This window comes from Megalops cyprinoides, chromosome 17 (assembly GCF_013368585.1).
Source record: "Megalops cyprinoides isolate fMegCyp1 chromosome 17, fMegCyp1.pri, whole genome shotgun sequence".
Taxonomy (NCBI): domain Eukaryota; kingdom Metazoa; phylum Chordata; class Actinopteri; order Elopiformes; family Megalopidae; genus Megalops; species Megalops cyprinoides.
In genome coordinates, this window is record NC_050599.1 from 10,564,875 (window position 1) to 10,709,053 (window position 144,179).

At 40.8% G+C, this 144,179-nt stretch overlaps 3 protein-coding genes across 4 annotated transcripts; 2 read left to right on the forward strand and 1 right to left on the reverse strand.

Moving 5' to 3' along the window:
* Positions 1 to 670: 670 nt before the first annotated feature.
* LOC118791936 (pleckstrin homology domain interacting protein) lies at positions 671 to 56,052 on the forward strand. The gene is made up of 40 exons (XM_036549501.1): positions 671 to 802; positions 912 to 970; positions 1,056 to 1,085; positions 1,239 to 1,298; positions 4,036 to 4,186; positions 4,296 to 4,394; positions 4,830 to 4,990; positions 15,600 to 15,821; positions 17,023 to 17,123; positions 19,264 to 19,334; positions 19,966 to 20,066; positions 20,180 to 20,220; positions 23,704 to 23,802; positions 24,990 to 25,146; positions 25,407 to 25,541; positions 26,257 to 26,385; positions 27,004 to 27,229; positions 29,244 to 29,381; positions 29,863 to 30,046; positions 32,754 to 32,859; positions 33,973 to 34,107; positions 34,348 to 34,439; positions 34,825 to 35,044; positions 36,049 to 36,168; positions 39,847 to 39,954; positions 40,361 to 40,485; positions 41,257 to 41,339; positions 42,357 to 42,468; positions 43,021 to 43,082; positions 47,337 to 47,492; positions 47,991 to 48,111; positions 48,501 to 48,626; positions 48,804 to 48,876; positions 49,083 to 49,133; positions 49,519 to 49,671; positions 50,763 to 50,915; positions 51,302 to 51,465; positions 52,104 to 52,342; positions 52,575 to 52,730; positions 54,167 to 56,052. Exons 1-40 carry the CDS (start codon positions 763 to 765, stop codon positions 54,892 to 54,894), a joined length of 5,487 nt encoding a protein of 1,828 aa, XP_036405394.1. The 5' UTR covers positions 671 to 762; the 3' UTR covers positions 54,895 to 56,052.
* Positions 56,053 to 60,483: 4,431 nt separating this feature from the next.
* Positions 60,484 to 63,433, forward strand: si:dkey-261l7.2. 2 transcript variants are annotated; one of them, XM_036550178.1, is made up of 7 exons: positions 60,484 to 60,711; positions 61,080 to 61,216; positions 61,335 to 61,424; positions 61,538 to 61,626; positions 61,740 to 61,900; positions 62,198 to 62,314; positions 62,972 to 63,433. In XM_036550178.1, the coding sequence occupies exons 2-7, from the start codon at positions 61,092 to 61,094 to the stop codon at positions 63,065 to 63,067; spliced, it is 678 nt and encodes a 225-aa protein (XP_036406071.1). In that variant the 5' UTR covers positions 60,484 to 60,711; positions 61,080 to 61,091; the 3' UTR covers positions 63,068 to 63,433. The 2 variants fall into 2 exon arrangements, with proteins under 2 accessions (XP_036406071.1, XP_036406070.1); XM_036550177.1 differs by lacking the exon at positions 62,972 to 63,433 and having other exon boundaries at positions 62,198 to 62,493.
* Positions 63,434 to 63,450: 17 nt separating this feature from the next.
* On the reverse strand, positions 63,451 to 67,217 carry irak1bp1 (interleukin-1 receptor-associated kinase 1 binding protein 1). The gene is made up of 4 exons (XM_036550176.1): positions 66,868 to 67,217; positions 66,166 to 66,231; positions 65,555 to 65,685; positions 63,451 to 64,628 (listed from the first exon to the last, which is right to left on the reverse strand). Exons 1-4 carry the CDS (start codon positions 67,159 to 67,161, stop codon positions 64,367 to 64,369), a joined length of 753 nt encoding a protein of 250 aa, XP_036406069.1. The 5' UTR covers positions 67,162 to 67,217; the 3' UTR covers positions 63,451 to 64,366.
* Between the last annotated feature and the right edge of the window lie 76,962 nt (positions 67,218 to 144,179).

Consider the following 144,179-nt stretch of genomic DNA (forward strand, 5'->3'; position numbering starts at 1 on the left):
TAAAATATTTTAAATTAATAACCAATTCCATTGCCCAACATAAATTTCCTGCAGTTATGAAACACACATACGTTTACACGAAAACAATAACATCTGAGTGTTTTTAACAGTGAGAAATGTTTTAACGTCTGCAATATGGCAGCTGCTAGTTACCTTGATAGCTATCGCTACCTCGACGGCTAGCTGGAGTTTGTTTACAAGGAGACACTTTTACACTTGCTAAGCGCAATAAAAATATTTCGTGTCTGATTCAGAAACGACTTGACACGGTACATCTGGCCATTTGTTGAAGCCACTATTTCTTTGCGACATGCTTCCTTTTTCTCCAATGTTGCCGTTTTCAGCCACCCTCAACGTCCCTGTGCGTGCGTAAAAGAAACTACGTGGTATTCCTACGCAAAGGGCTTGTACTGTGTGTGTGGGGGGGGCGGAAAGAAAAAATAAAACAAAACAAAACAACCAATTTGAACCCTTTAGCAGTTATATTTGCACGATTGACGTTTGTAAACAAAAAAGGTTTTATATTATTGGTGTATTGTCCGGTGTGTTTGTCAGAACCACGTCGGGTTTCTGGGGACTACATACTGGAAGCGCGGAAGGAAAAAACCCAGCCGGGTCTGCTTGCTCACCCTGCCTGTGTGTTGGCTGAATGGAGGAGGAGAGACTCTTCCTGGTGAATAAACAGTGACAGCTATAGGGCAGACACTAATACCCATTTCATAGCACAGGCACACACCTTATCCTTTACAATAAACACAAAAAATGGCTTCTGACAGTAAACACGTCGCGCAGTTGAAATCTGGTGAGTAGAGATGGTTGGAAATAGATCGTCGAAAGATTTTTATATTCCTTCATTTGCCCACGACGTCCTCCTCCAATCTAATGTAGCTCATGTATTTTTCCCCTCGCAGAGCTGTACTTCCTAATAGCCCGATTTTTGGAAGCTGGACCTTGCCAAAACGCAGCTGAGGTGGGTAAATTGGTATTATAGATTAATTTACAATATCCCTGCGAAGGGTTTTTGTGTAATTTTGTGTTTTTGTTCGGCTTTTCAGACCCTGATAAAAGAAGCGGAGGAGAAGGAGGTAAGCAGCACAGGGCTTGCTTGCAATGCATCTCGCTGCACTGTACTTTCTGATGTTAATTTAAGACAGATTTCTGATTTAATTTTTAAAATACCCAACTGGACGCATTCTAAACTAAAACAGTACTAAGATAACCTTGTAATTTGATTATAGCTACTGCCGAAAAGAACAGACTGGACGGGAAAAGAACACCCCGGGACTTACGAAAATTTGGTAAGGGATCTCTATAACCGAGAAAAACTTTTTTTAGTGAGCAAAATAAAAATTGAATTTCCCGCAATTTTTAAATCAGGAAAAAAAAACTTTAAATTGTTATACCGTAAAAATACAACGTACTAGGAATTAAAGATCCACGAGGTGTGAGTCCAGAATTCCCATTGACCCTGGTGTGTGAGTTTGGTGACAGGCATGTCCATAAGATTTAAATAGTTTGGAAAAATGTACTAGAAATAAAGATACGTCATGAATGTTGTGTTGTAGGAGCATACAGGGACCGGAGGAGGGACTATTGCGCCAGAGCGCCCTAACAGAGCAGTAACTAGAGATGGAGGCGCTCTTCTCAATGTAATTCAGTGGAAGCCACACTGTAAAATACACAACATGATGACTAACTAGTTAAAATAAAGCATTAGGATTTGACAAACATGAATACAGAATGCACAATGGGAGAGAAAAGTTTTAAAGGAAAATGGCATGTTTTAAGTTCTGGAGCTTCATACATGGACAAAATCTGTTTGGAGTGGGTAAATAAACTGAAGACATGCAACTCGGAGAGGATCTCTTTGCAATCTAAAGGTAATATCAAATTATTATTATTATTATTGTTGTTGTTTTAACATATTTCACGCCTTTTCGGTGAAATAAATTGCATTATCATCATTAGGAAATACCCAAATGTGTTACATAGTAACAAGCTTATTCAGTGTCTTAAGTTATTTGTAAGCATATTTAATAGAAAATGTGTTGAAGTTTTATTTGGTAAAAGTTTGTGGTTACCAAATAAAGCTATTATCCCTCATATCTGCCATTTCAGTCGAGTAACAAAGGAAGTTTTTATCCCTATAATTTGCTCTTTAGGATACATTTATTTCTTCGTCATTTTCCGAGATTAAATCATACCTTGTTATCGATATATTAACAGATCTATACAGTAATTCTCAATGGTGTTTGTAATTGCAATTTGCCTTTAATTGATTTAGATTGTTTTATCATTTAAGGCTGTCATGACCTCCATGAATGGTAAATATTGCAGCAAATTTAACTGCAAATACATGCCACTTGTAATTGTTATTTGGTTTTAGTCTTAAACGTGGATCTTTCAGTTTTAAGCAAATTCGGAACTAAGGCATTCCACTGTGAGACAATGGTGCGATTACATCTCGCACTATTTTAAATTGTTTAACGTTGTTTACAGTTTGTCGCTGACACATTTTTCAGTATGAATTATAATCTTAACACGAAAAATCGCGTTTGTTGTTATTATTATTGTTATTAATATTCGTTTATTAGAATTGTAATTTCTGGCGCATTTAATCATAGTGACAAAGATTTCCCCAATGCTGAGCCTTTTAATGTAGCCTAACCGTAGGTATATAATTATTTGCAGTAGATGGCACTTAATAAGGCAATAATTGTTCAATGACATGTACGAATCTCTGACCATCGACTGCTGTGCATTCTATTGCACAGCGATGTGGGCGCGTGCCTCATCAGCTATGGAACGGGGATCATTTTAGTCGACCAATAAGATGATTTTAAATGCAATTAAAGCAACATTAATTATCAGAGAGGCGCAGGACACGACTGCTGAATTTGCAGATAAAGGGCGTTGTGGAAATGGAAATAGCGTTGTAGAGTGAATACAAATGTGTGCAGATTTTTTTTTCTTCTTCTCAAATAAGCTTTTATGAACGGTGCATAGCGTTTTAAATGAAGTTACAGGCGTTGATGTTAACCAGTTGTGATGCATACCAGCATAATATCCAAGGGATGTGTAATGTCTGCCATTATATGATAATTGTTCTGAGGTACTGAAATCAAGAAAATAAGCAGTATTCTTATTTACTTACTTTACCCCCACGTCCCCCCACTGTTTTTATTATTTATGAGGATTAATTGTTTAGAAGTCAAGGGTCACAACAGCTGCCCAGGATGAGCTGAGAAAGATGTGTGTTGTGCTCAATTCACTAAACACATCAGTTTGAATTATTTTAAGTTTTCACGGATTTTTTTAAGAGACTGCGTATATGTTGAATGTTAAAATTGCAAATTGTGTGGTCTTCATAAACATGTGCATGCATGCATGCCTGCACATACACATACACTCATACTGTGCATGCATGCATGCATACATATGTACAGTATATACAAGCATATCTGGTGTTTTTACATGGAGATATCTAGAACATTAATCGTGAGCTGGGTTTTGTGCACTTTAAGATAAAGGCAGTCCTTGATGTGTACACCTTAGTACTTATGATTTCAGGTGCGCTTGTGTATAGTTGTCATCTCATCAACATTTATACTTAACATTTCATGCTTGGAGTATTTCTGGAAGTTTGTAATCTACCTTTTTGTCACTCACTTCTGAAGTCCTTTTTACCAACAGCCGATTGGTAAGTTTGGTGGTGCTACTGCTCCTACACAGAGAAGTTCTGAATTGATCATCTTGTCCTTATATAATAATATATTTCCCTGCGTTGGTAAATTAGTTTTTTTTTTTGTCATAAACTAAAAAACCTGCATGTATGCATTGTATGACATTTACTTTTTATTATGCATGACAGAGTGTGGTGAATGTCTGAGGATTGAAATATGCAATAAAATATGTGGAATGAATGATACAGTTGTGCAGTTATAGTCATAGCCACTTGGGGGGGGAGGGGGGACAAGGAGATGTCTGATAGATGTCTGAGCACAGTCTCATGCGCTTGCTATTCTGTCCCTGAAGGTGAAGCTGTACAGGCACATAGCTCCGGACCACTTGCTGCAGATATGCCAGCGCATCGGACCTCTTCTGGAGAAGGAAGTACCAGCCAGTGTTCCTGGAGTGCAGTCCCTCCTGGGAGCCGGACGTCAGTCTCTGCTTCGCACAAATAAGAGTATGTGGTGTTAAAAGCTTGCGGCTCTCTGTCAGCCTGTGCAGTATGTTAGCTGGCTGTAGCTCCTTTCTGAAGTGTAACAGTATATTGTTTGCATTTCGGATTGCAGGTTGCAAGCATGTGGTGTGGAAAGGATCTGCCCTAGCAGCCCTGCACTGTGGCAGACCCCCAGAGCCCCCAATAATCTATGGAAGCCCTCCTAATATTGGTAAAGACTTACTGTGTCTTTATTGACTGAGAGGTGAAGCTTTAGTTGCCTTACATGTGTTTGATGAAGTAAAAAAATGTCACAGTCATAATGATGATTAATATTGCTGAGTCACTTTTTTTTGGTTTACTCATGTTTCTGTAGTGGCTGATGCAAGTTATGCATCACAAGAGAACATTTTTGCCTTGTCATTGAAATAAATCAAGCTTATATATAGGGATACGTGGACTTCACACATTTAAACTTTGAGAATGTTCATTCCTTTTTTTTTTTCAAAAAGAAATTCTCTACTCTTTATAAAGACTTAGCACCAGTGTGGTTCATCTAATGGGTAATGTGCAGAGGTGGCTCTGATTGGCGTATGTGGACACTGTAAGTGTGTGGAAGTGGAGGAGGCCGAATCAGAGCCTTTACCTGTGTGCTTTGTGTGCCCAGTGGAGACGGCCCACGGCCGCAGGCTCAATGGAACGTACCGCCTCGGTCAGCTGGTCCCCACAGCAGTCTACCAACACATGAAGATGCACAAGCGCATCCTGGGACACCTGTCGTCGGTGTACTGCGTCACCTTCGACCGCACTGGTCGCAGGATATTCACGGTAAGGAGTGATCTTCCTACAGTTGCTACTGGGTCTGTTGATGTGGTTTTTGCTCTTTGGGTGTCTTCATTGACAATTATATATGCCTATTTGCCTGATGCAGAATATGCAAACAAGTGCGTATTAGGTACGTTGGGTGTATACAATTTTGTACAGTTGTATAGAAAAAGATGGAGGAATGTAGAATTTATGCAAATTTTAAAGAATCATATGTTTTGAGTTGGAATGGAAATGGGCTGCTGTTGATCATGTTTATTGTGTTTACAATTGTTTTTTGGGAAACATAAAAGTAAAGGAGTGGATTAACCACCGTGGTTGAAACTTATAATTGGGTAAATATTACCCAATTAACAGATTTTCTTGTCATAACGGATTCTACATTTTAAAGAATATTGGTCACAAATTATTTTAATCTGTCTCATTAAAATCTTGTTTTTTGGGATTCTTGCTTAATTTTCTGTTGTTAGTTTATTTACTTGAGACATTACACATCCTCAGGACTGAAGTTTGCCCCTGGCAATCCTTTCATGATAGTCACATTTTTTACATCAAGTGTCAGTTCCAACATTACATAATGCAAGTAAGCTTGTGCAGGGGTGCATGGGTTGGTTCATAAGTGCAGAGTAATTTCTACCTTCCTACCTAAAACAGAAGGCAAGTTATCTGAAAGAAATCAAGCCAGGCTGGGTGATTACATAGTGATGAGAACTTTTGTGACATCATCGGCAGTGTTGAAAGCAGAATTAACCATGAAAAGTGTTTGTTGTTTTTTTTTTTTTATCCAGTTAAAATTGCCCTCTGAAGTTCTATGAGAACAAGGTGTCCTGGACATACTTGTGAGAAGTTGTCTTAGAATGCCAGGCTGGCTTTGCTTTCTCAGAATCAGCTATGAGTTGTGGAGCCTTTCTTTGCTGGTTTACACGGTCATGAAAACAGCTTTGTTTAGTCATTTGGCCCTTGCATCAACTTTGCCTTTGAATTGGTCCACGGTTGACTACAAAGTTCATGAAAATTACACATCAAAATTTGTGGAATGAAAAACTGATTTTCTCTCTGGGAAATTGCTTCAGATTTATTCTGGTTTATGTCTATTTTGGTGCTGAGAGTCAGGCCAAAGATGGACAATAACAGCTGAAACAGAGGGAATACTTCAAATGCTGTTTTCATGGTCAGAAAATGTACTTGATATATTCACTACATTGGGTGTGTTGAAGCAACTGTACCTCATTCATTTAGTATTGGTTATTTCTGGTTCTTTTTGATTAATCAAAGGCAATACCTTATATATGGAGAGATTAATTTTGGAGACCCTTGTAGTCTTGAAATACCGTATATAAATTCTGAAATTGGAACTGAAATAGAAGGGTTTCTGTACAGTCATTGTTATAGTTAGTATGTATCTACAAAGGCAATGTCCTTACACAGTGGTGTTGTAGTTTCATATGTTGTCAACAGCTGCACATTTACTGTAGAAATAAGGTTAAGTACTTTGCTTATGGGTATAACAACAGCATCCACCCAGAATCCATCCTGCAAACTTCTAGTCACACGTCCATTACCTTCGCTTCTGTGCTGCACAGCCAGCTTCAGTGCAATTTCACACAGGTGTAACTATTTCAAAAATATGGAAAAAGATGGCTCTTGTCTTGTAATTGGGGCTGATTTGGCTCAGTTCCAGGTTTACCTCCATGCTCAGTGCTTTCCACTCTCCAGGAGCACTGAACGTGAAAGAAGTGTTCACACAACAGAAATAGTCACCACATGCTACGTCACATTAAGCTTTATAGAAAAAGAGACACTCATGCTAGTGCAGGAGTCAGAGGAGCCTGATGCATACAACAGTATTATTAGAATTCCCTCCTTAAGAAATCCAAATGCTTTCCTGGGTGTGGGACATCTACACATACTTGTTTTTGATAGCTTTCACCCATTTGTGTCATTCCTCATTCTGTCTGTTTTCCATCAGACAACACAAAACCACATTTTGATTGTTACTTCAGGCTTGGAGATTTTTCAATTTTGGGTAAAAAAATTGTATCTATTGTAATCAGAGGCAGCAGGACTGTGCTTGCTTTTTATATCATATATTGCTGACATGCACAATGTTTGAGGTTTTGGGAAGTAAAGTGTAGGAGAAAAAATAAACAGGTAAATAAAAAAACAAGAACAGAAGACAAGTGAAGCTGGACTTTATTCAGATACCATTTCTGGACATTGAATCCAAAAGAGAAACCTAATGTCATACTACTACAGTAACTACAGTAGTGCTACATCACTGCTTATATTATGAATAATGTTGGGTATAAGGCTGTACTTGTGCTTTTTGGAGTTTGCAAGGGTATTGGCCACTTGTTATATAGGCCTACATCATCCTCAAGGCTGTTAATACTTTAAGCAGTCAGTTCCATATCCTAACATACTTGTGAAATTGCTTCACCCCAAGGCACCTATTGTGTTAGGTGGAATTTCCTATGGGTACAGAGTATTATTTATTTGGCCCTTTCTCTGCTGTGTGACTTTGTCTCTTAAATGAAACGCACTCTCTCAGCTTTGGTAGTTGTGGTCATACGTAGCAGGGTTTGTTGTTCATCCAGGGCCTATTTTAAGAATTCTCATCTTAAAGCATTTTCTTTTTATAGCTGCCAGTCATACTGTGTTTCTGTTTCTGTTGAATGTTAGTCATTCCCTCTGGTTGGAAGAATGACTTAACACTTCAGTGGTGTACACATAATAGAACTTGAAATGTACTGATTAGCTGTATAGACAGATAGGAGGGAATTAAACAGGAGGGCGTTCTCAATTTTAATCTTGGGTTAATAGAGTGCGGCCTGGGAGCCAGTCGTAACCCTCGAGGACATTGCGTGTGGCCGGCCACGTGAATTCATTTTGCACTGAATGTTTTGGATTCACAGTAGTTTGTAGCTATGCCTGGTTTAACTGTGTTATTTTATTGGGTTTCAAGCAGACATACTTTTCTTGGACACTTATTTCTGATGTATATTAGTGTTCATTTTACTCATCAATTCCCTAATGTAAGGAATGTCAGTACAACACAAACTGACCTTTTTCTTTGGCAGTGTAATAAGTTACAGATTTCTGTAAACATTTGAACTTGAAAAAATGTATTTAAATATCAGTTGTGCTTTTGGTATTTTTTGTGTCTGGTCACTTAATAGCCATGTATTAGCAATGTTTTTAAAGCAGTTTGTAAGTTTAGAAGCTGCCATAATCAATATATTTGACAGTGGTAATCTTTGGAAGGTACACTTATATAAAATGCTGGGCTGCCTATCAGGCCACAGTTAATTGTTCTTCTGTACTGGCTTTTACAGTGTTTGAAATTCTACTAGGAAATAAAATTTATTTTGAAAGCAATACTGTTTAATCATTTATCAGAAAAAGGATAAACATATGCAACAATTGCAAGGCTTAAACACATAGCATGTTCAGCTTCCATATAAGACAACATAGGTTTTTTTTAGGACTTGTGTCATAATTAAACATGTGAAGTTCTGTTTGAGAAAACTGGAGAGGTTGTTTTCTGGTACCAGGCAGATGCTTTAAAAAGCTGAATCCCAGTACATTTTAAATAATTTAGATTAAGTCAGCCCAGCACTTAGTTTTCTCAGGCAACAAAATATGTCTGTTGTTTTAGAACTGGTGCAGCAGTTAAATGATGATGATGATGAATTCAATTTAAGGATCACCTTTCATCAGTCTTAAAGTGCAGTGCTTTAACTTCTACCAGTATGTAGCCATGTTTTTATTTTTTATTTATTTAATATATTATGTATATACATATGTGTAATTTATGCATTTTAATAAAAAAAACCATTTACACCTTTAGCTTTTTACAAAGGTTATCCAGATGAGTTTTAAAGGTGAGCTTGTCATCTAGCCATATGCTCAAGTATTTGTAGGGATAAACTATTTCAATTTGTGTTCCTCCAGATATAACAATCCTGAGATCAGCAAGCTGGGAGCAAGACTTAACTAAATGCATTGTGTTTACTTTAGAATTTTTAAAGTAACTTTAAGTCATGTTGACTGGCCTGCAGAGACTGAGAGGTGGACTGGAGATCTTCCATAGCCTGTGTGGGGGGGAGGACGTCCTGTATAGATGACAGTATCATCTGTATACGTTTCTAGGCTGCCTACTCAGATTGCACAATTTAACTTGTGGTAGGGCTTGAATAGTGTTACGCTCACGCTCTCTGGCCTGGGAGTGTTGATAGCCTGGTCTGACACTGTTGCTCATTCAACTTGAACGGATGCACTACTGTTCTTTTGGACCAGAAGTCATTCTGGATAAGAGTGTCTGCTAAATGAATGTAATGTGGGCTAATGCATACGGATGGAATGTAGCTGATTTTAAGGATTTTTCCGATGTCATTGATGAAAATGGGAAAACATGTCTGGAGCCAAAATGGAACCTTGAGGTACATCTCTGCCAGTCTTGCTAGTGCCAGTACTTGTGACCCTCTATATTAACACAGTGAGTTCTGTTAGTAAGGTAGTTCCTGAAGCAACTAACAGCCCTGTGGCTTAGACCAACGCTGGAGAGTAGCAAAGAGTAGCTCATGGTCCACTGAGAGCAATGCCTTAGATAAATCAATAAACAGGGCAGCACAGTGCTGTTTTTATCAAGGGCATTTAAAACATCATTAGACACTGTAAGCACTGCAGATACGATGCTGTGTTCAGTCCTAAAACCAGACTGAGCCTCGCTTAGGATGTTATTGATGGGCAGTGTTTGTATGCTGAGAGTTGCCTAGTGAATTCAGAATCTTTGCAAGGACAGGAGGTTTGGATAGAGGGTGATCTGTGTGATGTGTAACAGCTATTGTGCACCAGAATATTCACCATATTTATTTATTTAACCAGTATAGATGGAGGATAATTAAATGGTCAGTTTTGGAAGTTTTGCCTGGACACAGCAGAACCACCTACTCTTTTTAAAAACTGCCACATGGTCTTTCACGACAAAGCGAATTGGGGCTGTGGTTTAAATTTCTCCTCTGAAAGATGGAATTTCCTAGCACACAATGTCGCTATCATTGCGCTGGGGCATGGGTTTTTCACTCGGTGTATTGGTACTGTAAGACTTTCCTCTACTGGCCCATCAACACCACCTCTTACACCAACCAGGTTTTCCCATAAGGTCCTATTCATTTACTTACCAAACCCAGTCCTACTGAACTTCAGCCAAATGGGCAGAAGGACACAGGGAAGTGTGGCTGTTAAAGCGAGTTAGTGCTCTCTTGGGACGCAAATGGGCCAAACAATGGCAAAGTATTGAATGAGGGCTGTTCTGGAAATGTGTGGAAACGCTTGATGACAGGACTTCAACATGTAATTGTCTTCCAGATGAATGAGGGGAGGCGAAAAGCTGTGTCTTGATCTCTGTAGAGCTGTATGCTGCCAGGGCACTTTGTCTGCTCATGAATACTGTCCCATACAGAGAGACTGGTATTGGCCGCTCTGGTGCTGCTGTGTCCCAGTGCTTCTGGCTGTCAGTTCTTATTTCCACTCTTGCGATAGTGATAATAATTTAAGATGTTAGCCTAAATTATGTAAAAACACAATCCCAAACACAAGTTATATTTCTAGTCATACTAAGACTGAGTCATTATAGTTGCGTATACAGGTGAGTTGAATGAATTTTTTTTCTGAACAATTTTGCTTTAGGTCAAACGCCAGCCTGTTACTATCAGGAGGTTAGACTGAAAGCTCTCCTTGCCTTTCGGTTGTTATAGAATCGGGGGAATTCTTTGTAGTGCTGCATGGATGAAGTCTTGCTGATGTATGTTATCACGAAATCAAATTCCTGTTTCCTGTGTTTTAAAAAGTACACAACTACACTTTACACACCATTTTAGTATTTGTATTTTTTTTTGAGGGAGGTGTACATACATGTTTCTTTATATCCTAATATCTAATGGTTTGGTGGGTTTTCAGTCTCCACTGTTAAGCACAGCATTGGTATCAGTTCAGTGCACAGTCCTGTCTTCTACTTTCAAGTGTGAGGGTGAGTGTGGGAAAATAGCTGAAGAGGCCTGTCTCTGAGTTTAGGCTTTGAGGCACTCACTGTGTGTGGCTGCGGCGAGCCAAAGGACTCACAAGGTGGGGGGTGTTACATGAAAAGAAATGGACCAATCACCCAGAGGTTCATGTGGACTAAATTTGTTATGCAAAACAAAAAAGTGTTTTCTTTTTCTTTCCCCCTAAACTGATGCCAGACGTCTTTTTGATCAGTCTGTTTCTTTTTCACGTCAATCGGAGGTAGGCTTTGGCTCGTATGTTACTTTTTGCGTTGGTAGCCCTTCGGCACATGGGTCCCCTATCATAAGCACCTCACCCCGGTGAGGGTCACCATCATAGCGTAGTGAAAAATATGACCACGCTCCTTGTTCCCTCCAGCATGCGTCAGAAGAACGGAGGTAGAACCTGAGGCCGCCCCCATTTAGCAGCTGCAGCATGCTAGCCTTGACAGCCTTTGCGTCTGCAGCATATTGCTGAGTGAAGAACAACATCAGGTTAAGAGGACATTCATCCCGTTCAGAAGGGCCAGGTTTTTAAAGTTGACAGAAGAAGTGCTTGTTTATTAAAATATGAAAGTGATAAGTTGTCTTTCTCATGTGCCGTGAGTGTTTCTGGCTAACTCAGACCCAAAGTACATCTGCAGCATGTCAGTATGGGGGCAAGCTCTCTCTCAGCCCTGTGTCAGTGGATGAATTCCACTTCTGAATGTTTACAGGCAACTGAATGCTACATCAATATCCCTAAAGGACCAGGATGGCTTTCTAAAACAGTTGTAAGGTATGACTGCCTTTGACTAAGGAAGAACAAAGGCTTTAGTTGTGCCAGTGGGATTGGTTATAAAAACTGCATTTGATGTGCATGTTATAATGAATGTGATTAAAGCGAATTTTGCTTTTGTTTTAGATCCCAAGTCAGAAGATTAGTCAGATGTTTCTACATAAGTGAAGTGTTGAGTCACATTGTTGTCAGTGTTATTGTTTTTGTTCTTTAATGTGTTGCTACATCTAATAAATAACTAGCAATTATCTAGCTGTGTAAATGCGACCAGAATAATAATGTGGAAGATCAAATAGTGTCATATAATTATTGTCACAGAATCTCGAGGGGAAATCTATAATAATAACAATAGACCATCAGTAAGCCAAATATATCGTGTTGCTTACTTAGGGTGTTGTAGTGACAGAATTTGTATTGGGGAATGTGACTGTGTTAAATGTATTACCTTTTTATCTAGAATTTATTTTACTTAAAGTTAATGTTAACTACATGAATGAGAAGTTTGTGTGATGTAAATTTCTGTGAACGAGAGTAGTATTATTCCCAGATGTCTGAAAGGAGGGTTTTAAAAAATTTCCACCATCACCAGGCATACCCAAACATTATTAGGCTGCTGTTTCTATTTATTTGAAGAGCAGCCATTCTTATCCAGGATGATGTGAATAGCTCATATTTTATATAATGTCTGAATACTGATGGATACTTCAAGCAGTTAAGGATAAGTGCTTTACTTAAAGGTACAATGGTGATGCACCATCTTGTGAATCAGATTTGCCTTTGAACAACAGTGATATGTTTAATATGGTATAGCCAGCCAAAGAGGTTTACTGGTCAGTTGGTGAGGTGCACGGTAACATGTAGAACCCAGATGTCAGTCTTGAGGAACAGCTCAAGCTTCTGTTTTATGCTAAATGTCATTCAAGATTTTAAGATGCTAAAGGGAATGAGGTCACGAATCGGAATAATTACAACCAACCAGCAATATCACAGACATAAGGTGCAAAAGTGTGACAAATAAGTTGCAAGTTAGAATAATAGCAAGGATCCAGTGACAGTACAAATATGAGGTGCCAAAGCAAGACAGGTTACAAATTCGAATAATTACAACAACAAACAGGTGATCTTACAGAAGCAGTCAATAACAGAATATGAATTACAGAACAGCATTTAATAACATTATGTGTGGAGACTGTCAGCAAATGGAACATGATAAATGAAGACACAGTTGGGGGAAAAACAGTGAAGGAGAAGCGGAAGCATACAGTATTTTTAAAGATGTTTTATTTGTGAAGGACATAATTTATACTTCTTCATTACGTTTTTTTCCCCTTTTTTTCTTCCCCGCTGGACTTGCCAGTTGCATGCTAGACTTATCCAGCCGTAGAACCATGAGCACCTGCACAGGAATGCTGGATGTAGTGAGTGCAATTCTCTGATATTCCTGCATGCCGACAGCGACTGTTTTTCACCATAAAAATTCTTCTAGCACGTTATAGTGAAGTTAGCAGCAACTGGAGTACAGTACGGTAACCTGTTGGTGCTTGATGAGTCAAAGGGTGCCTGACACTGGTGAGACGAGGAGGCCTGTGCTCACATATCCACCCCTGTACCTAGCGAAACAAAGTCGATTTGCTTTGCTGCTGTGGCTCCCAGTCATCATTGATGATACAGTTGGGGTTAAACCCGGGCTATAGGACTCTGTTTGCGTTCGAGACAATTGCCTTTACCACTGAGCCACCTGGGAGCCCCAAGGAGGACCTTCCAAGAAGGTAGTAGCAGGCTACATAGTCTTTCTATGGATTTCACAGGCAGTTCATTCTACCATTGAGAAGCAAGTGAAAATGAAGATTGAAATCTAGAAATGGGAGAGCAAAGAGATGGCAGAGATAGTCAGCCAGAAGGAAGTGCTATCGGGGTATGAGAGAGTGCAGGAAAAGATAATAGATTGAAGATACGACCCTGACAAGAGCGAGAGCTTTTTTTGAAACAAATTTCCGCTGGCTGTGGGAAGCCAAAAGAATGAAATAAGCAACGGTAACATATTAGAGATGCAAGAGAGAAGAGGGCAAAAGAAAATGAGTCAATAGGCTAGTGCTGCATCATGCAGATTTCAGTAGTACCAAAATAGGGTTGCATGATATTTTTGTGTCTTTGTCCTAGAATAAACTGTTGATTAATGTAGGACTAGGCTTTTCCCAGAGATAAGAAGGGAAAAGTCTGGGTGATGCTGGGTAGGATGTGAACTTCAGGTGTGGCCAAAGCTCAAAAACCTCAAGCTTAAATTTTAAAACCTTAAGCTAAAATTTTGTTGAGAATTCTATTCATAAATATATATTAATCTTCTTTATCCTAAAAAGATATTGCATATATATTTTTTGTGTGTTTCAAGTTGTTATTGATGTTGTGCTTACTGATTCAAAACAGGAACATTTATATTTTTTCAAGTAATTGGCAACATGGTTTATTTTAGCCCCTGCTATGGATTGGTTTTTCTTTATATGAAAAGAAAGCTGTTGTACTTCAAACAAATTATATACAGTGCACAAGTGTAGAAGCTTTCTTCTATTATATAAAGAGTGTGTTCTATGACAGCAGTGTGGTGTAGGGGTAAGGACCAAAGGTTGCGGGTTTGATCCCCATGTGGGCCACTGCGTGTTGTACCCTTAGGCAAAACACTTAACCCATATTCCCTCAGTAAATATCACGCTGTATAAGGTTAACATGTGAAAAATGTAAACCGTTCAGGCTGCTTTGGATAAGAGTGTCTGATAAGCAAACATGATGTAATGTTTTGATCATGATTGAAAGTATTGTGCAGTGAATTTACTTAAAGTGGACTAGACAGCGGGAGCTGAGAGTAATGCTCCTCTAACAGTACATTGGCTTAGACACTTAGTCTTGGAGAATTATTGGCCCTGGGGTAATGTTAGTTTTTGATGAGGAAAACAATTGACTTATTTTTCTGCGGCCTTGGATCATGTTGAAATTGTGGGAGAACAGGAAACGAGCCAAAGACACAACTCAAGACAGAGAGAGGAATCGAATGATCAGATCTTTATTTTGGTTTCCATTCTTTCTCATTGCTGTGTTTATTATCTGTCTGTTTAGTCCTCCCTTTTAACAGAATTCTAAATCTGTTAGGTGGTTAAAATGCAATGTGTAGAACGAAACTGAACCCAGGCTGGAACGACTTGCTGCTCTTTGAATATCTTGTGTTGAATAGCCATGTTGCCTCTCAGGTCAGGGCTGCAGTATTTCTGATTGATGAAACCAGCGTGTTATTCACATGCTCTTCGTAATGTGTGTACAGCCCTAGTTTGTGTATGGGCTGCAGTTCAGAATGCTGATCTTGGTAGTGACAGACAATTGGTTGCATCATGATTAGTCGTCAGAATTCTGTTCAGGGATTCCATATACGTGTTTTCCACTCATTTGTCGTGACTGCATTTTCTTGGGGTTGGAAAAATTTTCCAGGTTTTCACTATTTTTTGGGGGTTTTCTGGAGTTCGGGATTCTTCTCAAAGATGCATTTTAGTCTGTTGCTTTTCAGTTCTTGTGACCATACAGTTCAAAAAATCCACTATAACAAATACTTTTGAATAGATTGCTTGATTGAGGTGTGTGTGCACAAACAGCCTCTCAACAGCATGGGAAAAGTCATATCCAGGTCAGCTGGCAGATTTGGCCAACCCTGTCACAGCTAACAAGCAGGAGGACATGGAGGGACTCCGAAAGGGATATCAGTGACACTTTGGTCACCCTCGGAGTGATTATTTATTTTTATACTCAGGGCTCCGATGACTGCCTGGTGAAGATCTGGGCCACCGATGACGGCCGCCTTCTGGCCACCCTCCGCGGTCACGCCGCCGAGATCTCGGACATGGCCGTCAACTATGAGAACACCATGATCGCTGCGGGCAGCTGCGACAAGATGATCCGCGTCTGGTGCCTGCAGACCTGCGCGCCGCTGGCTGTGCTGGAGGGCCACGGCGCCTCCATCACCTCGCTGCAGGTAAGGCCCGCCACTGTGGTGCGGGCCAGGTGCGGCTCCACGCCGACCCCAGACTTGCGGTAGAGGCACTGGCGAGATCTGATTCTCTTTTTTTTTATTTTGACACAGTGACCTTGTCAGCTCCCTGGGAATATTGACGGTGCTCTGTGGTCATATGAGAAATGACAGGGATGGCGAATCTGTTTGAATTTCTCTGAGACAAGTGCATGCACCAGCTGGGAAACCATGTTGCATAAATGTCTTTGTCTGTCAGACATATGTGTACAATTATGTTTGTGTATAAATATATTTTAGTACTGTGGTGCTGATTTGATTAATGGGTTCTTATTATCTAAAACATTAGTTCACTAGTTAGATTGAAATTGGGTTTTACCCTTTGCTGCCTTTCCCACTCTTAATGGCAACCAAGCTGTTATAGCCAACAAGCTGTACACACACACAACTCTTACATGTACAGTTTACCCTGTTGCATAAAAACAGAGTTTACTGTTAACATTAAAGTTTGTTTTCAGCAGTTTTACAGTGGTAGTTTTGCACATTATCATTTATGTGCAAAACATTCTTGTACTAAGGCTAACAGCACATTTCAGGAAAGTCAAGGAGAGGCAGGCCAGTAAGGCAGTGCCACTGTTTTTGCCACTGAGCTATCAAATCTCTATGCACTCACATTTCATGCTCAAAGCCTTGACTACATCAAAACAAACCAAGAAGCCTTGTTGCCTCTATAGCTGTGAGGATTGCATCAAGTGGTCAACCAGTTAATATTGCTGAGCACAGTGTGTTACAAACAGTCACACAGATTTCACTCTTTTAATTCTCCCAATAAAACATAGGGGTGTTTACAGTAAATACACAGATGTCTGCATGTAGAAGTGAAAAATACACAGAAAATGCATGTCAAGTGTAACAAACTGTAAAAAAAATAAAAAAATCACAGATCCATTAATCCAGTTAATTAAGCTGATGGAAAGGACATAATCAGTAAATTATTTTCATCAAATGACAGTCCTGGTAAGCGTGCACACACGCCCACACAATGTCACATGTACAGTATGTGCATATGTGCAGAGAGAGAGAAACATTTCCCAGATGATTTGCTGCTATTTGTGCAATGACCAGGTTGTGCAGTGCTGTTTTGCAGTGTTCCTCTGGCTGAAGCAGTGGAGTTAGCGTTAATTCTGCACTCTGTGATCTGTTCCAGTTCTCCCCGCTGTGCAGTGGCACCAAGAGATACCTGTCCTCCACCGGAGCCGACGGCTCCATTTGCTTCTGGCAGTGGGACGCCAGGACGCTGAAATTCAGGTCAGCTGCTCCCTCTTCCAGTCACCGCGAACACATGCTATGGAGCAGTCTTCTCAAAAGTACAACACGCACTTTCAAATTAGGTACAGAGACGATAAAGGAGTCTTCTGCCTTTCTGTTTGTTTTGGACTGTTCCCCTGCAAACGACAACATAACAATCTGCTCTATTGTCAGTTCTCGACTCACAATGAGATAAAAAAATTCGGAGTAGCTCATGATGTGACATTCTGTCAGTCTCAGACGGGCTGGGGGGGGTTGTCAGGCTCTCACCGCTCCTCCTCGGTTTTAGCATGGCATTCACTGCGAGCGTCTGATGCAAGGTTGGCAGAGTGACATCTTCCAAGGTCTTGTTTTATGAAACTGAGTCCAGGTGCAGCTACACCTCAGCGTGGCTGCTTCCGTACGATCCCAAAACTGCGGAATTTCCCTGCCTGAGTACATCAGAGCCTCCCCCGCTCCCTCCTCCCCCTTTTTAAAATCGAATTTATCAAATAAGACCTACTTCTGTAAAACTTACCTGTCTAATTTTGCCTTTCATTTTCACATGCTGTTCTCCCATGTAACTCCTGTCAGTCATGTGCTGCTTAGATGTCTGTTTTGGCAACTTATGTTTCAGTGTTGATCAAGCAGTGTCATTACTTACTCCACCCAGTAGTTTTCTTCTGTCCTTAAATTTTATAACCTGCAAAATGAACACAAACTGTAAATCATTTCTCTTGTACTTTCTTAAACTGTTTACATTAACTTAGCGACTTTTACAGATGTGCAACTTGAGTCATATGGCATGTTGGATTTCCTTTGAAAAACCTCTTTGAGAAGCACTGAAATTATACAATTTAGTATTAGTAGTAGTAATGGTAATTGTAATCATTGATGAGTAATATAATATGTGTGAAGGTAACTACCTTAAATTTGTTGCAAAAGGTTATAGCATTTATTTACATACTGGATTACATGCATTCAGTATCAATTCAGCATGGAGCTTGACATAATAGTTAGTCAGCAAGTTATCGCGTGAATTTGTTATTTAGGCAGGGAGACATTTTTATTTGTTTTAACAGATCACTCTAAATTTGCCCGCAAAGTGAAACCTGTGAATTAAATTTTGTCTGCCTGTGAACCTTTGTGTTGATTTTGAAAAAGAAAACTACCTTAAAAGCTGAAGGTATACCTTAAAAGGTATCAATACTTAAATCTAACCCTTGAAATGTCCCTCTGCTGTTGTCAGGGTAGGCTGCATTTGAGTGAATAGTTAAACATTTAATTGAATGAAATAAAAGTGAAATGTATGACAGTTTAGCAGTTTCAGTTCAGTTAGCGGTTGTGTTTCTTGGATGAGCTAGCGAGGCCTGTTACAATAAAGAAATGAAAAATGAAACTCAAACCACCATCTTTTCTTGTACCTTTCCAAATACATCCATGGAAACCAGACAGTAGAGTGTAAACACATCAATCAGGACAGTGAGGTCTCAGAATGTCTCAAAACTAAGATGTCTCTAACCCCTCTGCCCCTCTGTCGCCCCCAGCCCCCCCCCCACACAAATTATTTATTATTATTATATTATTTTGCTTGCGTGGGAACATTTCATGGCATTATTCATTATGTAATTAATATTTTATTACAGTCATGTGACCCATTGACTGTAGTGGCTTAACCACTGCTGAATGTGGGTGAGTAAAACATGGTGGAAGGAGAACTTTTCTCTGTGTATTTGAAATCACACCTTAGACTTCTTTTGCACTTGTGTTTGCCCCATGGTGTGTCATCCTTGCTTGAGTAAAGTGCCTCTCTGAATATACTTTTGCTCAGAAGATGGTTCAGATACAGTACATCTGTGAATGCACTGCTAATATTCCCATGGTTAGCACCATGCATTGCAAGCGTGGAGCAGGATGCAAAGTCAGCATTGTTTTGCTGTTTTAGCCATGTAAATAAAGCAAAGTCAATATGTTTGGCTGCAGTGTTTACCTAAATTGAACACATGGCTGGGTAACAGCTGCTCCTCTACGTGTGAATGATAATGTTTTATGCATTTGAACACAAGGACGTATATGCTCTTTTCCTTTGTAATGAACCACTGGTATGAGTATGAGGAAAGTAAGGCCTTTCTGTGTGTGTGTGTGTGTTTTCTGTTTGCAGCCATAGACCCAGCAAGTTCACGGAACGGCCCAGACCCGGCGTTCAGATGATCTGCTCCTCTTTCAGCGCCGGTACTCCCATCTTCTTGCTTCACTCACACTCTTCTGAGGCAACAGTTAGGCATGCTGCTTAACAAACTGGGATTATGAACGAGCATTTGTGCAATCCTCCAGCCAGGGAGCTGCCATTGTAAAGCTAAGCATGGCACTTAACCCTGAAGTGCTTTAATATCCAGCTGTATAAATGGATGCTATGCTAAATGTAGGCCTCTGTGCAAGTGGCCCTGGATGAGGATATTGGCCAGGCAAACAAAAACTACATTTATTGCATCTTCATCGCACTGTTGACCCTTTATCTCATTGAGGGTTTTTTTTTTTAATGAGTTGTAACATTTCTGTCAAGCATGGTTTAAGACAAAGTTCAAGACATGGATTTTCTATGAGAATTCAGATAAGCCTTGAAAAAATAAAACATTGTAAAATTTGTTTCTTTTCTGCTTGAGTGTGGTAAAGACTTATTGCTATGGCTGAGGACATGCAGTTATTGTTTTTAAATTCATGTCCCTCTGCAAGCGGAGGAATTCAGTTTTATGACAAAGCTTTAAAAAACAGTAAGGATGTATCCCTTTTAAAATGCATTTTAAAGTGACGTATGATTGAAAGAATATGACCTTGAATTATTGATTTTATTTTGTACACTCAGGTGGCATGTTCTTGGCAACAGGAAGCACAGATCACATCATTCGTGTATATTTCTTTGGATCTGGCCAGCCTGAGAAAATATCAGAGTTAGAATCTCATACTGTAAGTATTTGTGATGCAGCTTAAATTCACCCTTATCTGTTGTCTTATTTGTCCCGTTCCAGATTGCGTGAAAGCCAAAATTTTTACTGATTTCACTTTTCTTTTTTCCACAGGATAAAGTTGACAGCATACAGTTCTCGAACTGTGGTGAGAGGTATGTTTTTTCTCCTCCTATTAATTGTAATTTTGTAGCCATCCATTGCAAAATTGAAAGTCTTCAGGGTGTTTGAGAATTTGATGTATTCAGCAGAAAGAGGAGGGAAAAAAAGGGGAAGAGAAAGCGTTCAGTACCTGCACAGCAGTGAACACTGTGCCAGGCCACAAAGGAGTCTCAGCAAGTTTCCAGCTTCCTGAAAACCCAATTGCAATAGGCAGTTTATTTGTAACATAAGAGCTGCTTTTAATTTGAAATCGGCCGAAAATCCCCTAATTTTGCGATTGTCTCTCGCTTTAATGAGGTCTTGCCACAACTATGGAGTGAGTGCTTGGAAAAGCCCTGGGGATTCCTCTGAAAGAACGACAAGTTTTAAGTGCAGCCAACAGTAATGGGGAAAACTTCAGAAGATGCAAAATGTGTAATTGTGACGGGAATATAATAGCTTCTGAGGCCATTTCTTTCCTGCTTGCATAGTGTTTGCTTGTGTGGTGGAAGAGTCCTTTGAGCCATGACTTGCAAGCATGAAAAGAGGGCCATTTTATTGTGCAGCAACCTGGAGCTCCCCAAAATAATAAATGACTTTGAACCTTAGCGTGTTATTTAAAGTATTACATTTCCACCATCGGCAGCGTGAATAAGACCAAAAAAATGCAAAGAAACAAAATGGAAAAGCAAAAAATGCAGTGCTACTACACTGTTTTAAGAAGTAATAACAAAAACAAAAAATAACACTAGTGAAATTCCAGAAAAGGAAACAAGGGTCTTCAAAATAAAAAAAAAATGCAGTGCACTCCTTATTAAGTTGTTCAGTAAAAGCATTTTGTCAGTCATGGCATTTTCTTTCTTGAAAAGAAAGAAAGAATAAAGTAGAAGAGCCCACCAACATGGTGCAGCCAGAGCTGCCTTCACTGGGGCATGAATGCTCTGGATGGGCTCAACTCGTCAGCTCCCCTTTGCCAAGAGAATTAATTACAGTGAGACAAATTTGTCTTGTTGCACAGTCCCATTCATTGGTATCAATTTAAATGTCATATCGTGCACACTTAGGAATTTAGGGGGGGGGGGGAAAGGATGGCAGTCCTTTCTCATTTATTGCGAACACCGTTTTAATTATTAATAGTAATTTGTCACATCAATTGACACACAGACTGTCAATCTTACGCTCAAACTGAGAGCAAGCGTGACCAGTCATTGTGACTTCTCTTTTTTGGAAACTTTTTAACAGTTGGGGAAAATAAGAGCTTTATCTCAATGAAATATCAAATGCAGATGAGTTCAATAAAATGTTAAAGTGGGGAAAATGTAAAAAAACAACAAACTGGCAGTTGTTTCTGTTTTGTACAGTGTGTGAAACTAAGGTATAGATTGCCACTAAAGCCAGGATGTTGTTGAAGGCAGTGACTAAACTGTGACCATGGATTTTCACAGACCTCTTAGAATATGTATTTTTTAAAGAAGACAAATTACTATCTTTGCAGCACACCACCTTTTGTTAACTTTCATTCCTAAGCCACGAGACATCAGACGGTTTTTTCTTTTTTCTTTTTTCACAAACTGTCACAACTGAATGAGGACTGATCTGAGTAATGCTGATGTGTTTTATTTGTATTTGAGAAACAGGGCATATAAGTGGCTAAATACTAACGTGAAAACCGATTTTGCTAACATAATAGGCTTGAGTCAATATCAGAAATGTAATCTTCTTAGAAATCATAATGAACGTAATAAAAGGGAGTTCTAAACCATCAGCTTTTACTCCTTAAATACACCACATCATCATAAAATAATATTTGAGAAAAAAATCATAGCATGTCTTTGTGTCAATCAAGCTTGCTTAAAGTAATACAATGTAGCCCAAAACATGTCTATAGATGGGCTCTAGGTGAAGTATATTCAGGACATTTAAGCTGAGTAATTCTGAATCTGAAACTCCAGTAGTATTAAATGGGTCTTAAACTGAAAAAATTGAGTTAATAACTCATAAGTACTGAGAAATGGGAAACACTGAAAAATGAAACGAGATGACAATGATTACTGATAATGATAATTATTAGTTACATGATTTTAAAAGTGGAAGTCACTGGAAGTGTATTACCTGGAAGTATGTGCATCACTCACTGCTTTTCTTGGTCAACTTATAAATGTATGGGCTATGTAGTAGGAATGGGATGGGATGGGATATGTAGTATTTTCAGCTAGTAGTGTTACAGGATTGCGCTTTAGAGGTCTGCTGTCTGCTGCACAACAGAAGAATTCAAAGTGAATCGTTAGGTTTTTTTTCCGCCATTACTCGAGAAGCATTCACATTCCTCGTTGGTCCACGGTAGCCCAGTCTGCCTGTTGAAACACAGCTGGGCATTTCTTTATGCCATCGTGCCATCACTTTTAACTTAGACAGAGGATTGTGGGTAATTTAGGTGGTTCCATGGGAAACCCTATGCTGAGGTTGATGGGATGGAAGGGTGGGGCACATTCTTGCTTGTTTATTCTCTAGTCTCCTCAGCTACCCTCCCTGATTCCTCACAGATTATTTATAGAGGTGCACTTGTGCTCCCCTAGGGCTTCACACACCATACCATCGCTCGGAAATGGGGTGCTTTACATGTGTCAGTCTAAAAGAACCCCGGTTATTTCTCTCTGATGACAAGACAAACATGGAGATCAGTCTGCCTGCTCTTATTAATTGAAGGGCTATGTGGTGATGATGGAGAAAAGCTGAAAGAAAGGGGCACAGCCAATGTAATCACAAAGTGAATCAAATAAACGTAGAGCGTATGTTTTCAGAATGTTTGGCAGCCCCCTGTCTTGTGGTTAATGTTTCTAACCTGTCTTGATTAGAGTGCGAGCCTCCAGTTTCTCTAGATGGAGCCTAGTCGATCTGTCAGGGATTTTGGATTAATATATTATTTGCCCCAAGGTCTTTATTTATTTTCAGGATGTTTTTTTTTTTGAGGAGGTAATGGTCTCTCTCACTTAACCTGCTGGAGATAGCATCTTGATTAGGTTGAGCTCATATCTGTTTGCATATAATCATGTGGTTATTTATTTTTTTCCCAAGCTTAGAATGGAAGCGTGCATGTGGTGATACGGTTAATTACAGGCACCAGCTTACAGGCTTAAGAGCAGGAAAAGCAGGGCTAAGATTTCCTGAGCAGTCATTTTCAAGGGGTTTTGCATACCCATAACAGACAGCCCTAAACCTGGAATCTCCTGTACTTGGTGATATTCATTCAGGTATTCAGGTTAGCATGAACCTGACAAAATCTCATTTGTGAAAGTGCTTTAGTTTGCATTGATCAGGCTGTGTTGCATTTGATGATATCAGTGACTGAGGAATGCCCCCCCTCCCCCCCACCTCCACCCCCCAGTTTTTTGCACTGTACCGATCAGTGTGGGGAATGTGTGCTTTGCGTGTGTGTCAGTGCAGTGTATGTGTTTTGTGTGTTTCTGAGGGATCGTACCGTTCCTCTCCGCCTGCAGGTTTGTGAGTGGCAGCCGGGATGGCACGGCACGAATTTGGCAGCTCCAGCAGCAGGAGTGGAAGAGCATTCTCTTGGACATGGCCACCAAGCTGCCTGGGTATGTGATGAGATACCTTAGCGAACATCTGCAGTACAGCTTTGAATTGGGAAGTGTTGGGTTTAGCACAGTGTTAGTTTCCATATGTTCTTAGATGGTAGTTCAATGGTGTAGCCACCGGAGGTTTGCCACCTCGTGTTATTTCATGTTGGTAGAAAAGAAGCAAAATACAGATAAAAATTGTAATTAAAATTTTTTTCATCTAAATGCATGTTTTTTAATGAACACAAATAAAGATTTCCACAATAAACAGTAATTTAAGACAATGTTTAAAATGAATCGGGTTAATTACTCAGCTGGGATTTACAGTATCAACAGCAGCAACACAAGCGCCAGTGTTTGGTCGTATGCTGTTTTATCGGTTTTAGCTGAGGTTGAAAAACTCCTCAGATTTACGATCTGACCACGTACACTTGGTGAGTAAGAGTGGAGGCATGCAATCGAAGTGTTCGATCAAAATCTCACCCGCAAGCAAATTAAACAGGTGAAAAGGCAAAGGGAGGTGGAATATGAATGAAAGTGATGAAAATGATAGGGGGAGAAAATCTTGATTTGCATGTCGTGATTAGTGGTTTGTGAGGATAGTGACATTTCTCTGAGAATGTGTTTATTGATTTCTGAGTGCCTGCGCTTATCAATAACCTTCAAAACACCATGCGTCACAGGGAAGGTCTTGATTAATTTCGCAGGAATTGTTTTATATTGGCATCTACGCTAACAAATTTCTCAAGCCCTCTGCAAAATGGGATTTGAGTATTGGATTATCTGTGTGTCTCCGAAGATACAGATTACTGCTGTCTCGCATTGGGGTCTCTACATTAGAAGAGTGTTTTCTGATATTGCATTGTCAGGTCAGAATTGACAAGACAGATCATTTGTTAAGTTTTTGTCAGTTGGAGAAAGGTCTTAATGTATACATTGTAGCACATTGAGGTGGGAGTTTTTGCTCTGAATCATTTAGAGAGTTTACTGGGCCTTACATATTCTGTCATCTTAATCTTTAGGCATTGATAATTGAGCATTATTCATAATGTAAGTACAGTGGGTGTTACCTCCAGGCAAACTTTGTTTGTTTGTCTTCTAAAATGACAGGCTTCATCCTATTTCCTCTTGCTCTCGTAAAGTAGGTCAGGTGCAGCATTGTGGAGAATCTGCGTATTAAATTTGCTTGCGTGTCTCTCTTGCAGCAAGTATAACCCCCCACCTCTAGAAGACAAAGTAACTAAACTGAAAGTTACAATGGTGGCTTGGGATCGCCATGACAACACCGTTATCACAGCCGCAAATAACCTTACGCTGAAGGTTTGGAACTCCTACACTGGGAATCTAATACATGTGCTCATGGTAAGCCGGGAGGGTGATTTAAATGGTTTTCAGCATTTCAGCATCTCAAACAGTGGGAATAACGTGGCTTGCATGTGGGGTGGGAAGAAACATTGTAGAACCATTGAATTTGTTTCACTGGTGTGTGTTTGAGAGCCGTGAGTGGCGCCTGCTTTGAGGTCAAGCATTGCCTTCGACATATTTATTCATTGTTGTACACTTGATATTCAGAACAAATCATGCTAATTCCAGAAATCCTCACTCTGCCCTGTTCTTTGCAGGGACACGAAGATGAGGTGTTTGTGCTCGAACCTCACCCGTTTGACCCCAGAGTGCTGTTCTCCGCTGGTCACGATGGGAACGCCATTGTGTGGGATCTGGCACGAGGCGTTAAAATCCGCTCCTACTTCAACATGGTAGATAGCAACACAGGCCTCCTCACTCTGCCTCTCTGAAACTGTGGCTTCTGCATAATGTGTGACAGTGTTGTTACTGTGTCAGTGAATACAAAATTGCACTTGACAGGAGTGAGCAGGGAAATTTTGTTCTTAATATTAATTTCCTATCTTTGTTACTATAGAAACATTTTTTCTGGAGATGGTTTTAAAACAGGAATGTGTGGTTTAATACTTAATTATAATGTCACAAATCATAACCTGTGTTATTGACATTTTGCGTAGTTGTTTGAGGCCAAATCTGTGACTGTACCAGTTGTTCTCACATTTGGATGCCATTGTGTATAAAATGTAGAGATGCGATTAATCTAGATTATCTTGGGCTTGATTAATGTTAATATTCTCTGCAGTCATATCAGATGTATGTAAAAGCCCTTTTTATCCAGCATTGTTCGCATGGGTAAATGCGCTGTAGAAATGTAAAACAAATGCACAAGGGTTTCTTTTAAATGGATGAAAATCCCCAGGGAGCCTCTTGGCTTTGTTTTGCTGAATTCACAATTTGGTTGCTCAAATTGAGTTTCCTGGGGAAAAGGAAAAACCTCAGAGCGCAGCATTCAGACATGCCAGAGTCAGAGAGCAGAAATGAATTGATAATCCTGTAGGTGAGAGAAAGTTGGAGAATGTTCCGGAAATGAAAGTGGTCTCTGACGAGGGCTTTTTGTGCCCGTTTCAGATCGAAGGTCAGGGTCACGGGGCGGTGTTCGACTGTAAGTGTTCCCCAGACGGCCAGCACTTCGCCTGCACAGACTCCCACGGACACCTGCTCATCTTCGGCTTCGGCTCCAGCAGCAAGTACGACAAGGTAGAGCCTCTGTCCACTCGCAGCTCCCTGCTCACCCTGGTAGTGTTTCGTAGTGGGTAGGGAGCTGGCTTTGCAATCAGACAAATCCCCCGGGGTCAAATCCCTTAGATAAAGTTTAAACTTGAATTGTTTCAGTAAATATTCGGTGTTGTAATTCAGCGCTGTTGCATCAGCATCTTCATTGTGTATTTGGACTTTGTAGATTCCTTGCTGAACCTCTCTGTTGCAAAGGTATGAAAATAAAAAGTTAAGTTGCTTTTCAGGCCTGACATATCTGCTCACAGGTGTGAGCATAGAAAGGGGAACCTGCACAGCTGATTGTGTGATCACAGTGTTTACGCTTTTCACTGTATATTCCCATGTGTGTGAAATAGATGAGCTTTTATTTTTGTCCTCTCCACAACAGTGTGCCAGTTCTTTTTTCTGTGCAGGGATCTGAACTTTTGCATACATGTTTGCATACCTGGGAGTGAATTAATACTCATGTGACCCAATGTCTTTACACTGCAAGGACAAAAACCTTTCAGAATCTGCCAGCAGGTGGAATATGTTCAAATGCCATGGGTCTTGGTGGTGTTCTCTCCCAGTGATCATCGCACCCATCGCTCCATGTTTCAGATCGCGGACCAGATGTTCTTCCACACGGACTACAGGCCGCTGATCCGCGATGCCAACAACTACGTCCTGGACGAGCAGACGCAGCAGGCCCCACACCTCATGCCTCCCCCGTTCCTGGTGGACGTGGACGGGAACCCCCACCCCTCCCGGTTCCAGAGGCTGGTGCCGGGGCGGGAGAGCTGCAGGGAGGAGCAGCTGATCCCGCAGATGGGCGTCACCTCCTCAGGTGGGGAGTGGCACCGCCCTCATGGCCAGCGGGGGTGGGGTCTCTGATTTTTTATTTTTTAGTCTCTGGCCTTGTTTTCACATCATGCTGAAGAAGCAAACTCACCTTCTTTATGTCCTGCTGATGAAGTCTTTGAAAGCCATGTTAAGGTATATGCGTTAAATTGCTTCAGTTTAACATTCCAAATTGGATTTTGCTGACACCTGGTGAAACGCCCTGCTTTCCATGTGTGGAAGGCTGACGGACTTGACTGGCCCAGCACTAATCCTGGTAATCTGTAACTGACGTAGTCTGCACTGACATAACACCTGTAGCAGTGCCCAGTTCCCGATGGCAGACTGCATTGTGCTCTCTGAGGAAGCTGGGATATGTGCTCCATGCTTCATTACTGTGGAAGCATTTGTGTTCCATTAGCATTAGACTGCACGGCAGTGTGGGTATGGATTATTATTTTTTCTGTGTATATTATCTGTTGTATATGTTTATTGTATTCATCATAGACAATCATTGACATTTAGTGTGAGATCATTTATGTGTGCCAAGTAATCAGTTGCTTTTCACTGTCATACTTAAGACCAGGTGTGACCAGATTTAAGATGTGAGATATACATAGTGGAAATGTCCTGTTATATGTGACTTCATTGACGTGTAAATCAAAAATAGGGGAATTTTCCCAGCAAATGTTCCCAGCAAATCTGGTATACATTTTTATCGTTATTAAACAATGGCATTTGAACTTTTATACACATAAACACCAGTTGCATTTGTGTCGCCTTTGAACAAGTGATTCCTGGTGGCATTTATGTTGCCACACTGTCCCAAGAGCCCAGCTGGTTTTCAGGTCACTGAGTCAAAGGTCATGTAGGCTCTATTTCTTGTGACTAACTTTGCCATTTTTGCGTGGAATTAGCTGAAAACTGACACAAGTGTTGTCCTTTCTGCTGCCTGTTCCTCCAGTGTGCTGTTGATGTTCTGGTCATAATTTCAAACATCAAAGTCACGGAGGCTCAACTCAAATTACCTGTTACTTCTGCATTTACACCTTCCCTTCATCTGATACCCATGGCTGACTGTTACTCATTCTTGCAATTTCTTTTCACACTACATGACTGCATAGTACCCAGCTTACGTGTACCCAGCCTGCAGCCTCCATTTCTCTGTGAGACATTCATTGCATATTTTTACAGTTTCCTAAATGTCACTGTCCTAGTTCCTGTTCTATTCTTTTCATACATGTTGGTGTCTTGCAAACCACCAACATCAGCCTTACACAGAATATTACATTGCAATACCCCCAGCACAATAGAACATAAGTGTATCCATCCAAGTTGGACTGGATGGAAAATATGTACAGTCTGGCAGGGAATTGTCATTCATTTTGCGTCTTGTTGATTAATGGTGTAATTAGTCATGATAATAGTCATGTCTTTTTTAAACTGAGTGTGTGTGCTTGTTTTTTAGATAATGAAGCTATATTTATCAAACATTTATCAAGCTCATCAACGCTAAAATATTTAATCCAAAAATCCAAAATATATAATATAGAGCTGTTACTTCTGACAGCACTTATTTGTATTTCAGCCGTCAGTCCGGAGGGTGGTTTTTTTTTCCGGTTCCGTTCATGTTTTTTTTTTGTTTTTGTTCATGCTGGTAAATGATGGGATGCATTGTCCTCTCCAGTGATATTTACTCTCCTTTTATTTGGAATTAGTCAAAGTAAATGGGTCCAATTTAGAGCGAATCCTAACTCTCTACCCACAGGTCATGCAGTACAACTAATGAACAAAAATTAAATATGCTTCAGAGGGAAGAGCGTGCATTTCTTGCTCACATTATTAAGTTCACGGTCGGCTTGTAGTGTATTATATGAAATAGTCCATTAGCATTTTTCCTTTTTTTTTTTTTTTTTTTTGAAAGCTTCCCGTGATTTCCCTGGCGATGGTGCAGTGAAGCGTTCTCACAGCTCCATCTGTGTGTGTGTGCGTGTGTGTGTGTCTGTGTCTGTGTGTCTCAGGGTTAAACCAAGTCCTGAGCCAGCAAATGAGTGACGGTGCCAGCCCGCTGGACAGCATGATCCAGCGCTTGCAGCAGGAGCAGGACCAGAGGCTGTCATCAGAGCCCGGAACTGGGCCAGGCAGCCGGGCCAGCAGAGGTACTGAACCCCCTCAGGTGCCGGTGCGGGACCAGTACAAAACCTGCGCTCACTTGTCAAGATGCAGCCAACACAGACCCAATACAGAACCTGTGGTCACTCCTCAATACGTAACCAATACAGAACTGACACTGATATTGACCTTAACCCTAACCCTAACTGAACCTGCATTCATTTGTCAGTATGGGGCCAATAAATTTAAGCCATTGAAATTTTTCCTTTTTATGCAACATTTCTTCACTCCATGCTTGTAGAAATATATATGAAATAATGAAACTCCGAAAATATACATGTACATCTCAAATCCATCACTTGAATGTAAGGTGAGGCATATTGTAGTTTGATTGAATCTGAGTTTTACTGTAGAGGTGTACCTCCGCTGTTGTGGCTCTGTCTCAGAATCGCGGTGCTGGTGTCGTAGTCCCCCCCTGACACAGTGCCCTCTCTGTGCCCCCCCCCCAACCCCCTCCTCTGCACGCAGGGTCCGTGGGCTCCCCCAGCGAGGTGCACTCCCCGCCCAACGTGGGGCTGCGGCGCAGCGGGCAGATCGAGGGCGTGCGGCAGATGCACAGCAACGCCCCACGGAGCGAGATCGCCACCGAGAGGGACCTGGTGGCCTGGAGCCGGCGCGTGCTGGTGCCAGAGTTGCTCCCGGGTATAGCCAGGTATGAGTCCCTCTTGCCCTCCGGCCCTTCCTGTCTGGCTGTCATCAAGTCATTGCTAAGTTACATTACATCGCATTATTGCCATTCAGCGGACGCTCTTAACCAGAGCAACTAGCACACGATACAATTTTTACATGTTATCCGTTTGTAAGTATATCCAAGTATCCTTACAGCCGGCATATTTACTGAGGCAATTCTGGGTTAAGTGCCTTTGCCTGAGGGTCCAGCAGCAGTATCCTAAAGGGGAATCGAGCCAGCAACCTTTCGGTCACAAGCCCTGCTGCTTACCACTGTGGTAAACTGCCGCAATTATGTACCTGTGAAAAAAAGTGTGGGTTTAAGATGCTGGTGATGTCTGATCCCATGGGCATATGATAGAGCATTCACTCTTGAGCTTAACCATGCACTGCACAAAACTATTTTGCATTTCCTACATGAAGCAACATCCTGTGCTGGTGATATTCAGACATGCAGACATCAAGTTACTGTCTCAGCACTGTCGAATGCACTTGATTTGGAGGTGCACTAAAAACTGAAGGCAATAAGGCCGAACTGAAGGCGCTTAAGGGATGTGGAATTATTCTGGGTAGCACTGCTGAATGAAGTAAGATTGTAACCAGAGCTGTACATGTTCAAATCCCATTTACAGCAGTATACACTTGAGCATGGTACTTAAGTCAAATTGCTTCAATAAATATCCAGCTGTGTTAATGCATATTGTGTAAAAATATAAGCTGTATAAATCACCCTGCAAATCAGCCTAAGGCTGTCTGCTCAGAAAATAATGTAATGGAATGTAATCGTTTTTATGCTTGATGGTGTCAGTGTTCAATTTTATGTGCTGTGGAGATTTGTGGCGAGTTATACCCTGGGTTAACACTTACTGCGCCCTGCTGTTGCGGTCTCTGCTGTCTCCTCAACCTCAAGCCCCTTGCTATAGCACAAATTTTGCGATTTGCACGATTTTGCAATTACATGCCACATACCCTGTGCCCTCCCCCACAGACAGTGAGGTAACCATTTTTGGACATCCGTTGAATCGCAGAAAGCCTCAAAAGTTTTCTTAGCCCAATCGTGAAATTTTTAAATGGACAGGTAGGACTGGCAGTAAGCGCCCCAGAATCTACCCTTTGTGCACACCTACGAGATTGTCTTTATTAATCTTCAGACTTACTGTTGCGAGATTGCTAAGAGGTCTGGGAGGAGCTCTGGAAAGATATTTTGGTCTGGACATACAGTACCAGTCAGTTTGGACACACCTGATTAAGATAATGGAAAACATGCATTCAAAGACATTTTGATCGAAAGATTTATGCTTAAATGCTTGAAATTTGTTTCTTAGATAAATATAAATTATGAAGTTTATGCTTATGTATGAATTTTTTTCCAAAAAAAAAAAATTTTTTTTGGGGTTCTTTGAAGGATTTTAAGATAAGTTTTTTTTGTTTGTTCAACACTTTTTTGGTCATGTGTGCCATTTCATAATTTTGATGTCTTTGCTATTATTCTACAATGTGGAAAACGGTAAAATTAAGAATAAAAGTTGCGTCCAGACTTTTGACTGCAACTGTACGTGCACTTACATGTATTCTATACCAGCAGTGAGGCCCTTAGAACTGCTTTTTCTTAAACTGCTTATTGTGCAAGCAATGCGAGACATCTTGGTGAAAAATTGACAAAACATGTGGCCTGAAAATCTAGGCTTAGGAGCATGCCCACTGATATTAATAATATAGGAGTAAGTGTCCTGTTCCAAAAGGAATTTTTGCCATGTTTACTGAAGGAACAGATGGAAAAAGTTGTAGAAGAGGATTACAGAATAGTTAATGGAACTCCAGAATTGTTTTTGGGCAGTCACAAATATAGCTAAGGAAGCATTATTGGTGGCTGTTAGTGGCTATGCATTAAAGCTTACTAGCAATATGATCGATCGTGACATCACTCCAGGGTTGCCAGGTCTCACACAACACTCAGGCTTTGAAACCGCGAGAGCAAGTTTCAAAAAACTGTGAGCATCCTTGTGATTGTGTGAGAGTTGGCAACCCTGTCATTCTGATACCCTGCTACATTTGTTAACTGTCTAATTAGCTGTCATAGCTACATTGCATTCCGATCATTCTTCAGATTAATTTACATGAACACCACCTTTTCTCTCTAGAATGAGTCTCCATCTTGATTTGAAATCACAACTTCACTTGATCATACAATTCATTAAAAAAATTATTGAGAAACAGGTAACTACCTAGCATCTCTCCTCCCTAAAATGGAGGCCGTACATATTAATAATCTCAGTAATGAGCACAGCGGGGTCTCCAAATTTATTGTTATACATGGCAGGAGAGCTAACTTTCCACAAAATAGTTTGTAATCCAGTAGGATTTAATTTTTCAGTAGTAGCCTTCCAGTTGATCATTAGTCTGAAAAGCTCACCAGCAGTCTTCCCATTAAGTAAGCCTTTATTTTTTCAGCATAAGAACAAGGAATTATTCATTAATAATTCATTATTATTTATATTTGAATTATTTCAAAATAATAAGATTAGGTTAGATTTATTTAAACAATATGGAATATGTGGTGGAATCAGAAGAAAATTCCGGAAACACTAATTGGATATCGGGAAGGAACAAATCAGTTTAAGGATTCTGAATTTTTTTGTTGTTGTTTGTTTTCCCTTCCTTTTCCCCCCTTTACTCACCGGGGTATACAGTATGCAGGAGGAATGGAGAGCAGCCAAAGGAGATGAGGAGATCAGCATCTACAGATCAGAGAGGAGGCGGCGGGCCGCGCCAAGTCACATTCACCGAGAGCCCAAGGTAATTCGGCACAGACAGAGGCCCACTTTGGGCCCGCGATGCACCATGGGGGACATGGCTTTGGCAGCGGTGCAGCCCCCCTCTCTCTGCACACAAAAACCCACACAGAGAGGGAAATGAGGCATCCGGCCCAGTGTCACCTGGAAACTCCTCTGTAAGGCAGACAGGGAAGTGGAGTGCTGTATTGCTGCGCATTAAATGGCTCTTCAGTCAGAGTGAGATAAACGCCTCGAATTGTTGCCGCCACAGGTGGATGTTTCCGGGTGAAAATTTGTTGTGACGTGTGAGTGGGAAGGTCCTCTGATTGTTCACATTTATTTCATTGAATTATTTATCAAAGGCAGTGAATGATTAAAGCACTCATGACATGTCGTGTAGTGCATTGTACCCAAATCAGCCATACGCTAATTTTCATTGTTAGCTCCTTTTTTAAAGTAGTTAGATTAAATGCCATTGCTTTGTATATACCACAGATATTTTAGTGGTTTCAAACTTGTATTTGCATGTGTTTTAGCTACATTTTTAGTTTGCTAGAGAGGCTCCTTATGTATTTTGATGTTAGTGTATTTTGATGTTATCTGGTGTGGAGTCAGAGAACATGGAAACCTTTACAATGAGGACAGCTTGGGCAAATGTGCAGTTGTAATGCTGCAAATTCACGGTGGGCGTGTTGGGGGTGGGCGCAATGCATTCATCTAGAGATTGTAATGTAATGTAAAAACCAGACATGTGTAGGAAAGGCATATGCAGTTCTCAAAGTTTAGCAAATTGCTTGAGGACATGACAGTCATGAAGCTGTTTGGTTTTAGTACAGAATCTTCCATCTTTATAGTGAGAATAAATTGGCTTAATTACAATCATTCCACTTTGATCAGGTGTTTGCAGTGAGAAATTAGGCAAAATCAAAAATATCATCATATCAATCATATCATATCTTGTCAAAATATCATAATATCAAAATACTTTATAACAGGAGTGATAGATTATTTCTGATGTCTTTAAAAATGAACAGGTTGAGGTTTTAGTCTGATTATATATTGTGTTTATGTTGCACTGGGTTCTCTCTTTGTTGCGTTCTTCTCATCTCCGTCTGCTTTGCCTCCCTTTACCCAGCACCACGCCCTGGACCTGACGGGCGAAGAGCCCAGGAGGCCACAGAGCAACCAGCACAGCTACCACACAAGAGCAGCCGTGGAGGAGACCAGCCGGCAGAGCGAGGTCGTCGAAGATGACAACAGCTCCTCAGAGGTGTGGCAAGTCCTGCCAACAGCATCATGCTGTGAATACAAGGCCTTGAAAGGCCTACAATATTAAATTATATGATTTTATAGAATTGCGGTAAGATCTGCCCATTGTGTCATACTGGGATTAACAAATTTCAGATTCCACTTTCTTATTACCCTGCGTATACGATACAAGTGTCCTGCTGATATATACTAGCCACTTGTTCAAGACTGGTTCCATCCAGGTCTTGTGTCCCCCCAACAGGGTGAAGGTGAGACACGCCCTCCAAGTGGGGACACCTCAGATGATGACAAGGAGCAGAAGGAGCCTTGGCCAGACGATAACAGCAGCTCCAGGTGAGCAGGTCGAACATGGCACGCACTCAATTGCTTTGCTGTTATTTCCATTGTTGTTGTTGCCGTTGCTATGATTTTTGTTTTTACAGCTCCTATTACGAGCTGGTAGATGCCCTTATCCAGGGCGATGTTCAGAGTACATACAAGTGCGGAGCACAAAGAAAATTTCCAAAACAAATTAGTTTTACCAAGTGCAGCCAATAGCCTTATTATTCGCCAAATGTCACTAGACTATCACATGATGCGCTTAACAGCCTCGGGCAGATGTTTAGAGTGGATGCCGCTTGCAGCTGTGCGGGCCGGGGCCCACAGAGCCAGAGACAGCGGGTGTCCATTCCTGTTTGTCAGCACTGAGGGGGGGGGCTGACCGGGCTTCGCTTTTCAGCGACTATTCCAGCGAGTACTCCGACTGGACCGCAGACGCCGGGATCAACCTGGAGCCGCCGAAGAAGACGGTGCGGCACAAGAAGAAGAATGCCAGCAGCTCGGAGGAGGACGGCGAGAAGAAGAAGGACAAGGACAACAAGAAGGACCGGAAGAAGGACAAACGAGACAAAGACGGCGCGCTACCAAAGAAGAAGAAGCCAAAGGAGAGGAGGATGAAGGTGAGGGCTGTCTGACGCGCATGCTCGTGTAGGGCGATCAGTGTTTCCGTTCTGCCATACATTTTTAAGTGAAATACGTTCCTGCATTATTTTTGAGTGGTAAATTGTCATATTCAGATGTATTCAGTGGTATCTTCAGCATCAACTCCCCATTGGCACCACGTGACTTTACCCTTCTGCAAATTCGCCCAGCCCGGTGTGATTGCTCTCTACCACAGCGGTGGTCCACCGTAACCACAGTAACCTCACAAGGACCTCTCCAGAGCATCATGTCAACTGAGCGATTCTTTTATGGAAATGTAATAACATTTGTGGCAATCATAACTAATCTTTGCACACAAACGTTGCCTTGGGACATGTGTGGTGTATCCAGTAAACCATGTGTGCAGTGGCCCATGCAGCACATTCAGTTTGCAGTGTAGGATAGTCAGTAAGTATGTGGATTTGGAGTTTATGCGTTCAGTTCTCATGTTGTTGTGCTCAATTCAAGAAGTGATGTCACAGTGTCACACCATGTTCTGTCTGAACTTGGCATTTCCTGTGGTTTTTCCGGTGTTTCCATTTCAAAGCTCAGCTGAGGGTGATGCAAATGATGGGTAGTCATGATACTGGTAAACCCCTTTTGTAAACCTGAGAAATTGACTAATCGCTCTGAAATGGCTGCAGAAACTCACTGTGAATTCACGAAAAACAGCATCGGGTTTTCGCCCTCCACTGAATTGAACGCACTCTAAAATGAAATGCATTTTAAATCCTGTTCATCTTTTCATATTTTTATGGTGGAAAAAAAAAATCCAGAAGTATCTTTTTTTATGAGCCTTAAAGCTTCTAGCTTCACATGGCCTAACTGCTGTGTTCACTCTTATTATTTTTATCTTCTTACATCTAATCTTGTATCTGGTATGACTCTTATCTTCAGTCCCTACTACGCTTTGCCTCTTTTCTGTGTGGTGAATGGGGTGTGCTGTCAGACCCAGCATGATCTCTGATCCCCCCTCTCTCAGAGGCTGCCTGGTGGGGAGCTCCAGGAGCAGGGCCTGACACTGGAGGAGTGGCTGCCCTCAGCGTGGATCACAGACACCGTGCCCAGGAGATGCCCCTTTATCCCGCAGATGGGCGACGAGGTAGCAACCGCTCGCACATGCATACAGTCACACGGACACAGCCACACTGTTTACACACACATGCATGCGTGTTCACGCGCAGCCACACAAACGCAAGCACACTCCCCACCGTATTCACACACACGCACGCGAAAAAAAGGTACCCCTGGTTTACACACACATGCACGCATGCATGCAGTCTTTCTCTCCTACACACACACACACACACACACACACACACACACTGATCACTCAGGCACAGGTTTTACACACGCATGCGCACACAGATATACAATGTCATCAGGAACTGAGGTTTTTCCCGACTTCTTTTTAACTGGTAGTTTCTCTGGCCTTTTAAACAGTCATCCCATTGCTGTACCTTAATCATCTCAATTAATCATTCAGTTACCACAGATAAAGCACCTAAGCGTGTGAATGACTTTGAAGTAAATATCTGTTGAGACTTTATCACACATCTGTTGTAATCTACAACAAGGAACAACAATGTGACAAATGAAAGTATTTATTGAGAGGAAAAATAACATCATAAAATGAGTATTATTTTTAAACTACTCAAACTTTTAAACTGACAGTGTGAAGTGAAAAAGAAGAAAGGCTGTTTGCAGTATGACCATGCAGTTTAAAATTTCAGTTGAATTGAAGCGTGTAAAATGTTTTATATTTTGTTATTGAATTTAAGCATTGTCAGTTGGGATTATGCTTTCTTTCTTCATGGATTGGCATTGTGTGAATACCTGTCCGTATGAAGAAACACTTCTCTCAGCATCGACGGAATTTGTAACAACTGACAAATACTGTTTAGCTTATCCCATGAGATTGGGAAATAATATTTCAGATTTCTTCCCAGAAGTCATCCAGGCACATTCCACTGTTGTACTTTTTTTTTGCATGGTGTTTGTATTGCTCTACCTCTTATTGAAAGCCCTCTTGAAAGCCAGGAATAGAATCTAACAGGGAGGTTTTCCACCTCCAGACTGCACACTTGTTCTGAGTCAAAAATCCTGACAGTCTTAAGGAAAGTGTGAGCTGGTTAAATAAAACGTACTCTTTTGTAACTGGTTGGAGTTGGAGCATGCGTGAGTTTTTCTGCAACTTCACTGAATGCTTTCGCACATTGTCAGTGTATTGCCCTGTCAGCACTGGGCACCTGCTGTGCCAGCGTTCGGTACTTATACATCAGCTCCTCCTCAGTTTTATTGTGGGTGCTGTGAACTCTTGACGTTTCAGACTCTCGGGGTGTTGGGTCAGGTCAGTCGGACTCAAGCAATACACAGCAATTGGAGATAACTGTTTTTAGAACCCTTAAAGTCCTTCAACAGTATCCTCAGCTCTGTTAATGCAACTGGTGAAATATTCATCTCTACCTCCACAAATCATGTTTAAAAAGGGATGTTTTTAGGATGATATGTTATGGCTATATTCCCAGTGCCCCGTTCAGTTTTACATGGCTCAGGTAGCAGCTTTATTGGTACAGATCAAAAATGTCTTTGCAGTCGGCTCTCTAAGACTTTTCAAAGGGTTCCTGTGTGGACGATATTTGAAAATGTTTTTTGTGGTCGCAATAAGCTTGTCAGTTTTTGGGAAATTAAATGGTCATATATCACTTGCAAGGGCGATGGTGGGAGCATTACAAGTCAGGTGCAATGAATTTGGCAATAATCCCCACAGAATATCATTGAATGTCTTAATCACGTAGTTCACATTACCTGAGACAAATCCAGTAAAGGTTTTAAAATCCACTTCAAATGCATTTTAAGCTTTCACAGTGCCTTCTGCCGCTGTGGAGTAATTCACCAGGCTTAAATACACTGTATTTGCCAGGACAACTCTCAGTCCACCTGTACTTCCAGTATAAACACAATGCACCAAACACACAGATCTTATACATCTGCAGGCATGTCCATAACAAGTACATATATTGTGATATGATTTGATGAGGTCTTTTGAGTTTTTTGTGCATGATTGCTATACATGATAACTTCTTTTGAAGTTGATAGCAGTTGGAAAGGCCCTGCTGTTATCATATGGTTGTTCAGAAATGCACTCTTTTTTGGGTTGTTGTCATTTTCCAATGGGATATTTGTTCTGATAAGTGGCTCTGTCCAATGTAAACGATGCCATCCTGCCTCTCCAAGCTGTCGTTTCCCTTTTGTTTTCTGAAGGAGTACATCCCCTCACCCCTGTTAGACTCAGCCTTTCACTTTTGGTGGTTTTGTGATTTTAAATGCCTGTCTATAATTGTCCTTTCTGTGTGGCCTAATGGTGTGGTTGTGGTCTAATGATGAATTGCAGGCTTTGCAAAACACATTACATCTGTCAGTGCACAGTGCACCTGGTTGATACTGTTGCATCTTTCACTTAAAGTAATTCTTTCTGATGTAGTTTGTGTGTCCCTGCGTCATTCTGCCGCCACTTACCTTAAATTGCCACATATTTTTGACAGGCTCTTTGTAATTACTCCTTAATCATACAGTTGGTCACATTCCTGCTCTGATTACCTAGTAATTGCTGAGATGAGAGCGCCTACAGTGACGCCTTGAGGATGACGGTTGAAATGCAGGTTAAATACCCCTCAGGTAGCGTGGTCAGGAAAAACTCTGGGCCTTATTCCTTTCTCTCTCTCTCTCTCTCTCTCTCTCTCTCTCACTCTCTCACACACACACACGCACACACACACACAGGCATGCCCACTCAGACATACACTATCCAACTGGCACACGTGTGCACCCACAGAAACAAATACACACACATGTGCAATCAAACGGTAGCGTATGCACTCACCACGATGCATAGGCTCTCACTCCATCGCACGCAGATTTTCCCTGACACTCCTGTAGTAGAACAGAGAGGAGCTGCTACAACACGAGAGCGGGAGGGTTTGTAATGCACTTTGAATCACCATTCATGTGTGTGCGTGCGTGTGCAGGTGTGGGGGGGGTCAGGTGTTTACACTCTACGGTTTCCTGTTCATGGCTGTACCCCACATTGTATCATACAGTGTTCCATTTCTGCATTCTCCCTCCACCAGTTATTTACACTGTTCTTCTCTCCTCTGACTGGCTTCTTCCAGGGCATATCTGTGGGTTAGTGCCTTATTTCTCGGCTAGCGTTTCGGTGACGCTGCTCTAATCCACCCACCCATCTGCATTTGGTCCTGCATTCACCTCAGCTGCCTGAGTCTGTGCTGCATACTGTACTGCAGTGCTGCTCTAATTACTCACCCGCAGTCCTACAGTCAGACTGAAGGCGAGACCATACAGACACAGGCAGCCCTGGGCCTGGAGCGGTGGAGATGTTTCTGGTGTTTGTCCTGTGCAAACTCTTAGTGACATCACTGGATCAGTTATAATGCTGAATTCGTTCAAGGTGACCTTGTGCGTTTCGCGAAATGCAGAGCACCTCAAGCACGCGGTCACCGGCAGTGCGTTCATATAATAATGAAGGATGGTACAGAACCAGCTGTGGTACCCCAGGACTAAGCTTCCTTAACCCTGGTCTACACCGAAATACAGAATCTTTATGTTAAGTTTAGCCTTGGCGTTTGCTGGTTCACACTGGTCTTTTATTGACATTAAATACCCGTGTGTTGTTTTTTTTTTTTTTTAAATAGGCTAAACCTTTAGTGATGTCATGTGATGCGTGCTGAAATAATAGTGTGTACTTGCCTTTCTTTTCTAGGTTTACTACTTCCGTCAAGGTCACGAAGCCTATGTGGAGATGGCCAAGAAAAACAAGATCTTCAGCATCAATCCTAAAAAACAGCCCTGGCACAAGATGGAGCTGAGGGTAAGCAGAGGCTGCATTCTGTCACAGGTTATTAGGGCACGTGCATTCGATTTAAGGGACGCTTCTCTTAAGTTCTAGTTTGTTTTTTTTTGTTCTGAACGTATGTACTACCTTTGTGCCGTTTTAAAATCCAGTATGACAACAAAGGAACTCAAGACTAAATTTTGCATTTGTTTAGTTTTGGGGGAAAAAAATCAATGAAAAGAACGTATCGGAAACAATGTAAACAGACACGAGTTTAATTCTCTCCTTTCCGATCAGTTAACAGACTAGCAACACAAGTTCTGTTTAAGATAGCCTGAGATAATACTGGTACACCGTGGAGGGGAGCCTGGGAAGCTTGTTTGCAAGTGTACTCTGATGTCAGATAAGCTGCGTCTAACTTGGAGCTGTCTGTCGGGAACAGGAGCAGGAGCTGATGAAGATTGTGGGGATTAAATACGAAGTGGGGCTGCCCACTCTGTGCTGTCTGAAGCTGGCCTTTCTCGACCCGGATACCGGCAAGCTCACCGGAGGCTCCTTTTCGATGAAGTGAGTCAGGTTTCTCCTCTTGTGTTAGTTGACTTTTTCCTTTCTTTTTTTAATAACAGTAGCTTGTGTAATTTCGGCAGCGCATGGGGCAGTTTAAACAGCTCTATCTAGCGTGCTTGGTGGTCAGCTGTGGCGAGGGAGGAAATATAGAAGCATTCCCCACAGAATTTGAAAAGCTAGCCCACACACACCTCCTTCCCTGATCCAGCCCACCCTAAAGTGGAACATTTATTACCGTTAATCCCATGGCTGTCAGATGTGGAGCAAAGTACAGTTTTACTGTTTATCCCTGGGCAATAAACTCCATGGAGCCAAATTTACGTTGCTGTTTAGAACCATTTCTAACCTGCAATTTACTACCAATGTTCTAACAATGGTAATTCATTTTTTTCAATAAATGTTTCACTTGTTATTGTTATTGGTGGGTAATCCAGCACACACTTGTATTCCCTGACTTCAGTGGCCTATATAGGACAAATATAGAAAAATACCATTAGAAAAAAGCTGAATGATTTTTAATAATTAGTAAAATGATTATTGCACTTGCCTATTACAGTAAAATGTGCCTCAATTTTGTTCCCCACTGTAGACACCAGTGGGAAATGGGATTGATTCAGTCCTAAACTCTACAAGGAATGTTATTACACATTTCCACAAAAACAGTCGCATATCTGCCCCAGTACGTTAGCATTTGCATTGGGTACTGAGGCTGCCGCCGTTCTGGAGTTATCAGCCACTTTAGAATGTAAATAAGGGGTTTTGTATCCATAGGTACCACGATATGCCTGATGTGATTGACTTCCTGGTTCTTCGACAGCAGTTCGATGATGCGCGACACAGGCAGTGGCGAATAGGTGGGTCACAGATCCGATGGTTCCGGAATTCCGTTGTCAGCAATGCTTTTAACTGTTAAAAAATACCACAAAATATACAATGCCTTTGAAGGTGCCAAATTCCATTTTAAGAGCAGTACTCTTGTGTGATCTCTCCCAGTTTGCAAAAGTACAAAATATTTGGCAGTCATGAGACTGGGGTCTGGAGACAGAAGACAGTTTAAAATTTTTTTTTGTGTCATAGGAGTTTAGGCACCAATGTTTTATTAATGAGAAGTACTGAATGAGTCAGTATTAGTCATGGTGGACTGTTGAAGAGCAGTATAGCTTTTGTACATGCTGTAGAGGAAGATGTATTAATTCAGCGTCAGGTCATCTCCAAGACTACACTGAATTAATGTAGTGGAAAATGGCATTAAATTTATCACTACATCATTTTAAATTCTCAGCAATGAAGTCCCCTCTTTATGCTTCAGTTTGAGGTAGAAAATGATGAAGTGCTAAGGGAGAGAGGGACTGTGAGTGTATCTCAAACAGCATGCACTTAAGTCATCGTCATAACCAGGTGCTGAATCCCCATTGATGTACCTGCAGTCTGCTTCATGTATTTAGCGTGCTATTACTCTGTGTAATAAATGTGCCACAAAGCACCAGATGATCCATGTTAATTCTCACAGTGGACTTGCAGACACCATTAACCATATTTCAGTTTCGTCAGTTCTGAGTAATATGTGTGTTATTTATTATTATGTGTGTCATTTATTGTGTGTGTTATTTATTATTAAGAATGTTTTTTTTTTTTTAATTTATTTGTTGTTTACTCAGATAATCTATTTGTGAAAATTTCACTCTAATGTTCAATCAGAATAACCTTTTAGACCCGCAATTTTTGTAATGCAGTGAAATGCTTTTCTTGTCATTTCTTCTAATGTGTATCCTAAATGAGCCGTTGTGCAGAGATATGCACTTTAAAGGGCAAAAAGTCTTCAGAAGTGTTCACCATCAAACAAAGCCTGTCTCTTCGTATGCTCACCCTAGGAGATCGTTTCCGCTCCGTCATTGACGACGCCTGGTGGTTCGGGACCATCGAGAGCCAGGAGCCCTTCCAGGCCCAATATCCAGACAGCCTGTTCCAGTGCTACAATGTGTGGTGCGTTGCAATGCACTGTCAAACCGCACATTCACTGTGCACTACTTCCATATCACCTCCCACTTGGGTTCACATTTGGGTTCGTCACCGTGCTGGATTAGACAGCTGTGGAATCACTACACCAAATTGCTGATTTATCCGTATAAGACCCAGCATCATAAAATGTAATGTCACTATATGTTAAATCAAACCCATGTGAGTAGCTGTAAATTATATTCTGGATACACCATTTTTATGTATTTACAACTTCCAACCTTTGCTTGTTTGGTCAGAAACAAAGTAACACTTGCTTCAGTTACAACTATGAAGTTAAATTTAAGGACAGTTGCACACTGCAGTTAGAATGAAGTATCGACCCGTTTCTCACATTTGGGTTCAGGCAAGTATTTACCTGTATATAAAGAGAAGTAAAACAAAAAAGGTCATGTGACAGGGTGTGGAAGGCACATGAATTTATGATTGTGGTATCTTTTTTGTTGAGCCTGACATCATCTCCATCGTTTCCCGAGGTTACATCAGGTTACGTCATCCTTCTCACTTTCTCTCCCCCAGCTGGGATAATGGTGACACAGAGAAGATGAGCCCATGGGACATGGAAGTCATTCCCAGTGATGGTGAGCTGTTGTCTGGTTTGTGGGGTCCATTGTAGCACTGATTCCAAAAGAGGCTGTCTGCCTTACTGCCCAGCAGCCTTTAGTAGAAGGCTGAATCGGACACGTTAACATACCAGCAGTAAACGAAAGAGACATTTACTGTGTCTTAAACAATGATTTTTTTTTTTCCCTCATGTAGCGTCTAGCTAGAATAAAAGTGGGGTTGCCATGGAAACGGCAATGGAATGGAGGGTATCAATCCTTCAGAATGTCGCATTTTTCTCTTACATAGAAACATAAATCTAATGCGGGGCATTGAGCGTGAATTTGCGCTTGTCGCACTGGGCCGCGTTCTCTCAAGAGCAAGGCTAAGGGGATGACTCAGGTTGACTCAAGCTGTTGATCTGAGAGGCAGTTTTGGAAGCAGTAAGTTAAACATTATGGGTATTAGCATTATTTATTCAGCCTCTGGTTCATTGTGCCATACTGGAACATTTCATTCACTGTTAAGTCTTCTTCCATGGATCCCCTCACATTAGCCTGTGTCAGGTTTTCTGCATAAACCACATTTCAGATTAATATATAAACTAGGTACAGAACCAGTCAAGACTTTGGACACACCTGCTTAAAATAGTGGGAGACATGCATTCAAAGACATGTTGATCTAAAGACTTACGCTTAAATGTTGTTTCTTAGACAAGTATAAATAGTGACGTTGATGCCTATGTATGAATTTCTTTCCAAAAAAATAATTTTTAAAAAATATATTTTGGCTGTCTAATGTATAAGAGTTTTGATTTGTTTAAAACTTTTCTTGCATTGGATAATTCCATTTGTGTTATTTCATAGTTGATAGTTGTTCATAGATGTCTTTACTATTATTCAAAATGTGGACAATGGTAAAAATAAAGAATCAAAATTGTGTCCAATATTTTGACTGGTACTGTGTTTGGTTAGTAATATGGGGGTGAAAGAATAACAACAGGCTGGTTTGTTCCCAGTGATAGGTAAGGTTTGTTGATCCACATTAATAATATGGGTTATAATAATATGTTAATAATATGGGTTCTTTTTGCTGTTCAAAGTGGAGAACGTTAACATCGGCAGTATTACTATCTGACCACACCCATATACATAAAGATATAGATATACATAGATAGCACATTTTCAGTTGTTGGTTGTTTTATGTTGAGAACAAATCCCTTGTTTTCATTGAAGCTGATCTTTAGTGCAGTACTCACTGATGTCTAGATCCTCTCCTAATACAGTTTGCTGTCAAGACGGTAATACGTGTTTTGTGGAGGCCCTGTTCATAAGCTATGAGTGCTTTGGTGGATCCTCATATTAGTGACTTATGCCATCTAGTGTTAAAACAAAGATACTTTTGTTGCTTTAGGGGAGCTGTGCATTCACTTGAGTCACAGCAAAAAAAGCAAACTTCTTATGTAAGTGGCTGAAAATGTGGCCATTCTTACAAATGAGTCATCTTGGCTAGCAAATAAAGTGAGCATTCTTAAGACCAGTACAGTACTCCAATTGGTACATATCTTCATAGAGTATTGAGTCACCCACTTTGCCACTAGCATGGATCCAATTATTTTGTGGTTGAAACTGGTTTTGGCCAGACCAAGAATTAGTATTGCCTGAAGTAAAAATCAATCATGAATATATTGTTAGATATTCTAAAAGGATCAGAATTTGTTTGTTGTAGTTAAAATGTATAATTAATAGTGAGATTATTTTAACACCACAAATCAAAATCTTGATTTCTCTAGGTCAGTAATGCTTGAGTATAGGCCTACATTGAGTATAAAAGCTTCAGGCATTGTTTACTTGGAAATAAATGAATGATGGGTCTGTGTTGCAACGTAAAGTCAAAATTCTGAAGGATTAAGGGAACAGTCGTTGAATAGGCGTTTCTATGACAACTGGAAATTTTTTTTTGAGATTAGCACTTTATCAAAAACTACCTCAACAAACAAATAAGAAACTTGTGCCCAATGCCATGCTGGATTTGCATGTGATTCTTTTCAGAAACTGGAGCTGTCCTGCTGCATTACTCCCTGTTTTTAGTTCCTGCAGTTTAAAAATTTCATGTATTGTTCTGCGAGGCCAAAAACGCAGGAATGCAGCCACAGCCCTTCAGGGTTCTTTGTTGGAAGGTGTTGCCCTATTTTCTTAGAATCAAAATTGCGCTTTGTTGTCATGAGAATTATTTAAATGTTCATCCTAGGTCTTGAGCTGCAGGTAAAAGGCCCAATGCTGTAGACACCAGCGTGCTTTTCAGGAAAGTTCAGCACTGGCGTTCTGCTGTGGAAGTGTTCAGAGAGGTGTCAGATCCGGCACCTGTTCGTGTTTATTGCTGGCTCTTAATGTCATCAATGGAAATACACATGGAAAATGTACAGTTGGAAGGTGGACTATTTAAGAACGTTCATTTTATTTTTTCATTTTTGGTTATCAGTATCAGTCCTTATCTATGGGGTGTATGTATCGTGTCAAACAACAAAACGTGGCTGTGTATGTAAATATTTAGGGGCAGATCTCACCATGACAGCAACTGTAATTTCTCTGTGTTTCCTTGCATTTGCATATAAATGTTGCAGCGCGATATTAGGCCAGTCTGCATTAGAAGGCCAATGGCGGGGATGAACCCGGATTCTGTTATCGCTCCAGGAGACTTCCATCCAGACACAGATGACACGCATAATGAAGATGTGATTACAGGGTGTGTTTAGGAAGTGCGTCGCAGGGTGTGTTTGTGCCGCCGCAGCACTTTGTGAACAGCGGGGGGTTTCCAGCAGGGCCGGAGATGCGCTGCCACTCGGGGGCACTGACGGAGATCCATATTCATGAAAACTGCGGCGGCTAATTCGTTCTGTCGTGTTCCTCTAAGAGGACCCTGTCAGTCTGATGGAGCCGGCTCGGAGAATGTGGCTAGCGTCACCGGGTTCAGAGAAATGCGGGGTTGTCAAAAAGTGTGCCACGTATCTCCCTTTCTCCCTCTCTCTCTCTTAATCTGTGTCTCTCTCTATCCCTCACTCATTCTCTGTAAACATGTGAGGTGCATACAAACTGAGCAGCTACCATGCTAGAGCTCTCCAAATGTGCACTAAATGCGAACAGTCTTTCGATCCTCTTGGATAAAAATCAATATTTCATAAAGGAAAAGCTGCAGAAGGTTGGACTCCAGTTCCATTTGGATATGGGGGATTTTTTTTTTTTTGGTGCTACCTTTTTTTTGGAATATGATTGGTTTTACTTGCAAGCAAAGCATTTGCACACACTTTATGGAATATAGTATTTAAACTTCAGTAAGGTCTTTAAGAATGCTGCTCATCTACACTGTTAAGCAGTCTGTTTCTCTGTTTCTGTGTTGCCTGCAGGTAAATTGTTCTTTTTTTCTGCTGATTGTTTGCAATTAGCCAAGCTCTCTCATATTGACATTACTGTATTCCCCTCCCATGAGAGAACATTGTCTTGGTTGCCATGAATTTTATTAAATGCTGAAGTAATTGTGTACAGTAAAGGGTTTATTAGGTAATAATGTTCTGGATATAGCAACCTTCAAGCACACTCTTTATGGATTATAACATTTTGGTAGACCATCTGGTTTCATAATTAGGCCAATCATGTCCAGTGTTGGTAATCTTGTTTGTTGAATTTTTCAAAGCAAAGAGAATATTCACAGATATTGATAACGGCTTTGAAGTCATTAAATTCAATGAAGTTTTCAGAATCAGTGGGATATTTCTTCTTTGATTCTTAGTAGTCCATAGCTTACATGTCAAATTCAAAGACTTTATCGTCTTTCTGTTTTGACAACCATTTTATACATAGAACGTCAGTTGTCCCAAAACAGTTGCTGCAGAATGAGTTCGATCTGTTACAGAGGTAACACTATGATAAACTTAAAAATAAGCTTTCATTGTTGCAGAGCACCAGGGTGTTGTTGTGGACATTGTGAGGATAATAAATCTTCCAGTCATGTGGTAAATGCTAACCTTTTAAACATGGTGGAGGGCAGGTAAGTTTAAGAGGTGGTAAAGATCTGATCTGTCCTTATGTGTTGCTGTCATTGGCAATGCTGTTACTTAGTGTTGTTCATTTGTTAAGTGGACATTTAAGGACACGCACAGCATGCATTTTACGTATTACCAGTGTACATCTTGGGATGTGTTCTGAAGCTACATCACCGTTCTGTCCGGGTGTTAAACCTGCAACCTCCTGGCCGCTCCCTGAGCTTTTCCCCCGTGCTGTTCCCCTGTTGCGCAGCGCTGTTCCCGGACGAGCTGGGCCTGAGCGTGCCACTGACGGGGGAGGAGCACCGGGAGCTGCTGTACCAGCCGCTGGAGGGGGAGTGGGGCTCCCGCACGCGCAACGAAGAGTGCGAGCGCATCATCGCCGGGATCGAGCAGCTCGCCACGCTAGGTGCGCGCTGCCAGCCCGACGCGGCGTGCGTCTGTCAACACCGTATGCCTCTGTCCTCGGCTGCGTTTTAATCGGAAGCAGGGTCATTTTTCACTCATATGAGCTTATAATAAACTAAAATTGCCTTTTAATCCCACCTCACAAGGTGTGTAGCAGTAGGTTCATCACGTGAAATGTATACTGCATATGCATTGTGTGGGCAAGTTAAGCGAGTTAAAACCTGCTTGTTATTGATATCAGATCTGTGTAATTGATGCCACGTAATGCTGCACATTTTGAAAGTACATGGCACTTTGACTGGGAAGAATGTCTTCACAAAACATTTCAAACACATCAAATGACTTGCTGGGATTTGTAACAGAGTAAGAGACTGTTAAATCCTTCAAGGCCACACTTGACACAGTATATTCACACTAGATTAAAGGCCAGTGGCAAACTAAGATGGAGTGAACTGCCTGTTCTCATCATTATGCATGTGCTCTTATTTTATCTCATCAGATATTGCTGCTCCGTTTGTGTATCCTGTGGATCTTCAGGCCTATCCCACTTACTGCACTGTGGTGGCTTATCTCACTGACCTCAGTACCATCAAAGAGAGACTGAAGAACAGATTTTACAGGTGAGGTTCAGCCCAGTTAGCCAGGTGCAATGTTGGTCCGCGTTGACATAGCTAGTTGAGAATGAAATTCTGCAGGATTGTTTCGGAGGTGATTGTCTTCTGTTTGATTTTGGGCGTTCAGTTTGTTAGGTGATTGCCGCTGTTTGTTAGTGCTGGATGCCATGTGTTTGTTTCAGAGGTGATGCGGTATCCTCCTCAGGACTGAGTGTATTCAGTTTGTTTCAGAGATGACTGTCCTCTTGAGTATCATCTGTATTCATTTTGTTTCAGAGGTGATGACGTGTCTTTAGTACTGTGTGTGTTGAGTCTGTTTCAGAGGCGGCGGTTTGCTTTCCTTCGAGGTGTGTGTATTCAGCTCCAGAGGTGTTTGTCTTCTGTTTCCACTGTAGGCGGATGTCATCCTTGATGTGGGAAGTCCGTTACATTGAGCACAACGCACAAACCTTCAATGAACCTGGAACACCCATTGTAAAAACAGCCAAATTTGTGTCAGATCTAATGCTCCAGTTTATTAAGTAAGTATGATTTTGTTTGATTGCATAAAATGGATTTTTTTGTTGTTTTTGCTAATAGGCTATTTATAACGTTTTAGGGATTACCTGGTGTTTCAGGGAAAATTTGAAGTCAGTTACAGTATAATTTAATGAGAAGGTTCTTAACTTTGTTCTTAATTTCTTCTTTTTCTGAACTAGGGACCAAAGTTGCACTGATATAATTCCTCTTTACAACAGTATGAAGAAGAAGGCTTTCTCTGACACAGAGGAGGTATGAAGTATTGGATTAAAAAAAAAACGGAATGGCTTTGCTTAATTTCTGGCTTTCCATGGTCTCTGTGGTTTTAGCAGGCACCACAATCTGCATCTTGTTTTGAGGTTTTGACACAAAGCTGTATGTTTTTTTTTTTTTTGTGTAGACAAGGGTTGGCACAGAGTGATGTCACATGGTTTTTTTGTGCTGATGTGATGTTGCAGGAGGAAGACGAGGACACGGACGCTCCTGGAACATCCACTCGGAAGAAGAAGGTGAAGAGTTTTCTCCGTTCTGCCTCATTTCTGACTGGAATACCTCTCCGTTCCAGGCTTTACCATAGAGCGCGTTTGTAACGGTTCTTCATGTCATTATGAATTAATTTGGTTATTTAGGAAGGTTTATAGTCAGCATAATCTAATCTGGACAAGGCAGATTTATTTCAAGATCTAGGTTTAATTAAACAAACTTAGGTCTTTAATTTGTGCCTGCCGTGTTGGGGGCCACAGGCCACTGGGTCCACACTCTCTGTTGTCTTTTCTCATGTACATTAAATGGTCCTGATTGGATTTATTTTTGATCAGCGTTAATTTAAGAGGATGTGTCTGTTAGGTGAGCTCGAGTTGATTTGTGTTGCTCGTGTGATCGCATCCATTGCAGGAACACAAGCCCATCGTGAGGAAGCTGCGGAACAAGGCCCAGTCGTACGACATTAAGGCCTGGAAGACGCGCTGTAAAGAGCTGCTGGACCTCATCTTCCAGTGTGAAGACTCTGAGCCCTTCCGCCAGCCGGTCGACCTGAGGGAGTACCCGGTACCTAACCCCCGCCTGCCTCGTACTGCACACCTTTTGTACTGTTCGGATTAGTATTCAGTCAAAGAGCTCTCTCAATCCTGGTTAATTTAAAGCAGCCGGACCAAAAACTAGAATATGCAGTGTGCTTGTAGGACCAGAAATAGGGATCTAAACACTCAACTGCTTTTGTAATTAAACAAATGGATTTAATGGGCTTTAATGACCATTGCAGTGCTGAAGAGCTTGGGATATGATTGAAAATACATAAGCTTTGTTAAAAATGCCACTCTGTACTCTGGCAGTTATTTTTTCCTTATGTTATGAAACTGAGAACATTGTACATAGACAGGTGTGTATCGCTGCTTTTTATTTGTCGACTATTTAAAATCATTTAATGTTACACTCATGTATAAGCATCTACTTCACTGATTTTCCTAGTATCTGCAAAATGGACGACTGAAATCATCGATGGGCTGTGAGATTTCCATCACATTTTCAAAGGAATTAATTTAAGTGGTCTAGAACAGCGTTTCCCAAAACTCTCCTGGGGGACCCCTTGTCCTGCATGTTTTAGAGCTCTCCATGCTCCAACACAGCTGATTCAAATGATCAACTCGTTATGAACTCCGGAAGCTGCTTAGTAACAAACTGATCAGCTGTGCTGGAGCAGGGAGAGATCTAAAATATGCAAGACAAGGGGTCCTCCAGGAGAGGTTCAGGAAACGCTGGTCTAGAAAATGTATGATTGTTATAAGTCATTAGCTCAGCATGGTTTAAATTTGACACAATATCCGTTTATACAACTGGATATTTACCTAAGCAAATCAGGGTAAGTAAAACAGCAATGCCCCAACCCAGGTTTAAAGCCAACAACCTTCTGGTTACCTGGTGACCATGCTATTGATGTCATCTGAGCAAGAAAGCCATTTTTTCTGCCACTGTGGGTTTTTGGTCGTTGTTGACTGATGATGTGACTGGTATTGAACCCAGGCTGTAGAGCTGAGCTTACACTCAAGGGAGCTGACCTGGGTCCCACGACATGCTGGTTTTGAACTCTGCTGATCAGTGTTGCAGTATAGCTTGATTTAATAAACTGCCTGTGTGTTCAGGACTACAGAGACATCATCGACACCCCGATGGATTTCGGCACAGTCCTGAAAACACTGCTGGCTGGAAACTATGAATCTCCCATTGAGCTGTGCAAAGACGTCCGGCTGATATTCAGCAACTCCAAGGCATACACCCCCAGCAAGAAGTCTCGGGTAAGAGACACATGCCATCAAGGACAGAAATGGAGAATTTTAGCAGTAATAGATCTGAGTAAATAACGTATGGAGAATGGTGCAGGTGAACCAGTGGGTTACACTGAACTACACTTAATTTAATCAACATTAGTTTATTTGCTTGCTATGAGCATTGGCACAGCTCATTTTAGCTTTTTGCTGTTATTCTCGAAGGGTCAAAGTGTGAAAATGGCACGCTCATGTGGAAACTTGCCTCTTGTTCTTACATTTCAGTGCAGGATAGCTGAAATGAGGCATTCCTGAGGAAAACTTGGCTGTGTCAAACCTTACTGAAAGTGATGTGGGCAGTCCATCGCCGATCCGGAATATTACAGCGTGTTATTGTTTCTCGTCTTTCCATGTAGATCTACAGCATGAGTCTGCGACTCTCAGCCCTGTTCGAGGAGCATGTCACTGCCATCCTGTCTGACTATAAGTCCGCCCACCGCTTCCACACAGCCAATAAACTCACCCGGCAGCGGATGAAGAGGCGACGGAGCTCCTCCCCTTCCAGCAGCACAGCCTCCAGGTGAGCCCAGCCTCAGCATAGAAACACTGGCACTTCTCCCAGAGTCATTTACAATGGAATTCTTTATGTTTATAATCCAATTTTTCTCTTCCTTTCTTTTTTTTTTGCTTCTTTTTCCACTTTCATTCTTACGATATTAGTATATGTTGGATGGCAGTATAGCATAGTGGTTAAGGTACAGGAGTTGTAGCCTAAAGGTTGACGGTTCAATTCACCAATGGGACACTGCTGTACCCTTGGGCAAGGGACTTAACCCACAATTGCCTCAGTAAATATTCAGCTGTACAAATGGATAACATTGTAAAAAAAAAAAAAAAAAAAGAAACTAACCTATGTCAGTTGCTCTGGATAAGAGTGTCTGTTAAATGCCAGAAATGTGATATGTGTTTATTCAGGGTAGATTACAATGCATGACACAATTATAAGACAACACCAAAGAAAGATGAGAAAGCACATTATTAACTTATCACACTTGTTAAAATGTGGTTATTATTTACAGCATTTGATAGAGTTCAGATGAAGAAAAAGCAGTGAGAAAGATGTAGTATCAGAGTTACTATGTGATGTCCTGCTGGTTGTGGAGCTGTGTGAGAGGAGGTTGTGAGGTGGGGTTCTGAGCATGCTCTGTTTCTCCTCAGCCCGGAGAGGAAGCGCAGGACCACCAGGGCCCTTCCAAAGGCTGACCCCGCCACGTCATCCCTGGCGGCGGGACCCTCTCGGCCCCCGGCGCTGCGACAGAACGTGCCCCTCGTGAACGGGAGGGCGGAGTCTCTGGCTGCTGTTCGAACCCGCAGCTCCACGCGCTTTGGCAACCACTGTGCCAGTGAGCCTCCGTCAACTTCGGACAGTCCAGCGCCCACCACACACAGCAAAGCAGGTAACGATGTGTGATCATGTGAGGGTCTCTTTATGGGAGCTCATTCAGGGGGCTTGTGACAAGTACAGAATTTACTAAGCAAAGCCAAGACTGGCTATTCATGGATACGGACCCAGACTGCAACCAGCCGTGGCGTCATCACAGGCCAAGTGAACTTGCGTCGATCCTGAAAGACATCTTTGTGTCTTACTGATTCTCATTGCTCCTTCCTTCTCTCCCCTCTCTGTCTTAGTGACAGAAACGCCTAACAAGCACCTCAGAGCCCACAACTCCGTATCGACCCCGAGCTTCTCCAGTGACACAGACAACGCCAGAGGCTCCGCCGTGACGGATGCCATCAGAGTGAGGACGCGGCGGAAACTGAGGACACCTGTGCGACACGAGCCAGGTGAGACCGGTCTCAGATGCTGCTTTGGTACATGCTTTCCCCCAGCTGTAGAGCTGGAACCAGACTGACTCATTATTCCTCAGTTTTACCATTGAGCTGAAACCAGACTCATTGAAACCTGGCTCATTATATCCCTTTTCCACTTTAGAGCTGGAACCTAATTATGCTTTAAATCCCTTTTCCACTGCAGAGCTGGAACCTGACTGGCTCATTATTTTCCTTTTCTGTTGTAGAGCTGGATCCTGGCTGGATCACTACCCTTTTTCCACTACAGAGCTGGCAGGCTGGCTCAGTTCATGTGGTTTTCCGTGACCTTTTGTTTCGGGCTTGATTGGGTCAGCTTAGCTTGCGAGCATTACCGGTGCTGACCTACTTAGAAGCGGGCCGTGGGAGTAGTAGGCAAGCTATGCAACCACATATCTTCCGTCAACGCCAGGGCTAAAGACTGCCGAGATAAACAGAGAAGGAAGAATGGAGCATGCATCACTGATCACAGCAAACAGCCAGAGACAGAAAGCAGTAATATAGGCTGGAGTTTCTTTTTTGAGGAAAACCTCCGCCTTATAGCGCAGAAGAATGCAAATGATCTGGTCAGGCACATGCATTAATGTAATGTCTAGGTGCAGGTAATGCAATCATGCTGTCCCACATTAGCCAGTTTTGTTTCCAGTTTATGTGAGCCTGGCTCTAGCTTTCCATGGAAAGAGATGTCAGAGGACCTTTGTGGTAGTTCCATTTTATTTTGTTTGCAAGCAAAGCAATGATAAATTGTGATGAAATTGACACGAAATAAAAATGGTAATTTATTTGTGCTTAAACATAACCTAAAGCTGAAATTAAACTGCTAAACAAACGGCAGTGCAATAGAGAAGTAAGGATAATGGCCTTGTACATAGAAAGCTGTCATTTTTTCTATATATCGTCTTGCCTTTTAAGTAGAATATATTGAACACGTCAATACATTCTGAAACATTTAGCACAGATACATATAGAGAATAGTTGGATATTTCCCATCTGTTACAGTACTTAAGCAGCCTCAAGGCTTTCTCCCGTTAGTCATCTCATTTATAATCAGACAACAACAACTTTTACAGAATAACTAGACAGCTTCTGGAGGGGTGTTATTTTTTTGTTTGTAACTATGAGAATCTTTGAAGTTATTGTAAGTCATTGTAATTATTGTCATACTGTTAGCGGGGTCCTACCCTCAGTGTACTTAAGCAGAATTATTGCAGTAAATAATCAGCTGTATGAATGGATAATGTGACACAAGTGCTACGTTAGCCACATTGTATGAGGAAGTGTGCTAAGTAGTATAATTTTAAAAGAATACGCAGTTCAATTAAAAGACACGAAGTTTCAGCTCATGGAACTAAAGCTTTTCTTTCATTTGGTTACATTCGTTCTTTCATTTTTTTGTATCTCTCTTCCCCCAGGGACTCCTCACCACAGTCCCGGTGTGCAGAACAGTTTGCAGCTTAATGGACATAGCAGTCATGTGACACTGGGTGTGGGGCGGAGGGGGCGGAGGCCCAAGGTGGAGACATCGGCGAAGGTGGAGCAGGTGGCCCAGCAGGCGATCGTGGCCAAGCCAGAGCCCCTACCCAAACCGCTGGGCAAGAAGAGAGGCCGCAAGAGCAAGAAGGAACTGGCAGCTCTGCGGGAGGGGGAGAGATGGAACACAACTGAGGAGGAGGAGAGGGACCAGTCTACCAGCGACGAGGCTGGGACCTCCTCCTCTGTCCTGGATGCTGGACATTTGGAGCCAGGGCTGGGCCTCCCAGGCAGACCACGTAGGGGCAGGAAGCCCAAAAGCCTGAGTGCTCCTGAGGCAGACGCCCCTATCCCAGCGCCCGCCAGCCCCAAGATGCTGAGGAGGAGCAGCCGGAGGCAAAACGAGGAGGCATCGCAGCCCCCACCACAGCCAGAAAGGGAGGTGCCACAGCGCCCCCTGGAGGCGAACGAGGTAGAGGACGGGGGCTCCAAGTCACCCATGAAGACCCGCAACCAGGGCCGCAGGACAGCTTTCTACAACGAGGACGACTCGGAGGAGGAGCAGAGGCAGCTGCTCTTTGAGGACGCCTCCATCACCTTCGGAACCTCCAGCAAAGGCCGGGTTCGAAAACTGACCGAAAAGGCCAAGGCCAACCTGATTGGGTGGTGAAAGGAAAGACGGAAGAGGCAGATATTGTTGCGCTTTATTGATCTCCAGGTAAAGCTCTAGCCATGGCACTTGAGGATACTGCAAATCTTGCTGCTAACTTTGTACATTCAGTGGTTAACCTACCTGCTTCGGGACCAAAAGAGGGGGCCCTTTTCTGCCCCAGAGTTTCATATTGTATATCCCATATAATGGTTATTATAATAAACTCAACTCTTTTAGCCTTTCAACGCAATATTCAAGGTTGGTTTAGAAAAAAAATTAGTTTTATTGATATTTCAGATGTAACACTCCAGTCGACCGAGGGGATTGGGAAGATTTGGCTTTCCATGTTCTGCCATCAGTTGCTCAACATTGATAATGTGAAATACTTATCTATAAAAAAAAAACACTTGGGTTTTGAATGAAGTATTTGTCTATGGAAGTCTGTCGGAATGTTTTGATCAATGGCCAAGAAAATGGGAAACCTCATTCCAATCTGGTTTACAGAATCACTAACTAAAAACAAGATTTTGAATCCTCCTTTATACCTGTTTGCAAAGAAAACGTGTCTTATCCTTTCCAGGCCTGAGGGCAGTCTCTGAAATAGCTTTACTAAAGGTCTGGGATCGCTGAACTGCATCTTCAGACCCATTGCTATGTTTTCGGCCCAGGCGGACTGGAAAATCTATCTTTGTGCCGATCAACCTTTTATAAAACTCGTGTTTTGTACAGTTTCTACTTGACAACAGGATCTCCTGCTTCAAACCTAAAGATATTGCTACGACTTCCCCACTTTGAGTGTGTGGACTTAACAATGCCGGACAGTGAGATTTTCTTCTGTGCAGACTAGTAACTCGATGGGAATGTGTTTTTTTTCCTTTATGTTCATAATTATTCTATGTTGGTAGCACAGAGCAATGGCCTGATCAAGGTCTTGCCACATGATTTCCTTATGTACATATGCATGTTGCCACGTTCTCTGATCCATATACTCTGCTTATGTACGGTCACTTTGGGCAAGAGATGAAAGCATATAAAAAATGTTGTTTTTTAATTATTTTATTTTGTACTTTTAGTATATTTTTACAATGAATTGGAAAAGGAAAACGGGGGCAAAAACATCAACAAATAATAAACCATCATCGTAATGTACAATAATTCTGTAAAACAGAAGCTTAGTGAAATTTATTTTGAAATTGTGTGTTCATGAGTAGTAATATTACAGAAGGACGGCTCTGAGATTTTCTTTTTTCTATAACCATTGAGTTCTTTAGTCTGAGTAAAAAAGAAAACATTTCTTTCAGTCGTTCTTAGTCCAAGAGAAAATACAGAAATCTATAACTGTGTCCTTAAAATTAGCAATAAATTGTGCCTTCATATATTTTAACGTGAAATGACTAAACCACAATGTTAACAATACATTTTATTTTAGTTAATACAATTTGTTGACAAATGGACACGGCATGTTTCTCAGCTGCTAAGGACTACATAAAGTTCTGTTACAAATCTTTTTCTATTTGTGTTCAGTGCTTTAATAGTTAATTTGGACATTACAGATGGTTTTATGCAGATGTGTGATTTCTGGTCGTAACTGATTCTGGTGTGGGCGCTTTGCCCTTCCTATGAACCTAAAAAACAAAACAAAACAGAAATGTTCGATGACTGATTTATACTGTCGGCACTTCCTGGTTCTACGGCGGTGAAGCATTGGTCAGTTGTAACAGAGCACAGTAACTGAATATCAGGTCTCCTGGTCTATATGAGTCGTTGTCCTTGGAGTTCAGTATTTTTTTAGGGCCTTGATTAAAAAAATGCTATTGAATAAGCAACTTGCTTTAAGAAACCATTTCATGTCGTAAGCATTTTCTCATAAGAGCGCGTCTCATTGCTGCTTGTCTGAATTTCAAGTGACTCACGAGTAGCGACACTATGTGTGAGTCACTTTCAGTTGACACGCGACAGACAACGTCAGCATGTTTCCGCCAAGGAAAAAAAAAAAGGAGAACTCAAGTCTAACCTTTGAAGTCCAGCACCTTCTATTTTTATCAGTGTGTAAACTGTGGTATTCTGATCGTATTTGTGTGCGTTGTCAGGGGAAGGGAGAAATGCAGAAATTTACCTTATGCAGTAGTAATGTCACTGCAGCACTGTGTCTGCATTAGAAACTGAGGTACAACTGGAAATATTTTATCCAGATGACAGATCATAAAATATTCCAGATAAAATAATCTCTTCCTGGATTTAAGACTTAAGAGTAGTTTTGTTTTGTTGGTTTTAATTGCAAAATGATTTTAAAGGGCTAAGCATTCCCTGATCGCAAATATGGTATTTCTGTCTTGAGACTGATACCATGTAGAAATGAATGCACCATACTGTATATTATTTACATGGTACCTTTTGACTAGGTAAATATCTCTGACTACTTAAATATCACATGGGAAAGAAGATTATTCAAAGTTCGGAATGAAAGGATAACATTTCACTCATGGGGTGTGTTCATTTTATGTGTGTTCTTGGCCTGGTATTGCATTATATATTATGACAGAAAGCCATTAATTTAACCTTAGTCCCTGAATTTTCATTCAGAAAGAGTGATGAAAACATTTGCTCCCATGGACCAGTTGCATGAGGTCCCGCACTTTAACCCACCCCAGACTTTGTCCCTGTATCCCCCAGCTTGTCCAAAATCAAACCAACTGGGCTGTCAGCATAAGGAGCCGGTGTCCTCCTCTATAACCCAAAGGTATCCATAGAGGTTATATAACACTGACTATACATTTAATACTTGTTCATTTTTTCTGTTACCAGCCCCGCGGTTTTGGCGTAAGGAGGACAGCGGTCTGCTCTCTGCTGAAAATCGCCTCTCAAAGTAGTGATGTCGTGCTGGCCATGACGGAAGGCAGAGAAATTGGTATGACATCATCTTTGTCATACCTAAGCATCGTTGCAATAAGCGTTTCGCCCCGAACCTTCATGAACGAAAAAAAACGGCAGATTATCCTCCCCGGACCACGTGATCCCCCTATTGTCCGCTGGGACTGAAAAGAAGAATCTCGAGACAGTTTCCTATAAAGAGGCAAATCTCTTTGTACCGGGCAAATTAAAATTCATATCAGGAAGCTGAAAACTATGAGTCTCCTGCCTAATCGTCCCGCCACAATAGCCCTCATTTCTCCAGAACGATTCTTTGAATTCCTAGTTATTTGACCGCTGTATTAGGAAATACAACAAATAAACAAAATAACAAATCTCTATCTTAATTCACTGCGGTAAAGTGGATTACCTAAGAAAATAAAGTGTTACAAGAAAAGAATCGCTCTAAAGCCCCCCAGCGTTAACGGTCATTCATTTAGCCCCTTGAAAAGAAGTGCTTACAAGGCCTTGTAAAACTTGCAGAATATGGAACTGTCATTATGGGAGAGGAGAATGTGGCATTTCACAAAACACTATATATCCGCCCATGGCTGTTTACCTTTTTCCATATGCGCGTTTTTAAAAAGTTCGGACAGTTAGCCCAAGGTCAAAACGTGTTCTTAGAAGTTTCGGATAGAACACCACCACCGTCGCGCTCCTTTTCCAGTCTGTCAGCTTTATCCGTCTGGGAATGTGACAGATTTGCCAAAGACTGACACTCAAAGCGGTGGACGTGACGTTTGAACGTGTGTCCGTTCCCCGTAGTAGCATGCATTACCCCCCCATCCTGGAGTCTGCAGAAGGGTATAAGAGACGCCTTGCACACACATGTCATTATACGTTTGACAGAGGCAGAAATTGAGCTGTTTTTGTTTCTTCGAAGAAATGTATTAGAAGCATAGAAAAATGTATTTCAGATACACATTACATATACATGTGTTGATATTATATAGCCAAGATATTCTATGAAATACCTACGGTACAGCAAAATGACTTGTTTGTGTGTAAAATTTAATATGCACAGTATTTAGAGTTGTTAATACAATGTTTATGCGATAGCAAAAAGATGTATGTTAGATTATCTGTATATTATTTGCAAAACTTTTTTTTTCTTTTTCATTTCCATTTGATTGTGGCCACATCACTTTTATATGCAATCATATCTCATTGAGCATTGCATGTACTTAATCTGCACTTTCACTGGCACGTCTGATGCTGACACAGGAAAAATATTCCCAGAAAAAAAAACTTCTGTTTAATTATTGTGCCTTGTATACTTTAGAATTTTTTTCCTGAACGTCTTCGAAACGTAGGTGGGGTTTATTCGGGGAACGTTTTTAAATAGAGGTTTTTGAAGTACAAAATGCCACCGAGGGGAGGGATTGATTTAGACAATGCATTTTCTCCTGTAAGATTTCCAGTTTGCGTATCTTTACTTAACGGGCGGGCTTGTCTGATTTTAGAGGGGCTCTTTTTGTTTTGTTGGTTGCCAAAAACACCCTTTTATTTAACACTGTTATGCATTCATGCTCATTTTAAATGGATGTCCCTTGAATGTCTTAAACACAATTCATTGTTCATTGCTTGAAGCAGGTTCAGTGAACCAAATACATTTTGGTGAGACACTGGAAACTGTTCGAAACGGTGCGAGTTTTAATTCGCGTGCTAAACGGTGATCTATGTATACAAAATTAAATGACATGTAGATAATGCCTGTTACATGTTGTCACTAGTGTTTGTCATATCCTGTCATTATGAGAGCAAGTATACAGTAGATATATTGGTGCATTTAATTGTGCTGAAATGGTATTTGATACTATCCTGTGCTTATACCTATATGGCTTTTTTCCTTTTAAAACAGACAGGCGGCTTGTTAAACCTATTGTACATGATATATGTAACGTGTTCTGAATCACAGAATTGTGCTTGTGACCTGTAACTATGGGATGGGGTGAGGGGTTAAGGGGGCGGGCGGGGGGTGGGGGGAGGTCAACGCTTAGTTCCAGCAGTGTGTGATTCTGCCGCATGCAAACCGAGCTCCCACCTCAAAGAATACTCACTGCTTCAAGTTGTCCCTGCTCCGATGATGTTCACGGATAGTTTTCTTACTTGCTGTTTGGAAGACTTTGTCCTACTGTGGGATTCGGGTGGGGTGGACTTTCTATGTTAGTTTGGATACTTTTATATAAAAATAATAAAGGCAAAAAACCTAAAATCTAGAATGTATGTGTAGGGAGTACTGCTGTCATATTAGTACATACTGATATTTTTAAGAAATAAACAGTTGTGTTTCCATGTGTTGTTACACTTTTGTTTATTGGCGTGAAATCCACATTTAACCTTCAAATTGGTACGCTGCCACCATAACAAACCCAGTTTCTCTCGAACATGTACATCCCAAATAGCTGAATTGTTCTGCGCGGATCATCACTTCTGGTTTCAAATACAATGTAACGTCACAAGCCATCCAAAATGTACGATTTATCTTGGCGGATTGAATTTAGACGCACTGATCGCGTGGGAACGGTACCTATCCGTGGAGAACACTGCCCTCATGTGTGCGTCTAGTGTAATTGACAAAGCTTTTCTAAAAACACATCCGCAAGAGGCATCGTCTTTGACGTGGCGAAGTGAGAGAGGCGCCTTACGTTTTCGTGGGCGACAGCTATTGGACGCGCGATCAGTTTGGTTATTTTGTAATCTTAGATACACAGGTGCCAACTTGAAACTCACTTTTATGTAAATATAACTGTCAAATGCCTTCTGACAGGAACCAAGTTTTAGCGCCTGACTGATCTTTAGGGACTCTAGCCGGTTAATTGTCTTCACGTAACTTGCATGCATACCGAAGGGCTACATTTTTTGCAGATAGCTTCACAGAGCACTGCACGTTTTTGACTCGACCGCACGCATATACCTGAAAAGGTACGTAGGGTTATAATATCGATATCCAGAAATAGACAGTTGTTGGAATTGGTCATATCTGAACTAAATGCCTTTGCAGTTGTTTACATATGTATACAATTTGGTTGTCAACAAATCGAGACAAACGTGACATTGAAGTAAATGTCAAGTTGTGCTGTGTTTTATGTTTCCGTGCGGCTGACAGCCACCGCTTAACGAAATATGATACTGTTGAGCAGTGATGTTTGAGACCCGATCGACTATTTCACAATGATTTTGTGAATATATTTGCTATTTTAAATTTAGAAAAAAGCGACTGTAATCACTTAGGCTATTTGTACCTTACTAGCAATTCATGTATTCACGAAGTCGATGTACTCTGAATGTAGGAAGTACAAGCAATGCCTCAAATCACAGCTGCGGCTATACTTCAGATAACTTTGCTACTGTCAGCTTTGCCGGCGCAGTATTTGATATCCAAGTGGAGCGGAAGCACTGCGGCGCAGCGACATCGCGCCACACAACGGTACTTTTTTAACACTGATTGCAAAAACATTTTTGCACGGTTAAATTAATTCCAGAGACATTAACTAAACTTTGACATGATTTTATGTTGAATGCGTCATGCGAAACATCCCTTTCAGACTTCTTAGCGCCTGGAATGACTTAAGGAAATCTTATCTAAATTTGACCGTGTGGACAGACTGGTTGGACCAGTGGATTTCTAAATTCACGTAAGTTCATTCAGTAAAAATGTGAGAAAAAAAATTAACTGAATTGCTCGTTATATCAGAATTTGACATTGTTACGGAATTCACAGTGACATATTTTTCATTTTCATTCCCAGGTTCTTTACTTCTCAGAAAGAGGACGATGTGGGAGAGTCCCTAGCTATAGAGGTGCTGATGCACGACAATGACCAGGGCTACTTTGGAGGTAAGGAGTGCCATTTCCCCCCCAGCAGTACTCATGTCTTTTGTACAGCATCCACCTAAAAAATTGAGAGAACATGTGATTGCAATTCGCGATCCGCCTGCTTTTTGCGAAAGCCTCCAAGGAGGCGCGCAGCCCCCGGCCTCCATACGTCTTACACCGGGTAGGGCAGGTGGTATTGGAGAAGGGGAACCGCATGGTTGGAGTGATCGTCAGTTGGGACCATAGGCTGAAGGCCCCCGCAGAGTGGATCAAGAGGATGTATTCGGACTCTGAGGTAAGAGCGCTGCCATCGTCACGGTTGTGCTACACATTTAGCTGACCCAAACTTTGCCCACAAACATGCGTAGGCGGTTTTCTATGATAATTATCTGAATAAATCTCAGAGGTCTAGAGACAAGCTAACGTGAGAGCATGTTGACTGACAAATCTGTTAATACAAGTAAAACAAAATAGATGCACATATTCTAATGGAACCAAACATGTGTTTTTTATAAACTGTAATAGCTTTCTATTTAAATTAACAAGGTATTTTACGGTTCAAAGCATGAGGATTTATTTCATTCCTCTTCAGCTGCAGAGAGTTGAAGACACCCCCCATTATAAGGTGATCTTTAATGGTCCAGGACCCTCCTCACTGATGGTAGGATATCTCCCCCAATCATCACTGGAGCTATTCTCAGGTTTCCAGGTAAGGCATGTAGTCGGCCCAGCGCTATGGAGGTGCTTAGGGGTGCATTGCACCTCCAGACGGACCTCAGTGCACCCCCAGTTTTCTCCTTATATCCTTATATCTACATAGTATTTATGACTTTTTGTGCACCCTTGGAGATTGCAGTTGCAGCCCTCCTGCCACCAAGCCCGCGTAGTAGGTTGTACCACAATCAAGGCCTTCTGTTGAAGATTTAATGTATCTTTAGACTGCCGGGAAAGATGGATAGCTTCATGTTTTCTTATTATCTTGACATTGAACAGAAATTTCTCTATTGTTGTAATATAAAATTATTATATAAATAATAATTTTAAATACATAAATAATAAATACATAAATATATAAGTGATATACACATTGAATACACTGTACCCAGACAAAACAATTTTCAATCATTAGCTAGTCCCTGGACAGGCACTAATAGGAAAGAAATATGTGGAGATGAAACAAAAATAGATTAAATTGATATGAATAATTTACCATACAGCTGGACAGTATTACTCTATGACTACAATCCATACTCATCTATTACTTGGTCCATGACTGGCCACATCAGCTCATTGTGTTTCAGATCATTTGTGCAAATCTTTGTTCATGCTTAGTTTTCTAAGCATGTCTGTGTGTGTGTTTCGCTAGCCTGAAATCCCAACTTTGGAACATTACTTCAGCCACTTTGATGGAAAGCGGTTTGTCATGAAGCCCTGGCTGCAGGAATTGTTCCCTGAAGACTGACAACAGCCCACGCTGCTGAAACAGGAACTCTACTGTTCAGCTTGTGCGCTGCTGACGAGCATTCAGAATTCTAGAGGTAGAAAAAGGCTGTGCCAGACTACTGATAAACGCAACTGTAGGAAGAGTGCTCTGTGTGGCATCGACTGTCACACTCATTCATGGACTTTTCTTTTGCACTGTCATGGTTGTACATGCCCTTTAGAATTCAGCTGAATGTGCCAAAGTGAATGAAGTACATTGCATTTCTGCAAAAATACCTAAGAAATGGGGAAAATTACATTATGTGGTTAAAGACTGTATGTAAAGTTTGCATTCGTGTTATTCTTTGGGAAAGTTTTTTTTTTTTTTGATTAACAAGCAAAAACAGGTAATATGAAAAAATACAGCACCTCTATGCTCAGCTTGAGATCATAGCAATTTTGTTATGAATTAAATTTTTTGGGAATAATTTTCAAGGTGTGCTATGCAATTTTTTGCCCTTATTTTGATTTTTGTGATTTTGCTGCACACATGAAATGGAGGTCAGAAAAATATACTGATTCCAACCATATCAAAATCCCTCAAACACAAGATGCTCATACCAAAACAGCTTTTACAATGATTATTAATATTGGCACCACCACAACAACCTACCCAAACACACGTTGCGTCTTCACTGTTTTATGTTTTTATATCTATTTTTGCTGTGGACATCTGCATCTCAGATAACAGTGCAGTCCTCCATTACATGTCTATTGACTTGCAACAAGACGCTTCATTGCTTTAAGCACTTCCTTGATAACAAACTAGTTTTATTGGCGTTTTGCCTGGTGACCCACAAGCAGAACTAGTTGGCCAATGAAAGTGTTTGGAATGTGTCACTTTGTTCTTGAGTTTTGAGTTGCAGCATTTTCCCTGCTTGGTAACCAGTTTTAAAATATGTAAAAAAAAAAAATAAAAATACACAGCATATGCCTAATATCCTGAAATTTTTAAATCAGGGGTAGCCAGTTGAATCAAGATTAGACTGAGCAGAAAAAGGCTAGTCGGATACTTGTGTACGGAAATTAAAGCTCTGCTTGGTTTTTTATCTGTTGCTGAAAATATATTTCATAGTTCAGTATTGTAAAGCACCACTGTGTAGGGGATGGGTTAAAAACAAAACAAAAAATAATTTAATCCCCTTACAAAAGCATCTGTCAGGTACAGATATATGTAGTTTGTTATTAATATTTAATATGATATGAAGAAAAAGATACAAAATATTGATTTGCACAATCTGAATGTAATAAAAAGGCATCCTGATCAAGGGCTGTGTTGTCAGTGTTTTTTCCTGGTTCTGTCTTTCGGCCTGATCTCGAAGGAGACGAACACGTGGGAGGACACAGACACAGTGGCCCTTCTGATGCTCTGCTGGACAGACGGGTGTGGGAGTTCATTCGCCTCCTCCGTCTGGCAGCTCCACTCTCTTGACGACTCTTCTTTGACGAGCAGGGGCCTGCCCAGGGCCTGACCCAGCAGGCCGCACACCTCCTTGGCCTTGAGACGGGCATTCTCCACTGCCATCACACACGCCTGCCGCCTGGACAGCAATACAAACACAGGTTATAGGCCTCCCGAGGGTAAGTTTACCTGTGATGATATGCGTTTATGATAGCTGCGTGTATCACATTGTGCTGTCACACCAGAATAGCACAGACACACAATTTTGGGGCTGGTGAATCCTTACCCAGGTACATAAGGGTACAAATGAGCAAGCAATGCAAAAGAAATCAAGCTGGGTGATTGTAGAGCAGGGACAAATTTGCTGTTGAGTAACTCTACTGTATGTCAATAAAATCAGTTTATTTATTTTATATAATGCTCTTACCAAAGGAGCTGTCATAAAGCACTTCAGTGAACATTATTTTCGATGTCAAATGTGTATGTGTGCTTAAGCATGGCTCTGATTTTATTTGAAATGACACACTTGTAGGATTATGGAGAAATGGGACCAATCAAAGTTTGACCTACTTTGAGATACTTTAGATTATGCAGGAACAAAAAGTTTAAGGCTTTCAAAAAGTGCTTTCATTACAGTGCATATTTTAGTCTGTTGATAATTAAATCTAGGTTTCTTTCCCCATAGTGATTTATTAAGTCTGTAAGAAGCCAAACTTGGAAAAGTTTGGAACTAACTGAATAAAACACTGCATTACATGCATTTCTATTAAAAATGTGTACAACTGAACTCTGGATAAGCCAAAGTTCACTGAGAATTAGCCTCTGTTTGAGGCAGGAACTACAATGTGTCCTGTACATCGCTTAGCTTTTAATTTAAGGGACAATCATTCATTTACACATGAATATATGGTGTGTCAATGACCGATTCTCTGAATTCCAATTCCATTTTGGAATGGACTAACACTCTGGCACACACCCTCACCTCTGTTTTTATCTCTTGAATAAAAAGAGAAAATATTTTGTGATGCCTGATTCATAGATGTTAAAGCTGTTTGTAGGCCTTACCTCAGTTTATTGAGACATTCAGCGCTATGAGAGAATTGTGCTGGACTGACGTTCACCGTCTTATCCAGCTTCTCCACCAGAATGTTGCTAACACTCTGCATCGCCATGAAGTCTGTGAACACCACACTGACCTGGGAACAAGAAACCCCCTTGTTAGATAACAATTACAGGGATTATGTATGATTTTGTAGAGACACACATAAAACTACTATGCATCGCTGTACCATACACATGTGTGTATGTCTATACACACAAACCTGCATGCAGACACACAACAGGAAGCACTGTTATTCAACAATGATGTTCTGCAGATGAAGGAGAGGGCTTATGACCATAAGGTTGATGTTCACTTCCTGGGTGGGACTGTTGTACTCCTGAGAAAGATTCTTACCTGAATTATCTTCATAAATATTGAGCTACATGAATGGATGGAATGTAAATATAAGCAGTGGCTTTTGCTAGATAAAGATATCTGCTAAACAAAAAATGAATTTAAATGGATTCTATTAGCCCACAGCCATACATACATTAGTTTGTATATAAAACTGATCTACAAGCAATTACATAGGCCTACATCTGCTCCTGTGCAGGTTTTTATGATTCTTTATTACCTCAGCTTCCATATAGTACACATTGTCACTTCTTCGTATGACCTTGGTCACCGTGGTGTTCTCTTCCTAAAAGAAAAATACAGACATAAATAAACAAATCAGAAACCATTAAATACACAGGAAACAATGTGCAGCCTACATGAACCTTAACAAGGCAACTTTTTAAACACATTCAAAGATTATATTATAAATCAAAGATACCTCTAAGGCAGCATTTCCCAAACCTCTCCTGGAGGACCCCTTGTCCTGCATGTTTTAGATCTCTCCCTGCTCCAACACAGCTGATTTAAATGATCAGTTTGTTATTAAGCAGCTTCCGGAGTTCATAACGAGTTGATCATTTGAATCAGCCGTGCTGGAGCAGGGAGAGATCTAAAACATGCAGGACAAGGGGTCCTCCAGGAGAGGTTTGGGAAACGCTGCTCTAAGGTAACTTCCAGTGCAGAAACATCTCAGTTACTTGTTACACTGACTGAAACAACAGTTAACTGCTCAATTAGTGTGAGTAGTTAGGGAAAATATAATATGACTGGAAGTTAGCTAGACTCTGTCTTAGCTAAATACTAAAATAATTACAGTGGAATAAGGCACCAACGTACTAAACACCTACCCTAGCTAGTCTAGATACTGTTTGTTATGCTTTATCTCTATATAACACTTAAAACAAACATAGCTCAACTATTTTACGTTTGTAACACACACCTTCACCTCGTGCTGTCTCAGAGTCTGTAGGATGTATTCTAGTCGTCTTGAAACGCTATTCGTGACGTCGTTGACCGAGTCCTTGCTGTTACTGACACTTATACACAAAGTGGCCCGATCCGGTGCAACAGACAGCTCTGCACTTCCTGTGACCTGAACTTCTCTTCCAGAGGTTTGCGACTCATGAACAGGCCGCTGAAGAGTCCGAGTTAAACCGAAGTCGTTTTCGTCCTGGTAGGCATTACCGACGGCCGGTATAAGAGCAGCAAATACCCGAGCTGGATTTCCAGCCATGGCTGTTACAGCCCGATCGCTATGGTAACACTGATATTGTTACTATCAGAGACCGTCTTTTACAAGGAAGACTACGAATGCAGCACTCCTTCCTAGATCGACTAACAAGTTCCGGGAGCATGGTAAAATGGCCGCATCAAGGAGTTCCGGTATTTTAATTTTTGGTGAAGAGTCCGCCATCTTAGTTACATGTACTTCGCGTATTTTCTGTACACTCGATACATCGATATGTAGGGATATGTAGTTCATCTTACCAAAACCGCATAAAGACTACAAGTTCCATCAAAAGAAACAACACAGCAACTAGGCTTCTAAATAATGGAAGAGGATACAATTGTATGACTTACCGGTTTACAGTCCACCATACTCTTCTTATTTATAAAAACAACCTTGGATGTGTATGTCCCTATTCATTACTTAAACCCATCTCCAAAAATTGCAGCCCGGAATAATCCCATGCCCCGCCACTTTACACAATAAACCCACCCTTTCATCACCGTTTAGTTCCGTAGTTTCCCCAATAGAGGGCAAGAGAGGCTAATGAATAAACCAAAATCGCCCCAAAGCATGACCCTCGTAGTACTAAACCAGGATAGAATGCAGGGGAAACGTGGATTTGTTCAAATTTATTTGAATTCATTTTATTTCTAGACGCGCAAGAATGAGTGAATGGTGATCATGATAATGATTACTATTAGCCTACTTTTAGCCTAAATGTTTTTAATTTTCCAAGCACTTATTAAAATGTGTAATATTTACTCGGATATTTTCATTGTTCCTGAATTACAGTTTCACGTTATTATTATTATTTATTATTATTATTTTATTTTTTATTATTATTTATAATATTCTTGCTGCTGTTGAGGTTGCAGTAGTAGGCGTATTTTTAAATTTACTTTCAGTATGATCTGTCTCCATGCGGTTACTCAGAAATGAGCGAACGAAAGCGTGTAATGTATATACTGGTTCGATTTTATACTGGTATACTGGTCTCCTCTACTCTTTTGTATGTACATGTTTCGCTGTGCAAGAAAATGATATCCGCTGTATCTTTTTTTTTTTTTACTACTGCCAAACGCTACCGCGATACACACGCACACACACACACACACACACACACATATATATATATATATATATATATATGAAATACACTACTGCTACTACTACTGCTGCAACAACAACAAATAATAATAATGACAACAACTTTAGAGGCTGTTGTTATTACTTAGAAAAATAAACCGAATTTTCCGTCGAAACAATTTATGAATATGAACGTCCATTACAGATGACATTAAAAATGGCTTCAATTTCATCTCTCCTCCTTGAAAATTTTAAAAACTGCTTGCCAATTATTAATGGAAGCTTACCTTTTCACACAAGCCAAACAGAAAGTATTACAGGTTCTATATGACAGGTTCTTAAACACCACATGGCCAAAACGTGTTTTTATCGCTATCGATCTTTCATTAAACAATAATGCGGAAGCCTGAGGAAATGTAGGGAGTAGCATAAATCTGTTTAAAGCACGCGCCTTGCTGTTATAACCCTGTTTCTTTAGGTTTCACACAATTGGGGTGAATTATAACCCAGGGTGGGTCAGTGCTTTTGTATTTGTTACTAATATTCTAATAATATTTGTTAGTTCAGGCTAATATTACCTTATTGCTTTAGATAAAATCTATCCGGGTAGATGTTTGGTAGAACAGTAGAGGGCAATTTCTGTTAAGCGTATTAATTGTATAATTAGACCACAATACCACCAATACCGTAACACAAACAAACAAACAAAAATGTAGGGCGTATTATTGAACCTGCACAAAAATCCATACTTTTCATCCTTTAAAAATCCCTTACATTCTCACTTACACACACATGTACACAGATTCAAATGAGAAAAATGCACAGTATATGGCTTTTTAATGTTTATAATTATTAGTTAACTGTTTTTGTATGTATAATATAGATTTTGATGTTTACTATAGTATTTGAATAGAACTGAATTACAGTGGAAAGGAAATGTGATAACAGGGAATGGAAATATGTTTTTCATGCTTTCATCTGTTCATGTATTGTGCCTTTTTAAGGTTACCACTGATCGCTACAATTTAATTGGTGGTTTTAAGAACAGAATGTATTAGTTGCACACAGGAATTAGTGGCCTCATTTCTACAATGGAGGCCTAATCCAAATCAAACCATACATTTCTTTAAACAGGACTGTTTGTTTGGTTTTCCTCAAATATTAAACTGTGAAACTCTCTTTGTAATCACAGCTAAAAATATGGCGTACATATTTGTTGTTATTGTCTCTGATTTCACATATCTGGGAGTTTGGTTTTGAAACAGTATATCTGATCTGGTGCCCTTGCCAAAATATATGTGGCTGGCTTTTATTTTCATAGCAGTGTGGGCTATGAATTTGGAAAATTGCCATCCTATTGAAGGAGCGGATCTTTAATTTTTCCAACTGTGACAAGGGACTGGAGATGATGTGTCCTTTATTCACTTCAAAGCTGTAGATATGAAACAGATAAATGTGTTGGAGTATGTGCGCACCCAGGACAGAACAGAGACAGGCATTATCCACAAGGAAAGTTCTTGGCCGCTGTGAGGTGTCCTTTCTGTGCAGCTCTGATGAGGTAATAGAATTCACACAGCATTGGAGGCTTTCCATTTTTCTTCTCTCTGACGGAAACTGCGTACCTCAATCAAGAGCTTTTTAATGGAACTTTCTTTTCATATTGTCCAAAAAATCACCCTTCATCTCAATATGTGCAATAAATCATTTGTGTTTTTATGTGGTTCTTTATTTCAAAAGCATATTTCTGCATGGTATTTATGGGCAAAATACTGTGTTGCATATGGAAAGGGGAACGCATTTAAGACCTCTATTGTGTTGCATCTGTCACTGTTTCTTAAAGACCCTGTTTTTAATATGATTATATTTTGTACAGACTGTCTGGATCAAAAACCTTTTTCCTTCAATGTTAAAATTTCCTCTATGAAAACAGAGCATTATAACAAATGGGTGATATTGCAAAAGAATATTCCATGTTCTTATTTTTCTATTCCTATCTTGAATAGAACTGACTTAAAAAATACAGTACTGTTTTAAAGGAATCAGTATTGCTCTCTGTCAGTTTCTGAGGGAAATGTGGTAGCCTCTCAATTTTTTTAATCTCTTGTGTCATTGTCATTAGTATGTACATTTTGATAATCTTTGGTAGTGCTTTACATTAGTACAAATATGAAGTATGAGTGAATAATATGTCTGATGGTTTATAAAGTGAAACGGGCATAGGACTACGCAGCCTCGTTAGCAGTTACTGAGACTGCAGAGAGAAAGAGAGGTTGAAGTATGAACAGGTCTATGATAAAATTCATAACAAACATGAAACCCACATGATTAACACTGCCAATATAGCATAATGCTATTAGGTCAACAGAGGATGTGATTTGGTGATTTTTCACTTTGAAGTATATAGTTTTTTGCTTAAACTTGTTAAAGAAAACAAGAATGTAAGCATGTATCCTGTGGACACTCCGGTTTTCAAACAAGTGCAGTAACTAAAAACATAGGCAAACAAAGTGGTAATATACCTTAGATTCCAGCCAAACAGATCTGATAAAATATGTTCTGTTGGTAAAATAAAAAATATAGTTCATAGTCATTGCATCAAATGCAAATTACAATGACTCCAGCACTTGAAATAATTCGAAACACATTAATATATGATACAGGGAAATCCTCAGTATGAATGAATACCTGAAATACATCTTTCCATGATATATCCCTCCTGCTTAACAGTTTGTCCTAAGAAAACATTTTATAAGATGTTATGACATCAATGGTCGCTGAAATCAAAGTAAAATTTATAATGAGGAGTGGTAAACACTACTAAGTAAAAGAATTATGGCTATAAGTGTGTCATATTTGAGTGTGCCGTTTACCAATCAGTGTGTTCTCATCAAATTAAAACCAAAGCTGCTATATCACTTAGCCACAGTAGTATAATTCAGATATACTAGACTGGGTTTGCTGTCTATTGAACCGAACAAACCTCCGGCATCATTTTGCAATCTGAGGTGTGCAGAGGATGTCATTGACACTTGTGATGCTAGAGAAAACAGGAGCTCGGTGGTGGCTGGTGTCTGGGCCTTTGTCTTGTGCACACATCAGGATCCTCACTCCGCTCTAGATGCTCCTTGACAAACTATTTTTAGTTGCTGTAAAGCCTGGGAAATCAAGGGTCTGACCCTTTTATAGAGGGGGCTCTGCATCTGATTAGATAAATCAACAAGAGCAGGCTGGGCTGGAGCAGGGGCAGGAAGAGCAGGGGTGGGTGGCAATCTCTGTCGGGGTGGGGGGGTTTGGGGGGGCAAGAAGGGCTCTGAAGCGAAAGTGGGGGGACAAAAACAACGTGGCGTCAGGGACGCGGAGACGTTGTTTTCCCACGTTTTGCCTCGCTCTCCAGTGGATTTTAATTAACTTCCTACGACTCTGCTTTTATTTCCCGTGTTTGTACAGTATCAGATTGTGCGCCTCAGAGAACATCTCTTCTGAGCGAAGGGAGAGCAAAGGAACAAGGAGAGGGAAAAAGAACACAAGGGGCCACATAAATGCCTTTTTAACGCTCAGCCGCTTTGCGAGAGGAAGCAACCCCCCCCTGAGCAATGGGCCAGGAGCGACGGACGCTGTGAAGTCTGTTTGATTTACTCCAGCTAGCTCTCCAGGCATTTTGAAGCCTCAGTTACACTTTTCAAAAATATAGAAGCGAGCAATGAGTACTATCCCCCAATGAATAAAATCCCCCCAATATTGCACTATAACCACAGAAGCTGTGACTTTGTGGAAGTGTTTAGAAGCCACCAAGGATGAAGCTGTGACATTGTAAAACCCAGGAAACATCTTTACTTAGACTAACAACACAGTGAGTAATCACCCATTTCCATATCAGATCATATATTTATTAAATCAGCCTTGCAAGGCCATTGTCTTTGTGTGTCCAAGTTAACACACAATTTTAATTTTTGAATATTTTTTTTCATTTTGCCAAAAATCTAAAATTCATTTACATTTCCAATGACATATGCACATTATATAATAATAAGGTACTGATCATTTTAGGAGACCAGCCTCCTAATGTAGTGGATATAATTTTAGTGAGAAAAACATGTGTGTGTATGACTCATGCTGTGCTCGTACTATTACTATATTAACACATACTACTACATGTTCAACTTGCGAAATATATGTAATAATGACAATTGTGCTGTAGACATATGCATTGCATGTATTCTTTTCTAGAGTGGAATTCTGGAGTGGCTTTAAAAGTCAATAAAAGTAGATAAAATATTGTATTCTGTCACCCAATTATTGCTATTAATCATATATTTTGAATCTCGTTCATTATTTATGTAGTATTGTAGCATTTATGATTGTACCAAAGAATGGAATTTTCACAACAAGTGTAAGTTTTACACACATGGAAAACACACATTTACTCTTCACTTGGGAAACGTGACCAGTGAGGTTTTGGCTAAAGGCTGCACCTCCATTTTCTGTATGGTCAGTTAAGGACCTGTGTTGTTTGTTACAGTGCATACATGTTCTCAGAAACAAACTGTCTCAGCTTTTTTTACTCAGTTGTTTGCATGAGTTGGTAAAGTGAAATATCAAGAGTGTAAAGTTCACTGAAGGCATTCTCTCATATTTACATTTTATTCTGGTACTTTTCCAGTGGTGCTGTAGCAGAGCAGTAAATAGATTCAAGTAAAATACACAACTCTTTCTTATTTCCCAGCGAAACCATGTGGTTTCATTTGGGGCTTATTGCATTCAGTGGTTTTTAGAGAAAAACGTTGTCTAAGAAAGGATTTTATTTATGTTGTGAATATGTATATGTATATGTATATGCATTTTTAAATATGTATGCACGCATTTTTAAATATGTATGCACAATCCCTTTTCTCACTCTCTTTCTATTACATACTGTATATCCTTGAAAGAAAATGGTTATAAAATTGGAGTGCAATTGTAGACACTTGAAAATAGTTTTAACTGCTAACAAATACTTCTAAATATCTTGTAAAAGTTAAATAACAAATAATTAAAAGGTACATTACTGGATAGGTTGAAATAACACACAGCATTTTTCAGTCATTACTCCAGTTGATACACCTTTAAATGGTGCCTTCTAGGTCCTATTAATTTTAACATGCTTTCTATAAAGTCCCGGATCTTTTTTATACTGTTTAAAGTTCCTCCCCATTTGCACAATAAATGTAATTTGTCAGGCCTGCATCCAATGGCTTTGGGTAACAACCTTCAGGGGCTCACAAGTGTGACTCACGGGGTGACCTGTCAATCACAGAGAATAAATAGGCCTTTATTTACCATTTCATGCCACATTAGCTTTGAGACATGGTGGCTTTATTGCTTGCACATGCTATCTATACCAACCTGACTGTAAGCTTGGGTCTGTGGCTGTAGGGGGAAACTCTCAGTGGCTGACACTTGAAGCCTAGTGCTACTGCTGTATCTTGACAACAGCTTATGAACCTTAGACCCGCACCCTGGTATTTTAAGATGGTGGAGTCACTTATTCAGATGCTCATTGGAAGAAGTATTGGAATAATGTCACTACATTTGGAATTGCACAATATATCTTTTCCTAAAGAAAAATCATAGCATATAGTTGGATATAGTTTATAGTTTGTAATACTATATATGATATGTTATTATTGCACTGCTCGTTTATCTTCGACTTTACCTCTGTGATTAATACAAATAAAAAATGAATACACAAAAAAAGTGCATGAAAGCAGCTTATGACTTTTGTGATTGCCCACCTGCTCAGAGTACGTTGTCGTTCCTTTACCCACCAAACCCACACCCCACTCCTGATGTACTCATTTAGCTGGTCTGGTGCTCCACACCATTCAAATCAATCAATTAAAAGCTTTCCTTCCAATCAAGAAGCATTGCAATGCAAAGGTGTTCATTGAGCTATTATTAGCATTTTTAAAGTGTGATTAGTTCTTTTTAAATTTAGCGTGAACAACTTCCCTTGGTTATGAAAAAACAAAGAGTGGATGGGTGGTTTCGAAAAATCACCATATGGGTTTCCACCCATAACACACAGGCCTGTGCAAATGCAAAATGTCAAATTTACTTGCGTCCGACCTGCACGCCAGCTACATATCAGTTCGAATTCATCTCACTTTGATTGTACAGCATATGCTAGCCTATGGTTCTCTCACCAGTTACTTTTATACAGAAATGCACATTTTTTAAGGCCTGGTTAAGTTTCAGAGCTCTATTAAAACTTCAAAGCAAGAGTTTACTACTGTAACAAGAGCTACTCAAGACAAAAAAAAGAAAAAGCCTAATGAGTTGACTGAAGCAGATGGCTCCCTCATGGGCTCTCCTTTTGGAAAGAAGTGTTTAACATATTATTGACAATTCAGGATGATTGAGTGCATAATATACTGACATTATGGCCAATAATAATTTATCGCCTTCGCCAAAGATTCGTCATGGGCTTAACAATCCTTTCAACACTCATTCGACTTTCCTGGGACACAAGTCCCATTCTCGACAGCTGTAGCATTTGAAAACGCAGAGTCAAATTTCACCAGAAAAGTTATGCAAAGTTGATTCTACGCTTGCTTTCTCAGTTGTTCATAATGCTAGCAGATTTTAATGCAGGGTGAATTTTGGTCCACGTCCATGCAATTCATAATGCACGTTTTGATCCAAAACTGTAATGCTAAGGCTTAGCGTTCTCTGAGTATTGCCAAAAACTTGACTATCCTAGTATGATTTCACATACTATTAGTATTTTAGCTATTACTTTTAATCTAAAATATCATTTTAATACTTATATAACGGATGCTCATCGTTGACTTTCATTTCTCCATAAAAATTTTTTTTTTTGTTTTTGAAAATGAAACTTTAGGTTTTTGCTAAAATCTAGGGAGCACTTCTGCTCTGAGTCTCTGAGTTTTTCAGATGAGACTTTTTAAGCACCTTTTAAGTTAACCTTATGACATTACACTCTAGATTTCAAAGATGGACAGGGTACATATTTTACATTCAGAAGTAATTTATGTTCCCTCTCCTGCAACTCAGTAACGCAGCGCAAAACTCTCCCTAATGTAGAGACCTGGATATAAATGCTCTTCTGGGGAGCAGAATGTTGAGACAATGAAGTGACACATGCAAAGACAATACAGCAAAGGAGACAAGCATATGTAAAATTCTGGCAAAGCGAGTTTCCCATGAAATTTAGCTGTGAAGCTCTATACGGAGATTTGACCGGAGTGAAGGGAAGAGGATTGCTGTTGACACGTTTGAAGTCCCTTGTAGTGCGATGTTCTGCTTCGTAAATCATTCACGATTAGATGTGTGAATTGTCTGTGCTTCGGCATCCGGGGTGGGTGAGACGCCTTAGTTTGTTTCTCAGATTAAAAACACCAGGTAATGGTTGTTTTTTTTAATTTTATCTTAATATAATGATGTTGCTGTGTAATGAATTTTGTGTACATCACGTGTGTATGCTGTGGTGGTGAATGGCAAACAAATGAGGGCTGAGGACCTTCCACAGTATCATTCCTATTTCTTTCCCATAATAATAATGTAATTACAAAATTTGAATACAATTTTAAAAGAGGAAAATGAAATCAACTCCTCATGTTGGGGGGTCGTTGAGCATAATTTATTAGTTGTGGATCTTTTAAATTAATGTATTTATTTGAATTGAACCCTTGCACGTAATTATTTGAATCATCTTTCATACTTACTTTGGGTTAAAGCTAATGTAGCTTCCCTTTACCATGGTGGCTTTGTTGATCCCCTGATTTATGTAACCTTTTTTGAGACAAACCAGTGGTATTAGACCACAACCTTACTTCACCTTGCCAATCTTGACCTTATTCCAGTAGCACGAGAAAACAACTGTATATACCGTCAATAGCCTAGTCAGTATATTATTCTGTGCAAAATTCAAAACAAATCAAAACATTATTCTGTTTGTTGTGTCTTGAGAACATGTGATTTTAGACCTCTCCCATTGTTCCAAACTCCAAACGCCAGCTAGTTTGAGAACAGAGGATTAACAAATGATGACCATTTCACGTAAATAAATAAACGGCCTTTTTTTGGTTTTGGATATTTTTCAATTTTCCAAACCTGGAATGCTGGATGTCTGGGGCAGCACAGAAACCTTCTCGTACATAAAAGGACACAGTTTATATGATAAGTCCATCACAAACATGGCCTTGAACAACTGAGACAAGCTACTTGGAGCCTAGGCCGATGGGAATCTAATAAACAAAAGCAAAGCTTATTTTTTTGCTTGCAATCGTTGTGCCTGAGGGGACACTTGGGGAGAAGAGAACATGCAATTTGCTAGATATATTCACTGGTCCTGCACTGGACCCAGAAAACAGAGGCAACCACTGAGGTCATCTGCAGCGGTATGCATGCTGGAAGACCAAATTTGGAATGCCTTTTGTTTTATTAGCAAAAAATGTTTTACAAAATACACAACTTTCTCAGCTTGTTCCCTGGGAATAAATCCAGGTGAATAAAAGAAGGTTCCAGCTCCCATCACTGTTTTACAGTGGCGTCTCCCTTTGCTGATCTTTATTCATGGCTTTTATGGAGGGAAAGAGCACCTGGCGTTCTCGCTGCCCCGCCTCTAAAGCTCGCCCTTTCCTCCCAGCTGAGCTCTTTAAAATCTCCTGAAACGGAGGGGGCTGGAGGTGCTAAAGCACCAAGGGGGGGGGGGGGGGGGGGGGTTGGGTTTGGGAGGAGACGGGGTTGTGAGGGCAGCTGCCAAGGGCTGAAGTCTACCAGGAGACTACACCTGTGATGGGGTCCCCCGGTAACAGCCTCCACTTGATCTGCCTTCAAACGAGAGAAAAGTGCCCGGTCTGCGCTGCCCTAATACCAGGGATCAGGGGTCCCCCCAGCAGTCCCCACTGTCCCCAGAGTCGCGGGATTACGCAGAGAGGATTTGAGGGAGCGAGGTTAAAATGGCCAATTTCCTCTGTGGGCACGTGACGGGGGCAAGCCACCTGGGAGTGCTCTAATTATGCACTCTACGGGTGCCACAGCGTGCTGGGCCTCGGCTCTGCAGCCAGCTAAGCCCCCTCCAAGCCCAGCACATGTTTAAAGGCTGTTATGATACCCTTACCATTGTTTGCACCATTGCTTGTCACAAAACCCCCCAGAGGAGGGTCATATTTAGGAAGTGGGGCTAAGTACATTAATAACACTCTGAGCATCTTATTGCAGAAACAGGAACAGGCAGTGAGGGTCTCATCTTACACCTACAACTGCAAGCTATGTTTTTATATCTGTATTACAACATTCATATCATGAAACAGGGGATAAACCCATTACTCATAGTAATTGTGTTCAGTCTGTATTAAGGTAAAAAACATAAATTTATCTTCTCAAAAGGGCAATAATGGAAACTACACTCATAAATTTCAGAAGAATGCCACAGTGTTTAGGACAATATAATAAATGCAGGGAGGGACACGAGAAAGGAAAAAAGGCCATTTACTATGGTGAAGTGTGAGTAACATATTAATTCATATCTTTTTTTAAGAAAATTTCCTTACTCAATATTGTGGCTCATGGTTAAGCAAACGTTAGAGGAATGAAGCAAGGGGAAAACAGAAGCAATATACCACTGAGGAAAAGATATTAAGCATTCATTTCTGCTCAGTTCACACTGAAATACCCAGGGCCCAGAAAAATACATTAAGTAATTTAATTAATGAAAAAGCCTTAAAGTAACACAAAACACAGGACAAACCCCTTATTCAACCTCCCTTGGGCTATTGTTCCGAGGCTGAGGAATCAAACGGCTTCTTGTTTAAGAAGCTTATTATTTCTGTATCACTGCTTCAAGGGGGCATATAGAATTTCTCAGTTCTAGTGAAATTATGTGTAGGCACTGCAGCTGAAATCCATGAAATGTCTACCTATAGGGGGATTCAAGTCCTTTTTGCTGATTGCAAATTTGTGAAACTACAGCTGTGTAATTGTTTTCCCACAAATTTGAGACTATAGGGACGTACTACAAAGTGTTAGATAACCATGAACATTACCTAGGCAAATCTAATAGAGACTTAAATCACATTGCTTTTATTCGGTTGACCACACTGTTTAGTGGTAAAAGTATTAGTGCAACATACACGTGAAGGTACCTGTGCTGTAAAGCATGTTATTTTGGTATTACTTGTTCCTTCACAGTTTTGCCCCATACTTCATTTCAAACACTGGCTGCAAGATGAAGATAGGATACGATATGCTTTGTGATATGTTGATCTAATTTCATTACACCAGTTTTCCAAACTCACAAAATACAATCAGGAGCATACATGTAATTTTATCTTGCCACAGTTGAATCACGTTGTTTACTTGAGTTTTACGTTGTAAAACTGTTTATTATTTTTTTTCTTGTGTGACCATATAATCTATGTTTTTAGAGGTCCTCATTTTTTGTATTTACAACTCTGATACATGTAGTGGTTGGCTTCATGTATTTTTTGAATTGGCAATAGTCAGCTACAGCTTGTAGTTTTTCCAGGTGTTCAAACTTTGTGGTTTTATTTTACTGAAAATTCATAATCTACAAATCCATATTACTGTTATGGTTTTGCTGTGTTTCGTTTCCCCCTTATTAGAGGTAATTCATTTACTTTTATGACCTCCCAGTTCTGAATAAGTCTTTACTTACCTGAGCAGTTCTGATTGTTGAGTGATATTGGTGAAAACCTATCAACAGAAAGGTTTTGGTAAAACAAATGTTCTTAAGCATTTCTATAATATGTTACTCACATTTGCTAGTTATATGAACAGATAGAATGAGAGAGCTGGCCATTACCAAAGTGAAATAATATTAAAGCAAAACATCTAAATCTTTGACGCTGAAGATGGTACGGGTTGTACCTCTTGCACTCTGACATACTTGCATTTGTGACTTTTGAAGATTAAGCCTCAGTTTTAGAGAAAAAAAAAACACTGTAAGCAGTGTTTTAAACATGATTAGAAAATTACAATACAATATTAGGTACTTTGGATATTGGATATGCAACAAAAAGAATAAATCTATACCTTCAGCTGCTAGGAAGCTTAAGGAATTAATAATCAAACCCCCCACCACCACCACCACAAAAAACATCATAGCAATACACAGATTTGTGAGAGAAAAGATTAATGAGATCAGTTATTCATTTAATGATACAGTATACGACCAGGCCATCAAAATACCACTTGGCCCTCGTCTTGGTTTGGACTTTTTCCCCCCTCACAGATGAAATGAATTGAGAAGGAGTTTCTCATCCAGCGAAGCCCTTCGGAAACATATTGAAAGAGTTGTGCTAAAGTGACAGGAAATAGCGATGCTGAAGGGTTATTGCACCCATTTGCCTGTGGCTGGCTTGTTATTAGGAATGCGGGGCAGTGTAAATAGAGGAGACACAGAGTGGGTATGGAGCCCGAGGTGACTGCATGGGAGGCGACCGCTCCCGGGCAGATTCTCCGACGTGCGGAGCAGGTGTTGACAGGTCTCCCCTCCCACAGAGTGAGCCCTGGGAGTGCCAGGGGCCATCCTCGAGAAGCTGCCGCTGGATTGACAAGTTCACGGTCGGCTGGGACGATTGGAAACAGTTGTGGGAGCAGGGGGGTTGGGAGGGGGGGGCGGTGGGGGGAGCCGCAGGGGCCTGCATCTGCAGGGGGCGGCTGGGGCTGATTTGTTCGGTGGGTTTGAAGTCATGTGAACGACGCCGCGGGAAGGCTTCGTAGCACGTTCATAGTCATTCATAAACATTCATAGCTGGTCGGGAGACCGTGTGTGTTCATTAAGGCATCTGGCTCTGTACCAGCTGAAGAGCACAGGATACTAAGCTGAGCAGGTGGGTTCTCTGAATGAGCTGGTTGCTCACTGCTGTTACTTTAGTTTGCATCCTGAGGCAACTCCCATTAAACTCTGTTGGATTGGTGCATATCTCAATTCCCTTGGACTCTGTGTAGCAGCTTTTTTAACCATTTGATACTATTTTCAGTGTTAGTATTATTGGATGTTAGTATTATTTCATGCATAAAGCAAAGTATGAATTTAGTTAAGAAGATAAACATGGTTTGCAGCATTAAATCCACTCAAGTGACTGAAGAACATTGCTGTGATAACAAGATATTCAATATCTAGAGAAAAATGCTTAGAGATGTGGGAAAGTGAAACACTGTACGCCTCTGCTTCATGTTTATTCAAAATAAAAATACAAAACATGAAAAACGCACATATTGTAACAATATGCACATGAATTAAATTTATTTCTGATATAAAGCATCAACACGGGTTTTTCCAAGATATTTTTCATTATTTTTGTCCACTGGCGTACTCATGTTGTTCAGATAATCAGAAAAGGAACACTTGCTTAAATTCATAATTTAAAGTTTAGGATAAACCATTTTGCATTCAGACTGAATCCTACCTATTGTAATAGGTAGGTATAATTATCTCTCCCTTAGATGGTACAAGGATGTGTGTTCTTGTACATTCGTGCCACTAATAGCATTTGCTTCTTTCTTTCAGCGTGTGATGGGAAATGGCAGGTCCTGAATCTCAGCCTGTGGATATGTCTTTTCTCCTGTGTCTCTGCACTCCACTACCACTGGACCACCAGGCTTCCTCTTTGTCACGGCTGGTAGCAGGACGCAGATTTCATCCTCTCCAAGAAAAGAGTAAGAACTCGGGGAAGCTGACAAGGGCGCCACCCTTCTTCACGTCCGACATCCATTTCTCTCTCTCTTTGTCATGGAGATCAATCCCTCCATCACTTTCATGTGGAAAACATATTCAGTGAGGTCTCGCACTGCAAAAGAGATCCAGCACCCTGGGGCAAGATGAAAACGTTACAGCCCCAGCCGCACTCTGACACAAGGAATACTTCTTGGATGTAATATTCATTTCCTGAGGTGGGCAGCCTCACCACAGATATCATCGAGAGGCTGAGGCGCAAAGCGGCCAGCTTTATTAGATGTTCCTCATTCTCCACGAGTGATATCACGACGAGAGACGGGGAAAAACCTTCTGCTCGCCACGGGTGTCTCCTGGCCAGACCTGATTTCAGAGCTCTCTCTCTCTCTCACACACACACACACACACACAGACACCTCTCTGTCGGCAACAGGAATGGGCCCTTGAAGGCCTGTTAAAGGTCCTCAGGCAGAAAAAGAAACAGCTTCAACAGCCGCACTGAGAGCTGATATGGAACTCACAGGCAAAGTTTGAGAGCGGTAGATTCCTATGAGTTAAATCAATCAGAGTCATTCCTAACAACCTCCCCCCACTGTTTCAGGATGTTGCCACACCCAGCCATGGTGTGGACGTTAGTGCCACATCTGCCAGCAAGCCAGTCCTAAATAAGGTTTTGGAACGTACGCGTGGTCGTTACATATAGCATCGGTCTCGTAATGACGGCCCGTTGTCCAGCAACACAAATCCAGCCCAATTACCCCTTTCCAGCTTTCGTGCATATCTTACAACAGAGCATGGCAATTTGAGGATTGCTTTTATGAGATTCTATTATTTTCCTAAGGATGCCGTTAATGTTGGTCGAGCGCATAAGTGTGCAGGGACGCACGCCCAACCGAGGGCTATTATTCCATTGAAAGTACGAATTTCCATACATAATGGTACTGTTCTTGGCATGAGCAACCCCCTCCCCCAACCCAAAGCATTACACACAGCGAAGTTTTAAGATATCGTAGTTATGCTGATTACTGAAGCAATAAAGCATGCAAGCGGGAGAGGTTTGGGGAACACGTGTCGGGGAACGCATTAATCCGTGCAGACTTTTCAGGAAAATAAAAAACCGAGACGACCGCACGAGACACGTGCGAAACGTGGATGTCGGGCCTTGTTGATGGAGGTAAGGGAGCACAGCGGTTTCCCCGCCGCTCCCACGGCTAAATGAGCTCTTGGCCTGCTTGGTGATTATACTGCCTCTCTGAGGCCGCTGGGTTCTGTTTACCGAGCTGAGAGATTGTTTGTTTTTCTGTTTATTTTCCGCTATTTCAGAGATATGTAGACAATATCAAAGAAATGAATACTGAGGTCTTGCTTCGAACCCAGAGGATGCTGGGTAGTAGATTCCGACACTGATTGTGAACTTCCTAGTTGCGCCGTCACAGTGAACTTGGCCGAACCAATGACCGTACAGGACTTGCTGTTAGAAAGAGAGGGTGCAAAGATGCAGGGACGATCTCATAATTACAAATGAAGGCAGAAGTAAGGGTACCGCCTAGGATTACACGAACAAACGACTCCATCTTAAAACCAACATTTGTGTTCCTGTCCTGTCTTTGATATCAAAGCTGCACTGCTGGAGTTTTTTTTTTCAAATTCCATTTAACTGTGGTGCACATTTTCATCAACTCTGAGTGGTTCAGGCAAAGTGCATCGCAACTGGACTGAAAAGAGGCACGAATGACAGTTATTAAACTGATTAATCCATCCTTGATGCATTTCACAGATATGGAAAGCATGAAACTGAATACTCAAAAGGGACATGGAAGGTCAAACACATTTCTTTTTTAATGCTCATTTTGTCTGTTTTCACACACAAGGAGACCGAAAATAAAGAAACAATGGAAAGGGGGAAAATGCCCCATAAACCTCTGTGCTGCTTAAGCTTTTCCTATTCATTTTCATACAGGTTGTTGTAAATACCTCCCAATGGCCAGTGTTTGTGGAATAAGGCCAGGAGTGTTAAGAGAGATCTTTAACGGCTGAGGTGAAAATCTACAGCCCATGTGCCAAGGGGGTGTCAGTTTTTCCTTGGCTCTCTAACAGGCTCGCAGATCAATAAAATTAATTTGAAACATTCACACTCTGCCATCTGAAATCAACCATTTAATGACATGGTGTTCCCGTAAAACTCCAAAAGCCCCTCTTTGATTTATTGCAACAATAAGAAAAAAATTTGGGGATGCCAGCTTGACAAAGAGAGGAAACAGCGGGTCTTTGCTTGGATCTGCTTCAGCACAAACACTCAAAAGATCAAAATGCTGACAACGGTACTGCAAAATGGACATAGATTTCCATTAATAAATTATTCATTTGTTTATTTATATTTTGAATAAACATAAATATAAGGTGGTTTTATGTTCATGTTACGGTATATGCCATGTGTCTCTTCATGATAAAATGGTATTTTTATGTATAGTTGTAAGTTTTAAATGACTTAAAATCTTTACTTACAATAACCCATACACTTACATATACATAAGCTCATTTTGTAAAATCTAGCTTGTAGGAGACATAAAATGCAGAATTTACTGTCTTCTAGGCAAAACCTCACATTGTTTTCTGATCAAGTGTTCATGGGCCTATTATATAGAAGATCCTTTGAAGTATAACAAAACGTAATAAGGCTAAATATATCTCAATGACTGTGAGGAAAAGTTAGAGTCATCTGAATCAAAAGTATCCCATCTGCCCTAGTTTTTTAAACTCCTCTATAGTGTACCGTGTCTGGCTGAACTAAGAAGTCCTTACACCCAGTTTCGTTCAGGTGGCAGCAGGTTTAAAACACGAAAAGCATGTTAATTAGGATGAGTAGCTCCAGCACTTTAATTTAGTGGTGGCATTTGTTCTGAGCAACAACTGGTCCACCAGACAATTCAAAGCATCGTTTTGCAGCTGGAGTTTCTGAACTCAGTGGAAACCCAAGACTCGACCGTTTGCGAGTATGTCAGTTTGACTCTTGTTATCCTTGTTACGTTTTTTCTGAAGGTTTGTGGCATAAATGTGACTGAATGCCATCCCTATGGGCTCTGTTCTGCATCACTCCTGGGCTCTCTACTGCCACCTCTTCCTGGCCTATGCACAGCTCAGAAGCATTCCAGCACCTTGCCTTTGACTCCTACAGATGCTCGGACGCATCGCCACTCTCCCTCTTTCACGGGAAGAGTTACAGGCCCCTGTGGGCTTCCTGACATGTCCGTGAGTCATCACCATGTGCTGTGCGCAGGGACACGCACCGTAAAAGCCTATTATTATGTCCTTCAAAACCACGCCTGAGCGAGATTAATAAACGCCAGTTGACGATTGGTTAATGTTCACTCAGTACACCTAGAGCTTTTCTCCTCCTCCTCCTCCGCAATTAAATTACCTGAGGAGAGGTCATGGGGGAGAGCGAAGAGGAGGAAGGAAGGCAGCTGAAATCACCCTTTTTACTGCCGTGTCTTACTTTTGGTTTACATTACGAGGAAAAATCCTTTTAGCAGCTGTCCGTTGCACCCCCCCCCCCTTCTCTTTGCAGCGTTTTTTCCCTCAGACTATGAGCGTGCTTGATTTCACATGTCTGCTAGAAAATGTGTAGATGAACAAAAAGCACAAAAGATAATTTTAGGCAGGTATTCACAAAGACCCAGTTAAGATCCATTCAGATAGATATTTTGCAGGTTTAAGGAATTAGAAAATTCTGCAGAAGTCCTCATTTAAGTTTGGATATGGTGTGACTTTTACTGCTTGTGTGCTTCAGGGTTGTTCTTCGTGGACTGCCGAACGAACTGTACAGTTCAACTCTATTATTCATCTGATTGTTTTCCCATAGTTAAGTTTATTTGAAAAGTCTTTGTCCGGCTCTGTGCCGAATAAGGTAATCAAACACGTCTGACGGGCACTGTTGTTTGTCCGTTTAATTGAGTTTAATTTGATAACTACTTGGCAGATTTGTCAGTGCTTAGTTTGTCTCCGTAATATCTGTTCTGTATATTTAGAATAAACACTCCCAAATTCACACCAGGTTTCAGAGCCATGTTGTTTGTGTTTTGTGCAGAGAATGTTATTTGCACTTGCAGTGCACACAGGTCAAAATGAACCCACTGGCTTGATCACTGCTGTTGTCACCTTCATCATCATCATCATCATCATCATCATCATCTTCTTCTTCTTCTTCTTCTTCTTCTTCCTCTCCTAATTATTATTATTGCAGTAGTATGCCTTTCTTCCTATCTTGGTGAATGGAATTCAGCTTTGATTTTTAAGTACACATTTTTATATCTATACAGAAGATTCAAAATACATTTAAAATATTTTCTGCTGTGGAACTTGGCAGAAGTCCAGACTTCAAACGCAAAATTAAATTAAATAAATTAATATTCCTCATTTTCAGTAGAAACCCCAGATCCCAAGGGCTACATCTGGTGCTGAGGGCCTGAGGACACAAAGAAAGAGAAGAAATTGCTGCGCCTAGAAACAGACAGATTCTTAAATGGGCTTTGGCATCTGTTTTCTGTTAAATGTCTTTTTTCAAAATGAACTTGTTGACTTTTAGATCTAAATGATGAAATCAAATTTCAAGCATATAATCTAGAAAATGTTCCAAATGCTGAAATAATAATGTTATATATGTAGCCATACATATTTAAACCTTGAAGAAATGCTGTCGAATAAAATTGACATATTATATAATTATGTAGACATTACATTTACATATTTAATAAATATCTGCTTTAATGGTTTGAAAAATTATAAATGATTTAAAATGAAAAAAGTGCTTCATAATATGTTTAATGCATATTTAGAGGGAAAGCATTTCAATAGGTTCTGTTCAATTACTATTTACATTTACCACAGTATATGGTGTGAATGTGCTGTTCATCGAAAGCAATGTATTAAAAGATTGTTGACATACTCAAGCGTTGTAATTTTACCATTAAGCAAAAATACTGACATAGTGTATGGCCTCTGCTCCAGTGTTTTGAAGGACACATTAAGTTTCTGTACTGTTAAAACAGAGGGGAGGACATGAGGAAACAAATATGTACATTAAATAAAGTGATTACACAAAAATTCCAGTACTTCCAAAGAAAGGCAAAAAGGAAAAAAAAAATACGTCCAAAAAAAATCATAGGATGTGACCGCATTAAGTGTATGGCAAAGCTGTGCACATCGTGAAATGTACAGAAAATAAACATTACTGGCATGCAGTTTTTTTCTATTTGACCTAAGAAAACACCACATTGAAAGGCATGAGAAATAGGATGTATGCTCAAAATACACTCTGTGTAGCATATAAACCTTATTAACTTTCCAGGCTCTGGGAATGTTATCCAGTAGGACAATTGCAGATATGACTAGCACTGTTCAACTGCCTGGCAACCTGAAGTGCAAGAAACACACAGGCTTGACCACAGGCTTGACTTGTGAACTTGTCAGTTTGTGACTTTTTCTTCATGAGCAATGCATTGCTAATTCATTTCTATCTATTCATTTCTATTTCATCTATCTATCTATTGTAAAATATTATTATGAATATATTTCATCTGAGAATTACATAATTGTATTCTAATTGGATGAAATAACTTCTTATTGGCCTTTAAATAGCTATATGTTAATTATTATTTTGTTTTTTCAACACACTATTTTCCTATGATATTCTGAAGAAATCCTTCTGGATAAAGGTGTCTGCTAAATAAATATCATTAACACTACTGTCAGACCATAGATCCCAAGGTAACAGTCTGAATCCGTTTTCCAGAACAAAACTGTTGATATGAGCATTTGCTCTGTCAAATTCTTAAACACTGATATATTTCCCCTTCTTCCAGCACGGTAAAAGTTTTAGAAGTTGTCAGAGTTTTTGGTGGTCACTGCAATAACGACAGATATTGTGAAGAGTCAAATATCTTTTGAAAGCATGCTTAAACTGGTAAGTCAAAGTTAAGAACAAAGCACCATTGTGTCTAAATTAAATGTCCCCCTGCTGGTAGTGCAGTGGATGGTCAGTGAGAGAAGATACCAGCGCTAACAGGGAGCTTGGAGCAGCCATCACCTCTCCTCTGGAGCTCGAGAGTGCTCTTGGGGCAGCCTGGAGCCGAAGGCAATGGCACTCTCTGGGCTTAGGTTACACAGTTTTCAGCTGCATAAAGGGTTTGAGAAATGCTTTAATGTAGTCACAACAGAGAGACAGTGCCAAAGGAAACAGAGCCTGAATGGATTCCAAAACAGGATGACAGGGCTCCATATTGGCTCGGACCACACACAAACACTCCTTCATCCTTCACCCAGGCCTCTGAAAGTGAAAGATACCGAACTGTGCAAACAGTAGATGCTTTCTGCTTGATCTGCGCTGTGCTGCTTTGAGGATTGAAGGCAGCCAGTGGTGGTGAATACCAGCTGATGATCACATGGGACACGCGAAAATACCGTACTGCTCAGTACTGCATTTTAGAATTGCTCAACCACTGCTGACAGAGCCTAGTGGTTGAAAGACGAAAATATAATAAATTAAATGGAATGTAAGACCACAGCAAAATTCCGTGACCACCTCCTCTATCATCCTCAGTTTACAGGAAGCTTTCTTTCTGTGAATAAATGGATGTTGAAGCTGGCATATCAAATCAGTGTGAGACCGAGAACAAAGGGCTACTATTGTGGAAACATCTTTTGTTATTATTGGTTAATACGTATCACATATCTCCTGTCAGATCAATTTTGAAACTTTATCATGCTAAAACTCCAAGTTTACATTTTTTATGTCACTTTATTTTAATATATTCTGTGGTAAATATGGCATGAATTACAAAAGACACCAGCTCTTATCATATTATGTATTTCACAGAATGTAATTTAGATTAGATATTTAAAAATATCCATGAGTTAAATATATGATTACTTACACATTTACCTTTGAAATGTAAACAAAACTGAGATAGGTTCAGATATAAAAGTGTATCTTGACTTACATGTTTCTAAAATATTTTAATTTTCTTCTTTGAATAAAGGATTTACTAATTTATTTCACAGAATATTACTTGTTCATAAGAGTAAACAACTAATAGCTATGTGAAATATATTGAATGTTCACGTGGTCATTGTAGAACATTTATGCATGCGCTTTTGCTCAAAACATGTAAAGTGTGCTTCCTTACACTCTCTCTTTCAACAGGGGCTAATTGCATGATTAACGACTCCTGTCAGACCCCTGTCAAAAGCCAAGTGTTTTCACTGCCCTCTGTTTGGACAGGGACCACCGAGGGTGTGGTGTGGGGGGTGCACCAGTAGGGGGCTCTGTTGTCTCTGAGCCTTGGCCATATGTGAGCCTAAACAGCAGTAAACACGTGGGTATACTGGTCTCACAAAAGCCCGTCTCATACCTGCACCGTGTTTACCAAGGCAGCGGACATAAACAATGAGGCAGACACCTTCTGCTAAATATTTTAGAATTCTAATATCCACATTTCTAAATGGCAGTTTCACAAACAGGCTACAGCAGGTTTAGTGAATTAGAACATTGTGCTTTCATAATAAATATTTTCCTCAGCAAATAACCTCAGGACAAAATGGATCATGGCAGGAAAAAAAAAATACTGGTTGGCAAATTGTTACAGCATGTTCAAAGTATCAATAAGATGAAAAAAAAAAAAATGAACAGATCTGGACCTTTACAAATGCCTGACCACTGGGCACTATTTATCTCTTTTTGTTACAAATCGCATTGTTTTATTGAAATATGGGATGAAAATCTTTCTTCAGTTAATGCCGAATTTCAGTTTTGTGTCTGATTCCATCTTCTCTTTTGCGTGTATCATTGCAGGTCTAGATTTGACAACTCATTTATGTTAAGCTGTTCCAGTTTGGAATTGATCCAATCTCTGCAGAGAACAGATAAAGGTAAAAAGCTGGAGCTTTGGACCAGATGTTTTTCACATAAATACATGGGTATTTTAAATGCATCGTAAAAGACTTAAATATTTCCCCACATCAGTGGAATGTAGCAGTTTTTTTTTTAAACTTCTGGTCTCCTTTCACATGTCATCAAAATGTGTGCAAGTGATAATCTTTTAAAGAAGCGTATCCAGTCATTCTGGGTACAGTAACTGTTGCAGTCCAAGAGATAGTAAAAAATTTTGACCACACATGGAAAAGCTGTTTACCAGTACAGTTCTGTGTGATGTACCTCTAAAGGTCCCAGTGAACTCCTAAGAACGGCAGCTTTAGGGGTAGGAGAGACACGTGAGAGAGATAGGATGGAGCCTTTGTGAAACCGTTATGAGAGTCAACCCTTCTGTTTACACAATATTGTGGGGATTTTTCCACAAGGAAAGCATAAATAAGGATGCAAAAGGCTTCTGCAGTTTTGAAGACATCTTCACGGGTGATTTGTGAATTGTGGCAGTCTTTCCATGGCACAAACTGAACTCACAAAGTTATTGCTTGCTAAACTGCGTGAAAGGAGTTTTTTCTTTTTATCCGCTGATCTGTACTGATCTTGGTGAATCATTATCAAAGCTGGTTTCTCTTTCAGCTGCTCCTAGTTAGTTAATTCATTTTTGCTGTGCCTGTTAATTTAATGCTGATCTGGATTTGGCATCACTTGACAGTTAACTGTTACCATTTTATAGAAGTCCATAGCTGCAGGTGTGCTTGTGTAATAAAGAAACACAAGTACGAGCACTTCTCATTTTTTGTTAATGTGTTACTCTTTAGGAATAATTCTGGCTACATTTAAGGTAATTAATTTATATTCATTAGATTTTTTAATTAGTTAGTTATTACACAATCTAGAATTAATCAGTTAGACTAGATTTGTTTAAGTGAATGATGAAAATTTAGCCAGAATATTTACTTTCTAATTAATTTTCCTTCTTTGTAAGTGAAAGTTGCTAAAGAGAACAGACCATTTGATTGAGGCCAATGGAATTCATAATGGCACAGCACACTCTCCATGTGTGTGACCCCTCAGACAGCTTAACACTGTGACCCCCATGTACAGTCATACACGCCAATCAGCTCGCCTGTCCTATTAGCCCCTGTGTAGTTCCAGCCACTGAGATTCTCATAGCTGACCCCAACCTCTCACCTCCGCCTGACGATGTCACCATTTGGTCAAACCATGGAGGTCCTTGCCAATTTGGACACCAGGCCCCCTTCCCAGTCTCCCTTTGTTGGCTTCTTGGGTGTCACTGTTGCTATTGCACTAAAAAATAATGTGTCAGACTGGTGCTCTTTTCCTCAGATCCAATGCGGAACAAGAGAAGAAAAAAGGCCAGTTTCTGAAAACTTACTAATGAGCGTGCCCAGAAACACAGCACATTAAAAAAACAGTCTAGTTCCTCCACCATGAGGATCCGTTTTTTTTTAAAAAAAAAAACAGCTGCTTTTTAAGGCCCCCGGCATGGACAAAATCCTCACAGGAAGCTGAGCCTTTGCAGACAGCTCCTACAAAAGCTTCCAGAGCCAGAGGTTGCAGCTCATTTATCGCCTCCGGTAATAACATCTCAAAACATGATCTCATGTGCCTTACAATGTACACAATTACATGTGTTTTTGTAGGATATTTCAAACCGGCGCAGTGGCAACAAATTCACCTGTCAAGAACAAATTATTTAGCTTCTTTCACACAATAATAGGTTATGATGACAATGTTGGTGAAAACATCAGTAGTAGCATCTGACATAATTATGATCACAGTAATAAACTCTGATGAAGCACAAGGGAAGAAAGTGAGTGCAGAGTGGAGAAGATTGATGAGAACATGGGGAGCAGGGCTCAGGGCCTGCTGTCCTGGGATGAGGTCCATGTGGAAATGCTACAGTAACGTTTTGTCTTTGTTTTTGTTTCCCAGGTACATCATCATTATCTGATAACAGTGTCACTGCTTGCTTCAGTCAGGTCAGAAGTGACTCAGCATCAATGTAAAAGTTGGAGTGGAATTATAAAAACAGTAACTGTTTTTAAGTGAGAAAGGTTGGTGTGATACATATATATGTTGGCAATAGCAGGTGGATTGGTTGATCAGCTAGGTTCACAGTTCACAAGGCCTGTTAGAAGACTACCGGATGTCATTCTGTGAAAGAATTTGATCTTTCTGCTGAAAGACGCCCTCGGGCATCTGGGCAAGAGCTTTAGTTAAAGAGCTGGTGGTGGCAAATGAATGTGTCTGAACTCTGAGGTGGTGGGCGTGAGGAGAGGACAGGAGAGGATGTGTGTGGAAGAGGTGGGTGGAATGGAGATGGTGGGGAGGAGGAGGTAGCACCAGCGAATCCTTTCAAGAAACATCCAGCACCTTTGATATCTTAAACCAGGAAAAACAGAAGGAGGTAAAGTCAAGATCCGCGGCCAGAACCCGCGACAGATCTGGACGCCCGAGAGCCAAAAAAGCCACTTCCCCACAAACATCCCAGCGCGCTCCCGCAGTGGGATCGGATTTGACCCGCGGCCAAAAGAAATCCGCGCTGTCGTCACGAGACGGGGCGAGCAGCGTGAGGCCCTTTCAACATCACATGTGGCGACAGTGTGCGTCGCGCGCGGGGGCCCCGGGACGCGTGACATATTAACGGATCCAACGCGATGGCTGGAGCGAGACGGTCCACATACGCCGAGCAAATGCGCCGTCCCCGTCGTGCAAATGCACGTCACATTCTTTTTTTTTTTTTTTAATGTCATAAAGCAGCATCTGCGGAGGGGAGGTCTGAAATTGCTCGGGCCACACCCAAATGATTAAAAAGCCTGGCTTCAACGAGCTGATGTCATGGTCCATTGAGCACACAAAATCCACAAGTTAGTCGGGGGGTAATGCAAGTATTTTACAGATGCCGGCGAAATGAAGACCATACACTGATGTGTTCTCTGGAGGGTGCTGTGTCAAGACCACCCAGAGAACGAGGCTTTCCGATCACTCCAGACAGAGGGTGACCAAGAGGAAGAGTGAGGTGATGAATACTGTTGGGTACGCTGAACACACCTACACAGCATGGCTACTGAGTTTGGCAACTGTCCCGATACTTTAAAAATCAATTACCGAGGAATACCTGAATTGGTTTTGAAATAAGGTAATAGGAAATAATGAGGTAATTTATTTATGGGTGAAATAATAGAGGGTGGGCTTTTTAATGCTCAAGTATGTTTCCCCTCTTTGTATTGTAGGAAATATCTAAATTAAATGCACTGTTATCATTATAGTTGTCATTATGTCACATGCAACCAGAGCTTTCCGAAGACAGTACATGGAACACATTGACTTGGTGGGAAGAGGGCATGTAAATGTATTTTACCATTTGGCAGATGCTTTGTTGCGACTGATGTCCTGTTTAACAGACACCACGGGCAGGATGTGACAGGGAAAGAATCCAAAATGTTGATTTAATTTTTTTTTTTTTTTTAAAAAGCGCACCACTACTTCTGTCTTCTGTCAGGATCATATTTTGCACAGAGGCATCTGTACTGCAAATGAAGCAAGGCCAAACTGATCCAAGCCAATTACAATGTGCATATTTACATTAAATATGAGAACGGCAAACTTCTAGAACTGTGCGCTGGAAGACAGCCGTACTGCATAGTGGCAATAGCCGCTGAAAGATACATTTGTGTTAATTATTCTGTGCTCTGCAAACAACTTTCTTTGACACATTTGTAAACCGGATGAATGTCATTTGTTGCCTGGCTTATTCAGTATGACAGTTATGAAAGCGTGACTCAAATGCAATGACAGGCTTTAATTATTCTTACTGACAATGCTCGAATCCTTCTCCTGTTGAGTACCTTGTTATTTTCCAGAAGTTGTGTCCACAATACACCAAAAAAAAAATGCCCTGAGGGGGGCGAAGACCTTTCCTGGCAATCCATGGAATTTTGTGTGCTTTTTAACAACAAAGGACAGGCAATAAAAAGTGCAGTGATAGGCTGCCAGAATCAGGATCAACTAGCCAGTAAGAATATTTCTGTCAGGTATAAAACATAAATCCAGAGTTTATGTGAGACCAGGAACTCCCCCCAGCACTGGACTATTTGTCATCCTCTTAACTCTCCGTATGCATACTCTGGACGTGTCTTGTTGACTTGCAGATGTCTCAGTTTGTGGATGCAAAGCAGAGGGCCAGTGACTATGGAATAATGGGTTTGGTGATCTAGTGTCCCAGCATCTGTCAGTGTGCGGTCTTGTCTTGGCTGCCTCTCACCAGCATTCAGACTAATTTGTTTGCAATGCTGTCCCCCTTGTGGGTGCTTATTCTGCGTATATCATTCCCTGCTGGTGGCTGAGTAGCTTTCAGCTCGCTGCTTGTACCAATCAGTTATGTGTCAGAGGGTGTTGTGTTGTGCAGACGCTCCTTAACCAGAAGGATGAGGACAGACATGCAGTTGAGGGCCTTGTGGGGATTGCCCATTTTACTGCAAAAAAGGAGGCATGTGAAGAAAAAGCAAGGGCATCTTTAGCAGAAATCATTTTTGTTGGTCAGTGTGTGAAGCATGCAAAAAATATTTTATTTATTTGCTCTGCAGGTTCCTTTACCCAAAAGGCTTTGCTGTGCAAAACACATTTTTCCATTTTTACAGCTGCACATTCAGGGTAAGTACCTTGCTCCAGGCTACAATCGTCAACCTGGGAACTGAATCCACAACATTCAAAGCACAACACCAGTTTACCGTTACACTGTACTGCAACAATGAGGTTGAGGCTATTGGACCAGGAGCTTGGAACTAGGACAGCAATTCAGAGCTGCACTTTCCTTTAAAAAATAAATCAGTCGAAAGTCAAGATGAGGGTGTTTTTCACTGAATATATATATTTTAATTGACAATGGTCTGAGGAGTTTTAACATGGGTGTGGAAAACATAAATTTGTATTCCTCTGTGAAGCTGCTTTGTTTGCCAAAAATGGTGAGCACTACATGCACCTGAAGTTTTCTGTGGAACACCTCTGGACAAGGTGGCTTGAACTTAAGGCCGACTGGGTCACACAGGTAAAGCATGCGGTATCCTGGGAAAGGGACGAGAGCATACTGCTTGTGTTGTTTTTTCAAAGGGGCTCTGAACAATGTTCGTTCTGATGTGGTTTCACAAGAAGGTTGAGATTATTTTATTGCCCCAGGATTCCAGGAAATTTTCCTTTAACTTCCTCCGATCAGCGGGATGAAAGTGGGGCAGCCCATGAAAGAATTCCCTGTGCCGTCTTATGTTACTTTTCCTCCGCGAAAATGTTTAGCTAAAGAGCCTCGTCTCCTGTTGCTTTATTTTTAGCTCCACCAAAAGGTTATCTTTCACCTCTTTGAGGTTCCAGCATAAGCAAATTACAAATTCACACTTTGAATCTCCCCCTGTAAGATTGTATTGGACACAACCTGTCTGCACTGGGTCTGGAGTGAGAGGACCTATAGTATGTGACCTTCAACAAGGCATTAAGACATAGGGACAATATGTGTCACAAATTTGTTTTCTTCCCCTGCTGAAAAGAATGAAAAGAAATCCACTCAATCTCATTCATCTGTAGCATCGACAGTGTTGGGCAGAGGCAAATCAAAATCACATGTTTCATTCATGTGTACAATGCTCTTTGGTATCTGTTCCTCCTGTGTCAGGCAGTCCTGAACTTCCCACAGCTCTGATTTGTGGCGAGCGTTCATCATGGACCATTTACGGGCGGACACTCAGCATTCCACAGGCTATATTGTGTGAATCTTCAGTTAATGGGTAGATTGAATTAGATCATCCTTTTAAAAAGACTGCAAGGGGAGCAACTTTAGGACCATTCTTTATTACTCAGATATCCGTGGCTTTATCACTTGAAAAGACCCCCTCAAAGACCCCTCCAACCAAGCTGGAAGCCATGGATTAGTGTTTATGCTCTCTCACACAAACATAAATCTATAAGTCACTTCACACCTAAGTGTACCAACACGGGGGTCCTCTAAATACTTTTTGGCAGCATGCGTTGCCACAAGGAGGGACGCTGTTTTCTGGTGTTGGGGCGTTCGGAGGGACATGTGTTTTTATCCTCGGCGGCCGGGGCTGGTGTTTGCCGCGGCTTCCTGCTCACGGGACAGCGTGGCGCGCGTCATAAATCACGCACCTCACACACGGCCCCGGTCAAAATGACACGCTGTAAAATTTTACACTTGCGCTCATCCAGATAATTATGCAATTAATTTTCACTTAGTCCGGCCGAAACGGGGATAATGAAATTTCCACTGGTGTACCGTTACATCCGCGGGGTCAGAGGTCAATTTCCTGTTTGGATAAGGGGAGGTTTAAAGAGGAATTTTTTTTTCTCCCTTTTTTCTGGACGGTCCCTGACTTTCAGCTGGGGTGGAAGGCGAGCGATGCGATGGAATTTCAATTTGCCGTTAACCCCCCTGATGAAAGGAGCAGATGGTGGGGGGGCGGGGTGGGGGGGCACGGCCCCTACACGCAGGAAGGCTTTTTTGCGATGCAGGTGGACGCAGGCACCTCAGGGCTAGTTTTACATGGATGTGCTGTTTTCACTGGCCCCACGGCTGTGGAGTGGCCCCCTCGCTGGGCTCCCCCAGATCAGGACCCTTCCTAATTAAAGGCAGAGCCGGTGAGGTCAGGCGGCCCACAGGAGTGAGCCTTCCAGGGAAGCAAATGAGAAGGACAGTCTCTCCGCAAAAGATGTGAGACATATGTGGCATTTTTTTTAATTGGGGTTCTTTTTTTAAGCATGTGGATCCATGCACAATCCAAACAAAAACAGAGTTCTGTATTAACAGATAGATGAAATAAATACCTGTGAGATACGTTCATACTAAGGTGACTTTCAAAAAGAAAATAATATACATTGATGCACATATGTTAAAACTATACCATACTAAACAATCAATGTTGACTGAGACGTATTTGTAAAACCTCTCAGACATATGCAGAAATCAGATGCTCCTTTTCATTCTCCTTGCTAATGTCTGCTTAATAAATCAAATTTGAAACCAATTTGGTGCAGTTAGCATTTAACTTAGAAACTGAGATATCCTTGAAGTATGCTGTCTTAGTCATGTCTGAATGTCTTTTTCTATATCAGTGGGACAAAAACGGATTCATGCGCACATTGTATCATACAAAATTACTGAAGTTTCACCAATATTGCCAACAGCAGCAGATGGCCACAAATGTCATGTGCTGGGGGGATGGGGCGGCGGGGGAGCAGGGATCTTTTTTTTTTTTTTTTGGCCACCATCAAGCACCTTGGTTTCCATTGGTGATGAGGTGTTGAACAGGCCCCGTGGAGACAGGCTGTTAAACAGTTTGAGCGGAAGAGGCGCGAGGGCGGAATACATGAGGCCATCAACACGTGAGCCACCCACCTCCGGGCCCGTCGCTTTCACAGCGAGATATACGCCGGCCACTTATAATGCACAAGGCAGAAGTGCCCTTACACGAAGGAGGGTCAGAGCGGGCGGGCGGTCACCCCCCGGGGAGGGTGAGATGACCCCGCTGAGAGAGCGTATGTGGGCTCACCTACGACCTTCACACCAGCCCGCTGTGCAATTTACAAGGCCTGAGTCCTGCTGTCCCACAGGACAGCTGCTGACAGAGCTCATCCACCGCTGAGACCCATTGGCACATTAACTGAAAGTGGTGTCATTACTGTCCTCGTCCACAATGGATAGCAGGGCGGTGGGCAGAAACCAGGCTATAATATGCTAAGAAAAACTGCTGGCGAAATCTGCTCTTTGGTTTCTGATTGGATGAGGGCTCAGAGGTGTAACTCAACCCCCGTTTCTTCATTTGTTAATCTTCTCCCCATCATCCCAAGGGGATGTTTTCTAATTCAGTGTTTCCTAAGCCTGGTCCTGTGGGTCATGCTATGTCTGCTGGTTTTCAGTGCAGCTGAGCTCTTAATTAGTTAGGTCTTGATTGAGCTGTGAATTGATCTCTCTTCTGGGTTTGATATCACTTGACAGACATACATCGTCAGGCCCGTATAAAAGAAACGTGTTATGATTTTGATAATTTCATATTTTGCTAAAAAAAAAGCACCTCAACTCAATATGCCCCCTAAGCAAATGAATAATCCCTAAAATTCTGTTTAATAAATTTACTTGTTGCTGAATCACCTGTTTTAGGGTCTAAAATAAATAATTTCACAACCATTGTGACAGGTGCCACATGACTTAAATGGGATAATGTAAGATCAATATTCAATCAACAGATCAATCAATCCAATGCTATCTGAGGCAGCTGGAATGAAACCAGCATGCACAGTGAGTCTCATAGCCAGGGCTGAGAAACACTGTTCTAAGCAAAAACTGAATGTACAACAACTGTGCTAAAAACATGATGATGGGAAACTAATTATCAGTTATTATGTTGGTAATAATATCAGGCATTTATATTTCTGTGCATGAATATAACATTTTCTCTAAGAAAAGATATATGCACATATGTACATTTGATGATCACAATGTATATTTATTATGTGTATTTATATTTATAATATATGTAGTAACTGCTTCAACTTAGCTTACTATTAACTAATTAACTTTCAAAAATGACAAAATTTCAAAAGTTATCAAGCTACCAGAAAAGACAAAACTGTTACCAAACGTGCCATTACAGCGCAAGCTGGCACAGCCTTGGACTGCGGAGTACAACAAATGGCTGCCAACGTTTCGACCGCCTCGGCAGCCCTCGCCGAGGAGCTGAAACGAGTCCAGGTTTTCCTCACCAGGGGCCCCCTGCGCTCTCCCTCTCCCGTGCTGTAATTACAAACCTCGACCGAGCCCGAACCGAAAAACCTGACCGTGTAATATCTAATACAGCCATTATACATCTATAATAAAACACTTGACTGAAGAGGTGCCCGCAGTGGGAAGACCATGTGTTTATTGTGATCGAGCTGACAGCGCATGAGAGCAGCTTGAGCAGCCGCGGTCCCGGCCCTCTTGCGGTGCAGCCTTTTGCCCTTGGTTTGGCGGCACATGTACCCACTGCTCCCCGGCACCCTGTAATCATGGTGCGCAGAGCTGCCGCCTCATCTCCGTGTAAAGCCTGCTCACACGCGCCAGTGAAAGGGCCTATACACACAGTACGGGCCCGAATCAGGCCGGTCATTCTTAAATATGAATAAAATAAAATTCAAATAAAAAAAAAACGGTAATTATCTCCATATCCAAATCTCCATATAGCAGACTAAACTATTTTGCCATAATTGTTCTGTACTACGATCATCAAATTATGAATGAATTTACATACATTTATTCTAAATACAGTTGTACAGTGACAGACTTAAGGGTAGAATTTTACTTTATAGCCCTGATACCACTTAGTTTCAGTATAACTTGTACTTGGCTCAGGAGGAAGTTCAGATAAATGCAACATAAAATTATTACATTTTACCATGTTTTTATTATTATCCCTTTATCCTGATACGTAAAATGAAAGTAACATAACAATAATGACAACAATAATAATTACAATAAAATAAAAATCTCCATGCCAATGTAAATAATCTCAGTATCAATCCAGTAAGGGAAGAAGACCCATACAGAAGCCAGAGGAAGGAAAAAGTAATTCATGTAGCTCCACCATGGTGTTTATGGTCATCTCTTTGACTGTAATGAGGTCAGCGTTAGAGCTCTTGACACGGGTTATTAAGGATAGCTCTCAGGCCCAACGCTGGAGGGCCGGCTTGACAGGCCTGCTTTAGTCATCAGTTCCCATCATTTATCAGGTTAAATGTGCTGCACAAGTCCGGGGGGTGAAGGGGGGGTCACGGTGTGTCAGTGCCCCATCCCCAGAGCAGTGTGTGTGTGTGTCGGGGTCACTAACTGGCAATGTTTATATGTTCCCCTCATGACGGCCTGTGGTCTAATTGTTTAAGGCTCTTATGATCACTTCCATCAGCACCTTGCAAATGGCACGAGGGGCCTCCATTTATCTGCATCAAGAGAAACACTCGGCAAATGCCTCAGCACCCAAATGGCTAAATAGGAAAACCTGACACACACTTTTTTCCTAACACAAGGTGTGTGTAGGGGGCTTACATAGGCATGCATTTTCTTGACATGGGTCTCTGTTCAGTTTCCTTGTAGTGGGTTCTTGTGGGTTTAACAGGGAAATCAGTTTAAATTGCCATTAACTACATTGACTGACAAACTGATAATGCTGTGGAAGACACGAAAGAAATGAAACAAACAAAAAAAATCACACCTGCTTAAACTGGCTCCTCTAAGTTGAAGACAAAGCTCTTGAATCAAGGCTCTGCTCTCTCTTGTTTTACAGTTGTCACAAGTTTTTGCCATTTCTGTGTATGTAATTGTACTCAGTGCAGATGTAAGCATTTACCCATCCATGTGTGACCATGAAAAATACAGTTCTGTGCATTAAAACGGGACTTTAATGATCACATTTCTTCCACACAGGGGCCAAAGGGTTCCCAATGGGGTTCTGAGAATGTGCTTTTAACAGGGCCCGGATTTTTGATTGCAAACGGGCTACATCATGCGATAAGGTCAGTGACATCACACCCATCCCACACTGCGGAATAATATCTTCAAAGAACAACAGTGTAATCACAGTGCGTTGTGCAGCGTCGCCTTTTCTGTCTGCCACTGGGACGGATGGCGTTGATGGGGTTGATAAAACCTCAAACAAATGGAAATATCGTCTCGGCGCATAAAGACTAAAGCAGACTGTGTCTGCGCAGTTGGTCATGTCCAGCTGTCAGTCTCTGATATATGGCACAGAAGAGCAATAACCCCACTCCACATCATACCAGGTCAATTCAGCTTGGCCCACAGGGAGTCAGATGAACAAAATGAAGTTATTACAAAGAAACAACCGATGTAGCTTTACTTTGAGGGCAGCCAGTCTGATTTTATTTGAAAGTGCCTGAATGCAGCTTTTCCAGACTGACTTTCAGTGTGCAGGCGTGCTATGGACAGGATAGCTTAATTCTGACCAGCGTTATTAGCTCTATTGTGTCATTGGGGGAGCGGAATTAAAATGCATTATGCTGCAGTTCCCCCTTCTGCCCCAAGAGGGCCTCCTGATGTTGACTTGAGGATTCTGGCTACAAAGGGGAGAAACCGGGTAAAGTCACCATAGCAATGTTGCTTTTTAGAAACGCTGCCCTGTTGAGTTTCCTTAGGGGAAGGCAATATGTTTTTTAATTTAAAAAAAAAAAAAACATTGTTTCTTATACTCTTGGAGACTATTTGGAATAATTCAGGTGTAAATGTGTTCATGGAGAACTATAAAAATGCAAAGGTATATTCAGAGAATAATATTACTATTTATCAAGATTTAATGAATACATTGGTAAATGCATTTCTGAATATTATTCACTTATGTTTGATTCTTTTATTTTTATTTGATAATCATTTTCATCTATATTTTCTCTACTACTGTTTCTATTTAACCTTATGCATATCTTTGCATAGAAACAAGCTGTCTCATTATTTACTTAATTACTTATATATAATTACCAATTTAGTTATATTGTAGTTGTTTATAGGTGTTTTTTGACCATCTTAAATTTCCAAAGTGAAAGAAAGAAGTTTAAAAAAGATCAGCTTTGGTCTGGTTTCCTTGGCAATGTAATCAAATAAACTCCATTGAATTTAGTTTGGATTTTGCATTACATTACATTACATTTATTCATTTAGCAGACACTTTTATCCAAAGTGACATACAAGTGAGGCAGAGTACAACACAAGCAAAAACCATACAAGGAGTAAAGAGCTTAAAAGAAAGTTCATTCACCATTCACACCAGCAGTGATGTAAAACTTCTTGTCTATTGAATATATCTAGAAAATGGATAGAATTTCAACACTCCACTCTTTTTAAATTATGATGAACATTATCCTCCTTAAAAAGAGCATTAAAATGTGTGGAATAGTTTAACTGTACTACATTTATAAATAGTGTTTACCAAAGCCACAGTTTTCACTCCCAAAAAAATAAAATGCTTTAAGAGCCGTGAAAGGAAACATAATTATGTGAGCTACAAAGCATTAACCAAAACAGTGACTTCACTGCAAATCTGAAACGCTTCACAAGGGCACTTTGACATTATCTGATTAAATGTAGTGTAATTTCTCTTTGTTGGTGTTCCTCTTCATCAGCAATATTTACTCACAGTTTAATCTATCTGATATACAAAACAGATTGTGAATTGTTTATCATAGTTATATCTAAATAAAACACACACACACACATACACACACACACAGAAGTGAAATGTGAGAGAAACGTGAAACTAAAACACAGATTTATGGGAACAATGAATTCTCTGTAATCAGCCTCTTCCCAGTATATTGTCTGCTTGCTCTGACCAATTCCCTCACTTCCTCCGACCCAGTGAACACTACAACTCCCTTTGTTTATTTGCCTTATTTCTCTTCCTACCAAAAGGGAATGTGGTCCTTTTTTTCTGGGGGTGGGGGGGGGGGCAGTATAAACCCTGTTTACGTTCTTTATAAGTCCTTTATTAAACTCTGCTCCACACAGGAAAGCAGGTAGTCGCAATCTCAAAGTCAGAGTCAGTATTAAATAAACAGTTAGCGTCAAAACATTTTTGTCAGGGTGCCACAGGGTGGCTCTCGTGAAAAAAAGGTGAAATCCGCAGGGCCCCCTCCTTGCGCCCGGGCGTCTTTCGTGTCTGTCAGCAGACGGCTCGCAGTATTATGGCTTTGCATCAAATGCGGCCAGCACTCGAGTGTGCAGTGCTTTAATTCAGAGCCGCTTAATGAGGCTGTAACTGAAAGGGAGGAAGTTCCAGAGTGGTATTTACCAAATAAATGACAACATGTGGCTGCTCTCCCTTGCGGTTCCCCAGACAAACGCTCGTGCCCTCCTGACTCCTAATCAGTACCCAGCCTATGACAGACGTTATTATTAGGAGATGCATTGAAATAAATGTTTTCATAGCCCCTGTAATTTTAATTTGACTCTTGAATCGTGGAGTTTTATTTTTGCATCCCTTACAAGGGTTAAGAGCTGCTTTTTTGCTGCCCAACCATTCCTTCCTACCCTGGGACTTGTTGACAACAGACAAAAGGAGAAATGCTGCATATTTTAGGATGTGTCCTTCACATTTTCCTTTTTTAGTAAATTATGTTACCAGAAGCATGTTAAATGTCTACAGCAGCACTTACCATGAATTCTTATAAATTATACCAGTCATACTGCAATGCATTATGAGATACATCACATTACAACTTTTCAAAATAACAAATGTGAGAACTGTCCCTCAGAGATCTACACCGTATGGAAATGTTCTGACTTATGCTTTATCATAGGAAAAGATAAAAGAAAAATAGATACAGTAAAACTTGCAAGGCTCATAACACCATTGGTAAAAGCTACAGTTTAAATAAAGGTGCTTTAACCCCCAGACTTTTGTTGTTAAGGTATCGCATCCTTGCACACTTTTTATTGTGCATGTTTTATCACTTATGAAGGATTTACTGGAGAATTTCACCTTTATCAGCAAAAGGCTCTTATGGGCCTAACAGGACTCATAGTAATTCTGATAAGTTCTCCTGCAAACCTTTATAAGGGAAAATAATAGTAACACAGATGTTTGGAAAATCTGAAAATCTACGCTGAGCTTTACGTGATTCAGCAGCAGTGACTTTATGCTGAAACTATTAACAGGATACCTGTATATTTTATGTAACCAATATCTGGCAATGACTCAGGACTAAATCCAGTTTACCCTGTACCCACACATCTTTAATATTAAATATACCCATTAAAGAAAACAATAAAATGAATATAAAGCAATATATGTTTTTTATGTGATTTTCAGACATATAATTAAACATACATGGATATAGAATTACCAGTATAGTAAATGTTTCAGTATATACAAAATAGCCAATGGAATAAACAATGAAACAAAATTATGAATAGTGATATCAATCAATCAGACAGGCCCATATTTTTATCAGGAGCAGGTCAGGAATTGAGGATGTACTGAATGTGAAATAGCACAGAGTATTTAGCTGAAAATGTCTTCAGGACCCCCTTCAGATCCTCCACAAACTGCTTCTCCCTAAAGACACCACTGTGATGTCATCTGTGGGGATTCCTTTTGATTGGTTGACAGAGCCAGGGCAACTAGCTCTGAGGGAACTGTAACATTCTAAAACCCTTACCTGGTTTATAAATCTTGCAGTGTAGTTTGCTCATTTCATCGTTCAGCCCCATCATGAACAGGTTCTTATTAAATTAATGTATCTACCAGAGCGAGAGCACAGTGTGCCGTTATCTTCCCCTGGTATTATCACAAACGCATTTTTCCATCAACAAGTGGAGTGTTTTTCTCCCCATAAAGTGAGATTTATTTATCTTAGTCATGCAATGGTCCAAATGAGGCCATTTTAAAAATGCATTTGATGGTTGTGGTAAAAGGCCTCGAATTAGGTCCCTCGAAATGGATATGGTTTATTTGTTTCCTCTCTGAGTGCACAATTCAGAACAGATTTCAAGTTGTTTTCACTCTTTGGAATGAATAAAGTTGATTTTGTTTACATATCCATTCGTTCATTTATTCTACGATTACAGTTTAACACAAAGACCTGTAATTAAAATTTCATTCATTCTCAGGGCTTCTCCATCTCTCCTTGTCTCACTGAGAGAACAATATCAGAGGTAAAAATGGACTGGTTTTCTGGATGCTGTCACGGCTCCTGGTTTTTGTAGTGTGTGGTATTATCTCCTATGTCCGTCTCAAGCTCTTGTCCAGCTGCTGAAAGACATGATGGGGAAGACATACCTGAGGGAAGTTCAGAGACAGAGAGGAGATATAAGCAGGCCCCTGAGATGAACCAGCTATGATTTATCTTATTGCTCCACCTATATGACAAATCACCTCTTGGGAGTGGTTAAGGACTTGTCGGGATGTCGCAGAAATGATCTGAGATTGAAGACTTACATCCCCCTTTGTGAATAAACGTGTAAGTATTTACAGCTGATGACCCATTAAATGGTTGCATTTCATGTGTTCAGTTCAATCAATCACATGCACACAGTTTCTTTCTTATTTTAAGAAAAGGAAAGAAACCGGTCCCTGTTCCATATTTTCTTTTATTCTGTGTGGTCGTCATATCCTATGTATCTGCAGCATGTAGACCTGGATTTCATGTGGTAGCAGTAAGATTTGCCAATAATTATTAATGGCATTTGTTGAAATTTAGGAGAAATGTGATTTTAAAGGAATGTGGTTTAAAAATGTGATTTTAAAAGTATGTGATTTAAAAGAAAAAAAGGTGTATCTGCTTAAATTGTCAAAGCTGAGGACAGAGTATACATTGGAGGGGTTGACAAGCCTCCACATTCTCGCAATAAAAAAGTTTCAAGTGTTCCGCTTTTTAAATACTGTACAGTACCTTTAAGAGAAGAACGTCAGAAAATTTACCAAAATTATTCTGCAGTTTTACCGTGGCAACAAGGAAGTGATCATTCCGTCTGTTACGTTTGGGGAAAACCGATCCGAACTTTCAAGCACTGCATGTCCACAGTCATGGATGCATTGCTTTGGTTTGCAGTTTCTTTGGTCTTTTGGAAACAGACACCATTTACAATCAGAGGAGGGGGTCAGCACAGGCGGTTGGTACAGGGTAGTCCCTGCATCCCTCCAGGGTGACTGCACCCTGCCCCCCCCCAGTCCTCACACATCTGCTCAGAAACCAGAGGAAGAGGAGCCCAAGGCGGCTTGCAGACACAGCAAACATCTACCCCCGGGAGTCGGGTTACACCCGGCAGAGGTTTCTGGGGATCCAGATAGACAGTGCGATGAATCCTGACACACAAACGACACTCACAATCAAGTGGAAAAAAAGCACGGCCAACGAAAACAATTCCCTGAATTCCAGTGAATCGTTAAAAGATTTTTTTTTTCTTGTTTCTTTTGAAAGAGTGATGTCATCAAGGAAAATTTGTTTATGACAAACTCCTTTCATCCTCTGAGTAGATTGTGTAACTTGTCTTTCCAGGATCTGTGGGAAGTTCTCAGTCTTTCAGTCTTCTAGTTCTTAATATTGGGCAATGGATTTGAGCAAGAGTGATATGTATGCATAATAATGCACGTCATTGCAAGTTTGGCAGTCATTGAAATGAATGCTTAATGTTGCGTAAAAATGGAAACGTGAAATTAACAAAGGCATAAATGTGTGACCTAAAGTTAAAGACTGCAGACTGAATGCCTCAACCCTGCGTGTCAAAACTGAATAATTGGCTGTGACGTTTGATTCAGACCAATCCCCTCTTCTGGGCCATTGCTGTGGCTGAACATTACAAATATAGAGGATGCCTGTATTTTTATCATTAACAATTAATAATAAATAATTAATAATGTAATTCAGTAACACATAAGTAATAATGTACCACAGGTCATAATTACAAAGTGAATAATAGTTTCATTTTATTTTATGTATAATTTATATCCTGATTTTCATCAGTATTCTGTAACTGAAACTACAAGTAGAAATCATCTTTAATCCTTGGGTGGTCAAGAATCCCTGTGGATGGCTGCACTGGTAAAGCCATCAGATAAAGAACGTGTGACATTAAGTCAGGGCAACGTCACCTTCCCGCTGGGGAACAAGTGTGCAAGAGTCCTAATCTGCCACGTAATGAGCTTCCCAAACCAAACCTGCTGTCTACAGGGCTCTTAATATCCTCCTCCATCAAGAGTGTGTATGACACACACACACACACGCACGCACAAACACACACACACATCAAAAATACACAGGCATACACAGACACAACATACACACATACACATAGACATTCAGACTCAGACATGCTACACACATACATTCTCACAAACATAGATTGTTTCTCAGAATTATACACAAACCCACAATGTGACTGAAAAGCATATAGAGGATACGTAATTTAAAACAAAACAAAACAAAAAAAAAAAAAAAAAACAGCAGTGAGAAAGCCAGTCCAGGCCTTCTCAGACCGGGGGCCCCAATGGCCCGTCTGTGCTGTTGGCTGCCATCTGTGGACTTCAGCACACTGGGGTTGTGCTTCCTATTTAAAAGAAACAAAAATATTGTCTCTAAGTCAATCCATTTGCTGATAGATCTGGGCAATATTTGTGCATTTGGTCCAGTGCAGTGAAACAGAGACCTGTTAAAACCGGAGCCCTGGCTCCCCATTAAGATCACTGTGTGTTTGTTCCATTTAGGGGTCACTCTTTGTTAATTTAACTTTGAAAACAGGGCCTACATGCCACTTGTTATATCAACACATAAACTCTGCTAGGCAGGGCCCTAAACAAGAAGGAAAAAATTTGAGGAACATTTTGAGTTATTTCATGTTTAGTGAGAATGTTTAAAGTTGTGTATGTTTACATGTACATTATACCAAAAAAACCCAACTTCAGTTAGACACCATTTCCTTACTGTATAATTGTCTAAATCTTTGCCATTTCAATGAAAATTATATTAAAACGTTCAGAAAAAGGTTTATAACACACATAATATAAATGACAAACCAAAGACACATGCTTTTACTGGGCAAGAAATTGCTGAAATTTCATATGCTTTTTACCCAGCCTGTAATTAAACAAGACATCTAAAAACCAGAAAGGCAGCAATTAAAGTAGGACTGCCATTTGCTCTGACTAAAGTATGCAGAGAATGGTCTTGGAGACATTTCTACAGAAGGGGGCTTATGCTAAAATGCATAATCGTTGCAGTTTACTGTGTCTTCATGTGGCTTTGCTGCTGCTGTTTATGATATCCTCGGTTATTTTGATGTATAAACTTGGTAACTCAGGCAGAAATCCATGAACAATTGCATAGTTTGCCCCCTCATTCGTTTGGGATATAAAATGCTAAAGTGTTAAAAAAATGCTTCCCCTTAGGATACAATGAAACCCGTGCAGAGGGCAGCCAGGGAGTTTTCTTATCCTAAGAGGATAATAAGAAAGGATTGCAGAGTTTGTAAACCATGTGTTTTTTGCCTTTCTCTCAGTTGAGCATGTCCAGATTATTTTGCTGGAGATATCAAAATGCCAAATGATGTCGTAATGACGAAGGCGAGGGATGAGGTTGTTTCCTCTCTTAAACCTAATGTGAAAGATGCAATTCAGACAATAAGCGGTGAAATTGGAACAACTCTGGGACTGATTCCATCTAGCTGCAAATTGGTCTGTCCATAGCTTTAATTATTGCCTCCATAGTTACCTGTTAGTTGCCGTTGCTTTGATGGTTAAGTCAATGTGCAAATACAATGGCACACAATTCTTTATTGATCAGTAATTCCTGTGTAGTGTATACAGGAAGGCATATGGAAAAGTATCTGTCAACATGCAGTCGAAACATAATTGGACACTGAGCTACCGCTGAAGTTCCAGAACAACGTTGTGGTTACATAACAACATGTGCAGCCATATCACAGAATGGTGCTATACATAGCCACACAATCATAGACCCTTACCTGGGGCCTGACTATTGATTTTACTCAGTGGACTTTCTGAACAGTTCACAGAAGCAGAGGATAGGGTGGGCAGCACCTTCAGAGTAACTTTGCCATCATGTTGGACTGGTGGAGTTAGTGTCACAGTGCACATCTATGGGACTGGTTTGAGGCAAAGCCACACATCTCAATGGTGTTCCTCTCACCATATTTGGCTTTCCTAAACACTGTTGAGGCATTTTTCTCTGCCTGGCTGTGGAGAGTTTACGACGATCGTCCCTATGTGCAATCTCCCTTCCTTCAGGCCATGGAAGTGACCTGTGATGACATCAATGCTGAGGCCTGCCAGGATGGTTTGGGCAGACACAAGGCATTTTCCATGAGATCTAGCCAGGGAAAACATTTTTTTCTGATGTTGATGAAAATTTGTAGCCAGACATTAATGACCAAAGGGACAGAAGAGACCTTTTGTTAGCTTTATTCTAATTTTTCATAATCATAATTCAATTACTCTGGATGCAAGCTTGTCATTACATATGATAATTTAAAAGAGGCTATGATTTCTGGTTTTGTTCAAGAATTTTTAACATTAGTGTTTAGCATTAACCTTTAAGGCAATACATGCTTTGTTGAATATATTTACAGTCTTTAAATATAATTACATTTTGCAAAGGCGGTTGTTGTTCTGCTGCTCTTCAATTTTGTGTTTTGTGTCAGCTATTCACAAAATTAAGGAAATAAAATGGCTTTCAAACAATTGAGAAAAACTAATAACTATAAAACTAATACGTGCTAAAGTTTAGTAATAATAGTGCTTATAATAGTGCTTATAACAATGCCACTACTACTACTAATACTAACAGTAGTTAGGTAAGTAATTCATAAATGTAATGGTACTGCCAATATAGAAGTTTGTTTGTGAATCCAGAATACATGAAAAATGAAAAATACCCCCATACCTGGCTCACCGTAACTGAAGTATAAACAACACAACAGCAGCTAATTCTAAATAATTACCATAAATGACTACTATAATATTATTAAATATAAAGCTATAATAATATAAAAAAATATTAAAATAATATTAATATATTAAATATAAATATAATTAGCCATAACATTAACAGCCATGTCATTAACAGTTTTATACTGCAGCAATTTTATTTAGTATGATATGAGTTTCTCAAAAGCAAAATGAAATTTACGGCTCTGTAAAATTCACCACAGTATTTTAAAGTACGAAATTAGCCTGCCGCTGCAGAAGCATTCTGTTGAAATGTGCTACCTCTTTATTATTTCCTGTTTTTGTAGGAGCTGAAATCCCTGATTAATAAAAAGGAACTGAAAATCAAAAGCTTTCTAGAAGGCACAGGTACAGCATGACACTTCATCTAAAGCAATTTCCTCTCCCAGAAACCAAACTGTTAACACCTCAGTGGATGTGTTGCAAGGGGTTGCATGAACTCTCAGATTTACCAACAAAACAAACTGTAGTGTTATAACGTGTAGTACTGCGCTACCTATGTGGACGGCCCCATGGGCTTTCAGACGGTGCTTGTGCTTTCCACAGCCTCGAACCTGGTGCAGCTGCCCCAGTCCGGCCCTGCCACGCCCCCCACATCAGAGCTTTATCAAACAGCAGGGGAGGATTCTGAGGTCCCGGGACCCCATACCATCGGGGCCCCGGAGACCGTCCTATCTCGGGATTTTATCTCTTGGCTCCGGCCCCCTCTCTCCCTCCACGACAGATGCCATGGGGTCTGTTTCTCGGTACCCATCACCAGCTGAGGGAGTCGCTTTCATGAGCGGGGAGTGGGGGGGTGGGGGGTGCAGTGTGGGGGGAGATAAAGTGCCTCCAAATTAGGGAATCTTAATGAAGGACTGTTTTATAAGCCGTCTGAGAGCCACAACCAGGCCGCGGGCCCTGTGAGAGGCCAGACGCATTGGGAATCTAATCAGCTGGTCCAATTTGTATGCCAGACAAACATGAGCTTATGGCCCTAGCATTCGGCCTGCATGCCTTCTGTCAAAACCATATCAAAAAACATTTTGCATGATGCATAGGAATGAGGCAGGGAATTGACTCCAAGCTTAACAAAAAAGACTGAAAGACGTCTGCGAAGGAACAAGGTAGATTGCCCGGGCAGCAGGTCAAACCTGCTTGATAAGAACAAAGAAAACTTCCAACATAGTGGAATTTGACCTATATACAGTCTAGCCACAGAACACTTTTCTCATACCTTCGAGTAACACATTCAAGCAATTGTAACATTTTCCATTAATTTCAGCAACTGCCAAGCTAAAATTTTCAGTAAGAAGCAAAAAGAAGTAACACTTGCTTCTTCTCTTCTCTCCAAGTTAAGGAAAGGTACAGCTTCATCTTAATAGCCTTGGATTTGGATTATGTCTGTCTCCTTTAGGATTTCCTGCAATATATTTGATTAATATTTGTAAATTTTTTTCAGCCTTACAAAAAGTCCATCCACTGCTCCTTGACAAGAGCAAGCTGTTGAGGCCCATCCACCAAAGCTGATAACAGTGAGAGGAGGTGAAAGGAGCCCATCCGGAGAGGGCATTTCTGCGGCAATAATTAACACGCTAATTATCTTATTTATGATGTCTCGCGTCCCACCCCACTCCTCCATCCCATCATTCCCTCCCAGCAGGGCACCGTGGTGATAGATGGAGGTGACATTCCTTTGGTCCTGCCGCCAGAGGAGAGGGACTCCTGTTTTAACAAATGCGGACCGTAAAAAAACCCCCACAACGTGATGAATGGTCTCTCACATCGACCATGAGGCCGATCGCACATAAAGCCTTTGCACCGCGCCAAAGCCCCTTCATCCCACAGTTTGTTTTTCCTAGACACTGATATTCACCACTTCAAAAGGAACAGAAATAGGCTTTTTCATGTATGTATGCAGAGCATATATCACGGACATCTGCAGTGTCAAAGACGTGCAAGTCTAATGTGCAGCGTATATACAGGGTTTCTTCCTCTGAGATTTCTCATAGCCAGGAGCAGCAGATACTGACTGAGCAGCCTGAAAGAACAAGACTGCTTTATACATGTGTATACACAGCTTACATTTTTACATATTTTTCCTTTATACGGAACAAACATTAGTCTGAAGTGATCTGAGCAAACATTAGGCCTTAATCACTTTCGTCTTTTTCTGTGGACAATCCTATAATCAGAACTTCGAAACGAGGAAATGGTGTGGAAAAATGAAATGTGTGTTTCCCAACACCTTGCCGAGATAGAGGCGGCAGCTGTTGGTGCGGGTCTATCACAGCGGCTCCCGGGCGGAGCCTTCGCTGCCAAACTGAGCGGCACTCTAAGCAGCGATAACGCAGGAACATCCCTGCCCCACTCTAGATACTCGCCCGCTGGTGAGAGCCTCAAGTGCCGTTTCATGCAGCGCCAAAGTGGCGGATGTTAACCTTGCCACGGGACGTGTTAAATGAGGAAACACAGCACAATCGGCCGTTATCATGTCCCTCCACTCACCCAAGGCCAAACACATAAAGAGAAGAGGGGGGGGGGGAGGGAAGAACACTGTAGCTGTTTAAGAACACCACTTAGTGGCGATTTGATTGGTCAAACAGATGTTAAGTGCTGGAATATTTTCAAAGCAGTTCATTGCAAGTTCAATCCCCCTTAAAGACTATGAGAATAAAAGAGGTAAAGAGAAAACAATCAGATACATATTAGTGTCTTAGCAGTGCTAATTGCACACATTAATCATTTGACTTCATCTTTAGAATCATGCACTCCATTACATCAAAGGATTCTTGTTTTAAACATAACTTTAGTATTAAACAACCCTGTTGATGACTACCTTCATGATACATTTGTGTTTATGAATGAACGTTTATGTTTTCTAGTCTGTTTGTGCACCGTGTTGGATATATCCTAAATCAAGTGAATGAGAAATGTGCACAGCAACCTCTTCAGTACTGGCCAATAAATAAGAAAGACCACAAAAGAGATACTGTGGTGCGCCACAGAAGATGTGTGTGTGAACATCTAATAATACTGCTGAGGAGAGGTGGAATGGTCGAAGTATATCAGGGAACAAAAAGCTATAAATTTGATTGATGCAGGCATTAGACTTCCCTTATCGAGGTTCCCTGGTAGTGTTCATCTGGCCTTTTCGGCGGCCAGTACGAGATCCTCCTGGTGTTCCTGCTGAATTACTGATTACTTGGAGACAGCAGTCTGAGAAAACGTTCTTACGCTCATTATGTCATTAATTATTGCAGCCACTTCCATGGGTTTTTATCAAGGGGAGGCTGAAAGGGAGATAAAGATGTCTTTTCCTGGATGGGTGCTTCTGCAGGGAAGGTCACTGTTGTTTAGCTGCTGAGTTCTACATTATAGATGGTTTTACAGCAATGGGAGAAAAAAACTCCTCCCTCTTGACAGTGCCAGGTTTCTGTATCTTTCATGATTCATAATCCCATGATCCAGAGCCTGGCCTGTATTGTCTGAGCTAAGAGGACTGTATGCTAAAGCTCCAACTATTTTATAACTTGGAGGCTCCGCTGCAGTCTTTTAAATCTTTTAAGCCTCTTGGATAGCATCATTACATAATGTGTCAAATCCAACGAACACCAAGCCATGTATCTCATTTAATAAGGACAAAGCAAGATCATTTTTATGGGACTGCAAATTCATTTCTGAGAAATACAAGCCCAAACATGCATATGCCAATCCCATATACTTGTAAACTGTAAATAGTCCCATGCAAATTAATACACTAACATCTGAAGTGACATACACAAATTTCAGCAAGGAAGGTCTATAGGGGAGGAATTCTTTAGAACCTGACCCATGGTGACCTATACTCTACTACTACTACTATAGTACTATAGAGTGATCCATAAACAAGATCAATATCAATGATTGGCAAAGTGAGTGATTTGGGGTTTGACATTTGTAGGGTGAAAAGTGTAATGACAGCCAAAATCTGTATGATATGTACAATACATATGATGTGTGTGGCTATATAGTATACACAAGAAAAAAGACCTCTGAAAATACATTCATACCTAGGGTGCACATTAATGTTTTCATTATATTAGTTTTATTGTTGACTCAACTTCCCACAGAACTTCATACACGATTATTTACAATGTGTACATAGTATTAAATTGCTTTTCAAAGAACAGTCGCTCTTTGGAGGGAACATGTATGAGAAAACCAGATTTAAACGGCTTCATTAGAAAAGAAAACCCCTCAACAAATTCCATCAGTTTGATTTTTATCCATTCCAGAAGATTCGGGTTGTCCCCACCTTCGAGCCGACAAAATGAATGGCCTGGTTTCCGCCTTCTTCCTCGCAAAGTCTGTTTCAGAGGCCTGTTGGAGCCATCTTAATCACTCAGAGGAATAACCTCTGAAGAATACTTTAAACTCCACAACACAGTCAGCATAATACAGAGGACTAAAAAAGGTGCAGCCACTGCACATTAAGACCTAATGATATACACACAGATAATAACGTGCTAATCCAAAAGGTGTTGCCAACATACAGGCAGTTCAAATTGCCCCCGTGTTTCAGTGTCCATTACTCCTGGCTCATAGTGGCCTTGCTCATTAGGCAGGGTACAGCTCATTTAAGCTTACCACAGAACCCCTGACAGCCAAACCACGGCCCTTACTTCAGCCGAGATAAATGCACTTCAATAGTCCATGTCAGACCCTGTTTTGTAAGCCCGGGCAATTAGTCACACTCTCAGTGTTCAAATTAGGTGACCTTTCCAGTTGGAGAAAATGTGCTGTTGATTTAGGCACTTCCTGAGACAATGGCAAAATTGTTTTATGTGAGATTCAATTAGCCCGTTTGTATTGCCCGGGCCCATCTGGTCCTCCTTAGCTGCAGAGTGATGAGGAGAGAAGGAGAAGTGAAAAGCCAGAAACTCCGCTGGCTGAAATGGGGGGTAGGGGGTTGCCTTGGGGACGGGACCTCTTCCCCAGCGCCTGACCCCAAGCAGTAATGTGTGGGGAGAGCGCAAAGTTGGCAGGCTGTCCCCCCACCAACTTCAAATGCCTCCCGCACCGGGGAATAAGGCAGCAAGTGTAGGGCGACGGGTTTGAGTTTGAGGGCGAAACAGGAAAAAAACAGGAGAGAACTTTAGTCAGGCAATAAATTTTAAAGCTGAAAAATAGTGTGGGCCTTCCAAGAATAGTTAAAAAAGCTGGGAGATTGGGTAGCTCAGCCAGGTTTGAAAACCCCACAGTAAAAGAGGAATCACAGGGTATTTTTCACCATGCAAGTGTGAGGCTGGCAGTCCTTTGGGCGTCAAGGAGATCTGCGGCTTTTTAATGAAGCCCAGAGAGGGGGTGAAGGGGCTCGGCCAGAGCCACGTCATTAGGAGCTCCATATGGGATTCCTGATTGCCTGCAAAGGTGAATGAGCACCAACTACTACTGACTAGCGGCCCCTACAGGACAGGATGTCTAATGTACAGGTTAGCAGTTACCACCTGCTTATTGCATATTGTATTTGCTACAAAGTTCTGCCTCCAGGTACACAATGCAGTCCTAGTATGAAAAGCAGTGGAAAAATATGCTTTCCCCTCCTTTGTGTGTGTCCTTTTTTACACTTTGTTTTTCAAACTCTGCAAGCTTTTTACTGTTTTATCATCTTACATATATGCAGCATGAGTTGAAAGTATCCAGCACTGTCACTGGCAATCCTAAATTTCTAATGAAAGAAGTGCAGTGACGAAAAAAGAGAAAGATCATGTTCTGCAACACGTTCTGCAATAAATGACTTAATTTCAGAGAATGGGGTGAGGACCTTCAAGTAGAATCTTGTTGAGTGCTTCGTCAGATTGCAATTGATTTAAGCGTTGCCAAGTGTTAAGTGATACGAACCCTTTTTTAAGCACAGAGTGGCACCTTTCTGCTTTGCTGACGCTGTCTGCGGCTGTAACAGTTCATGGGTGCTCCGCCCCTGATGCTCCACTGATCTCACCGATGTGCGGGTGGAAACGGCCCCGCATGGGCCCACCCTCATTGTCCATATATGGCGGCGAGCGCGCCTCTCCTAGTGCAGCACCCTGATAGAGCCGACGCTGTGTGAAGATTGGCACTGATACCGCGCTCGGAATGTAAGAAACACTCTTGTCAACACTGCTTTACGGCACCTCGGTCCATGGCAGAAACCAAAAATATTTTCATAAGTGATAGCATTATTTTGACTGGTAACATGTATTCCTGGTGCAAAAAAAAGAGGGTCTTATTTTCTTTTATAGAACGTGTGATACAAGGTGGGTCTGTTGAAAGACAAAGCCAACAGGCTGAGTGGGGGGTTTGGGAGGCAAAAAAAAAGATCAGAATGGACTTTCTGTCAGCAGAAACAGCGGGCTTTGATCCGGGCCGCAGTTCACTCCTGACCTGTGTAATATCGTTTTATCGCAGGAATCTGTGCTGTTGTTTAGACTTGAGGTATTTACATAGCTGACTAACTTCGGTCATGGCATCCAGACTTCAATCTCCATCTTGATGGTTAGGGGATGTTCTGAGGAAACAGTTGATAAATGTTCACGATCTACACGAATGTAGCGGCAAGAGATGCATCACTTTCCTCTCAACTGATTAGGGACCCCCTTTCAAAATGTTAGACATCTCTTGTTTTTGTTACACCATAAGCTTTGATTTAATTGCCAAGCAAACCAGTTGTGTCATAGGAAAAACAACAAACAGATGGACTGGAACCATGTTCATAAAAGGGTAGAGGATAAAAGTGTCATATTGAGCAGTCAGGCAGGTTATTGCCGTCACTTGCTAACTGGAAGGGTCATGACCCTGAATTAGGGCTTCTGTTACTAAGATTTGTGGATTAAGGAGGATGATCCTTGACAGGAAAATCTTAATTCATATAATGTACAAACATGGATTAAATATTGACATTGTCAATACAGCATCATTGGGCTGCCAACCCTGCAAAGTTACTCATGCAGCTAGGTAACAATGTTGAAAATTAGCAATTGAGGCAGAAACCCTTGAAACACTGTTATTTTTTTTATAGCGTTGCACTTCTAATAACTTTTTCAAGCTTAGTCATCAATAAAGCAATAACTGCATTGTTTCACCTGAACATCTGGCATGCATCTTTCTCTGGCTTGCTTCCAAACACCAGAACAGACAGGCAGACAGTGGACACAAGACAGAATAATCAAATAATTAAATATTTAAATAATAATTAAATAATAAAAAAAATCTGTTTCAATACTAACTCTAGCGGTGGAGGACTGTGGTTGGTGAAAACTGTACGCAGTTCAAAAATCACATAAAATCAAATTCATGCTGGAGAAACCCACAGTTACCAAGGCCTGCTGCATTTGTCACATCTTGTTTAACTGTCTGCCTTTAAAAATGACACTAAAATGTTACAGGGGTCTTTTTGGCTGCTTTGGCTGCCAGGTTCACTTTCAAACAGATAATTGCTGAAGGTACCGGCCAGCCAGCTGGTTGTCACACGTTCTCTTTAGCATGCCTCTATGTAATGATGAAGACATGTGATGATAATGGATGCATTGCATTTCCCTTTACATTAAAATATCCATCTGAGAGGGTTTTGAAAAGTCAGTATGTTTCAGATTGCATGATCAATTTTTTTATTTTTATTCGGTAAGTTAGGGTAGTTATGCTTTCAGTTGTATTTCTCTCTTTAAATCCCCATTCATAAAATGTGTAACCATGTCATTTTAGTGCTTTACTGACACAGTGAATGCCCACGTGGACACAAACTGTTTGTTGTGAGAGGAACAGAAATAAACAGACTTTCAAAGGAGTGGAATCCGACCAAAAAGTTGCCAACCGGCCAGATTTCTGGATGCGATGGTTGCCAGGCGTCTGGTCGATTGATGTGTTTAGAACTTGGAACAACATATTTAGCCCCTTTTTTTCTAAATCTGAAATTAGAAATCATGCTTGAGGTTACGCAATTCTAAGTTTGGGAGGAAGCATCTAAAAACAGAACCATATAAAATTTGGTGGAATCCACAACAGACATTTATTCCATATCAAGTCCTGAGCGCATTCTTCTAATCCAATACTCATAAAATGTATAGAGTAACAAAGCTTTTCAGACACAACGGCTCAGCTATACCAGTCTGTCATTACTCTATATTGCTCTGCACTATATGAAGAAAGTGATCTTTATTTCCAGTAGGAGGTTCTGTCTTGTTGTGGACAGCTATTTAGCACCAGGGCACATAAGATGTACAGATAATGCCACACTATATTCCTTTGCCTCATTCTAAAACTTATAAAAATAGAAACGTAAACTTTATTTGGTTGTCTCTTGTCCAAATATATATGCTCATATAAAACAAAGAAAAACTGAAAAAAACCCTGAAACACTTGCCAATCTTTCTGCTAGTATACAAATTGCATTGTTTTCCAGGGACTTGTCACAAGGGTTTGACTTTTTGGCGCTAATATTACTATAAGAACAAAATATTTTAATAGTACATCTTATGTGATGATATCCACATGACACTATGGTCAAAACTAATGTTGAACATGGGGTTAGATCATCAACAAGAAAGACAAGAGAAAGTATGGTTGTATTGCAATCAAAGTACAATGTGATTACAATCACAGTATTTAAATGACAACTCAAAAGGCAAGCATTTTAAACAAATCAAGTGAAATGCACAAGAAAATACTGTTTCTTTTCCAAGTGTCTAATTTTATTCCATACAAAAGGCTTGAGAAGGGGAATACTGTCATTGTATGACAACCTCACAAAATTAAGTTCACTGTCCTACCAGATCTTGTTAGCTTTTGGCCTTTTATGGGCTAATTATGTGACTACAGCTTCAGAACAATGGGCAGATGTGGCCAGGCATAAGGTCACTGTTCTCCAACTGTGTTGTGACAAACCTACATTACATGTTTCAGCTCCGAAATCATGACCGTCTTCTCGAGAACTGTTTTTGGAAGTTGCATGGCTTCCTGTGTCACGGAACCGAAGCACTTTAAACTTCACTTTAAAATCCAAGGCAATTTTTCACAGACATTTTGATTGAGCTTGGCTGAGCTTGGAGACCATTTTAAAATCAGCATGAGTCCAGGCGCATGGTAGTTTGCTACACACATTGCTCCTCTTAACAGACAATATAAACTGATGAAACTGCCATGCCACCACAGAAGTCTGTTTTAACAACAACGAAAACACTCTCTCTACTTTATTGTCTCGTCATCACAGTATTACATGTCAGTATTACTTTGCTTGTCAAATATTTTTGAGTTTTAACAATTGATGGCTTCTGGGGACAAAGGATCCTTGTAAAACATGCTATTGACTGGCTTGACAAATTCAGGATACCTGGTCTTGTATTCCATTTCATACAATGTTTCTTGTAATGTTAAGTATAATTTGTCTACATCATGTGCACTACATTTAACACCAGCCATCATACTTCCCCTGGACATTAAATAGTTTAATTTAAATTTAAAACTACTGTTTTTCAGAAGAGTTACATTTTGCACATTGTACTTTGTTAGTAATACACATTGCTCTTTTACATGTAGCTGTTACATTTTATCCTGCCTGTATTTGAATTTTATCCAAGTTGATTTTACCATGAAACCTGTGTTATGATTCAGGATGAGGAAGGGGAAAGAGGTGAATGTAAGCATCCCATTGATGTGATTTCATTTACTGGGTCGTTTACCCAGACCGTGAGGAGTGGTAAGACAAATGAAGCACACATCCTTTACATGTTCAGACGCTCACTTGATTTTCTATTGAGCGACAATGATGAAAGCACTGTTTTCTACTGCATTAAAGTGATTATTGCCACGATGGTGATGTGGTCACGAGGTATGAGGCTATGTTGAGTGCACCATCGGCATCACAGAGTGCCAATAATTGCATTAACACACACCCTTGAGTGTGTTATTGCATTTATGAATCCACATGCTAATTATAAATAGTCATCAATTATTTAATCATCATATAAGCAGACCGAATGCACAATGAGCTTTCACTATAATTCGCTATAAGAAGTTGCTCCAGTTTTTTCCGTTCTCGAGGGTTGTGATCCAGTAACTCTGAAGGAGCTCTCTGCCTTGTTTCCACTTGCTGGCATGATCTCCCTGGTTTGCAATCCAGTGACAAAGAGCATTTGCAGGGTAGTGTAACCTAACTTCTTTACATATGAAGCAGTCTGAACTTAACTGACATTTATAAGACCTTGAAATGATAACTTATGTGGCTAGCAAACAGCAGCACATTAGTAGACCCAATCAAGCGACTTTTTTATGTCTCTGGTTGGGAAACAGCAGAGATGCAGAATCATGGTGCACGCTCACTGCCCTGACAATCCACACGCCATACAAGGTTATTTATTGGTCCACACACTTCCATGAAGCAAAAGCAAGCTTGAGAGTTATGCTCAGTGGCTACACAAAGCCACAAAGTCAATTTCAGATTTACATTTCTAATTTAGCAGAGGCACGTATCTAGAGCAACTTCAAAAAGTGCAGCTACAAAAATTTCCAAATGCTGAGTCTTTAAACTCAGAGATGTAGTTAGGAATGGTCGGTCAAGGGAAAGTGTATACCTAGCTATCTAAGAGCAACACATGGTCAGGATTATAGTGAATGATAAGTGCGGTTAGTGTGCTTGATGATATGTTTAAATGTGTGGAATTGGTTCTCTGTTTCAGGTGCTGCAGGCTGACCACACCAGTCACCCTTACTTTGTGCCTCAGTGAATTACAGTTTGTTATGGATTAATCTGTAAAGTCATCTGGCGATTTTCACTAACTCTGTTATAATGAATAGCAGCAGGGCTGGAATGCATAGGCGACTGATCAGATAGTGAAGACGGCACTATTTGGTTTATATTCATGTTTCTTCTTCGCCCCTGAGCAACAAAAAAGGGTATCGGTATGAAGGGAGAGGAAAGCAAAGGGCATCCCATATTAAAAAAGTAACTTTTCACTCATTAAACTGTTACTGCTTTCCCTTGAGCTCCTCTCTGCATCTGAATCTATCTGCAGACATCAGAGCTGGGGGAGTGACTATAGATCTTCCACATGATTTGTCGGCAGCTATAAAATAACTTGGGTGCGTTCATGTCTTGTTTGTTTTAACTGATAAAACCACAGTTTGCCAGAGATCCTCTCTGCTACAAATGACTCCCTTTTCAAAGAATGCAAGTTGGACTTTTTTTATCACAATGACTGATTGTTTTTGTCAAGTTTAAATGATACAGGACCGCATGATTCTTTTCCTGAGACTGCCAAGGTGAATGACAAGACTTAAATAGGAAAAAAGCAGTACATTTTGGCTAAATTTATGTTTCTAAATAGTTTTTGTTCATTCCCATATTTACACAGTAATTTGCTATTTTCACACAAACGTTAATCGTCAAACACATTCAGGCAAAATACACTCAATGAAGATTCATTGTTTACATTAAATTTTTGTTGAGGAACAGCAAGTTTTTGATGGATCAAATCACCGTTCACAAGTCCAGCTTTTCAGGACTGCACGGACATGAGTGTTGTCTTAGCAAAGAACCAGCCCGGTGGATTGCCAAAGAAAATGAAACACGAAAAAAATATATTTTTCTTTTTCTTTTTCTCATCTTTAGAATGTTGACACCGTTGTATGTGATGTTCGCGCATCAGCCATAATCAGCTTATGACAATATTCATAAGACATTCCCCATTCAGCAGTGTGCAGACTGCCGCTTCAGCTTTGCGCCAGCTGTCAGCATGTGGCGCTGTCCCAGAGGCCTCCTCGAGAGAGAGAGCAGAACAACTACAGGTAGCAGGGGAGTCGTTACGCTGAACGTAAATTAAATACTGGTCACTGAGGTGCAGTGGGAAACGGCCACACAGAACAGATCGCTCCCACCTTTCCCCAGCACATAAAACCATCAAAAGTCCCTGCCCTACCTCAAAATAAAAAAAACACGCCAGAAAACATTTTTGGTCTATTGACATTTTGGGTAACGCATTTGGTAAAAATGGTATGTGTATTTATTTGCTTTAACACTGTGGCGACATTGTGTGGGATTTCTGGAACATAAATGATGGCGGCAAGGGTCAAAGGTCGCCTGAGGGAAAAGCGAGGCTTCGGCGGAATGGCCAGCAGTCGGGTGGGCGGCGAAACTTGTTTTAGTTGAGGAACGGTCCACGGATCGGCTAGCAGGTGATGGAAGGCGTTCACGAGGAATTTAGATTACCACATAGAGAAAATAAACTGTGAGAAACTGGGTGTGCAGGGACCGGGGGAAACTGGTGAGTGAGATGTAGGGCTGTTTCCGGCAGAGTAATGGAGCGTGTAGGTATTGAACTGAGAGCTCGGGAACAAAGGGCGGCGGTGCCTCGAGCTTCGGGCCGCGCACTGCCGGACCAATGAGGATTAATAACTTCCATGACATCAGCGGTCTCTGATGTTGATGTTTACACAGACCCGGCACCACCACCGAGAGCGGTCTCTGCAGAATTGAAGTCTAAATTAGGGACCGAAGAAATCTTTACTGATGTGTGAAACTGACAGATTTTACAGTAGCTTTGACCTACTGCGCAGCAGAGTTTATGTTAACATCGCTGGTGTTGTTTTTTTTTTTCATTTAGGGTCCAAATAGACCCCCACCCCCCCAAAAAAAGCAGAAATTAGAGTCAAGTGTTAAAATATGAGTGATAGGCTTGGTTCACTGCATTTGGTAGATTTGTATCAACGAACGCATTTGATATTATTTCAATCACATGAAGTGATGAGGTCACATGATCTCACCAGCAACCGGCCCCAGAATTGAGTCACTTCTTAAAGGGGGTCTTGGATCACCTCTCAGTCACCCCGTAATTTCTTTGATACCAAAATAAATAAGGTCCAAAGGGTGGAATCGCTTAGCGCGCGGGCTAAATGGGAACTGTCTTCTTGTTCCAGAGAAACATCAGTCATCATTCATGGTGCTGAGATATTGGCCATTTGCGATATGCTACATTTATCTCGGAATGTGGGGTATCCTTCCAACTCTCAGAAGCTCAACTTCTACAAGCCTTACACATGGCTGGAAGACTAATGTGTTGGGTTCCCAGTGATGTGATTGTCACTGAAGAATGAAACTATCAGGAGGCCATCAACTGAACAACTACAACACTTTTTCCACAAAGCTTACAACAAACAGCACAATTTAGTTCTGGTAACAGCCATCACACGTTTGCTACATATTTGCTAAGATCAGTGTTGAAATTCTATGCATACACACTGATGTCATACCTCACATAACAGCAAAGACCATACAGCTTGTCAGTTTCTTCTGAGCAAGGATAATTGCACTTGCTGGCACCTGCGCACTGGGATTATTCATCTTCTGGCAAGTTAGTGCATTTTCATCATAGTCACACTCAATGTTAGGTCTCACACACAAGGCACGCTAACACAAGGGACTGCTGACAGCCAATGAAAAACTATACACAATGTGCTGGTTGCCAGAGTGACAACGACAAGGAGCAGAGAGAAAGGTGTGGGAAGAGAGAGACACGACAACAACAAGACACAAGCACCTACACAGAGGCACACTTCTGGCAAATGTGTGATGAGCTATTGTGCTGGGGCAAGAACATGAGGGTTTATTTTTCTTCGTTTTTTTTCTTTTTTTCTCAGACCTTGCTCAACAAACAACAGAAACATGACAAGTGGAAGGGAATATCCAGGAAGCTTGGTATAATATAATAAAAAATATATTATTTTGAGAACTAATATTCTTTAATTTTAAAACCTCTGCAAGCTTGCAAGAAAATAAAAACAATAACTGAATAATGATGAAATAATAATGGTTGCTACTTCCTTGAAGTGGTGACTGCTGATGTTAAATCTTCCCTAATTTCAAAAACACTCTCTAACTGCAGTGTCAATTTGTTAAATGATTAATCCCTTCAAAGGTGCTGACATCATGCACTTTGTTTCTAATAGATGGAAAAGGGCTAGGTTACACAGATATGTGGTTTATACTCATATGATACATAATGCCTCTGGGCACATTTAAACAAATATATAGAGAACACGAAAATTAAAAGAATGGCCAAAAATGACTAAACAACCCTGTTTGCAAGAACTAATTACCAACCTGAAGTTATTTATCTCTAAACTTTTAAAAGATTAGACAGCTATAGGCCTATTTTGCCCATGGTTGACATGCACATGACATGATCTGATGATGACGTGATGATGGTTTATTTTTCCCAAGCCCGTGACCAGTGAAAGGAACAAAGAATAATAAACTAACAATGAAGGTTAAAAAAAAACACAAAAAAGCAAAATGCAAACAATAATCGCCTAAGCAGGCAAAAAGAGAAAACATCAATAAAACCGCTGCTCTCAATACCACTGTACTCTTAGCCAGCCTCTCCCCTACTGACTGAATGTTGCTCTTATAAAGGAAATCAGCCATTCTGGACTAAACTAGGAAGAATCAAATAAATCAATCTACTAAACAAAGGCCCTAAACCAATAGATACCAACATACAGACATCCCTCTGCCACATCTAAAATGTTTCATTGGTATTCTTCCTCTTTACAACACAACTCAACTATAAAAGATTAAAAAGCAACCATGGGAAACTCCCCCAAAGTCACATCCCATGTTGGTCAGCCCCATGTGCCTGTACTCTCCCAACCCTACAAATCCCATCAGCCCCCAGCCTTCGGGTCCTTCAGCTGATAGAGTCTGTCCCGCTGGTGCCCTTGAATGAACAGGTAGGCCCACACACATTTTATTTACTTGAGCTGCAATTCACAATAAAATGTCCAAGAAATCCCCATCCAGCTGGCCACCCTGCATGTTAAGATATTCCGCCTGTATCCTTGTTGGTTTGTAGGGTCCGTTGTTTGGGTGTGTTTGGGAGGAGGCAAACAAAGGAGCCGGTGAAATAAAATGTCTTTTCCTGCAACCTGGGAGACCATATGTTTGCCCTGGATATTCCTGCTTAATTTACAAAGGTCCATTTAATGGACATGCACTCTGTTACAGCACATAACACAACTACCCCCATTTACTAGAGTGAGAGCTTCTAAATATGGTAAAAATAAAGTACCTTATTGTTTTACACCTCACTTTGTTCTGGAGTAAATAGTTAGAATAAATTATATGAACCTTTTGTTTGGCTAGAATACAGCACATGTTATTAGGCCCATAGTTTTCAACAGCTAAGCCTTTTCTGGTTCCCCATTTCCAGTTTGGGTTGGAAGTCTTTGGATATGTTTCACTGAAAGTACGCCATGACTTGTAAAGTTTCCCCAGTAAAATGCCATCGGATTTTAATGGGGCCGGTGTTGTATGTCCTTGCAGGTGCACATCAATCTAAATTAAAGGTGAACTTTCGGTGTTGCTTTGCCCTTGTTATAGTCCAATTTGAAAATGAGATTTATGACATTTGGTGAAGTAAACTGCACACTGTTTCTATTTGTTCATGCACTGTGAGTGCAGTGCAAAATGTAAGGTCCGTTTGCTGCTTGCTGCAGTCCCCTGTCAAAGCACAACACATTTGAGCTGTAAATTGTCAGCAGAACAAACACTAAGCATATATTTAGGGTTCTGTTCTGAGCCCAGAAGTTGTATCAGCCCGCTGTCTGAATTCTGGCTTTAATGGAAGTCCTTGAGGGAGTTTGTGCAATTAAATATGAAATAGGGAATGTACAAATTTATTGGAAAATAACCAATTATTTTGTAATTGTGCCTTTCAGTCAAAGAGTCTGGATGAAGTTATCATTTAATGGAAAAAATCCCTCTTTCCTATTCCAGGATAATTTATTTTATTCTATTTTTTAAACCAAAACCATTCTTCTGTGACTTAACTTCTTTCCTGTCTTTAAAAGGGAAATTATTATGGACGTACCTTAAGAAGCCATTCAGGGAGCCAAATCCGCATTAGTCTGTTTCAGTCTGAGACTTGATGGTTCACAGGGTTGGAGCAAGGCCTGATTTTCATGTTGTGAATCTGCCAGGCAACACAAATATGTCCTGTGGATCCCTATTCAATGACCCCAATCCATTTTACTTTAACACTGGTTATTATCCATCGGGGAAGCAAGGGGAGCAATTTCTAAGAGGTCTGTTGGATTTGGTCAAATTTAAAACCTGCAACTCTCCAATGTCAGTTAGAGTGACACTCTAATCAGATGCTGAAACAGTCACAACCGATATGTCTCTTGTAATGTAGTCAAACTAAGTTACTCCATAATTGCTTTCAAAATGGCTTTGTGCTGCTTCTTCTTCGGTGAAAATAGTTACATCTAATAATGAGCATAAATGTTGCCCCATCCCAGCACCACATTACATCGTGAAACAGTCAACACTAATTTAATGTTTCATTTTTGCTGGGAACAAGTTGGAAGACATGAGCAAGTTCAATTTAACAAGCCGCCATGGCACCTTGCCAGGTGGTTAAATGAGGCACTGTGCAGGCAGAATGTATGTCTGTTATTGTTTTTCACTAAAAGGATCCAATAACTGATACGAACCCTCACTGATAAGAATGTAAACATCCATATACCTGCATGCAACCCTTAAGCATCATGCTCTTACCAGTTATATGAAAACCTGCATCCTTGCTACTTGATATCCCCCCTGATATCCTTCATGCACTGCTGGAGTCAAATTATTTTTCATCTGATTGCATGCACTTCTCTGCAAGGAATTACCAAACAAACGACAACGGGTTCATCACTGGAGAGAGCGTGAGACACTAACGGGAACAGTAATGTATTTCATTATTTCATTTCAATGGGCAATAGATGCATTCATGTTGTGCTTAAATTTGTGTTCTTACATTTTGGTTCTGGTTCAAAATGTCAGTAATGTACAAAAGAGCACAATTGCAATTGCTGCTAGTTTACATATGCTGCATAGAATCAATAGTGACCAAGGTGAATCTTTAGGAACAGCCAGCCATCATGCATTGCGATGACACAAGCAGCTGTATATAATATATGTTTTAGAGTTATTGTATGCCTGTTGATTTAATCTGATTTGCTTTACAGGAGACAAGTTGATTCAGGTTCATAATTGGAAACACTCAGTTCAGGAGGTCTTAATTCCTGATAAGAGGAGTCGAAATATGTCTGACGTTTGCCTTTGTATTAGTTTCAAACCCTGACTTTAATTGTACACCAAATTAAAGCAGGCAATGTCTTGGCCAGCCACACACAAGAACACAAGAGTATGCTGCCTGCGTGTGCTAGCCCCAATGGAAGGCATTTCCAATTCATCACACCTTGCAGGTGAATACTCTCTGAACTACATGCACATACAATAACTGGAGTAAGTGAAGCCAAATAGATTAAAATAGGACATTCAAAATGAAAATTCATTTGTTCAAAATGAAGTTATAAGAAGTCAGAACTGTATGCACATGGGCATGGTTAAAAAATGATCAGCAATAAAATCTTTAATTTTCAAGTGCTTTGGCATGTAACATTTTTATTTATGTTTCCTTTGCGATATTTTTTGGAAGCTTATTTTTCAAAAACGCACATGAAAAGATTCATAACTTTCTCTGGCACAGTAAATAAATCGAGGAGAAACAGTGACCACCACAGCCCGTTTCCCATCCAGCACAGGTTTTACTTGCATTACGTTTCACTGTTACACAATTAATGGGTTACTGGTCTCTACCCTCCTGGGCTCCAGTGTCTGCCTGCACACTGAGTCACAAGGTGATAAAACACAATTATCTCAAATAATCCTTTTATAGATGCTGGTCACAGGATGCGAATGAGATGGACAGCACTTTATTTTCTTCTGAGGAACATCTTGTAGGTCAGAGCTCTTATTAACATCTACTGTCGTGGGGCTTTAATTTGATGTCCATTCTGTGCCTGAATCACATGAGACTGAAGAGTTACAAAGTCAGTTTCTGCAACAGTAGAAATGTTTGTGCCACCTTTGGAGAAAAATCTGTGAGGATCAGGCTAAATTGGGGGTCATTTTTATAGGGAATGGCCATTTCTGTTATTTCCTGTGAATAAAGAGATATTTCTATGTAAGTTGTCACAGTGATAATGGCTTGCTAATGTAGCTAAGTGTTTGCTCCTGCCCCTTGCTACTGCTACTTTGACACAAAATGAGTGCATGATATCAAAATCAATAAACTGATAGGTATAGCAGTTGCAGTAGGAATTTAAGTAGGGGAGCTTACAGGAGAGGTGGGTAGTTATTTTCATCAAAGAGAGCCAGGTCCACTTTCACAACATCTTAGCACTAACTTATTCCGTTTGACTTTAATTAGAAAATCTGCTTTGTAAGCGTGTTGCTGCTGGTCATTGGGTAGCATTCGTTTATGGAACATTCCCATTTAGTGGTACCTGGATGACCTTTATTTTTGTTCTCTGCACCGGCTCTTCCTGGACACCGCTGTCTGGCTGACCGGGGGCACCAGGCAACTCGTGGAGGCCCGTCATCACGCGCTCCATCATGCTGACAGAGACTCTGCAGGGAACGCATGCGTTTTCAACACTTGGGCCAGCAGAGTGAGGCTCATCACACCACAGGCCTATAATCAATTTCTCCTGACAACCACTGGGCCCTGGTGTTGTATAACCATGAGGGGGTTCTCAGGAGGAGGTAGTGAACAACCTGAACATGCACTAAGGCACTTCATTCTAATACCACACTCTCAGTGGCTGCTGGATAGACTACACAGGAACCCAGAAGATACAAGTAGTGATGATTTTTATAGTGTGTGCTTTTAGAAGTTAACTGATAAACAGAATGTCACCAAATTGAATGCATTGAGATGTTTGCTACGTGGAGATAAATAGTTCAGAATGGTACCCACATAACCATAGCAGCTGTCTCTCTCTCTCTCTCTCTCTCTCTCTCTCTCTGGCTTTGGTTTCCCTCAGCCGCTTCCAGAAGATTCCTTTCAGATAGTTTCACCTGAATTCAAACATCAGTAATTTTACAGCAGAGGTGAGATCGTGGAGACAAACCAAAAAAAAAAGGGCAATATGGGATGGTGGCTCGGTAGATGCGCGCAGCGATTTGGGACGGAGGTATGTTAAGTTTCACGTTAACACCCATCCGAAAGGTGTGGGTGTGTCAGGCGGGTTGGGTAGGCGTGGGTGGGGGAGGGGGGGGGTTGTTGTCATCTAGAAACCGGAGTTCAAAGGCATTGCGTGCTGACAGATAAGAGGCGATGACGGGCAGCAGTGAAGTGTGCGGCTTGTTGTTGTTGCGGGTGGTAGGTGGAGAAGTGCACGCTTACTCCTTCCGCCCCTGCCGCCTGGGCTGTCGGGCGTCTGAAGGCCGCGGCACCATTCAGGATGTAATAAAGCCTCTTTTGGCAGCCCGTGGGGCTGTGATGCTGGGGGCAGAGCGCTTAGATCAGGCTCTGTGAAAACCAGCACCTTTGCACAGTTTCAGCAAACTACTCCATCAGGCACCTTTAGGACAAGACTTGCATGGAGGTGTTAACAACCTTCAGTCAAAAGGGCAGCACCAACTCTCCCTCATTTTTGGGAAGGCAGATAAATATGAGTCGCTTATCCGTAAATGACTCAAGGAGGGGGGGGGGGGCTGTGATATTCAGGACTGTTCCTTAATCATTTTCTGCTGTGATAACACTGCAAAATTTTCCCTTTAAATTATACATATACTAGGAGGTCAGTTATCACTGTCATCAACACTTTTGCCCTCTGTTTTATGACACTGATAATATTCACTTTTACTCTTCAAGCAACAAAGCCCAGTGTGAGATATGAGAAGTGAAGGGTGATAAATAACAGTGATGACCTAAAACTGTTTTTTTTTCTGTGCTGGCCTGAGAGGTTCCCCACATCTTCCTATCTGAGCCCTCTCGGAGACTAGCGTTATCGCCTCTGAAATACCAACTCCTCGCGAAGAATGAGAAGATCCACGGTGCACCCAACTTAAAGCCATAATCACAGAAAGTTTTCATCAGACATATTGTGATTGGCGATCACAATGCTTTGAACCTTTGGGGGGTTCACAAGGCATATAAATGATACTGATTACATTACTTTCACATCTTCTGATTTGATAACTAATCGTACACTAGTACCTCCAAAAATTCTGTATCTTCCCAGGATTCACAGGTGTTTGGCTGCCGTTTCTGTTGTTTTCAGTGTGAATATTTCCATGATGATCCAAATGGAAGGAATGATGTAGGATTCTGTAGGATTTTCTGTGACCTCAGTTTTATCTTTAGCACTTTCATGTTTGATTTTTCAAACCCACTGGGGAAAAAAACAACTATTTTCATGTCAAGGAGAAAGCCTTTCCAGCCAAGCATAGAGAGCTCATGGCATTTCAGTGGTGAATGCATGGACGGATATTGAAGGAGGTCAGTGTCATCTTTGTAATCTTTAATTTTGAGCTCAAGATAAAGGTCATGCCTGACCATGTGGAGGGGGTGCCAGCTCCTCCAAACGAGATCTGTCCTTCAAGTCTTCCAGTTGTAGAAGAGTGTGCACGGCCAAAGTGCTATGCCCATACCTATGTGAGGCGGTGTGTGTCAGAGTTCCATGTGCCTGGCTGTATCCTCAATTGAGATGAGTTCTGCATGTACATACACTGATACATTCTGCATGGCTGTTCTGACTAGGAGCTTTTCATTGCTACATGATTCAGTATCTCCACATCTAATTGCTATAAGTGTTTATAGGTCAATCTGGATAAGCACGAGTGCTACATGAATAACTGTAAAAGAAAATGGCGCCACACTTGCTAAGTTGCTTATGTAGCTGCATCCCTAAAGAAAGAGGGAAGACATGTCTTGTCCTAGGGAAGATGAACCTGTGCCCTGCCATCGGAGGGCTTTATACACATGGGGTCTATCTACATAGTTACTCAAGGAACTCCTCACCTAGAGGCGCCTATACATTGACTGTGGAATGTGTTTTTGGATTAGTATGGAGGTATTATCCTTTATTGCTGCTGATTGTTGACTATAAAATATGACCTCATGCTTCAACTCAGCTACCCAGATGAAACATGACTAGATGCTGGTCCTCCATTGCATGGAGTGTGCCTCCTGAGGAAACCACTGTTGTACCCCTGAGCTAGGATCTTACCTTTAATTGCTTTGGTTAATGTCCCACTGTATAAAGTTGCCCTGTCATGACTGACACGTTCTTGATAAGAGTGTGTAGCATTCCAAGAAATAATGTGAATAAGTTCACAGTAGACATAGGAATTCCCACTGTAACAACACAAAACAGCAGATACATTTTGAACTTATTTGGCACTACAGTGACACATTTTATGTTGATCATATTGTTATAGTTTATACAGAAAAGCTCCAATAAATGAAGTCACTGCACCGGGTGCTGAAGAGGAATAGTCACCTTTGTTTTCCTGATAATTTCCATTCATATGAAATCTACTTTGCGCTTTATTCAAAAGATTTTTTTTCTTTATAACTTATTGTCTGAACAATTGCATCTCTTAGCTCTTGGTTTTTGTTATGAGTAACATTTCATGGTATTTCCATTACAGTTAGTCACTCACTCTTCCATTATGACTCCTTCCTTGAATTTGTTGCCTCATGATCATACAGTATTTCCTGTCCCTCGTGCTTTACTCAACCAACCACAGCCACATGTTGAGAGAGTTTAGAAGAGCAGCCTTCTTCACATGGGATCAAAAAACTGTTTGTGTGTGTGTGTGTGTGTGCGTGTATCGTACTAGTTGCCCTTTAGGCTGTAATTGTAAAAATCTGATAGTACTGTGTCCTCAAACAGACCTTGCTCTCAGCTGAGAACTGTCTCATTGTGGAACTGTACACATCCTGTCCCCGTACTGTCGCTGTACCTACTGTATGCACTTTTGTAAGTCGCTTTGGATAAAAGCGTCTGCTAAATAAATAAATAAATGTAAATGTAAATGTGTGTGTGTGTGTGTGTGTGTGTGTGTGTGTGTGTGTGTGTGTGTGTACATTGCTCTGGGCAGGTTTACTGATACAAAAAATGAAATCCCTTGTTTTGTAAATTATTGAATGAATATGTAACATTATTTCATAAGGACCTCAATGCGCCACTGTAATATCCATGAACCATATATATCTCATACTTTGTCATTCATTACCTTGAGATGACATTACCTTGAAATCTCAGAATTTAGGTACTGCCAAAACTTTATTATTGCAATATCATGAGCTACATAACTCAGGTATACCAAATATCCAAATATTTTAGATTTTCATTTTATATACAGTATACCTATAAAAGTCAAAAGCATTGACTATGTTAACCCCTCCCACATGGACGTGGTTCAAGTGCAGGACAATAATGGGGGCATTGCTTTGTGGCCTTGTCTCAAGGACGATGCTAAATTTTTCCATGGGTTTTAAAAACAAATATGGGCCAAGTTTACTGAGACTGTCAGGGAATGGAATGAATTTAAACCATACATTTCAAACTGATATAACCCTAAATCTCAGTTGATATTTAAGTGAAAACAAAATACATTTTAGTTAATTACAGTTTTATTACATTTTAAATCATTACAGTTGTACATTAATAAAAAAAAAAATCCTTGATATCCTAATGCGGTTAAAAACAAGTACTATTTTCATATGTTCAATACCACCCCTTTATTCACTAGGTGATCTTGGAATGCTCAGTATGCTGTAGCTTTAATTTTAGTTCAGCAGTAACTCTAGATATTCAATTTACAGCACGTATATGACATATACGTATACACATCACCAAGATCTGAATTTTAAGGGGTTTAATAATATGACAACCTGCATTCTTCTCTTTTCAACAATGAGTGTTAAACAAATTGCCATTTCCTCCATTTATGCTCCACCTGCAGTGATATGTAGACCTTGAAAATTCAGCACTGTTTTATGGGATTTGTATTAAAAATTATCAAAAAAGAGAAATATTATCAAAATGATATTCTAACAAAACCCTGCAGCTGCGAGGGAAAAAAAAAAACCGTCAAGCACATGCAAAAACAGTTCCTCTCAGTCGGTGGACTGTGAATGTGCAGAGATAAGGAGGTGGTCTTTGTGGGGGTGATTTACTTTTGTGTCTGACAGAAAGGAAAAAGGTGGGCTATAAATCTATAGCATCCTTTTATTCCTCACGAGGGAGGGCTCTGTGAGGGAGTGCACATCTAAGGACGTGGGTGTATGTGCTTTTTTTCATCCGTCAGCATGGAAAAAAATGCCCTGAGTCTTCAGTTCCTGACAATGTGCAGAGGACTGCCCAGAAAACACACAATATTCCAGCAATGTTTCCCAAGTCACAGAAACACTATCAGGTCTGGCAGGTGGCTGATGAGGGCACATCAATACTATGAGAAATTTGTATGTTGACAGGGTGCATTTTTTTTCTTCAATAATGTATCCATATGATGACTTTAATGATCAGTGAGTGTACTGTACATACTGTGTAAATGTACATACTGTTTAAATTGCATTGTTTTTATTGTTATATTGATGTTTAACAGTGCCTGGGTCTCTAGGCATCTTTAGCCAACATTATTATCACCACAGTGAGTGCTGCACAGAACTCCATGAAAACATTCATTCACATCTGCACTAGACTACTTTACAGCAGTCACAATTATTCATAGGTCCTTGTCACCACTGACATCACAATAACAGAGCAAGCAATGAGAGTTTATGCTAGTTGTACTAGGTGGTTATGAATAATCTTGAATGTTTATAAATGCTATAAAATAGCTTTATGAATGCAAGTGAATGGTTATAGCCTGATGATGTGGGGCATTGCATATGTTTACATAAGACCCCATAAACCCAATTGTTAAGCAATAGAAGACGGTAGGGACGGTGGCTTCAGATGTGGCTTGAGTCGAACAGAAATGCGTATTTTTGGCAGGCATGTATATCTTTGATGTTACAAAGATGTCTGTCAAAAATAAAAAAGAATAAAAAAGGTGTAATATTAGATATAGTTTCTGTTTACTACGTGCCATGAAAAGTTGAAGCAGGTTGCTTGGCAACTGGCAAAATAAAATGTGCAGCTATGCAATGCAGGTTCTACTGCTGATGCCCCCGGTGTCATGTTAATGCCTCTGCTTAAAATGTTGAGATAGTTTACATACTGTACTGCACTAGTGGGGATCGGATGTAAATATAACTTAAATTTTAAGAGGAGAAAAGAAAAGCAAGTGATTACTTGCACAGAGGATTCCACGTTTTATTCTCCTATTTGAATATGATGTTTTATGAATAGCATTAACTGGTTTAACATCTGTTTCTGTTTTGGGATCAAATCAGAAAAAATCCTCTAGTGAAGAAGGTATTTAATATTAATGGAGTTCATGCCTTTTCTAAGTGATCTTCATCACTCTTAGCCTGAATCCTCACAGTAGTGTCCTTGGCAGGAATTTACTTACAATAGAATTTTACATTGTGTGACAAGTATGGTTTCAAAAATGAACAATTTTCTTTGTTGTCCATTCTTTTACTTTTATATATTATCTTGGTTTCAGGTTGAAAACGGTGTCAACGTAGAAAATCTGAGATAAACAATTTTGAAAGGAAATGGCAAGATCAGATTTTGCCTAACGTTACAGATGATTATTTAAGCTGTCTGCACTGATTACAATCATTCATCCATTTTGCCAAAAACTCAAAGCCTTGCAGATGGGCCATTTAAAGCCGTGGCAGAAAGTCTAATTGGATGTGGAAATGTAGGCTCCTGCTTCCGTAATTTGTAGTCAAAATATACTTATTTGAGCTTTTGACAGGAGGGAAGGCATTAGAGTCTAATCCTTCCTCAGAGATGACCTCGTAACCCCTTTCAGACGCAGTTGCTGGTGCATTCACAGGCTTGCATTTAAGGCTTGGCATGTATACAGCACTGTACTGTATGTCAGGACACTGGCCCACCACAAATCCAACAGAGCTCCTCCAGCCAATTGCCAAAAGGTCAAGATAATCTGCACAATTACAGTAATAACTCCTTTTTATAATAAACATGTTTTACTTTTATAGAGAGGGGTGTGTTAACATCTGTGTTTAGGACAAAAATAGATACATGTGTGCATACCTTTGTGCGTGTGTGCTTGTGTGTGTGTGTGTGTGTGTGTGTGTGTGTGTGTGTGTGTGTGTATCCTCCCCGTTGAGACAAAATGCTAGACCAGATGGACACGTATTGATCACTTTGCTGAAAACAGCATCAATGAATCAAGAAGTACTAAAGCTTTTTGTACTGTATTAACCAAACAACAGGTTACAATAATCCTCAGAATGCAGGATCTGTCTTTCACATTCTAATGAACTGTGACCTCAGGCCTTTTGGTGGGATTAAGTGACATTTGAAATGCAAATGCTTGGCAGTTGTGGTAAAAGATAATCTGGGGTTTAGAGGAAAAATAAATGGTCTTGTGCAGCAGCATATGTATTACCAGTCCTTGGCAGGACTCTGGTTTTAAATGGTGAAGGATGAAACAAATCGAATTTCCATTGCAGTTTTGTTTACAGCAGTGACTACAGAACACTATTTGATAAACATACAAATTAACTCTGCAAAATAGATGTTAATTTTATCTGTCAAATCATATTGCAATTGTTTTTTCAACACATTTGCAAGCATGTTGTGTTGACAAGAGCAGCGTCAGCATTTCCATCTGTGGCCAGCGAGACTGCAAAGCTATAATAAAAACCAAATGCAAAACGACCTGCACTCAAACTGAAAAAAATGAGACATCATTTTACTTTCATCACATTATTCCTTAATGACAGACAAAAAGAAGACTTATTTAGCCATGTCATCGCAAATAAAATGAAAGATCATTGTCATTTTTTTTCTTCTGAGCTTGGCCCATTTTTCATCTGTTTTCTGATGTCCTTAGAGCCAACACTTCAGAGAAACACTTGAAAGCATTGTAGCGTGAGGTCTTTTTTCATGGTTTCAGCAACAATAATAATTTAAAAAATATGAATGAACAATTGGCTGAGTGTTAAACAAAGAGGGAAAATAGAAGTAATTTCAGTGATTTAAATCCCTCAGGAATGCTCTCTCTGGCTATCAAGTCACACACTCTTCTCCCTCATCCAGACAGTGCTCGGAATCTGCTCGGCCCTTGTTGTAAATCCATCTCCTTCTCTCCAACTAAGAAGTCTGGAATAATAAATATGTGTAGGTGGCTGCCTCCCTCTTCAAATAATTAATCCCATTACAGGTTTACAAATGCTTCTGGCCTGGTATTTTTGCAGTTGCTGACCATAAGGAGAATGGGGCCCCCTCGCTGCGGCCAGGCCGAGCGCCTTGCCAATCACACCGAGCAGCTCTTTGCGCTCTTCTGAGGCTAAAATTAGTCGGCCGGCGCTGGTTGACCCCGCAGAAGTGTCGGACACGCTGACCGGTTCCTGCCGTCCGCCCCAGCTGCGAGGGCCCTGTTTATTGTGATTGACAGGTCTAAATGGCACATGTCTACCTGGGTGGCAGACGGCAGCGTTCACCGGGCTTGTCTGAGATATAAACAGTATCTGGAGGAGCCGATTGGAAACAAACGGACAGGGGACCCCTGGGGAAACGCTCAAAGATGCTGAAGATATGCTTTAAAGTTAACGCAGAAACACTAAGCAGAGATCACGCGACCCCCAGTCCGGATCCCTCCACTGGCTCCCTGTCCTTGTATCCAGGCTCCCTTTCCTTGTGTCCGTACACTGTGATGAATGACGCCCTCCTCTGCTTTGACCTATTTGTGTTTGACTGCCTTAAATGCTGTCTGTTTTCTGCTCTCATTTCTGCCCTTCTCATTACTGTAGGATCTTTGAATACTGTTGTTGCGTATGGCTGCAATTTTGTGAAATGACTTGTTTTAATCTATTGCACATTGAGCACTGTGATAATACTGCTTTTTGTGCCTTTGAAAGGCTGTGAAATCTGTCAGTCAATATCGTCACTATTATTATTAGTAGTGAGGTAGCACTGTTACTGTTGTTATTATTTAGATTTTTAGGACTTTGTGTTTTAATGTAATGTATGGCAATCTCAGCCAAAGCAGCATGACACGTCTGTTTTGATGAACGCTGCTGTCCAAATGCTTGTGCTCTGGGATACTGTGTATCAGTCCTGGGTGCTGAGGGCAGGCCGTTAATCACTTGCCACTTTGGGGGGATCTGTTTGCACGGATCCACAACTGCTGAGAGGGGATCTGTCGGGAATCCCGGCCGGCTGTCCTCTCTCAATGTCACAGGACCCTGAGAAACACATCCTCATCCACGTGAGCTGCCACCCTCTGCGGGGGAATGGGGGGGGGGGGGGGGGGGTGAGAGGGGGTGGGGGGGATGAGTCTCTGGATGTAGAGGGCAGATAACAGGAATGGATTTTGGGAAGTCAGTTTGTTATTCTGTTCCTCGCCCTCTATACAAATGGTCAACATGTGTGCTGGTCCCGGACAGAAAAAACAGTGTCTACCGCCCTTTTGCACTAACAGCTAATGCACTCCAAAACATCAGGCAATGGTTTGTCTGCTGTGTAGCTTTTACCTTTTGCTCTGTCTTTCACAGGAAAAGTAATACCTATAAAAACCCAGGGGGAGTTTTCTGTTGGTCATGCAAAGCCTTTATAAATTGGCCTCAACATTTCAGTATGTGACACTCAAGCGTGACACTTCCCCATTTCCCCTAGTGTCCATTTTGAAGGTTTCACTGGCTCCTTCCAGAAAACTTCAAATCAGTTTCAAGCACCAATTATGTGTAACAGTTCAACGGTAATTCTAACATCAACGACTATTGCTAATTTTTGTCAGAAAATGGCCCTGAACACACTCTAAGCTTTATGTCACCAGAATATCCCTGGGAAAGAGACATGCGAGAGCCAGAGTGGAACACACAATGTAGGCTAGCTTGGGCTCTCTGCAGCGCCGTTCCATGCCGGTACCATGTGACCCGGCTCATCCAATGAAATGCCACGATCCCCCCCCCCCCCCCCCCCCCCGGGCTCTTGGCTCAGTCCTTGTAAAGCGAGTGTCCCTGGAGGCCGACAGTGAACACTGCTGCAATGTGTGGTATGAAACACACCAGGAGGGCCTCGCTCAGCTGCTTCACCGGGTCGTTGACATAGCTGTCATGGGAGAGTTACCGTTAGATTTCTGAGCCTCACAGGGTGGCTGTATAGCTCTTGTTAAAAAAAAAAAAAAAACTAAATAAACCAAATTTTTGGTGTTCGCCCACCCACAGCAGGCAGGACGTCCTCAGGGCTGGAAGGAGTTGAGCCCAGTGACAGAGATGGGGAGATACTCAGACTCCCATGCCACTCAGATTCACGAACATATTAACATTGCGCTACATCAAAGATGTTCATTTTTAGGTATTGAAATGAAGACAAAATTACAGTACACTCCTTGTCTCAGCAAAATTTAAAATTAGCAACAGGCTATGAGCTGGAAAGATGTGTGTATTTCCAGTATTAATATCAAGTGCAGTATTGGCTGTATTGTGAAAATTTTCTACCCAGTTGATCTACAGAGATGGACAATACAAAATTCAAAAACATCTGTAAAATAGAAAGGATATTGTGTATGTCTGATATTAAAATAAATGTACAGCTTCTCTAAAATGGCAATATTTACTAACTCCAACTAATAATTGAAAAATAATGTCTTTTATGCCAAAAGATTATTCTTGTTTTCCTTTTGTGAATGTAACCTATCTTCCCTTTATTCATGTATTTTTTATTTACTGGATGTTTTCATGAAAACATGCAGGTTATATTTGTTGACATGCCAGTGTTTCAGGAATGTTGCTTGTGTTTTGGTATTCCTCAGATTTATGCCTACTTGTCCTTGGGTGTGAACAGGTTCATAGGTCAAAATGTCACTGCAAGTCCACCCACACTTACTGTGAGAACTTTTTTCTCACAGGATTTTACACAGATGTGACTTGTTTCTTGTTTAACATCAAGAACATGTTAATACATGATATGATTCAGATGTTGTTTTCTAGTGTGTTTCCTATTTAGGGTGAACAAGATGTTAAATGTAAAGTGCTAAGAATGTGAGCCCATTGGTTGAGCGTTACTATACAGTTCATAAAACAGGTTATATTGACAGCAGTATAACCTGGATCAGGGCTGTTGCCATAGTGAAATGTTGAGTGATTACTCCCTGCACACACTCAGACCACCACACTATGATTGAGCAGTGCAATACATATCAAATACAGCCCTGAAACCGAGCTAGTAATTCTATATCTATGACAGATTCTCATGAGAGGTGTCGGCATGGATGCATGCGGGATATTTTGTTTCATCGCACTTATGGAAAGCTAGCCTGGCACTTTGCCACTCGTTTGTGGTGTCGGGGGTGTTGAAGTGAGCCCCGCTGACATTTTCATGAAGGGTCATTCACAATAACTGTAAAGTAAGCCGTGTTTGTCACAGAGTTTATTTCTTTCTATGGTTATTTCTCACTTAATGTTTTGTTGTTGTTGTTCAGTCTTAACTCGCTGTCTAACCCAAGGCTACAGCTCCTTTCATGTTTCCTGTAGTCATTCTCTCTCTCTCTCTCTTTCTCTCTCTCTCCCCCCCCCTCTCTCTCTCCCCCCCTCTCTCTCTCTCTCTCTCTCTCTCTCTCTCTCTCTCGGCATTACATATGCAGTGTCACTGCAGGCCAGCAGGGGACAGCATGCCCAGGTCATAAATCACCTTCTGCAGCCGCTGGTAAGGTGTTAGAAATCACAGGTCTTCTCCCTGATACATAAAGCTGTAAAGTGAGACCAGCAGAAAATCACCACCACTGACACGCCTCTTATCAGCATTCATGGGATTGAACCAGGGTGGTAAAAAGCTGGTCAACCAGATGAGAATGTAATTGTGAAAGAGTAATAATAATAATAATCATACAGATTATTCCAGGAATGGATATTTATAGCCAGTGCCTTTGATTCACTGAGAAATGTTCTTCAAGGTGTGAAAACATTAAGCAGGCCTATGTGTGTTTTTTACAGCTTTGTATTATGCTACATATTGCTGAGACAAAGGCCTGGATTCAATCAACATTAGCCAATAATTTTGACTCACAATGAAAGCAAGTGTTTTCTAATAGAGTTCAGAGAGTTCAGCAATCACCAAAATTAATGATGAGAATTATTTGCTAACACTTGCATTTTTTCACTACCCAAAATTAATGGCAATACTGATTGAATCCAGGCCTAAATGTCAATGTTTGCATCACAGCAAACGATCAATCATCTTTGTATTGTCATGTAACGGTACACTCGGTATTTTAGACCCAGATGCCATTTGATATTTGATAATGTAGCTACCAAAAAAGGCAATGTCAGCATCGTCATTTCCACTCCCATATCAAAACAACAGCACTCTGTGCTTGTCAAAGAGACTTCTGTCATAGCGAAGAAATTAACAAGTCACGTGTAGTGGCTATGAAACTGCTTTCAACCCCCACAGCTTTTCATGCTAAACCATTTTTACTCCCCTGCAATGTCCTAGGAAAAACACTCACGTCATGATCACATGATTTACCACCATGGATTCTGATGACTTTGTGCGTATACCCAGGCTGGATCACATAAACTGCCCTGTTTTTTCAATTAAATTTACATTTACAGTCACTTGGCAGGCGCTCTGATCCAGAGTTGCAAAAGGTGCAAAAGTACGTATAATAAGACTGCAGGAACAGCAGTTTTAGTTAGTCATCTTGCCGTGCAGCAGTAGTGTTCCAGTTCAGCTATTTGCGTTCCTTGAGTGTGATCTCCTCTGGCTCACACGGGTCATGTGGCCTGTCTGGCTCAAACCCTCGGCCGTTCTTATCACCTGACAGGCCGGGGCCCCTCTGTAGCCCTCGCACACCCGGCTCCAGGGCGAACATATGTCCTTCCCTCACCCCTACACCTCCCGGTGATCTTGTCTCTTCAGGAGGGATCAGGGCCACCACCAGCGAGCCCCCTCTGCTTTCGGGAGCATTGTTATCTCCCCCCCGCCACCCCCCGGGGCAGAAATAGTGATCATGTCTGCCATTTCATCGGCTCTTTGCACTTCTCACTTCTATTAAGATTGATGGCGGGGCTGAGCTATAAATGACTACACTAAGTCTCGCCAGTGCCGATTCAAGGCTATCCTGTGTTACCCCCTCCTCTGGACGCAGCCGCTAATGGGAATGGCAACTCTGCTGCGTGCGAAAGAAAATAACTCAAGCGCTGTCTGGAGGTTCGAAAGTTCAAAAGTATATCATGTTAGGTCCTCTTGCACCCCACTGGATGCATCTGAGTGTGCTAAGTGACATCAAGTACGGGCACAGAAGTGATAGTAAAAGGTGGTTTGAACGTGTGCAGTGCCGTAAGCAATTCAATCAACTGTATGCTTATTAGTTTGCTATGGCGTGGGCTAATCAGTTTAATAATGAAGATTTCAAAAGCGGTTCACATGCAATCTAACTTAAACGCTCCTGATGATCCTCCACCACGCATTAGTGTGCTGTTGTCATTTCTTACAAAAAAATGTTGTGACATTTACTGTTGCAGAAAAAATGACTTTCTTAAATTTGTTAGTCACAGGTAAGGACAAAGAAAATTGCAGTTTGACTGAATAGATGCCAACTCCCTATTTATTGATTTCTTTTCAAGATTATCAAGATTAGTTTAGTAATGGGAGATTTTACTCCCCTATCAACACCAAATAACAAAACTAGCTGTTACAGCACACATACATTTGGGTTGAACCAAGAGTGCTCACACAAGCGAAGGAGATGGCACCAAGACCACGTTTGTAATTTGCAGTTGGATTTGATTTGATCCATGCCAAAACCTTTTTATTAAGCTGCTCACAAATCATAATCAAAGTACATTTATAGACGGTATCTTTCTCTCTGCCTTGGCCTGACACCCTTGGTCTTCATCAAACAGCCCCGCAAGAGCTGTCTTTCATCCCTTTGGTGCAGTTTATGGGGACTCTGAACATCACGTCCTGGATAGAGTGTGTAATTTACGTCTGCACCGCAAGGTTTGATCATCAGCATTTGGGCCACTACCATTTGTTTACGTGGAAAAATTATTGGAAAATATTGTGTCATAATCGTTTTTTAAGGCGAAGCCATAGATCAAAGTTCAGAGCTGCCAAATATAAAACTTTCAAAACAAGCTCTTGAGTGGCCATTAATCACTGGGGCTGGGGGATTTGATGACAAAGATTAAACGGCTGTAAAGGACACCACTGAGCATCAGATTCTTGCAACTGTCATCAAATACCCTGTCGACCATTAACGGGTCACGAAGACTGTCCCCGGTCCCCGCTGTCCCCGTCCCTGTCCCCTTGCTCAGCCAATCACTTCTTGCACAGGTGCTTCTTCAAGAGCACTCAAATGAGAAGTGTTGTCATTCCATCAGCTTACTGGCATGCAGTAGCTGGAATTACAGATGCTTTTTTTTGTCCTCAAACAAATGAGACAGGGTGTTCCTGCTAAACACCCTCAGTTTATAAGCGGGTTTTTGTGATAATTTAATATTTGAATGCCCATTCCATCACAACTATATTTATATTAGTTCCTGCTTAACAAGGACATTTTTTTCTCTCTGCTTTTAATCAATCATGGTACCTCTGGAGAGAAAAAAATACATGAAATTGACAACATCTCCTATAATTCTGTTTGTTTGTGAATAATATTCTACTACTCTCTTGAAACAACCTACCCCAGTGCAGAGCTATTCTGTCTCATGGGATACGTAGTTTTTATTGGCCAATACACAGTGCACCCCCACACACCAGTAAACTATGTTCAGAGTGTGCCCTGTTGCACAATGCACTCCGAGGAGAGTGGCGATATTATGTGAACCGTGCATTTGAAAACATCAGCATCTGTGTACGGATTACATTCTAACCATCAGAATAATGAATGGCCTCTGAATATACATCATGGGTGCCAACAACAAACATGGGTGCCAGCAGAAATAGTAAAAAATCTGCTTTTTGGCAAACCATGCACTGAAACTAAACAAGGAAAATACTGCAGTTTGTCTACCAATAATGAAGGTGTCACATTAGATAACCTCGACGAAGGCCTCACCAGCACGAGACATCGAACGTTCAGTCCTGCAGGGCTATGTTGCACAGTCATAGGACTAAAAGTCAAATTCAGTATTATAGCGGTCCTATTTAAAGTTAAAAATGCCCATTAATGATACATTCAGGTTGCTGCCATCCAGAAGGAATAAATACAGGATACATGGCAGTTAACTGTAGTAAATGCTAACCATGCAATTAGAAGCCATTTTCAGTTCAATAAGTGCCATTATGTCTCGTAAAGCCACAGGGGATGTTGAGCTGAATAAATCAGAAATCATTCCAGACCATGCCTCCTCAGATGTGGATTTGACTTAAAAATGTAAATCAGTTTAAAAACTAACATTCATAACCATCAGAGCATTTGGCAATCTCTCCCTAACCATAATAGCTGTGTTTTTCTTTGACTATAAAGTATAAATACATTATTTATAAGATGAATTCATTCAAGTAGCGTGACATCCAGTATATTATGGTTTTCCTTGTTGTTGTTACTGTTTGTTAGTTTGTTTTTTTAGCGTTCTTTCCTCTCTAACCAGAAAATACACTTTTTACATTTAATTATCAACCATTGACAAAAATAACTTTGCCTTAAATCCATATAGCTATGTACTTATCATTTGTCATTACTATTACGAACCTTGGAGGGATAGTATAATCAACTGATCAAATCTCAATTAGAAATCTCCACACTCGACAAATTAAGGAATATATTATTTGATAATTGGGACTGTGGCTTGCAGAGAAATGGGACAAGGTTCACGACCGGCACTTGCTAGGTGCCAATCAGCTGGCTGTGTTCACACACTCGGTGGAGTGGATTAGCTCAAAAACTAAACTTAGCCCAGTAAATGTGAATGCGCTGCTTGACAGCTCATGACCAACACTGGCCCACAGCTGACTTCTTCAGCGATGCATTTGCCTCATGAGTGACAAAAGATTCCTCTACTATTTAAATATGGCGCTATGAAAACGGAAAACTAAAAAATAGTCTTCTCTGTATGTTACATATTTAATATGTATATGTATATATATATATATATATATATATATATATATACACACTAATTAGATATGATTCTAGATATACTGTTAGATTTATAGCGTATATAGTATATAGTATTTTTAAGAATTTTCTCAAGCCCTGTGGTCAGTGTAGCTGACAGGACGAGTTTGCTCTCAGACGCACATGTGGTAGGCATGCGGCTGGCTCAGATACCATTTCCAGACCGCTCCGGCCTTCTTCAGCCATTACAATCCTGCGCCCAGGCCCTGACTGATTCATCAAGCTGATAGCGTGACAGCCTCTCACAGTCCGTGCCAAAAGTCTCACCTCCGCACCTGGTAGCATGCAAGTGTTAATTTCCCAGATTTGCTGATAATGACTGGCACATCATCCATGCGTGGCTTGGGAGGGGTCCGACTCCCCCCCTTTCCAGGGCCTGGCAGGGGTCCCGTCACCTGTCAGTCAGCTACTGCAAGCCAATCATTCCTGTGTTCCAAAATAAAAAATCCCCTCCCCCCCCCACCCTCCTTCCCCTCTTGCCATCAGAATCTGCATGTGCTCAACATTTGTCAAAGGCTTCACCTTCAATATGACAAGAGGGCTTTCTGGAGCTGCTCTGCTGGACCTCAAAGCACAGGGGAAAAGATCCACTGCACTTGCTCCCGCGGAGAGTCATTAACTAGGCTTACCCAGAGCCGCTCCAGCCAGTCAGCACTGACGTCTTTACTACCTATTCCAGTGAAGCAATCAGCGAGGACAGCTGAACTCAGCTCCACTTGACATTTCACACCAGCGCCCCTTCTTCTTTTCTTCTATTTCTTCTTTAAAGATGTTAATGTTTCTATCTGTTAGCGGAAAAATACATAAAAATATACAAGTTTTAAGGTTGCCCTGAGAGTAACAGTCCAGTCTGTCTTCTCAGACAAGATGCACTGAGATAAACTGGCATGTTTAAACTGTGGGAATATTCAGTGTTTGTGAGGTTAAGGGGGAAAGTTAAATCTTGGAGTACTGAATGTTCTGATTGTTTCCTGAAAATGATCATTTTAATGTGGGCCAGTCCTTCCTGTGTGACTACTTCACTAAAATCATGGCTTAGCACCAGTCTGTTTTAGCTAAGAGCCCTTGTTCAAAGATAAATTTCAGCAAAAGCAAACCCATTTGTACTGCTGTGTGTCTTTCTAAAGAAACAGCTGATTATTTTCAGACATTATGGTGTGGGTTGAGCTGGAGTTTCTTGATATTTTACAGATGTGCATAACTTCTTCTGCAATGAGGTACATGTTAGGTAATTCAATGCATTTGGTTTTCCACACAGAATACAGCACTGTTGTTGATAAATGTGTTATTTACACTTTTATTGCAAGTTAAACTTTGCAGTGACAAAAATTTCATTATTTACTCTCAACACAAACACTGGTAAAGAATTTTACTTTTTTAAAAAAGCTACATTGTACCTTACTGTACATAACTTAAGAAGAAAGACAAACTCACAACATCATGTTCAGAATAAAATGTAAAAAGACTTAAAGGTGAAGGTTGTACATTTAGGCCTATGGCATGATAGTTTATGTTGTACAAATAATGCAAAATGTCTATTTTTCCCCATATAACAATTGTGTGATTAGTTGTTATTTGTGCTCTGGTCTGTGGATAGTCAGAGTATCCTCATAGTGCGATGTGGGTCACGTCTGTCTTTGTGGCTCCGATGGTATTTTTAATCTCTTTGGTATTTATACCATGCTTGTCTTCAGTCAGAGGCTCTCTGGTAGGCCTAGCTGCCTTTCGAGAATC

Bases quoted from the DNA above. Each gene is read 5' to 3' on its own strand.
- LOC118791936 (XM_036549501.1), top strand. From the start codon at position 763: ATGGCTTCTGACAGTAAACACGTCGCGCAGTTGAAATCTG. The intron at 4,187-4,295 runs GTATGTGGTGTT...TTCGGATTGCAG, and splicing joins TCTGCTTCGCACAAATAAGA to GTTGCAAGCATGTGGTGTGG. The intron at 25,542-26,256 runs GTAGATAGCAAC...TGCCCGTTTCAG, and splicing joins TCCGCTCCTACTTCAACATG to ATCGAAGGTCAGGGTCACGG.
- si:dkey-261l7.2 (XM_036550177.1), top strand. From the start codon at position 61,092: ATGCCTCAAATCACAGCTGCGGCTATACTTCAGATAACTTTGCTACTG. The intron at 61,217-61,334 runs GTACTTTTTTAA...CATCCCTTTCAG, and splicing joins CGACATCGCGCCACACAACG to ACTTCTTAGCGCCTGGAATG. The intron at 61,425-61,537 runs GTAAGTTCATTC...TTTCATTCCCAG, and splicing joins CAGTGGATTTCTAAATTCAC to GTTCTTTACTTCTCAGAAAG.
- irak1bp1 (XM_036550176.1), bottom strand. From the start codon at position 67,161: ATGGCTGGAAATCCAGCTCGGGTATTTGCTGCTCTTATACCGGCCGTC. The intron at 66,232-66,867 runs GTGTGTGTTACA...TTTTTCTTTTAG, and splicing joins TGAGACAGCACGAGGTGAAG to GAAGAGAACACCACGGTGAC. The intron at 64,629-65,554 runs GTAAGGCCTACA...ATTGCTGTCCAG, and splicing joins GAATGTCTCAATAAACTGAG to GCGGCAGGCGTGTGTGATGG.